This window comes from Dasypus novemcinctus, chromosome 13 (genome assembly GCF_030445035.2).
Source record: "Dasypus novemcinctus isolate mDasNov1 chromosome 13, mDasNov1.1.hap2, whole genome shotgun sequence".
Classification (NCBI taxonomy): domain Eukaryota; kingdom Metazoa; phylum Chordata; class Mammalia; order Cingulata; family Dasypodidae; genus Dasypus; species Dasypus novemcinctus.
In genome coordinates this window covers 46330807-46474985 of record NC_080685.1, presented here as the reverse complement: position 1 = coordinate 46474985, position 144179 = coordinate 46330807, and the positions used below count along the sequence as shown (strand labels likewise).

At 40.1% G+C, this 144179-nt stretch overlaps 1 long non-coding RNA gene across 1 annotated transcript; it reads right to left on the bottom strand.

Annotated features, from left to right (window-relative positions):
* Positions 1-61690: 61690 nt before the first annotated feature.
* Positions 61691-125005, bottom strand: LOC139436233 (uncharacterized). The gene is made up of 3 exons (XR_011645319.1): positions 124944-125005; positions 67160-67260; positions 61691-61901 (listed from the first exon to the last, which is right to left on the bottom strand). It is a non-coding gene; the product is annotated as an uncharacterized lncRNA (long non-coding RNA).
* Between the last annotated feature and the right edge of the window lie 19174 nt (positions 125006-144179).

The following is a 144179-nucleotide window of genomic DNA, read 5'->3' as shown; positions in this document are numbered from 1 at the left end:
AAAAACTTCCCAGGGAACTTCTGGGGAGATGGTGTCAGAGTAGGCAGGAAGGCTCAATTCTCTTACAAAAACCACTTTCTCTGATCATAATGGTGTGAAGCTGGAAATCAATAACAGTGGTAAAAGGGAAAATTCACAAATTAAAATTCTCTAAATTCTCAGTGGGTCAAAGAAGCAATTGCAAGAGAATTCAGTAAATATCTTGAGACAAATGAAAACAAGGGAACACTAAATACCAAAATTATGGAATACAGCAAAAGCAGTGCTGAGAGGGAAATTTATAGCCCTCAATGCTTACGTCAAAGAGAAGAAAGAGCTAAAGTCAAAGAATATTGGAAAAAACAGAAGAACAACAAACCAATCCCATACAAAACAAAAAGAAATAAATAGTAAAGATCAGAGCAGAAATAAATGAAATTGATAAAAAAGGAATAGAATCAACAAAACCAAAAGTTGGTTCTTTGAGAAGGTCAACAGAATCAAGCACTTAGCTAGATTAACAAAGAATAAAAGAGAGAAGACGCAAATTTTAAAAATTAGAAATAAAGGGGGGTATTACTACTGACCCCGCAGAAATAAGAGAGATCATGAGTATACTATCAACAACTATATGCCGAAAAAAACTAGATAACATAGAGGAGAGGGACAAACTGCTATAAACACAGGAACAACCACACTGACCCTAGAAGAACTAGAAGACCTCAACAAACCAACCACAAGAGATTGAATCAGTCATGAAAAACTTCCCAGGGAACTTCTGGGGAGATGGTGTCAGAGTAGGCAGGCAAGGCTCAATTCTCTTACAAAAACCACTTTCTCTGATCATAATGGAGTGAAGCTGGAAATCAATAACAGATGGTAAAAGGGAAAATTCACAAATTAAAATTCTCTAAATTCTCAGTGGGTCAAAAAAGAAATTGCAAGAGAATTCAGTAAATATCCTGAGACAAATGAAAACAAATGAACACTAAATTTCAAAACTTATGGGATACAGCAAAGGCAGTGCTGAGAGGGAACTTTATACCCCTCAATGCTTACATCAAAGAGAAGGAAGAGCTAAAATCAAAGACCTAACTGTATATTGGAAAAAAATAGGAGAACAGCAAACCAATCCCATACAAAGCAAAAAAGAAATAAATAGTAAAGATCAGAGCAGAAATAAATGAAATGGAGAAAAAAAGAATAGAAACAACAAAACCAAAAGTTGGTTCTTTGAGAAGGTCAACAAAATCAAGCAAACACTTAGCTAGATTGTCAAAGAATGAAAGAGAGAAGATGTAAATTTTAAAAATTAGAAACGAGAGGTGGGATATTACTACTGACACTGCAGAAATAAAAGAGATCATGAGTATACTATCAACAACTATATGCCGAAAAAACTAGATAACATAGACGAGAGGGACAAACCCCTATAAACACAGGAACAAACTACTCTGACCCAGAGGAAATAGAAGACCTCAAAAAACTTATCACAATTAAAGATATTGAAAGAATTATCAAAATCCTCCCCAAGATAAAAAGCCCAGGACCAGATAGCTTTGCAGGTGAATTCTGCCAATCATTCAAAGATATGATTTAATATCAATCTTGCCCAAGCTTTTCCAAAAAATTGAACAGGAAGGAACACTACCAACATCACCCTAAAACCAAAACCATATGAAGATACTATGAAAAAAGAAAATTATAGACCAAAATCTCTATTGAGTGTAGATGCAAAAACCCTCAACAAAATATTTGCAAACCAAATCCAAAAGCACATTTAAAGAATTATATACCATGATCAAGTGAGTTTTATCCCCGGTATGAAAGGTTTCTCAATGCAAGAAAATCAAATAGTGTGATAAGCTACATTTAAAAATTAAAGAAGAAAAATTATTTGATCCTCTTGATTGATGCAGAAAAGGCATTTGACAAAATACAGCATCCTTTCTTAATAAAATACTCCAAAAGATAGGAATAGATGTGTGCTTTCTCAACATGGTAAAGTGCACATATGAAAAACCCACACCTAAGAGTTTATTCAACAATGCAAGACTGAAAACTTTCCACCTAATATCCGGAACAAGACAAGGATGTCCACTGTCACCACTGTTATTCAATATTGTGCTAGAAGTTCTAGCTAATGCAATTAAGCTAAATTGAGAAATAAAAGGCCCTAAATAGCAAAGGAAGAAGTAAAATGTTCGCTGTTCACTGATGATATGATCCTACATCTAGAAAATCCTGAAAAGTCCACAAAAAAGATATTAGAACTCATAGACAAGTTTAGCAAAGTGGTGGGATACAAGATTAATATGCAAAAATCAGTAGCATTTCTATACACTACCCATGAGCAATCTGAAGAGGAAATCAGAAAAAAAAATTCCACTTATAATAGCAACTAAAAGAATCCAATATTTGGGCACAAACTTAACCAAGGACATAAAGGACCTGTATTTAAAAAGCTACAAAACATTGCTAAAAGAAACCAAAGAAGACTTAAATAAAAGGAAGGACATTCTGTATTCATAGACTGGGAAACTAAATAGCATTAAGATATCAGTTCTATCCAAACTTATTTACAGATTCAATGCAATCCCAATAAAATCACAACAACCTTTTTACAGAAATGGGAAAGTCAATTATCTAATTTATTTGGAAGGTAAGGGATTCCAAAGAGCCAAAAATGTCTTTAAAATGAAGAACAAAGTTGGAGCCCTTCCTGACTTTAAAGAATTTACTTAGCCACAGTGGTAAAAACAACATGGTACTGGCAAAAGATAGACAGATTGACCAATGGAACCAAAGCAAGAACTCAGAAATAATCCCTCATATCAATATCAAGTGATTTTTGACAAGGCTGTCAAGCCCAACCTGCTGGGTCAGAACAGTTTATTAAACAAATGGTACTGGGATAACTGGATATCCATATCCAAAAGAAAGAAAGAGGACCACTACCTCACACCTATACAAAAATTAACTCAAAATGATCAAGGCCCTAAATATAAAAGCTACAACCATAAAACTCCTAGAAGAGAATATGGAAAAATATCCTCCAGATCTTCTGGTAGGTAGTACTTTCTTAAACTTTATACCCAAAACACCACCAGTGAAAGGAAATATAGATAAACATTACCTCCTCAAACTGAACACTTTTGCTCTTCAAAGGACTTTGTCAAGAAAGTAAAAAGGCAGCCTACTCAATGGTAGAAAAATTTTGGAAACCAAATATCCGATAAGCATTTGATATCCATGTTATATAAAGAGATCATACAGCTCAACAATGAAGGGTCAAACAATCCAATTTAAAAATGGACAAAAAACTTGAATAGACATTTCTCCAAAGAGGAAACACAAATGGCCAAGAAACACATGCAAAATTGCTTAATATCACAAGCTATTAGGGAAATGCCGATCAAAACTACTATGAGACACCATTTCACACCTTACAGAAAGGCCATTATTTAAAAAACAGAAACTACAGGTGCTGGAAAGGTTATGGAGAAATTGGAACACCCCTTCGTTCTTGGTGGGAATGCAGAAGGGTACAGCTTCTGTGGAAGTCAATTTAGCTGAATATAGAACTGCTGTATGAACCAGCAATACTGTTAAAAGGGATATGTTCAGAAGCAAGGACGGGAACTGATTTTTGCACACTGATGTTCATAAAAGCATTATTCAGAATTGCTAAAATATGGAATCAGCCCAAGTGTCCATCAACAGATGAATAAACTGTGGTATATACAAACAATGGAATATTTTCCAACATTAAAAAGTAATGAATTTCTGATTCATGTGACAACATGATGAAGCTTGAAGACATTATGCTGAGTGAGATAAGCCAAGACACAAAATGACAAATATTGCATGATCTCACGGATACGAAATAAGTGGAATAAGCAAATTGATAGAGTTAGAATCTAGAATATAGGTTACCAGGGGATAGGTTGGGGGTTGGGAAGGGGAGTTAATGCTTAAATTGTACAGAATTTCTGTTTGGGTTGATTGTAATGTTTGGTTATAGATGGTGGTAATGGGAGCAACCTTGTGAGTGCAATTAGCAGCACTGAATTATATATGTGAATGGGGTTAAAAGGGGAAACCTTAGGTCATACATACGTTACTAGAACAAAAAGAAAAGAGTAAAACATAGAACTGTACCATACAATGAACCTTATTGTATACAATGGACTATGGTTTCAAGTACAATTATAAAAATGTTCTCAAGGAATGCATGTAGCTCAGTGGTTGAACACCTGCTTCCACATACAAGGTCCTGGGTTTGCTTTCCAGTACCTCCTAAAAACAAGGAAACAAATGGAAAAATCCAGTTCTCATTGGGGAACAGATGCAGCTCAGTGGTTGAGCACCTGCTTCCCATATACGAGGCCTAGATTCAATCCCTGGTACCTTCTTTAAAAAATGTTCTTTCATAATTATAACAAATGTACTGCACTAGTGCAAGGTATTAATAATAATATGTTGGCAAAAAAATACATCCTACTGTAAACCATGGACTATAGTTAATAGTGCAATTATAATATTCTTTCATCAATTGTAACAAAAGTACCACAGTAACGGAAAGTGTTAATAATGGGGAAAGGTAAATGGGAATGCTATATTCTCTACATGATTTTTCTGTAAACCTACTAATTCTCTAATTTAAAAAATAATTAAAAAGAAAAAAAAACATTAAATAATCACAACTTCATTCAGAGAGCAGTGGTAAATTGAGCATGTACCATATGCATGGTACTGTTCTGGCACAGGGATATGTTAGTAAACAAAGACAAATTCCTGTCCTGCCATAGTTGGTATTCCAGTTGGGAGATAAACTGGAATACCAGTTAGGAAATAAACATAATGTTTCCCTAGAGAACCCTGACGAATACACCAACTTTGCAATTGTATTCAAATTACACTATGCCTCTGAATTTAATTTCCTTGTGTAGTGATTTGGAGATATGCACCCCAGGAAAGCATGTTCTTAAACTTAATCCATTACTGTGGGTGGGAACTCTTGTAAATAAGACCTTTCGACAAGCTTACTTCAGGGAAGTGGATGTGGCTCAACTGATAGATCTTCCACCTACCTTAGGGGAGGTCCAGGGTTCGATACCCAGGGCCTTCTGGCCTGTGTGGTGAGTTGACCCACATGCTGCCACATGCAAGGAGTGCTACCCCGTGCAGGGGTGCCCCGGCGTAGGAGTTCAGCCCACCCAGGAGTGGTGCAGCCCACATGGAGAGCTGACACTGCAAGATGACGCAACAAAAATAGACAAAGAGAAGAGACAATAAGAGATGCAACGAACCAGGGAGCTGAAGAGAATTATCGCCTCTCTCCTACTCCAGAAGGTCCCAGGATGAGTTCCTGGAGCCGCCTAATGAAAATACAACAGACAGAGAAAAACGCACAGCAAATGGGCACAGAGAACAGAAAACAGGGTGGGGGAGAAATTTTTTAAAAAAAGAAAAGATTACTTCAGTTAAAATGTGGCCCAGCTGAATCAGCATGGGTCTTAATCCTAATCCTGAAGGCCTTATAGGAAGGGTCTCAGAGAAAGAGAAAGCCAAAGGCAGCAGCCAGAAGCTGAATGCCCATGGAACCTGGAAGAGAAGGGAAAATCCAGGAGAGGCAGCCATGTGCACTGCCATGTGACAGAAAGCCTAGGACCAAGGATGGCCAGCAGCCAGTCACAGAACGCCACTGCCTTCTAGAAGAAAGTGTCACCTTGATGTTGCCTGACTTTGCACTTCTCCTTGCTTCAAAACCATGAGCCAATAAATTTCTATTGTTTAAGCCAACCAATTGCCTAGTATTTGCTTTACAATAAGGAAACTAAAACTCCTTGTCTGTGAAAAAGGAATACCTGATAGTGTTTTGTAAAATTAAATAAGATAATGGATATAAAGAGTTTAGTACAGTGCATGACACAGAGTAATACTCAATAATTATTTTAGTTGTTGTTAACAGCTGCAGTGGTAGTAACATTTATAATATTATCATTGTTATGACTCTTTACCCAAAAGGTGATTATCAGATCAAGAATTGAAACACGAGAAACCACCAACATTAATCAAATGCAGACACAATAGAGTCATGGCATTTTTGAGTTAAGACATAGACCTTAGCCAATCTCTAGAGAAGTTAGGACACTTGTTCAAACTCACAAGATACTTTATAGTAAGAATAGGACTAAAGCCATGGTTTAAGAGCTATAGAAAATATATTTGAAGCATTAAAGGAATAAACTGAAGGCAAATAAAAATATTTGGAAATGTATTGCCTCTAAATATGTAAAAGGGGAGGAGATACAGGATAAAAGTATAGGGAGATTAAGAAAGGTTATGGTTAACTCATAACTAACAGATACAAGGAAACCAGAGGGTTGTTGGGCCTACAATCGCTCACTCATTCTGGGTTGGTTGTGAGGGAGGACAATGTAGTTAGCTCACAAACAGAATAGCCCAGATCCAGACTAGTTGACTGTGGTGCTAGCACACAATAGTGTCTGTTGTCTGGGAACACAAGTCCTGAAGGCTGATAAGATGCCGGCCATAGGAATAGGGTCAGTGGGAACATTCCAGGAAGGCCTCCTATAGGAGAAGAAGGTAGGCCTGGGTTTTGAGGAAGTTCATGCCCATTTTTCTAATGGAGTGAGGGAGAGCATTTCAGACTGTCTTTGAAATTGATGCAGGCTCCGTGGGGATATGCAGCGTAGTGTTCTAAATCTTGAATCACTGTCTGTAGATCCACGGGCATGTCACTTAACCTAAGTCTTATTTGATAGATAGAGGAGGCAGTCCCAGCCCAGTCCCAGTTCCACCTGAAGAACAGGGTTCAAATTCAATTCAATTACGTTCAACACATTTATTGACTGCCTACTTTGCTAGCTGTTGGAACTCCATCATGAATAAGACAGGCTGGTTTCTCTCTTTACCTAATTTATAATTTGTCTGGTGAGGGCTTCAAGCAAACAGGCAATTTCAGCATGACAAGGTAAAAAGAAAGAGGATAAATCAGGACCAATAAAATTTGTTTGGAAGCTTGTTATGGCAAGAGATGAGAGACAGAGACCAAGACAGACAAAGGGAGGAAATGTAGAAAGGGAAAGAGGAGCACAGAGCAACAGTACTAGGAAACACATAGGAGGAGCACTTAGCCCAGTCTTGGAGAAGTAGAAAACCTCCCTGGAAGAAGTGACACCAAAATTTGAGATTTGAACAAATGAGTAGAATTTGTTGCCAGAGCACTTTGTGAGGCATCCATTATTGGCTATTAGGTTTTTCTTGGCTGTCTACAATTGTTGCCAGAAATTACAAGAGATCAGAAAATAAAATGCAAGACAGTAGAGGAACATAAGAAATAAATTCCAACCAATTCGATCTCGAGTCTTCCTCTTCATACTGACTTGACAAATAAAACAGAATCATATCATGCAACTGCTCCCCAAGCACCATTTCTTTACTACATTCAGATCACTGCAGCAAAACAGAATTTTAAGCAAGGATGTACCAAAAAAAGAAAATTATTATCTCTAGATACATGATAAATATGTCTATCATATATAAGGCAAATTACAAGTACTAGAGATAATAAATTCAGCAAACTAATATGCAAAGATTTCACATTATAATCATTCTGTACTAAATGAGATTTTAAGAAAAAAAAACAGATATGTAATCTGACTGCTGCAGAGAATGATGTGTAATTTTGGTCTTGATAAAATTTCATCAAGAAATAAATGCTGCAATACCTTTTCTCTAATTTCCACTGAAATGAACTATTTTTATATTCAGATGTTCAGCATGCATTTATTGATAGCTAAGAGCATTTCTCCAAGTATGTATTCTCTCTGAACTCTTATACCTTCTGCGTTAAGTTTGTGCAAGGCATATTGTATTAATTGGAGCAAAACAGGTAGCTATTGTTCATTATATTACATCTTCAAATCACTTCTGGTTAATAATCAAATTTCACAAAATTATCTTCATTATTGCTTCAACATTTACATAACTTGTGATAAGGAGATGTTGTTAATTTATAATTTATTATTATTGTGAGATGTATTCCAGCTATGTTTGGAAGTACAGTAAACCTCCATTAACTGAATTTTTTGGGAATATGATCTCTTGGCTATCAGAGCTTTCTGATTAACTGAGGGATGGCTAAAACATTTTCAGAGCTTTCTAAACTATGTCCCAAAGAACATGGGAGTTCTGTGAAATGTAAACAAGTGTTCTGCCAGAGAAGGAGGAGGGGAGTGTGAACAGGAGGTGAAGGGAGGGAAGAAAGGAAAGGAAGAAAAGAAGGAAGGAGGGGAAGAGAGAGGTATGGAGGGAAGAAGAGTGGGAGGGAGGACAGAAGGAAAGGAGAGAGAGAAGGAAGGAAGGAAGATTTGTCTAAAGAGTATTTTCCATGGGCAAATAAATTTGAGAAGCATTTATTTTAACTGCAGGACTTCTCAAGTCTTTAATTGTTGATGTGTGTTGTGAATCTCATGCAAAACGTTATGCAACATTTCCCAGTATTATCTAAGACTATTTGTTTCCTGAAGATACCTAATATTATAGATCATTATGGAGTAAAGTTTAAGAAAATGTTGTTCTAGGTTATTTCTTGTGCGCAGAATAGTGGGTTTCTATATTTCCCACAGCTCTCTGAAAAATGTTTTATTGCACTGTAATTATTTGCTTGCATGAGGTTTCTCCTCTAAGCCCTTAACTCATTAAGAACTGTTCATGATCCCCAGTGGCTTTTGGACTGATGCAAAGTAAGTAATCAAGAAACACATGCTTGGTACATAGTAGGTGTTAATAAATATGTGTTGAATGAATTAACGCTTTTTGCAATATGTTAAATATATTATAATGAGGGCTCTCTGTGCCTCAATTTCCTCTTCTGTGTCTGGTCATCTCTAAGGGTTCTGGCAGCCCTAATCTTGAACCTGAAAGCTCTAGGTGACTCAGGCGCATCATATTGAATAGTCTCTTCCCACAGAATTACAAATGGCTATTGAAGAAGTTGATCATTAGGATTAATTTTCCTTGTTAAAAACTTGCCCCAGAAATTTTTTCTTAAGATGAATACCTGATAAGTTTATCCTATAGACTTTTGTCTCTTCTCAGAAACCAAATGTGGAAGTATTCTGGTTTACCAAGGCTCATGATTTGTTCACTGTAATAATCAGTTTTTGCTATACAATGTCTTTCATCTGACCAAAGTCTGAAGGTTTTCCTTTGATTTCATACTTCTATCCCAAAAAGTGGGTTGGGGAACTCATTGAGGAGAGTACTTGGCGTTTAGTGATTTGCAGTGATATTCTTCTAGGAATAATCAACTTAATAGCTTATCTGACTTTTGATATCTGCATTATTTTATACACTTTGCCAATTTTACCATGAGTTTGATAGAAGATTTGTTTTCTGTTCTTAAAACAAGCAACAACATAATTTCTGAGGATGAAAAAAAATTCCAGGTAATCTTATTCCTATTGTGCTGGAGACATCTAATTTGTAAAATATGTAAAAAATAACATGTATATTCTGTTTCCATACAATATACCATCCAGAGGTCTCTTGATTTATAGATTTTAAAAGAGTAAGATTTTCTATTATGGCCTTCAATAGGACATTCCTTCTAAAGTAGCCAAAGTACTTTGTGAACATCTTTCCCATTAATCATAGCCCATTACTTTAATTTAACAAAGGTAGAGAGAGAAGTTGTAGAAGCAAAGTGATTTTTTAAGGTTATCTAAGGTTCCACTGTTTTAGTGGATTGGAAAGAAAGAGGCCTGGCTTCTAGCCAGCCTGGAGAGTTTGTTCTCTCCAATTCATAGTTTCACTCAAAGTACAGGAGAGCAAGCAATTTAATATCTGGTTCCACCAGTACATCATTTATATAAGGGATGGTACAACAGCATTACCATGCAAATAACTGAATACAGAATGTCTTTTCTTATCAATGCAATACTTCCAGCTCCTCAGAAAAATATATATGAGAAGAGTACACAATTGCAAAGGATAACATGCCCTTCATTCATATGTTTTTAATAACCTATGGGTGGGAAATGTAGCTATATTCCTCCATTAGGAATAATGCTTAGAGTTTTGGAAGAAGAAAGAAGAGAACAAGTGTCCCTATAGGTATATTATACCAATACACCTTCCCCATATACCATCTCTCCCAAAGGATTTAAGGTTCTCAGGAAAATGCCAGATAAAAGGCTGAAAGGTGATCCCACAGTATCTCAGTAATTAACCCTGCATTATTATTTTCTTTGTCTTATATTGAAAGCATTAATTATTGGAATGGAGCATGTGGGTCTCCCTGGAAGCCAGGGAGCTGTGAGTAGAAAGGGGCACTATGATGCTCTGTAATTAGCTGAAACCATGAGCATCAAGGGACCACTCCTTACTTACAGAGGGAATGGAATCTAGCCTTTATTTCCCCAGTTCTCTACGTAGACTTTTTTGCCTCCTTTCAGCTCTGTGAAAGAAAGCATTATTAGAAAACATTCCCCCTTTGGTCTTATTACCCAGATGAAGTAAGTTTTAAAAAATGAAACCAAGAGCACTTATCTAGACAGAGCAGTCAGATTAAATTTTTATTATTCTTAACAATAAAAACAACTATGACCCACACTTATTTAGTTCTTTATTGTTTGTAAAGCACTTTCCACTCATTTTCTCATTTGAGACTCATGATAATCTTGTGAGATAAATAAAGTCGGTATTTTTCAAAATTTTAATTATGTAAAATTTCAAACATACAGAGAAGTAGATAGAACATTGTTAGTAAATCAAGTATCCATCTCCTGGATTTCACAGTATGAACATCTTGCTATATATCTACATCTTTTTTTTTTACTAAAGTATTTTAATAAATTGCAAGCAATGTGGCATTTACCCAAAAAATTATTACACCCAAAAAAATAATAGTTCTCCAATATCAACTACTATCCAATTTGTAATCAAATATCTCAAAATGTAAGATGAGTATTATTTTTAGTTTTATAGATGTGATTTTTGAAACATAACCAAGTGAATTGACAGACTCAAGTACACACAGATAAAAATAAACCCAAGAACTCAGGTACAGAAGTTCTTATTTCTTGGCCCAAGTCCTTCTCACTTTGAAACAGAATTGCATAGAAATACTTAATTGGAAGACTACAGAAAAGCCATATAACTTCAGTGGAACATTTGAGGTGAGGTGATCTTAGTAAAATACAAAAATGAATATGTGAAATTTATCTCTAACAATCACATTAATATTAGTGACGGTATTAGTCAGCCAAAGGGGTGCTGAAGCAAAATACCAGAAATCTGTTGGCTTTTATAAAGGGTATTTATTTGGGGTAGAAGCTTACAGTTACCAGGCCATAAGCATAAGTTACCTCCTTCACCAAAATCTATGGCCATGTGTTGGGGCCAGATGGCTGCTGACGTCTGCCAAAAGAGTTCAGGCGTCTTGGGTTTCTCTCTTCCCAGGTCTCCATTTCTCTCTGGATGCAGCTGCTATGCTCTCTCCGTGGGGCCAGCTGTAGACTATTAGGTGAATGGCTCTGTCTCTCTCCCTGGGCTTCTGCTGTATCTAAAGAGCCATCTCTATTCCTCTGTGTTCTGTGTGTTCACTTCCAGTGCTCCAGCTCAAAACTCCCAACTATGTACTTTACTATGTCTTTTATCTGTTGAGTCCCAGTCCCTTGGTGGGTGGGGACTCAATGTCCTATCGACATGGCTCAGTCAAACCCTAATCATAATTTAATCAATTAAAAGTGATACCTTTGACAAACCAGTTTGCAAACATAATCCAGTAACTATTTTTTGGAATTCATAAATAATTCCAAACTGCTACAATAAGCTATAGACTATAGTTAACAGTAATATTGTATTATTTTTGCAGCAATAGCAACAAAGTTATAATATCAATGCTAAAGGTCAACAATAAGAGGGTTTAAGGAGGTAAGAGATTTTTCTTTCTGAAGTAGTGAAAACACTCTAAAATTGACTGAAGAGATGACAACACAACTCTGTAATGAGAGCCACTGTGTGTACACTTTGGATGGATTGTACAAGGTATGGGACTGTATAACATAGTGAATCCTGTGGTGGAGGATGGATGGTGATACAAAAAGGAGAACATTCTTACATGAATTATAACAAATGTATAATAATAACACATGGCGTTAATAATAGGGTGGTTTATGGGAAAGGTACAACTAATGCAAGCTATAGACTACAGATAGTAGTAATAATTGGATTATGTTTTATCAAATGTAACCTATGTTCCACAAAAATTCAAGGTGTTGGTAGTGGGGTGGTATATGGAAATCCTATATTATGACTGTTTTGTAAACTCACAACTTGTTTAATAAAAAATAAGTAAAAAGCCTATCTATACATGCCTATCTTTTAAGAGGTTGGCAGCTTCTATTTTTTCTTTGGAGGAAGCCAGCTGCTATGCAGGAGCTTCAACTGCTCTTTGAGTTTGTAATGCTGGAAGGAAGCCCATCCACATGGAGAAGCCACATAGAGAAACTGTTAGAAAGAAATCTTCTTCTGGAAGAAAATAAGGCTCACCCGATTGTGCAAGGGGCGCACAACCAGAAAACATGGCTGGTGCCCTGAACAAAGAAAAATGACACAATTTATACCCCTAAGCCTAGCATGCAAGCCCTTCCTTTGTTTCTCCATAGATTGGATACTTCAGAAGTTACAACCTATCCCAGAAGATCTAACTCCGCCCCCCCCCCCCCCCCACCAAAAGCTTGTGATTAACTGCTTCCCTCATCACATTCCAACCATCTTTGTTTTTACCTGCTCCCCTTTGCCAAATAAGGAATGGAATGTAGTGCCGAATTGGTATTGGCTTAGCTCTTTCTTGGGCATCCTCCTTTTTTTTTTTACTGCCTATAGGACTGGCTTAAGCTGTTTTCCTTTGTTGCTGTTTAACTGGGAGTGGGAGACTGAGGCAGTAGGCTGCCAGGTTACATTAATCATTGTTTTCTTCCTTTATGTGAAAACTAAACTAATCTTTGTTTCTTACAAAACCAAAGAACCAAATCACAAGCCAGAGAAAACTAAGTAGGGCCTTAGTTCATATATTCCCCATAAAGCCTTTCCAGTTAGCCCCCAATGATTCAAACTCTCCCAGCTGTGGCCCCAGACATCGTGAAGCAGAGCCAGCCATGCCTGTGTGCCCCATCCAAATTCCTGGCCCACAGAGTCATGAACAAATAAAGTGGTGGTTGTCTTAAGTTACTATTTTTGGGGGGAGTATGTTATGCAGCAATGGATAATTAAGACACACACCAACACTCTATTATCACATAGCTGTGTATATATAATGAAAATTTTGATTTATATTAACTGTCCTTCTATAGCGACAAGCAAACTTTCTCTTAAAGGGCCAGATAGTAAATATTTTATACTGCAAGAAGCAAAGCTGAGGTTATTATGTAAGTACTAATATAATCATTTAAAATGTAACCATTTAAAATCTAAAAACTATTCCTTGCTCAAAAGCCATAAAACAACAGTGTAGCTGACCAGGCTTGGCCCAATCTGTATTTTCATTTTTAGTTAGTTCGAATTATTTTTTTTCTTTTGGAAAAAAAAAGTGTGTTTTTTTAATCCCCAACTATTTTGGGATTCTCTAGCTATCTTTACATTATTGATTTCTAGTTTAATTCCACTGTGGTCTGAGAGCGTACTGAAAGATTTCAATTCTTTTCAATTTGTTGAGTTGTGGTTTATGGCCCAGAATGTGGTCTATCTTGGTGAATATTTTATGTGAGTTTAAGAAGAACTGTATTCTGCTATTTTTGGGTGAAATATTCTATAAATGTCAACTGGATCCAGTCAGTTGATGTTTTGTTCAGTTCAACTATATTCTTACTGATTTTCTACCTGCTGAATCTGTCAGTTACTGATAGAGGGTTTTAAAGTCCCTAACAATAGTGTAGATTTGTCTCCTTCTCCTTGCATTTCTACCAGTTTTGCCTCACATGTCTTGATACTCTGTTGTTTGGCACATACACATTCAGGATTGCTATGTCTTCTTGGAGAACTGACTCCATTGTCATTATTTATAACCACCATTATCCCTAATAATTTTCCATGCTCCAAAATCTCCTTTGTCCAATTCCATCTTCCTGTTGATCAGTTCATCAGGGTGTATATTTCCCCATCCCTTTACTTTCACTTTTTTTGTTTGATTGCTTTTTAATTTGTATTGTGGTAACATGTATACAACATAAAATTTGCTATTTTAGCTACTTAAGTATATATAAGTTGTATACTTAAGTATAAATCTCAGTGGCATTAATCATATTCGTAATGTTGTACTAACATCACCACCACCATACCTTTACTTTTTTTAAAATTAACTTATTAGTGATATACATTTGCTTTAGCTCACAAAGGACACTCTTTCATCTGTACCGTCAACCACAATTCTCATCCACCTCTTGGTTTACTGTGCTATTCAGTTCCTAGGTTATTCTCTAGCATTCTGTCAATTGGCATTTACATCCCTGGACTGCCATTTTCAGGCACATCCCTATTTATAAACTAGCTATTACTATTTATACCATCCATTCTATACATTTCCACACTTTTACAGTAAAGATAATTAAAACTTCTACATACATTAAATATCGGTAGTCCATCTCAATCCTTCTCTTATCTCCATTAAGAATCCATCACCTACCACCAGGTCATGAAGGTATTTTCCTACTATTTCTTCTAGAAGTTTTATGGTTCTTGCTTTTCTTTTTAGGTTTTTGGTCCATTTTGAGTTAATTTTTGGATAAGGTGTGAGGTAGTGGTCCTCTTTCCTTCTTTTGGTTATGGATATCCAGTTCTTTCAGCACTATTTTGCTGGATAGACTGTTCTGCCCGAGCTGTGTGGGTTTGACAGGCTAGTCAAAAATCACTTGACCATACATGCAAGGGTCTGTTTCTGAGCCATCAATTTGGTTCCATTGGTCTATGTATCTGTCTTTATGCCAGTACCATGCTGTTTTTACCACTATAGCTTGGTAGTATGATTTAAAGTCCGGAGATGAGGGTTCACTTTTCCTTTTATGATGTTTCTGGCTATTCAGGACCCCTTACCCTTCCATATAAATTTGCTAATTGTGTTTTTTATTTTTTTTTAATGCTGGAAGAATTTTTATCAGGGTTGCATTGAATCTGTATAGGAATTTGAGTAGAATTGACACCTTAATGACATTTAGTCTTCCAATCCATGAACATGGAATGTTCTTCCAGTTATTTAGGCCTTTTTAAATTTCTTTTAACATTGGGATGCAGTTTTCTGAATAAAAGTGCTTTACATCATTGGTTAAATTTATTCCTGTCTACTTGAGTTTTATCTGTCATATTTTATTTTCACCACTTTTTTGGCACTTTTTAGTTAACTTTTATTGACATAATCTTCATTTCCAGACTCTCTTCCATGCCTCTCTCTCCTGTCTTTTCTTTTCAGGCTCTAGCATACCCTTTAGTATTTCCTGAAAATCTAGGCTCTTGCTTAGAAATTCTCTCTGTTTCTATTTATCTGTGAATATTCTAATCGTGCCCTCATTTTTGAAAGGCAGTCTTGCTGGATATAAAATTTTTGGCTGGAAGTTTTTCTCTTGTAGTATCTTAAATATATAAAACCATTGTCTTCTTGCCTCCATGGTTTCTGGTGAGAAATCAGCACATAATCTTATTGGGTATCCCTTATATGTAATGCATTGCTTTTCTCTTTCTGTTCTCAGAATTCTCTCTTTGTCTTTGGTATTTGACATTCTGATTAGTATGTGTCTTGGAGTTGGTCTATTCAGATTTTTTCAGATGGGAGTGTGTTGTGCTTCTTGGACATAGATATTTATGTCCTTCAATAGAGTTGGGAAATTTTCTAACATTATTTCTTTAAATATTCCTTCCACCCCTTTTCCCTTCTCTTCTCCTTCTGGGACACTCATGACCCATATGTTTGCACATCTCTGGCTGTCATTTAGTTCCCTGAGAACTTGTTCAATTTTTTCTGTTCTTTTCTTCATCTGTTATTTTGTATGATCGCTTTCAGAGGCCATTTTTTCAATCTCACCAATCCTTTCTTCTTCCTCCTCAAATCTGCTATTATATGATTCCAATGTTTTGTTTTGTTTTTATTTCATTTATTGCACCATTCATTTCCATAAGATCTGCTATTTTTCTATGTAGGCTTTCAAATTCTTTTTTGTGCTCATCCAGTGTCTTCTTAATATCCTTAATCTCTTTAGCCATCTCATTGAATTTATTAAGGAGATTTGTTTGAACATCTATAATTTGTTGTCTCAATTCCTTTATGTCATCTGGAGGCTTATCTTGTTCCTTTAACTGGACCATATCTTCCTGTTTCTTGGTGTGGATTGTAATTTTTGGTTAGTGTCTCGGCATCTGGATTACTAGAGTATTTATTCTGGGTGCAGTTTTTCTTTTTAGTTTAGGGTTTCCTGCCCTTTCTCCCCTGCTGGTTGTGTAGTAGGAGCCAAGGATGTATTTGGTGCTATAAACTGTGGAAGCTCAAGTGGCACTCATTGCCCTAGGGATGGATGAAACTTCTCCCAACTTTCTCCTTTCCCAGAGGTAGGGACAGAGTCACAACTGTGTGGAATAATCCAAGTCATGCAGGCATAGACTGTAGTTGCCCAGAGAGACCAATGAAGCTTCACGCCCCTTTCTCCCCTGCCTGGGGCATGGATAGAGCTGCAGGTGAGGGCAGCAATCTATGCAGTGCAGGTCGAAGATGACCGCAGTTGTCCCAGTAGACTTTTTTTTTTCTTCTTTATTTTCTTTTAATATTGCATTAAAAAAATATGAGGTCCCCATATACCCCCCACCTCACCCCTCCCACATCAACAATCTCTTCCATCATCATGGCACATCCACTGCACTGGTGAATACATTCTGGAGCACTGCTGCACCACATGGACAGTGGTCCACATTTAGTCCACCCAGTGGGCCATGGCAGGACACACAACATCCAGCATCCATCCCTGCAGCACCACCTAGGACAACTCCAAATCCTGAAAATGCCCCACACTATATCCCTACCATCAGCAGCCACTGTGGCCATCCTCTCCACATCACTACATATTTTTTGTTGTTGTTTGGCCCTGCCCCAGTAGACTTTTAATTATTCAGTTTGTGCCAGCCAAAGTTACCCTCAGTTACCTGGATAGACTGGTGCTGAGCTAGCCAACCTCCTCCTGCGAGAGGTGGGACTGAAGCCTAGGGTAGGGCTGCAGGCTGATCCAGGTCAAAGAAACTGGTTCCTACCATCACTGTGATATTTGGTCAGGTTGGCCTTCCCTCAGGCTGGGGGTGGAGTCAAAATGGCAGCCACCGGCCTTTTTCCAACTTGGACAAATTCACACCCCAGCTGTTCCTAGGGTTATTCCTTAGCCATCTGAGTCTACCAATCAGTAGGTGAAATCAGCTGCCAATCATCTCCTCCTCCCCGTTTTTAGGAAATGGAGCTTCCAATTCCAGTCACAGAACAGCTCCTGGGGTGGCTTGCATCACCAGAGTAGGACAATCACTGGCCTCTGCGGCTTGGCCTGCAATTTCCCGGAGAAGCTGGTGCAGGTCCCTGGTGCTTCCTTCCTGTCAGGGGTGGCACTGGGTCTTAGGCTAGACCTGCAATCTAACCTGGATAGAAAGAAGCTGGTCCCCAACAACACTGGGATTTTCCATCTGCCCCGATTCCCCTCGTGCCAGGTACGGAGTTAAGATGGCAGCTCCCAGCCTCTTTCTGACTTGGACAGGCTCAAACTTCAGCTGTTCTCAGGATTATACTTTAGCCCACTAAATTTTACTCATCAGTAGCTGAAGTTGGTGCCCAGCCATCTCTTCCTCCCCCATTTTAGGGAAGTGGAGCTTTCAATTCCAGTCGCAGAACAGCTCCCGAGGCAGCTTGCACCTCCTGTGGAGGATGGGCACTGGCCTCTGGGCCATACCTTTATTTTTAATCTATCTATATCTTTTTTTTTTAAAGATTTATTTTATTTCTCTCCCCCCCCCCCAGTTGTCTGTTCTCTGTGTCCATTTGCTGTGTGTGCTTCTTTGTCCGCTTCTGTTGTTGCCAGCGGCACAGGAATCTGTGTTTCTTTTTGTTGCATCATCTTGTGTCACCTCTCCGTGTATGCCGCGCCATTCCCGCGCAGGCTGCACTTTCTTTCGCACTGGGCGGCTCTCCTTATGGGGCACACTCCTTGCATGTGGGGCTCCCCTACATGGGGGGCACCCCTGCTTGGCAGGGCACTCCTTGCGTGCATCAGCACTGCTCACGGGCCAGCTCCGCACAGGTCAAGGAGGCCCAGGGTTTGAACCGCGGACCTCCCATGTGATAGGCGGACACCCTATCCACTGGGCCAAGTCCACTTCCCTCTATCTGTATCTTTATATTTAAAGTGGGTTTCTTGTAAACAACATTTGGGGTGGGGGGTTCTTTTTTCTTTTTTTTAATTCACTCTGTTAGTCTGTCTTTTAAGGGGTATAGATAAGTCATTAATATTTAAAGTTTCTATTGATATGGTTAGATTAAACTATCGTATTTGTAGCTATTTTCTATTCATTGCACTTGGTCTTTGTTTCTTTATAGTACTCCCCTCTATCTCAGTCTTCTCTGGTTTGGTTTATTTGTTTTGTTTTGTTTTTTAATGAACTCAAATTTTGAGTGCAGATTCCCATCCAATTTTTTTTAATTAGAGAGGTTGTATGTTTATAGAAAAACCATGCATAAAATACAGAGTTCCCATATACCACTTTATTATTAACACTTTGTGCTGGTGCGGTACATTGTTAAATTGATGAAAGAACATTTTATAATTATACTATTAACTATAGTCCATGAATTACATTAGGGTTCACTATATGTGTTATACAGTCCTATGGGTTTTCTTTCCAATTTTTATTCTAGTAAGATTTACACAACCTAAAATTTCCCCTTTTAACCACATTCAAATACGTAATTCAGTTCTGTTAAATATGTTCACAATGTTGTGCTACCTTCACCACTATCCATTATCAAAATTTTCTATCAGCCCCAATAGAAACTCTGTACATTTTAAACCTTAACTCCCCATTCCCTACCACTGCCCCAGTTCCTGGTAACTTATATTCTAGTTTCTGATTCTGTGAGTTTCCTGATTCTAATGATTTCATATCAGCAGCATCATACAATATTTGTCCCTTTGTGCCTAGGTTATTTCACTGAACATGATATCTTCAAGGTTCATCCATATTGTCACATATATCAGAACTATATTCTTTATATGGCTGAATAATATTCCATTGTGTGTATATATACCACATTTTGTTTATCCACTCATTGGTTGATGAACACTTGGGTTATTTCCATCTTTTGGCAATTGTGAATAGTGCTGCAAATTATTTTTGAGTCCCTGTTTTCAATTCTATAAGTGGGGTTGCCCAGTCATATGGTAATTCTATACTTAGCTTTATGAGGAACTGCTAAACTGTCTTCTACAGAGGCAGCACCATTTTACATTCCCATCAACAAAAAATTAGTGTTCCTATTTATTCACATCCTCTCCAACACTTGTAATTTCCATGTTTTTTAATAGTAGCCCTTCCAGTGGGTATGAAACAGTATCTCACTGTAGTTTTGATTTGCATTTCTCTAATAGCTAATGAGATTGAGCATCTTTTCATGTGCATTGTAACCATTTGTATATTTTCTTCAGAGAAATATCTAGTCTTTTACCCATTTTTTAAACTGGGTTGTTTATCTTTTTTGTTATGTTGTAGGATTTCTTCATATATTCTCGATACTAAACCCTAATGAGATATATGGCTTCCAAATATTTTTTTCCATTGTGTAGGCTGTCATTTTACATGAAGCCCTTTGATGCACAGAAGTTTTTTTTTATTTTAGTGAGATCTGATTTATCTGTTTTTCTTTTATTGCTTGTGCTTTGAGCATAAACTCTAAGAAACCATTATCCAAGGAAGATCATGAAGATGCTTCCCTATGTTTTCTTCTGGAAATTTTATAATTCTTGCTCTAACATTTATAGTTTTGAGTTGATTTTTTATATTGTATGAGGTAGGTATCCACCTTTGTTCTTTTGCAGATGAATAGCCATTATTTCCTGCACCATTTGTTGAAGAGAATATTTTTTCCAATTGAGTGGACTTAGCAACCCTGTATAAAATCAGTTGACTGTAAATGTGAGTGAGGGTAGATTTGTGAACTCTCAATTCAATTACATTGGTCTATATGCCTGTCCATATGCTAGTACCATGATCTTTTGATCACTGTGGCTTTGTAATAAGTTTTAAGATTGAAAAGTGTAAGTCCTCCAACTCGTTCTTCTTTTCAAGATAGCTTTGACTTTTCAGAGTCCCTTACTTTTCCATATAAATTTGATGAGTGACTTCTCAATTTCTGCAAAGAAGGCTGTTGAAATTTTTATTGGGATTGCATTAAATCTATACATCACTTTGAGTAGAATTGATATTTTTAACAATATTTAGTCTTCTGATCCATGTCCTCACAGAATGTCCTCACATTTATTTAGGTCTTCTTTGATTTCTTTTAGCAATGTTTTGTAGTTTTCTGTGTACAAGTTCTTTATCCTTGGTTAGTTTATCCCTAGATATTTGACTCTTTTTTGTTATTGAAATTGGAACTTTTTTCTTGATTTCTTTTTTCAGAAAAGTTTTTTCATTACTAGTCTATAGAAGCAATACTAATTTTTGCATGTTGATCTGGTATCCCACCACTTTGCTGAATTCATTTATTAGGTCTTGTGCCTTTGTTGTAAATTTTTCAGGATTTCTGTATAAAGAATCATGTCATCTGCAAATAGGTGATGTTCTACTTCTTCCTTTCCAATTTGGATGACTTTTATTTCCTTTTCTTGACTCATTGCTCTGGTAAGAACTTCCAGTGGTATCAGTGGACATCCTTGTCTTCTTCCTGATCTTAGAGGGAAATTTTTCAGTCTTTCACTATTTTGGTCAGAAAAGATACAATATATAATTTCATTATTTATGAATTTATTAAAACTTGTTTTGTGCCCTGTATTAGTCAACCAAAGGGGTGCTGATGCAAAATACCAGAAATTGGTTGGTTTTAATAAAGGTTATTTATTTGGAGTAGGAACTTACAGATACAGGCCATAAAGTGTGAGTTACTTCCCTCACCAAAGTCTATTTTCATGTGTTGGAGTAAGATGGCTGCCAATGTCTGCGAGGGTTCAAGCTTCCTGGGTTCCTCTGTGCTCAGCTCCTCCATTTTCTTCATGAGGTCATTATTGAAAGTGGTGTGTTGAAATCTCCCACTATTAATGTAGAACCATCTATTTCTCTCTTCAATCTGTCAATATTTGATTCATCTATTTTGGGGCTCTTCTGTTAGATGCATATATATTTATAATTATGTCTTCCTTTTGAATTGACCCCTTCCTCAGCATATAATGACCTTCTTTGTCCCTCATAACCGTTTTGAGTTAAAGTGTATTTTATCTGATATGAGTATATATCTATCCCAGTTCTCTTTTAGTTACTTATATTTTATATTTTTTTCTATCTTTTCACTTGCAACCCTCTTATTTCTTTGAATTTAAGGTGAGACTTTGATACATAGCATATAGCTGGGTAATGCTTTTTTGTCTTCTGCCAATCTTGGTCCTTTGATTGGAACATCAACAATAGTTTACATTATAGTTTACACTTTGCACCATACACTTTTACAGGTATTGACAAAATGTATAATCACCTGTGTTCATCATTGCAGTGTCATTCCAAACAACTCCAATGTTCCAAATTGGAATTGTTCTGCATGACCTGTAACCTAAAGCATCTTTGAAAATAAAGTGTACCATATTGTTACTTTTGCCAGAGGTCTTTATTTCTTTATGTTGTTTTGATCCACTTCCTAGTGTCCTTTCCTTTCAGTTTGAAGAACTCCCTCTAGCATTGTTTGTAGGACAGGTCTAGTGGTAATGAACTTCCTCAGCTTTTTTTCCTAAATCTAGGAATGTCTTAATCTCTACCTCACTTTTTAAAGAAAACCTTGTCAGACATAAAATTCTTGGTTGGCAATTGTTATTCTTTCAACACTTTAAATATGTCATGCCACTGCCTTCTTATGTCCATGGTTTCTGATGTGAAATTGGCACTTAATCTTATTGGGAATCCTTTATTCATAGCACATTGTTTTTCTCTCCTTGTCCTTGGCATTAGACAGTTTGATTACTAGGTGTCTAGACATAGTTCTCTTTGAGTTCATCTTACTTGAGGTTTGTTGGGTTTCTTGCATATTCATATCTTTCATTAAATTTGGGAAGTTTTTTGTCATGATTTCTTGGAATATTCTTTCTGCCACTTTCTCTCTTCTCCTGGGTCTTTCATAATGCATATTTTGGAAAGGCTCAGTTTACTCCTTTTTATCCTTTTTTCTTCAGCTCCTCAGCCTGTATCATTGCAATTTTCTAGTCTTCAAGATTACTGTTTCTTTCCTTTTTTTTTTGTTTTTTTGTTTTTTTTTTTTTGTTTTGCTACTTCTAATCTGCTGTTGAAACCAACTAGAGAATTTTTCATTTTAGCTATTGTGTTTTTTAACTCCAGTATATCTGTTTGGTTACTATTGAGAATCTCAAAGAGATTCCCATATTGCTCATTCATCCTTTCCTCATATGCTTTAATTCTTTCTCCACATTTTCCTTATCTCCTTGAGCATATTGCCTTCTTTTGTCCATATATATTTTAGGAGGTACCGGGGATTGAACCCAGGACTTTGTACATGGGAAGAAGGCACTCAACCAATGAGCTACATCTACTTCACAATAATATTTTTAAAGTCTTTATCCAGTAAATCCAAAGTCGGATCCTCTTCACTGATAGTTTTTGGATTTTTTAACTTGTTCTTTTGAGTGAGCCTCCATTTCTGTTTCTTATTTGTCTGGTAATCTTTTGTTGCATATTATATATTTTAAAGTGTTAACTCTGGGTTTAATTTATCCTCTCGGTTCCTTAAGTTTGTATCCAGCTAGTGATATAACAGAGATTTTCTTGAATTCCAGGAACTAATTAAAACAAATGAACAAAAACAAAAGGCACTTTTCACAGACTTTGCATATTCCCTCTGTTTGGCTGGTGGTGTGCTTCAGAGTTTAGCCATTCTATCGAGAAGAAGAGCCTGGGGCAAATCTAAAGTGCAGGATCCTCTCTGTGTTATCTAGACTAGGTGGAGCCATGGAGCTTCCTTCTATTCCTGAGCTTGGTTTGCTCATGGCCTTAGGAATTCTCCCATTTACAGTTTACAGGAGATCAAATGAACACCCCCTCTACTCCCTTTGAAGTAGACTTTCACCCCTTCTTGGGTGCTCTCTTCAGTGACTTAATACAGGTAGTCCATTGGCCCAGAACACTTCAACTTAAATATTTCTCACACTATCCCAGCTATCTACAAGCTGCTTCTCTGTCCTCAGGACAAACTCAGGGAAAATGAGCCTGAGACAGGTTCCCCAGCTCAGTCCTCAGGCTTTCACCAATATATTGGTACTAACAAACACTCCAGTATGTACAGTTCTTCTGGAAAAGGGCTGGGGACCCCCAATGGGAATACAAGCTGGGTTCAACCTACATTATGGAGGACAGAGGGGAGGAGCCAGCATGGATTCCAGGAGCTTCTTCTATGGCTTTTGAAGCTGTGATTTCTTGATTCAGTACTTACCCAGTTAATGCAGTCCTTTAACTGCTTCCATGGATTTAAGGAAGGTAACTGTCTTTAAGATTCCTCTGCTGCATTTTCCAGACAGGATTGGAAAAATGGAAGTCCTCAGAGCCAGTCCCCACAATCTAAAGTAGCGAACCAAATGTACTGATCAGCAATCAGACCTTACACACACACACCAGAGTTTGGGAAATTAGATCTTTATGTCCTGCTCTGGCATCAGCAAACTATTCCAGGTACCTGAGCTGCAGTGCCCACTGCTGTCTGCCATGAGTCTGGAAGATGGGCATCGTATACACTTCAAGGAGAGTAGAACTCACAGTTTTACCACCGTTTTAACAGCCCCCCTCCCCACTCCTCCCTGCCTGCTGCACAGTGTTCCACTAGACTCTGGAGTTTTAAAATATTTGATTCAGACAGTTAGTACCAGTTCAATAATTATTTTGATAGTGTTTCCTATTCTACCATCTTCCCACAACCTTCCCTTCTCTGGTTTTAATTGATCATTTCATTAGATTCCACTTTTTCTCCTTTCATATCAATTGTGTTTAAGAACAGAAAAAATTTAGTGGTTGCCTTAGAGTTTGCAGTATACATTTACAACTAATCTATGTCCACATTCAAATAACATTGTACCACTTCATGGATAGTACAGATACTTTTAACAGATTATTCTCAATCTTCTCTGCCATCCTTTATAGCATTTCATCCTTATGGATTCTATTATCCATAAGTTATAATCATTATTATTAATAGGAACAGTTATTTATTTGATCAATTAAGAATAAAAAAGTAAAAGCTTTTACTTTACCTTCATCTCTGTTTTGTTAAACACTCTTCCTTTCCCTATGTGAATCCAAGCTTCTGATATACTTCATTTTCCTTCTTTATGACAAACTTCTTTTATCATTTCTTGCAAGGTGAGAAATTCTATTAGCAACACATTTCCTTAGTTTTTGTTTTCTCCTTCACATTTAAAGGATAATTCCACTGAAAACAGAATTCTTGGTTGTTTTTTTTTTTTCTTTCAACACTTTAAATATTTCACTTAACTGTCTCCTTTGCTAATGTGGCTTCTGAAGAGAAGTCGAGTGTAATTCTTACCCTTGTTCCTCTACAGGTAAGGTATTTTCTTCCTCTGGTTCCTCTCAAGATCTACTTTTTATCTTTTGATTTTCTACCCTTTGAATATGATATGTCTAGGTGCGAATGTTTTGATATTTATTTTGCTTTGTATTTTCTGATCTTCCTGGTTCTGTGGTTTGGTGTGTAGCATTAATTTGGAAAATACTCCTAATATGTTTGTGTGCTCCTACCACTTTTTCTTCTCCTTCTTGTGTTTCCATTACATCATCCTTTGTAACTGGCCCACAATTTTTTAATATTCTTGTCTATTTCTTCGTTCTTTTTCTTTTTGCATTTCAATTTATACTGTTTCTGTTAACATCTTTTCAAGCTCACTAATTCTTTCCTTAACTGTGTGCAGTCTACTCATGAGCCCATTGAAGGAATTCTTGACTTATTTTTATTTTCATCATTTCCTTTTGATTCTTTCATAGAGTTTCCATCTCTCTGCTTATATTACCCATTTTTTCTTGTATTTGCCCACTCTTTTCATAAGAGCCCTTAGCAAATTAATCATAGTTATTTTAAATTCTTGGTCTGATCATTCCAAAATCTCTGCTAGTCTGCTTCTATTGCTTTCTTTGTCTCTTCAGACTCTATTTTGTTTTGTTTTTGCCTTTTAGCATGACTTGTAATTTTTTTTGTTAATGTGAATGTGAAGTATTGGGTAATGAGAACTGAGGTAAAGAGGGTTTTATGGTGAGAGTTAATATTTATCTGGTTAAAGTAAGTGTATGTGGCTCAATCAGTTGAGCACCTGCTTCCCACATGGAAGATACTAGGTTTGGTTTCCAGTGCCTCCTGAAAAAATAAAAACAAACAACAAGCAAAACAATAACGACAACAATAAAAAAAACCTCAGGGAAGGTGATGTGTCTCAGTGGTTGAGCACCAACTTCCCACACACAAGGTCACAGTTTCAATCCCCAGTTCCCATACCTAAAAAATATTCATTCATTCATTTATTTATTTATTTATTTATTTATTTATTTATCTGGTTAAGTGTTGTTTTGTACTTACTGTTTGCTGTAGCTGTAGATATTTGAGGCTTTGATTTCCTCTAACTACCCTGTTGTGCCTCCCCTTTTGTCTCTGATTTTCTTTAGAAACTTTTCCTTAAATTGAGTATAAACCTTGCAATTCTTTCAGCTGTCATCTCCTATTATATATTGGAGCCTTGTTGCTGTGGTGGTAAAATGTGGAGAAAAGGAATATATTTATGACACTATGATCAGATCTCAGTCTTTTAATGGGCCTGTGTCCTTGGGCTGTGACCTTCACAGGGACTTCTCAGCTTTTCCTCCACTTTAAGTAAGATAGGAAGGTGCATGTCATTTTCCCCTGAGGTATTTGAGTATTTCACTTTGCTTTAGGCAGTTAGGCTCTAATAAAGTAGTTTACCTTCAGGGCAAGCCTTTGTTAAAGAGAACAGAATGCTTTGGGTATATCTCAAAAGGGTTATTTTTCCCCAACCCCCTACTTAATAAACACAAAAGGATTTGTCTCCAACCTTACTGAGGTTCCTAGAGGTAAAACTCATGAAAGTGCAGGAGTCCCCCTAAGCCAGGGCCCCAGGAGTTTTTAATGTTCAAACTAGCCCACTCTCAGATTTCAAGTTTGTCAGTGTTTTAGTTTGCTAAAAGCTACCAAAAGCAATATACCAGATATGGGTTGACCTTCATAAAGAGGGTTTATTGGCTTGCAAGCTTATAGTTCTGAGGTTGAGAAAAGTGTCAAAATCAGGCATCATCAGGAGATGCTCTCTCGCCAAAACTGACTATATATGATTCTGGGCTCCTGCACATTGGAAGGCACATGGCAGCATCTGCCTCTTCCATTGCTTTCAGCTTCTGGTTGTTCCATCTCTGTCTTTCTCTCAGCTTCTGTGTGTTCCTCACTGAACGCCTGTGTTTCTGTGTCTCTCTCTGTATTTATCCCTTTTATAAAGGACTTCAGTGAGAGGATTAAGACCTACCCTGGATCATGCTCTCCTGCAGCAATCTAATCAAAAGGAAGTTCCCACAGTCACAATCTAAGTTGTCCTACCAGTTCCTGGACCACAGATTTCCCTCCCTAATATGGGATTCCCTCTATTCACTTGTCTCTCCAATTTTGGTTTCAGTTTGCCTTGTGATATCAATTCTCTAATAGATCTAAAAGGAATTCTTGATTTCAGTTTGTTCAACTTTTTTCTTATTCAGAGAATGGAAGGGACAACTTCCAAGCTCTTTATATGTGTGAGCAGAAACTGGAAGTCTACGGTATCATTTTCGGTGTTTCTTTGTACTGCATGATAGGAACTTTCTGCAATTTATTTATTCAAGTCCCCGTTCTTACACATTTAGTTTGTTTGCAATTTTTTGGTCTTTCAAATAATTCTTCAGAAAACCTTATAAATAAATCTTGTCCATATTCATAGTTATTCTCTGAGAATAAATTCTTAGAACTGGAATTGTTCAGTCAAGGAGTGTATGTATTATGCCAAAATGCCCTCAGGAAGAATGGTAGCTCTTACATTCCCCTTAGCAATGTATTAGGCAGTTTATGACTGCCTTTTAAGAAATGGATTAAATGATAAAAATCTACTTGTATTTCATATTGATGTTTGGGTGTGAACAGAATGAGATCCCCCGCCTCAATCAGAGATGATCTCTTTCTCATTGGGCTTTGATAGAGCTCCTTGATTCTGGCCTAGCCCATCATTAAAACCAAGCTCACTGCCTCTCTAAAGCTATTGGAAGCTGGCCTCAACCATTCCTTACCTCTTTTACCACTCAGCAAAAACTGGGATATGAGCTTTAGAACCAAGCTTGAAAAACTTCCATCTAAAAGGTAGCTTTTCCCCTTTCCAACTAGGCCAGTGCCTCTCTTTTTCTATCTGTGACTTTCCTTTGCTCCCTCTCTTGGCAAATGGGCTTCTTCTGTCAATTTTCAGTTTATAACAGGCTTCCTAAGCATAGCACAGCCGGTCAGAAAAATGCTGGGTCCCTGTTGACATGGGGTCCCAGGCAAGACAGCCTAATTTAACAGGCTCTGCAAAACTTGTGTACACTAATCTTTTAATCTGGCTGTCTAATGGAAATCTATTGCTGCTGACACCCATGTTCTTCAGTTATTTTTAAGCTGTGATAATTGCAGTTGCATTGAGTTCACGAAAAACAGATGTTTGGCAGAGCTGCTGCTTCTCCTCTTGCTCCTGTCTATCTCCTTTCCCGGAATGCCCCCTCTTTCTTCTCTGTCCAGCCAGATCCTTTCCATTTCTCAAGATGTTGTTCCCATGCCATGCCCTTGAGGAATCTCAGCCTCACCATCTTCAGCCCATCCAGCTCCTTGGAATGGCACCCCTCTCTCAACACCTTGTTGTATTCTGGCTTGTCACAGCCACAATCATTTCACAGATGTCAGTATTTTAAACACAACTAAATAGTCTGCTCCTTGAGGGCATGTGTTTTAGTTTCCGAGGCTACTTAAGAAAATACCATGAAATGGGTAAGGTTAAAAAATGGTAATTTATTTCCCCATGGTTTTGAGGCCAGGAAAAATGTCCGTATCATATCAAGGCATCATCAAGGTGATGCTTTCTCCCTGAAGACTGTAGCATTCTCGAGCTGGCTGCTCACGATCCTTGGTTCTTCTGTCACATGGTGGCATCTCTTGGTCTCTTTTTTCTCTCTCTGGTTCCATTTCAGCTTCTTTCTCTCTCTCCCTTTCTCTCTCTCTCTCTGACTTCCAGACCACTTATAAGGACTACAGTAATGGGATTAAGGCCCATCCTGACTGATGTGGGACATACCTTAACTGAAGTAACTTTATCAAAGTTCCTACTTAAAACAATGGGTTTACAGACACAGGAATGGATTAAACTGAAGAACATGTTTTTCTGGGATACATAACACTTCAAATCACCACAGAATGTGATTTTACATTTACCGATGGTCCTTAAAGCAACTATACGCAGCACTGGGCAAATAGCAAGGAGCTCATTAACTGTACTTATTGATTTGAAGTCACTTTAGGAGTCTACTTAGATACAAACTACCCACCTCAGAAGACCAGGGTATCATCCAAATTTAGCATTTTGCAATTGGGCACCATCTCTAGCTAAACCTGGGGTCAATGGGAGGAAGTGGTAAAATGAGAAACACATCACATTAGAAAGCAAAAGACTTGAGATCCAATGTGACCCTTTCACTTATGGACAGGTGACATTAAGCCTCATTTGTAAAGGGGGGGTGAATAATATCCTTATGTTTTTAGAGAGCTTTCCCCAAGACTCAAATGAAAGCATTTTGTTTTATATATGTTATCCTTTCAATCTGTAAACCAGCCTGAAAGTTAAGCATTATTGTCCCCATTTTACAAATAAAATGATAGAATTCTTGAAGTTAAGTAATTTTTCTGTGTCACAAACCTAGTAAGTAAGAATGCGAACCCAGATCTCTCTAATGCTTAAAGAAGAAGAAGGAGGAAGAGGAAAATAGGGAAATAACTTCCCAACAGTTGATAATTTTAGTGTCTGGCCTGAACTAAGTTCATTTTTGTCATCATATTCATATTTGATAGAGGGAATAAATAAAGAAAAGAGAACAAAAAGAAAATGAAGTTCTTCTGAGGGCTACAGAGACCCACAGGTTCTATGGTCATGGCAGATCGAGTTCAGTGCTATGTCAGTTGGCCCTACTTTGGAGTTTGTGTTTCTGTGTGATGGAGCTGGACTCAGATGTGATCTTTGTCCACAAGCCTCTCCTGTTACTTTTACCGGACCTGTAGTTGGTGCTGGGGTTTATTGTATACCCAGGGGACCTGAATCTCCTACACTCTGGTTTATTGAACTTACCCCACTCAGCTAACATGGAGGTGAAGAAGGTCAACCACCACACCAGGGAGCCAAAAGTGCCTACAACTGAAAGCAGGAGAATTACATCCAGTATCCATGTGGAATCTAAGCCCCATCTTGATACAGATGTGGAGTGGACACAACCATTCTAAGGTCCACCAGATGGAGGAATAGAGTATGGATTAGAGTGAACTTACTGATATTCTATTCATGAACTATTTTGATTAGTATTCGAAGAAAATGTGGCATTGGTGTGGAGAAAGTGGCCATGATGGCTGCTGGGGGTAGGGAGTGGGAGGAAGAGATGTGATGTGGAGGCATTTTCAGGGGTTGGAGTTGTCCTGGGTGATGCTGCAGGAACAGTTACTGGACATTGTATGTCCTCCCATGGCCCACTGGATGGACTGTGGGAGAGTGTGGGCTATGGTGTGGACCATTGACCATGAGGTGCAGCAGTGCTCAGAGACGTATTCACCAAGTGCAATGAATGTCTCATGATGATGGAGGAGGTTGTTGTTATGGGGGGAGGAGTGGGGTGAGAGGGGTGGGGGGTATATGAGGAACTCATATTTTTTTGAATGTAACATTAAAAAAATAAAGACACAAAAAGAAGAAAATGAAGAGATAATAGGACAAGGAGAAATATGGGGTTGAAAGAAATTAGGATAATTGTTTCAATGTAACAGACTTTACTAACTGCCTTCTAAGTTCCAGAAACCAAGGTTTATGCTGGGAAAATAATGATGAGAAGATACTCCCTGACTGTGAAAGGAGAAGTGGTTCACATAAAGAGGCTTGTGAGATGAGTACAGAGGGAGAAAAGAAAAGGTTTTATATTCAAGCGAGGGGGAGATGAGTAAAGAAATGAGGCTGGAAATCTAGGTGGGGTCAATTCATGGAGGTCTCACTGTGCCAAGTACAATAGACAATGGAAATGGTTTTAAACAGAAGAATAATATGTTCAGATAGAAATTTTCTAAATGTGTTTGCTTATTTAATGAATTAGTTTGATTATCTGCATATGGTAAAAAATAAATCCATTATGTACACAACCAACTACAAAATATGGGTAGACATACAGATCCCAAGCACTTGTCACTACCTCTCTCTCCACCACCATCTCTCCCCTGAATTACCACCTACCCTCCAAAATCTAGTTGGAAAATAATAGCCTTTGCAATGTAGGCCAGATCATGACATTCTTTCCAGTGGTTCCCACCCCACTCAAAGTAAAAGCCAAAGTTCTGGCAATGGCCTTCATGGCTCATTACAATCTGCCCCCCTTCCACCGCCATCCCACCACCCCCTACTTCCCACTGATATCCTTCTGATCTCATTTTCTACTACTCTTCCCTTTGTTTGCTCTGCTCCAGACACAGTGGTCTCTTATACTTCAAGTACTACCTGGGGTGTCTGCACATTCTCTTACCATTTCCTAGATCCTTCTCCTGTATATATCTGCATGGACTGCTCCCTCACCTCTTTCTTCACCCAAATGTCACTATGTCACCTTCTTAGAGAAGACTTCTCTTACTATCCTGTTTAAAATTGCAATATGCCACCCATTTCCCTGAACCCCATACTGCTCCTCTGCTTTATTTTTGCCTGTTTCACTTATCAATAAAATAATATAGTTTTTAAATTACTTTTGATGTCCCACCCTACCACTGTTCTGCCCTTGGAAGTAAACATGAGGGCATAGATCCTTTGTGTTTTGCTCACTGTATCCAGAGTCCTTAGAATGTGCTTGGCACATAGCAGGAGTTGAATTAATTTTTGAGAATGAATGAAGGGAACAGAGCTCTAAATGTCTCCCTAAATCAATTCTTTCCTTCTTTCAGGGCATGTAGTCACTCAACTAATAACTACATTTCCAGCCTCCTTCACAGTCGTATGTGGCCATGTTCTTACTAATGGACTATGAGCAGAAGTGACAGGCTACCTGTTCCCAAATCAGCAGCAGTGTCAGTCATACCAGGAAAGCTATGCAAATCGCAAGGAGTACATATTCTCATCCAGCACTTCAGGTGGACAGGTAGACAGAGAAAAAAAACACTCTAGTTGAAGGTAGGAGCCAAGAAGTACAACTGTCATTAATCCATATTTCTCTCCACTAATTTGAAATGCCATCTTTATCATATAATAATTTCTATATGTTCCTGGGTTTATTTCGAGACTTTTTGTGTTGTTCTATATCTTTATCTTCCTATTCATGCACCAGTGTTAAAACTGTTTTACTCCCTATGACTAGTCCCATTCATTACCCTCTTGTCAGAAGCATCCTAACAGTTCTTACATAAGAGATGCATTTTAAAAATATTGCTTTGACAACAATTTGTAGGATGGATTCACATGAAGAATGAGGACAACAGTGTTAGCTTCAAGGGGAAGAGAGCCTCACACAGACACATTCTACCATAATCTCTGCTAATACTTCCTTTCCCCAGGCTTTGATATTGAAAGACATTTGGTGCGAAGAGGCTGAAACAAATTCAAGAGATGTCAAGTCCTGGATGGTACTGCAGGGACAGATACTGAACATCGTATGTCCTGCCATGGCTCACTGGATGGACTGGGGGAGAGTGTAAACTACAATGTAAACCATTATCCATGTGGTGCAGCAGTGCTCCAAAATTTATTCACCAAATGCAATGAATGTGCCACGATGATGAAAGAGGTTGTTAATGCGGGAGTGGGGTGAGGGAGGTGGGGGATATAAGGGCACCTCATATTTTTTAATGTAACATTTTAAAAAAATAAAGAAAGAAGGGAAAAATGCCATAAGTTAAAAAAAAAAGAGATATCAAGAGATGCAACATGACTTAGTGACTTACTGGATGGTAGTGATGAGTGGCACAAGGATGAGGCAACTGAATGAATCTTGGTGTCATTCCTGGCCCCACACAGGAAGGGAAACAGATTAGGGGAGTGTAAATACAATGAACTCCATTTTAGACATGTTAAATTTGAGGGTTTATGGGTCATCCAGCAGGCAATGGGATACATATAATTCCGCATTTGGAGAATATTTAGTCTTTAAGAGTAGGATCACCAGGCTCTCTAAAAATGGAGTATGTAGTAAAGCTGCCACAAAGGAGGGATTGAGGATGCTCCAAACACTGTCACTAACCCATGAGGCTCTCACTTGCCAGCAGGATTTCTAACTAGTTCTAGTTTTTGCTATTTTAGTGTTCAGTAGCCTGAAACTCCATAAGACCAGACAAAAATAGGAAATAATACTCCTAGAGAGAAGAGCTAGACTGGACCATGGAGGTAGACTATACCTATTTGGGAAGGAAAACTCATTCATAGGAGATCACTCAATAGGTTGCATTATTTATTCTGAAGGAGGACAAAATATAGAGTCTAGACTCAATTCTGTTGTTAAATCAATTGGAAAGTCTTGAGTCAGGCATGCAAATAATTGAATTTTATTCTCATTCATACCATGTTCCTCTTGGTCCAAGGTTCCCAACTTGCCTTAATGTTTCTTATTGATTTAGTCTGTGTGAAATTCACTTAGAACCCTGAATTGAGACTTAGTTCTGGGGTCATTTCGGTATGAATGCCCTTGGGTTATTTTTCTGGCTAAAACAAATGAAAATTTTTATCAACATGTCCTGCTAAAGGAAATCACTATTTATTTCAGGGCTCTTCACAATTAATATTTTAACCTAATATTTGTTTTGCCAAGATATATCTATCTCTTCTCCTATTGTCCTACTCGAGTCTAGCATAATGTCTGGAACATAGAATCTATACCACAAATGTTTGTTGAAATGGGTGAAATATAGATAACAATTCTTACAGTGGAGGGAAATGAGAAATAACGGTGCATAAGTGTTGGAAAAGTTATATTAATTACAGCAAAAGTGGTAAGTAATAGGAATTCAATATTACTTTAATCTGTGCAGTCCATTATTATTAAGGTGTAGGAATAAAATCTACATGGTTTACTAGGGCCCTGTGTTCTGCATGTTTTCTCCTTAGCTTAGGGCTTTTTATTAAATGACAGTTAGTATTACAGTGGAAGTTATGTAGGGTCAGGAAGAGAAGTAAATCTCCAATTACTTTCATTTCCTGGTCTGAAGAAAAGTCTACTGCAGAAGGATATTAGATATTCTGGCTAAAATGAAGTGTAATGTTTGTATGTGGGTGTTCATTCAACATGTCATCCTTGTTCTATATTATCAGAGAATTACAAATTGCCTGTCACTGTGGAAAATATTGGTCCCACCAAGTCTTGACTGGGAAATGTAGAGTACTGAGTTGCAGGCATAAGCCCATATGAAATGATAATATCAAACACTTTATTCACCACTTATGAAATATGCCAGGTATTGTTTTAAGTGTTTAACATGTATTAACTCATTTACTCTTCACAATTAAATGTGAGGATTAAAAGCCCAATGAGGTGGGTGGTGTTCTTTTCCTCCCATTTTACAGATGAGGAAACTGAGGAACATAGTAGTTAAGTAGCTTTGCCCAGCAATCTGGCTCCAAAGTCTGTATTCGGAACCATCACACAGCATTGCCTCTCTACAAGAAAGGTGCAGAGGTGAGACTTGGAGATGTACTGGAGTAACTTGTGCTCACTCAACTGTCACCACAGATCAAGTCAGGGCAAGGCCACCACTTCCTTCTTTCCTTTCCCAGTCAAAAGTCATGGCTGAGGGCTGCCTTCTAGTAGGATCTGGAGGTGCTCTAGGCTCCTAAGTCCCCCTTTTGAATCAATACATATTATTTTATTTATTAATAGCTTGAGAAGAAGCTCCACAGCTTAATGGCAGACTAAGATAGAAATAACTTATTAAAATACTGGATTTCCTACCATTTAATTGCCCATAAAATTTGTTCTTGTTACAACTGCCATCCTTTGCAGGGGATTCTCTTTCTTCTCAACATAATGAGACTTTCCAGTGACAGCATGTTACAACAGAGACCTCCCCACTTCCACCCACTGAGCTCTCATACTATTTTTGTGAGGTAAGGAGAAATGCAAAATGGAAACTGAGACCCTTTCTTCTCTAGCTAATTTCACTTGTCCAAGGCTAGTCCTCCAAAACCAGGAACTAATCATGAATCTGATTTCTACCCTGTTGTGTCACCTCTAGGGTGCTCTAACAAAGAGCACAAACATATTTTTCTTATTACAACCTGAATTCTTTACATCTAAACCTGTTGTCCTCAACCATTCCATTATAATAGGCTATCTAATTTGCCACACAGTCTACTGAACTATCAATTGTGATAGTAAATAATCCAGAGTTCTGTTTCAACCTCTACTTCCTTTATTTATATACAAAGTATGGATTAAGCATTAAACGTGCTGTGCCAGGTGCCAAGGATTTGATGGTAAAAAGATTTGGTCCCTGTCCTCACTGAACTAATAGTTAGATGATTCATTATCTCCTTTTCCAGCCCAGTATCCCATTCCCTTCTGCCTGGAAGATACCATCATCATTGTTCAGGCTGTAGGAGATTCCTAGATTAAATTCCTTTAGAGTCCTTCTCTGTTATGAGATTTATTATCTTGGATGTGAAACAAAACAGGAAATGATTTGGCAAGAACATGGGCACAATTCTAGGGCATGATCTGATTAATGACTTAATTAAGTGTACCTGATATTTGAGATGCTTCCTGCTTTGGAAAGATGATCTCTTGTGATTCTCTTCAAGGTTTGATCCTTAGCCAGTAGGTAAAATCAGATTAATCCCCCTCATGTTTCCTTCTGAACATACTATTCTTTCAAAGTTAGCCAAGACTGATGGGCACATTCTGGACATTCTTATCATGGCTGGGCACTTAGTAATGGTGCTAGACTTCACTTAAAAAGGCTTCAACAGGTTTAAGACACAAATAATCCTGACCCCATTAGATTAGAAGGTTTGTGTTTTCTGTAAATGGCTTAAGAGAACTGGCACCTGAATCTTTGACCTCCTCCAAGACAACAACATTGTGTTGGATGACCTTTGTGGAATTAGCTGAGATGAAGCTAAACCAAGAGACATGTTTCCCTCCCTTAACTGACTGGAACAGTTCAGAGCATGTATAGGTTACTCCTTGTGGTGATTTGGAGCTATCTGTACCCCAGAAAAACATATTCTTAAACTTAATCCATTCCTGTATGTGTGAACCCATTGTAAATAAGTCTTTTTGATGAGGTTTCTTAAGACGTGGACTGCCTCAATTAGGATGGTTCTTAATCCTATTACTGGAGGCTTCATAAGCAGAGTGAAATTCAGACAGACCGGAGAGAAGGCCACAGGAAGCAAGAAGCTGATGGTCAAAAGAACCTGGAAGAGAAGGGAGGGCCCAGGAGAGGCCACCATGTGCATTGCCGTGTGACAGAGAAGCCCTGGACAGACTGCCAGCAGCCAGCCCCAGAATGCTAGTCTTTGGGAAGAAAGTATTGTCTTAGTGACACCTTGATTTGAACTTTTTCCCAACCTAAAAACCATGAGCTAATAAATTTCAGCCTATTGCATGGTAATTGCTTGAGGAACCTAAGAAACTAAAACATCCTCTGAATAGACCTAGCCCCAAGAAAATTTCTAAAGTTAGCAAAGCTGAATATTGACCATCTAATCCTCAGATTCTCTTTTCTAAAATTTCTCCTGATCTTGTTGGTAACTTTATCCTTACCCAGATTTTATGTGGTTAAATTGTGGTGAACCATACAATAGAATACTACACAGCCATTTAACACCTAGATTTTGTTGGCATGGAAAGATATTCAGGTATTTTCCCAGTGCCCTCAATTCTCAATTAGAATGTAAAACTTGCCAAATATTTTGTTCTGGTCACTGTTTCCTGAGCTTGCAAAACATGCCATTTCCTGCACCAACTAAAGGGTTATGGTCTCAGTTCTAAGAACTGGTTTATTAGTTATGAACCAGACCTTTTCCTGTTAGATAAGCAATAAGGAAATAGACTATAGTTGTTCACTTCTATCAGAAACAGTTGAAATGGATTCTTACCCAGTCTGACATTCTCCAAAGTGCAAAATTCTCACTGGAATTTAGAGAGTATATACTGACAGGTGGATATTAGTTAATAACATTATTTTTTGTGTAAGATATAAATCCTGGCTCATCACTTTATAGCTATAGGATCTTGAACATGTAAGCTCTCTGTGGCTCATTCTCTGCATCAGTAAAATGGGACTATGATAATACTTACCTCATAGAGTTATTGGAAATAATTAAAAAAATAGTATGCAAAACACTTTGTAGAGAAGCAAACATGGGACTGAGAAAATGTCTTGAGGTGAGTGGCAGAAAGGCCCAAGTAGGATTCCTGACATGACAGTTGTTTCTCATCTGGAAGCCAAAGTTATTATTGGACTTGGTGAATTTCCCAGTCCATCTAGCACTTTGGCAAAAGAGCACATTTAATTTGAGTAAATGAAAATATTGAGAGAGCCCATACAGTGGGGAAAGTTCTCAGCAAACACTAGTGCAGAAATGCAGATGAGTGAGAAACCCCAATATGTTTGCTTTGATAGAGAGACAAATTTATCCACAACTACTCTAAGTCACAATATGATCCCTGCTGTAACAGAATTACAAAGTGCTCTGGAGCACAGGACAGGTGGCTCTGATGTGCTTACCAAGAAATATGAGCCTGTGTGAGAAGCCTCCACAACAGAGAACTATGGCATTGTGGGGAAGGGGGAGAGAAAGGAGGGTGTGAGAATCAGCACAAGATACACAGCAAAAGTATCTCCTTTCCAGATGGCTAACATGCCCTGGGCTTTCTGCCAGCTCTGGCCATCCTTTATTCAGAAACCAGAGTGAAAAGCAATTTCCCTCCCTCAGACTCAGGTTGACTTGTTTTACCTTCTCTATCTCATTAGGTTTTGCCTCCCTTTGCATTTTCCAAGATATTATGATCCTATATGCAACTGAAAAGTGAAGATTATTTTCTTTGAGCTTGTTTACAAGGAATTTGGGAGAGTCTGAATTGTGAGACACATTCAGACCTGATGATGTGTAATGTGTACCTTTCTGCCCTGCCCTGACTTGCCTTGCACCCACTGGGAGTAGCTAAAGAATTATCTTTTCTTCCCACTGTTTTCAGAGTCACCCTCCCCCTCAAAAAGACTATGTTCATATTCTTGAACTCAATCTTCTTTTGGGTCACAAAGAAAAAGCACTGTCACTGCAGCAGTTTGATAATTATGAATTCCAAAAAGAAATATGTATTGTAGTGGTTTGATACTGTTTATGAATTCCAAAAAGAGAGATTATGTTTGTAAACTGGCCTGCTCCTCTGGGCATGATATCCCTTTGATTGTATTAAATTCAGAGATTTCACTTTTACTTTAATAAGTCAAGATTAGGACTTTGATTTGACCACTTCATTAGGGCGTGCAGGGTTGAGTCCGAGCCCCCTTGGTGGGATGCTTAAACAAGACAACTGAGAAGTAGATACACAGAAAAAAGACACAACAGAGGAGAGAACTTGGTTTTGACGCTGGAGCCCTGGGGAGAGATGAGACATTAGCCTGACAGTTTACAGCTGACCTTGTAAGAGAACCAGAGCAGGTGAGAAGCCCTGAGAGATGAGCCCTATGTCAGCCTACAGCTAAGATTGGAAGATGCTGGACCCATGGAACCTTAAGAAAAAGAGGGAAGAAGAGACCAGGAGAGATTGCCTGCCATCTTTCCGCACATGGCAACTGACTTTGGTGAGAAATCAACCTTGAGTAGGACTCTTTAGGGCCTTGCAACTGTAAGCTTTTACTCCAAATAAATACCCTTTATAAAAGCAAAGCAGATTTCTGGTACTTTGTATCAACACCCCACTTAGCTGGCTAATACAGTCACCATGGCCGAAATATGTTTTTGTAATCAGAGAATGGAGTCTGGAGAAGGTTCTGCAGGTGCAAGCTGAGCTTCACTCCATCTTTCTCAACAGATACAAGAGAGGCATATTCTGGAGGAATAGGGCAGGGGCAAGGTGAGTTTCAGGAGATGGAGGAAAAGAGTAAAGTGGTGCTAGTTTTTAGATGGCAGGATTTATTCATTCAGTCAACATTCAACAAAGGTCAATTGAGGATGCACTACATGCTAGGAGGATACACAGTCCCTCTACCCAAGGAGACCACAATCTACAGAGAAGGAAAGGCAAGCAAAAGCCAATTACAGTATAATATAATAGTTGCTATGGGGGGGGGGGGGGCGGAGGGTAACACCAAGGTGGACTAAAGTCACAAAGAAGCAGGAATAACTTGACATTGTGGGGAAAAGAGAATACTTCTGAAAGGAAGGTAGCACTAGAATCGAGAGGCCTACGGCCATGCCTAGGGTTTTCCTGCACTTGATGGCAGGTAGGGCAGAGGGAGAAGGTAGAAACAGCAGACAGAACTTTGTTGGTACACCATCAAGAGCAGTCCATCTCTCTAACTTGTCTTTTCTATCCCCTCCACTTTCTTTATATCTGCCTTCTCCCATCAGATTTGCAAACCAAAGAAATTAGTTCTATCAAAATGAACCAAACTGGCTTTTTAAAAAGGCAATGACACTAAACAGGAAATTCAGTATCCATGACCCTAAGGATATGCATTGGAAGAGAGCAATTTTCCCAGCACCCAGAGAGAAACTAGATGCTTAGGTTGCCCTCTCTCCATTTCCTTCTTCCTCTTCTGTCTCCTTTCTTAGCCTTGACACTTAGAAGAAAAGGGAAAGAAAACTGAGCAAAATGAGATAAAATTGTGTGGAAAAGAAAAGAAAATAAAAAAGAATGGTGAGACAGGAGGAGTACTAGGCTACCTCCTCTTTAAGTTAAAATGACCCTCAGAGATTGTTTTTAACAAGAATTTTCTCTTCACTCACCTGGACTAGGGGTAAGAAAGGAAAGAGAAGACAAGACACAACCCAGAAAGGGTGACTCCAGCAAAGGACAAGAAGGTGGCCAAGGCCAGCTCTCTATCATACTCCCTCTCCTTGCTCACGCCCTCTTCCCCCTTCCCTGCCCTAACTGGGCTGCCTCAGAGGCCCAGCATCCTTTGCAGCTTCACCTCCTTCTCTGACTCTCTTCTGTCTTTGCTGAGTCCAATGCCTGCAATGGCCAGAGCAGTTCCTTCCTGCTCCTATGGAGAGAGCTGATGAGACTCCTCATTAACCCTGGTGGGGGACATTGAATCTTGGTCACAGTCCACTTCTCAGAGGGAGCTGGCTCCAGGCCTTGCACTAGCAACAATCTCTAGGATTTCAGAAAGGAGGCTGGTCACCATTGTGTGAGACAAAGAAATTAATGAAGACATGCATGTTCTTCCTATAACAACAGCAAAAATTCTCTTCATCTATGGAAATTTTATTGACTAGCTTTCTAGTCAATAAAGATCCCCTCTGCCTTTAATTTGCCTTTCCACTGTTGGTATGCATTTCACATACACTCTCACATGATCATCGTTTTAAGACAATAATGATAGCTTCTACTAGGGCTGAACATTTACATCTAGTGTTTCTATACCTCAAAACCACACTGCAAGGCAGAGATTATTAACTCCAGTTTACAAATTATAAAATCAAGACTCAAGTTTGTCAAACTGTAAAGTCCATTCTCTTTTCTCCACTTATTCTCCCAACTATAAGCACATGAGAGTAGAGTTGTGTCTTCTGTTTTGTTTTTTTTTTTAATCTTCTGCAGTATTCAATAGTGCCTTAGATAGAGGAGGTATTCAAAACATTTCTCTAGCTAATGAAAACATAGTTTTGTTGAAGAAAGTGATGTGATGAAGGAAATAAGCAAGATACACGTAGCTGCCATATCATCTGCAAAGTCAGCCTCTCCTCCCAAATGCACAGTCATTAATAAGAGGCTAAATTTAAAGCCACAATAAAACAACCAGTTACTAACTAAGGCCAACATAGATACATCTTTGTTGGGTTTTTTTTTTGCATGCCAGCGACAAGCCATTGAACACCCCCAAACAAATAGGGAGAAAAATAATGTGAAAGAGCAGACATTAAACCAGAGCAATTTTCCAAGTCAGTGACATTCCTGTGAGCTTGCAGGGACATACTAGGAAGGTACCAACAAATGCCAATGATCTTATAGGCTGCTCCTAGGCAGAAAATAACCTCCTGATGATGCGCAAGAGAGGGCGCGTCCTCTTGTGTATTTCAGTCTCTTCAGTGACTTGAGAACGAAAAGTTCAAAAATAAGTAAAGATGAAGGTCTAACAACTTAATAGAGCACAGAAAAGTGAACATAATTCCCAGGATGTAATGCTGGCTGACTTGCTCTTGCAATGTCATTCTGTATGAAGACATCAATAAGGGTATATTACCAGCAGAGTGGCTGACTTTGGCCTTGACACCAGCCCAGAGCCCACTGGTCCTTTCTACACATTGGTCACTGCCCTCCTTATACTGAGCCCCACCACTGGCCTGAACCTTCTCCTAAATGCCTTGTCTGAAACCTCCTTTAGCAGTTTCTCATCCTAAGCCCTCTCTACTGGAGGACCTTCCAAAGGGCAGAAGAGAAAGAGGTTTACATGCTTCCAGATTTACAGCAAGGGCTTACTTCCATGACTTAAGAGAAATCAAGTTGGGAATCCAGAATGAGATGATTATTTTGGGGTGTTGCTCAAAAATGAAACAGCAACCCTTCTCCAACCAAAGGGATAAGCTGTGCATTTGAGTCAAACTAAAAGGAGCGATCTTGGAGTAAGGTGGTAGGAGAAAAACCAACCTTCATATTTTAATATTACCACTCAGCTCTCAGTCTGTTGAGAATGCCCCCAATATATTGGCCTACATATTAGGCATATCTTTCCTCTTAGAAGATACGCCAACAAGTGGAAGCAGGACATGCCTTCTTATAGTTGGAGTAAAAGAAGCAGCAAAAGTTGACAGCAAAAAAGGTGGAGACGGCTCTGTGTGCCCAGAATGACTTCATAGTGGCCACCTCTTGGCTGATCACCTCTGGCCTCATTGCTGGGGATGATTTAGTGATGCTCCGCTAACAGCTGCACAGAGCCCACCAGCACCTAACGTCGCTGGAACCTCTCCCAAGGAGGCCATTTTGCATAATTTCCCCCATAGTTTCTCACATATGTTCAAATCACAAGTTGATATCATTTTATTTACTCTTTTCATGGCATTTTATATTTTTAGTTTGGTACCTTATATTGACATCAGCTTTATGGTAACATGCAGTAACAGTTCTGGAGTTAAGAGCCCTGAAATGTGCTTTTAAATTTTATTGGTATAATAATTACCTAAATGAATATATCTTTCTTATTCTGAATGCTACACAATCCAGAGACTTTCAATGTCCTCAGAGAATTTGTTCCTAGTGATTATGTATATAGCTGTCTCTAAACTTTTTCAATTATCCACCCTTATGAGTAAAAATTTTGAGCCCCAAAATATATACACACTCATTTATGAATTTTATACATGAATTACTGTCAATCCATATAGTAAAACTATTAGAACTCAGTTTTTTTCTTATTTATACAAATAAATAGAAATTATAATATTTTACTTTTGTATCACACAGATGATCTTGCAGAAAGGATGCTTGTATCCCACTATGGAGGCTGCAGTAAAAAAGATAGACATGTGTGAAACCCTCATCATTCTCACAATGATAATAGCAACATTTCTCTCCCATCTCAGTGAGATCTTGTACTGATAGAAACACATCTAAGGTCCTCTGAGTTAATAAAAAGAATTCTTCATCCTAATTTAATGGGAAGCCCTATGCCATAAATAATCTCAAATAGTTAGCTTAGCTATTAATTGGAAACTTGTCCCCTTCCATCACAAGCTCTCTTTTTAAGTATATTATTTTTTTTATTTTTAAAATAGCTTTAGATTACATAAATGTTATATCAAAAATATAAGGGATTCTTATATACCCCACCTCCTCCCACTCCCACACTTTACCCCATTAACAACATCTTTAATTAGTGTGGTGCATTTGTTACAATTAATTAACACATATTGAAGCATTGCTGATAACCATGGATTATAGTTTACACTTTGCCCTGCACAATTTTGTAGGTTTTGACACAATGTATTATGACCTGTGTACATCACTGCAATGCCACACAGGGAAATTCCAATCCCCAAATGCCCCATTTTACACGTATTCTTCCCTCTTCCTCCCCTCAGAACCTCTGGTGGCCACTGCCTTTATATCAATGATAAAAGTTCTTCCATTGCTTGAATAATAGTAAACCTACTTTAGTCCATAGTTGCAAAGCTGCATTCACCTCTTATGTTCATCACAAGCTTTTTGAAACTACCAGGTTGCAGCAAAATTGACTTGTGTGTTTTCTACCTCCCTTCCCCAGTTTATCCTTCAATGGAAATACTAAAGCACAGTGCATTGGTCTCGCAGCATGAAGGAGAAAGGAGTATCTCCTCAAACTGGATGGCAGTGTTTAAAACTTCATGAGATGACAGTACAGTCATCATCATCAGACTGCATAGGGAATCAACTCCATGGCATTTGCATGTTTGTGTGTTCATGAAAAGAGGAAATAGATCAAAAGTCTGTTTAGTTCAGAAAAGAGCAAGATTCCATTTAACTGTGATCCAGCCACTTTCTGTAAATTGTAGATGCTAAAATAAAATGGACATGCCCTGTGTGCTTTTAAGCAGCACTCTTCCTGCCACTTCTCAATAAACATTAAATAAAAAATATTCTATAGAGATCCACCCAAATGTTCTGACATAGCGCTTCTCGAGTGCAGTGCATTAGACAGACTCCAGAGCATATGGAGAAAATCAAGAGACAGGAGAAGCTTGTTCACAGGCAGCGGCCTCCAGAAAACCCTGCTGCCAAAATTTGACACTCTCCATTAGACGGGAAAGACATTGCCAGACTAATCCCAGCTGAGTTCACTAGTCAACCACACTTCCTGAGGGGGCTGTTGGGGGACTAGAACTTGGTTTGTGGAGCTACAAAGATGGGCAAGGCCCACCCATGCCTGCCTTCAAGTCACTCACCATCTGAAAAGCAGTTAAACTTAAGAGGGAAGGGACATCGTAAAGGGCAGATGGGCAAGCTCTGTCCTCCTGTAACTGAATATTTCCTGCAGCCACCAAGATGACCACTGCCTTTTGCCCATCCAAAGGGTGGGAGGGCAGCAGCCACATGGGCCTTATGCAAGCTATTCAAACCGAGTGCCTTTTAATGGCCCCAGGGGGAAAACCTTATACTAATTATGAAGGTGTGAAAGACTTGATACAAAGAGCCATACTAAAAAGCCTTCCTTTTCTGAGCGGCAGAGGAGCAACATTCCGAGGCACTCAGAAAATCAGATTGTACAATCACCCATAGTAATCCCATCCTCAGGCTAGCAAACCTCTCAGTGAAAAGTCTATAGTCAATTGCAAATATTGCAGAGCACTAAGGAATCATATGGAAGCTGTCATTTAAACTCTTCTTTAATAAGAGTTCCAAAGGACCTTAGGGATCACAGGAAAGAGAGAAAGTTGGCAGGGCACGAGGAAATACTTACTCTCCTTGCCTGTGGAAGCTCTTGAACACCCTGCCTTCCATTTCACACGCAAGGGCCTGCTTAGATCAGGCCTTGTCCTTCCCTATGAACAAGGTTTATCCTTTCAACAAATATGTGTTCACACTGTTTTGTCACTGCCCTATGCTGAGAATACAAAAGTAATAAAAACAGAGCCCCCCTCTCCACCTGCCTGTGCTTACTTTAGCATATGTATATCTATAAATGGAAGATGCGCTAAGTGCCATGAAGAATCATAAGGCAGGAATGGTGTACAGGGAAAGACATGAGTGGGGAGAGAGGGTGGCTACGTACTGCAGAGACCTTTATGGCATTTAGAGTTCAGGGCTTGGGGATGACCTGGGAGTCCTGGAGTGCTTGTGGAATGCTCATGTGAAATGGGAAAAAAGGACAAAATGAAGTCAGTCCCAATGGCCTAATAGTTATGGTGAGGCTCTGTGGTGAGGAAAGGAGTTGGAGTCTTGCTAGGAGCACACAGAGTTCTGGGGCCCCTTTTCACTTCTCCCATTTATAATTGGGCTGTTGGCAGATGGAATGGTATTATCCATTATCTCCCTCTTGATTCCCGAAAAAAAAATAGGTGAAAGTCAAGGAAGAACCATCAATGTTATTGAAACAGCGAAAGAAAGTGTAAATTACTCATAATTATCACTAGCTTCTATTTTAGGGTCATTGTTTTTCATGATTTCGGCACAGACTTTCTCAGTCTAATTTGTGATTGCTTTGTTCCCTTCCCGACCTAGCGCTTACTGTAAAGTAACCAAGCTGCCCTGAACTAAACACACCATCTGGTGGTCAGTGCTGGAGTTGATATAACCTTTACTGCCTTCACTAGTTACCTTGTTGAGAAGTGAATCATGTCCCCTAAAAAAGACACATTCAAATCTCAGCATGTGCCTGAGAGTGTGAACCTATTTGCCCACTTGTAAATGAAACATTTTGAAGATGTTGTTATTAAAGGTGTCACCAAATTGAATCTGGGTGGGTCTTAATTCATATGAATGGAGGCTATGTAAAGAGAGGAAATTCAGACACAGTCATTCAGAAGTCCAAAATAAGAAGTCAAAGAGGAGAGCGAGATCAGCATGTGACAGAAGACTGCCATCCCCAGAACACTACTGACTCCAGGAGAAAGCATGGCCTTGCAACATCCTGATTTTAGACTTCTGGCCTCCAAACTGAGACCTAATAAATTCTTCTTGTGTAAGCCAACCCATTGTGTGGCACTTGTCATAGCAGCTCTGGCAAACTAAGATACTCCTATTGCCTCTTTATTAGCCTTTTGTTTAGGAGAAAGACACACATTACTTTCTCCCTCTTTTATCCATCTTTTATGTTAAGAGTGTGGTGATTTCTTCCGCAAAATATCAAGTGCATACAGTCCTGGCTTTCCTTCTCTTGTGTCCAAGTCTTTCCTACTTCTCTTGAAGAAAATCAGAATTTTACACATAGAAAAACTGCTGTTACAATAAGATCCCAAATCCTAACCACTGCCTATAAAACCCTCCATAATGGCCTCTTTCTACCTCCCTGGCCTCATATTACACTCTCTCCTCCTTGCTGAACTCGCTCTCCTCCCACTGGCCTTCATGTGTTCCTAGAGCATGCCCAAGCAAGGCCTGCTTCAAGGCCTTTGCACCTCAAGCTCCCTCTGACTGGAGGGTCTTTCCCCCACAGACCTACATCGATTGCTCCCCTATTGTTTGAGGAACTCTGTTCAGTTGTCAGCTCCTTCAAGAGATCTTCCTTAACCATTGTATTTAAAATGTATTCCCTTACCCCAATTGTGTTTTCTTCAAATCAAAAAGGTACTTACTACTTGATATTTTATTACAAATCTGTTGTTCTATTAGTTTATTGACTGAATAACCAATAGGGAAAAAAATTTCTCAAAGGCAGAAACTTCGTCTTGTCCCCTGATGTATAATAGTATCCTAGGTCAGGGGCTGGCGCACAGAAGGGAATTCTTCCCAAACCCCTTCACTTCCCCAAAACACAAAAATCTATTATTGTAGCCAATATGCATAAGATTGATGCACGTGAAATAGCAATAACAAAGAAAAGGAAATTTGTAGGCTTTTGAGTGAAAATCAGATTTACAAAGAGTCAGTAAAGCCCAAAAAATTGCTGAGAAATCCTCTTCAGAATCTTCATATACCTCTTATCCCTTTTTAATTAAATGTGTTCTTCCTCAAATACTAGCATTCAAAATGAACATGATTTACTTTAATTTCTTTTTTCTTTCGTGTTTTGTTTAATCTCTGGCATTATAGTCTTCAAATATATTGGTTTTGGGTGGCATTTTGAGTGGTACATGGGCTAGGAAACTAACCCATGTACACTATTTCTATGTGAAAAAAATTCCCTCTGGGTTCCCAACAACCAACTTGCAAATGACATTTTGTACCCTAACCCTTCTGAAAACTGGGAGCACTCTCCAGGTTACCTTTAAGATTTTTAAGATTCCATGTTAATTTTGCCATGACTTTTTCCTCTATCTGATAAAGGACTAAAGCAGTTTTGAAAACTCTTTTCTCAAGTATCAATTCTGGTTTTCAAAACTATTGAAAACTAAAAAAAAAAAAAAAAAAAAAAAAATTCTATTTTGGATGTCAAAAGCTGCATATTCATTTCCTTTTACATTTCTGTTCTGAAAACCCTAATCCTCCCTGAGGCAAACTGATGCCTGTGGCAATATGGGAAGAGAGATACATAAGGGAATGCATGAAGGAAAACACATTAATGAATTTCAAAAAATGATCCCATCACATATCTTTTCAATAGTCTCCTACTATCTTATATGAGCCAGATTCCAGAGAGAAATGAAGTGTGATCCCTACCCTTAGAAGCACTTGTGGGGGTGATGCTGCTGTCAAGACATGTACATGGTGCAGTAATGCTCACAGGAATTGGGTTGGTGATCAGTAGTTCTGACCAGGTATCACAGAATTGTCTCTGAAGGGTGAGTAAAGTTGGACAGATAGTCTACAAGAGGGAAAGCCAGGCCAGGCACCAAGAGGACCATGTGTAAAGGCACCGAGACATGAAATACTTGTCACATTTGGAGAACTTCAAATAGTCTAATATGACTTAAAAATGGAGAGAGGCTGGCCATGAGACTGGGGATCAAAAACCAGAAAATGCATGATGTCACATGAGATGGTAATGAGGGGCATGATCAACCTGTATTTGGGAAAGTTCATTCTGGCTTCAGTGTGGAGGATACAGTAGAGAGGGTTGAGAATAGAGCTCACGAGAAGAATTAATAATAATAACAATATTAACAATAGCTAGCATTTATTGAGGGACTGCTATGTGCCAGACATGGAGATTATCTCTTTTAATCCTCACAGCAGCCCTATGAGGTATGTATTTGTGCCCCCATTTTACAGATAGGAACACAAGGCTGAAAGAGGCTCAGGAGGCTTCCTAACATCCAACATACAGCTAGTAAAGGGCACAGCCAGAATTTGAATGTAAGCATCTACTCCCGAGCACATGCTTTTGTGGTAATCCAGGTAAGGGATAGTAGTGACTTGAACTTGGATAGTGGCAATAGGGATTGTGGTAGGCGAAATAATGCCTCCCCCTAGAGATGTCCACTTCATAACCCATGGAGAGTGTGACTGTGTTAGGCTACACAGCAACGGATAATTGAAGGTACAGACAGAACTTTTTAAAGTTGCTAATCAACTCATCTTAAAACATTCTGGATTATCTGGATAAGCCCAATATAAGCACAAGTTCTTAAAAGTGGAAGAGGGAGGCAGAACAAAAGGAGCAGAGAAAGAGATGCAACAATGGAAGCAGAGTCAGAGAGATGCAACATTGCTGCCTTTGAAGATGGAGGAAAGGGGCCACAGGCCAAGGAGTGTGGCCTTTAGAAGCTGGAAAAGGCAAGAAATGGGATTCTCCCCTAGAGCCTCCAGAAAGAAGGAGCCCTGTCACAGTCTTGATTTTATCGAGTAAGAACCATTATCAGACTTTTACCTACAGAACTGAAAATAATAAGTTTATGCTGTTTTAAGCCACTAAGTTTGTGCTTATTTGTTATATCAGCAATAGGAAACTAATACAGGGAGGCAGAAGAGACCACTGACTCAAGTCACATTTAGGAGGTTGCATTCATAGGATTTGGAGATCCAACAGGTAACTAGTCCTCTGCTAGTTAGTACTGGAATGCTTCTAGGATGATGACAGGAGACAAAATAACTCAAATGATTCCATTTAGCTTTGAATTTAAAGTCCCTTAACTGATAGCAAATATTTTGATTTCTCAAAAGCATAGCATGAATCCTTTATTACACATTTACCTTTCTGCTTCTTTACTTGACATACCTCATTCAATCTTTCCATTTGCACCAACAATCTCACCAGAAATTTCCTGCACTTTTTCTTTCCCCATTTTCTCATTCAGCACTTTAGTAGTTAAAAAAAATTATCACAGAGCAGGTGTAGCTCAGTGGTTGAGCACCTGCTTTGCATGCACAAGGTCCCAGATTCTATCCTAGGTACCTCCTAAATATATATGTATCACTTGAGCCTTGTCTCCTTCTCCCTCCTACTGGCACATTTTTCAGTTCTCTTTTCTTATGACCTCTTAAGAAAAGGACCCAGTATACTTTTTGATGATATTTTGCCTTATTGGAGTACTGAGCTATGTAGATACAAACATTCTCTCAAGGCACTTGCATTCTTGGGGAAAGCACAGACATATAAGCATTAACAATGAAATGTGACTTGGTAGTGACATAATGAGGGAGAAGGGCTTCAGAAAAAGACATATGTTCCTGAACTTACGTCTTTGGAAAGTAAATTTCTATCACACTTCTCTTAGTTTTCTGCCTTTTGATTTCACAAGCAGAGACATGCCTGATTAAAAACCTATGACCTGAACTCAAGCAGGCTTGACTGAAAAGTATGTGCACTTTTACAACATCTGAGGCACAGCTACACCTTTTACTAGTCACACCAAAGACAGGACAGAAGGAAGAACATAAATAGCAAAAGATATTGGCTTTCTGATATTCATACTTGTTTTATTGAGGAGATAAATGCTTTGATTTAATGGAAATGGATATAAAATTTAAAGTCACAAATATGACAGGGAAAAGAGTTACCTTCTGTTCCTTCTACTTGGATATAAGTTTGATTTATATGTCCAGAATGACTCCATCTATTCAAAAATTATTTATTGAGCTGAAAGCTGTGATGAATAAAAACATCAATGGTGCGGCCCCTGACCTCATAGGACTGATAATGTAGTTGGAAAAAATAAAGCATACAACCTTGAAGCACCATAATTATAACAGCCACCATAGTTTATTTTTGCAATTTTCATTTTTGGTTTCATCTATAGTAAAATTCCAAAAAGCAGTGCAGCAAACAAGTCTATAGATCAGAGGAGGAAAGTGCAAAGAGGTCAGGAATGGTCGTGAAAAGCTGTATGGAAGGGGGAATATCTGAGTTAGGCCTTGAAGATGGATGAGAAAAGTGGGAGAAAATTCTAAGCATATGCAAAGCCAGAAGAATAGAATATTCATGATAATTTTGGGGGCTGTCCATAGATCAGATTGGCAGAAGTAAAGGCTAACAGAGAGGATGCTGCCAGCTCATGGAGGATCCCCACCTTTTTCAAAAGGAGTACTTGCTGGGAGCATCAGAAGTCACACATAATCATGGTGCATTATTTGAAATATCAATTATATCTGAAATTTTGCAAAGGAAGCTTAAGTCTTTGAACTGGTTTTAAATATTATTTCCATAGCAATGCAGTTATTGATCTATTTTTATGCAAAAGATGCAATATTTGCATGAATTTTTAAGATAAAAACACTTCCAAGAATTTGTTACTTGCAGTAGGATCCTTCAAATTATGGCCCCAAGCTACTGTCATTGGGAAAATTTGAAAAGCGCTAAAGATTACCCTAGAAGCTGGAATAATGACAGCAGTTTTCTAGAGATATTACCCTGGTGATGATATGGAATGTGGGTTAGAGGGGCACGAGACTGGAAACAACACAAATTAGGAAACTAGGGGCTGGGCTAGGACGGCAGTTGTAGTGATAATAACAAGGGATCCGAATGAGAAATAATTTACCAAAGGAAGACAAGGCAGGCTTTGGTGACTCATTGAGGGCAGGCAGAGAAGAGAAAGAGTGTGAAGGCAGGCTAGTTAGGGAATCAAGAGACAGATACAGAACCTGGCAGAAAGCCCATGTGGCTATGATACCCCACAAGATGGCTGCTGGAAGAACCTCGCAAGAACCGCCATTCAGAACAGGATTTCCTCGGATATTCCCAAGGGACCTTATCTTTAGGGACCTTATCATGGGGCTTTCCCAGGGGATTGAGGGCCCCGGTTTTCAATCAAAACAGCAAACAACTGGGATTCCTCCCCCCACGTTAGCAAAGGAGCAGAATAATTAATCGTTTAAAGAGCAAGCATGAAATCCAAATCAGCCCTGCTCTTGTCTTTTCTGCCCTGCTTGGATCAGCATGCAAGTAAAATCTGGGGATTTGTCATCTGTAACGGGGATTTATAGTCTACATAAAGCAGCCCTTTTTAATCCCTTTTCAGCCCCTTTCCTCTCTACCTGGGACCTATAATCTGTTATTTTCTCCCATTTCTCTTCTCTCCATTCCTTAATAAATTACTGGCCTAAATAAACTGGTTGGCTCTAGAAATTCATTTTTTGTAGCTTAGCTAAGAACCTGGAGAAAATCCGGCAACACTCTCACTGGAGCTTTCTGTCCATAGACATCTTGGGCCAGATACCTCTATATCTCTATGCCCAATAAGATTCTCCCTTGCTTTTTCCCAAACCCTGCTTCTATGGCCCCCATAAAGAGTAACAGCACCTCCATACAACCAGTCACCAAAACAACTTGCCAGAGCGCCATCCCAGACTTCTCCCCCTACTTAATGGCCAACTCGTCCAGGCTCTTATCATGTCTGACTCAGTTTATTGCAGTTGACTCCTGGCTGGTCTTACTACTCCCATTCCTTTGCCCTCTCCTTCTTCTACTACACTACCACTAGGGTTATGTTTCTAAAAGGACATTTTCATCACATTATTCTACTACTAAAACCTCTTCGATGGCTCACCAGCTCATCATTCTACCTTTCACTTGTGCCCCAGCGCCACTGGCCCCCCAGAAGCTCCCTTGTTTTATTGCAACTATGCTGCACATGCTGTCCTTGTCTACCTGATGAAAGCCTAATCCTTCAGACTGAACATTTCCTCCAAATGTTTTTTTTAATTGGCTCATCTCTTTGTACCATTCAGTCCTTGGGAAAATCACAAAATCAATAAGTTCTCTTGAATAGACTTCCTTTTCTTCTTTATCTGGTGTAACTTATCATCCTCTTATTTTGCAGCCGTATTTCCCAAGCTTCTTGAGAATCATCTGGAATCTGTCAACGTTTCATAATCTGAGAAAAAGTTCTGAGGCAAAAGAGATAGGGCACCATTTTCTTAGATCTGCCGATCCCAAAGCATAAATTGTTTTAAATGGCTCAGTAAGCATTTCATGAATTACTATGATGTTTCAGGCTTTTTATCAGGTGCTAGGGATAAGGAGACAAGGAGATGAGAAACTCCTCTGGAGAAATTAACAATTTTGTAAGCAAGTCTATTTCTATCCTATTCACAAAGCTAATTCTTAACTATCAGGGAATACGGATCTCACTTGTGTCACCAGCTGTACCAGGAAATAGACCTAGGAGAGTCCCTTAGGATAAAGGTGCTCAACTAATCTAACCACATGGAGAGACTCTTATATCACGACGATACTGGGAGGCAGCGGTTTCACTTTGAAATGACAGGCTACTGGGCCCTTGACTTTCTGCCTTTGTTCTTTCACAGCACCTGCTTCACAAGGTCTCTTTCAGTACATGACAGGTCCAGCCAAGTATTTAGAATTCAAAAGCAACTGTATTTCTCTGAATAGAAACCTATGAATATAAGAAATATTATTTAATAATTATAATTAAACCTTCAGTATTCCCTTTTGCTTGGGACCATTAACACAGTAATCACTCATCTCTGGCTATCCCTGTCTTGGCTGAAGTTTTTATTTGACGCATTCCTCCTCACCTTTGCCCATGCCACCTTACCTTTTAATTATTCTTTTCCCATAGAACAATGCCAAAGCTATTTCTTTCAGGAATGGTGCAGTAAGTTTCTATTTGGTTTTAATTAAAACTGCTTTCCCCACAGTCACATGAAACTAATTTGGCATGTTTCTCAGATTCTGTCCCCAGAAATCCTCCTGTACTCACGTTTTATTTTTCTGGCATTGTGCCAGAGGAATTTTGTCCAAGACAGACATCTTTACCTGATCTTATTCAACACTTTTCTTCCTCATACTTTTTAGGCTCTAATGTCCTTATTATCTTTCAGACAGCTAGATAAAGGTTATAGAGTCCCTGAAGTAAATAGCTATGAGCACATCAGGAGTAGATGAGAGCAATTTCCACATAGCTAAATGCTAGGGAAGAGGAGAAAAGAGATACTAGGGTCTAAATCCATGGGTCCAAATCAGTGCCAGAAGTATATGAAACATTGGGAACTGGGTCAATTTGTGTCCTTGAAGTATCAGCTCTATCAGTCAGGAGAGTTTCATGGGAGAAGTTCCTCTGACCACTGCCCAAGACTATCAACCATCTTTGAAGCCAAAAGAGTTAAGATAGCTCTGATCAGCTCCACGGCAAATGCCTGGCAGCACTTCTAAATGAGGACTAAAGAGCTTTAGAGTCTTTTTCAATAATATCTGGAAACCTGGCCCATGGACTCAGGACCAGGATCCCAGCTTCCTCATCAATACAAGTGTGGGTCCATGCAGGGACGAGCAGGAGACCCACACAAAGGCTTTCTTCTATCCCTCAAGATTCCACTCTCTCTTCCCTCCTCTTTTGTTAATAGTGTCAAATGAATTAATTGGTCATGTAAAGTCTCAAAGGGCAAAAATATGTTTAATCATATTTTAGCAACCGGCACCATTGTCGGCACACCATGGCACAAGACCCACACCAAGTCACCTGAGTCTTAGCTTGGCTCTGCACCCATTACATTACCCAAAACTCCAGCTTCCCAACCTTCTGATTTCTCAGCTCGACCCCAACCTTCTCAGAATATTCAACATTTGCTTAAACATATTTGCACACATCAGCTGACTCAGACCTATAGCTTTATGGGGTATATTGTGGGCCCTCCATAAATGCTTACATTATAAACATGAGTTAGCACTTACCGTTTATCATCTTTGTATTATTCTCCAATTGCTGCACGTGTCTGTGTTGGTTCTGCCTCCCAATAGTAGTAATAGCATGGTGGCAAAAACCTCTAACTCTCTACTGCTCTAAGTTCGACTCCTGGCTCCTTAATTTATAGTAGAATAGTATATTAGTTCCCTAAGGCTACCATAACAAATTACCAAAAATTGAGTAGCTTAAAACAACAGAAATTTAATCCTTCACAGTTCACGGGAATGTGAAAATCAGTGTCGGCAAGTTGATTCCTTCCGGAGGCTCTGAGGGATGATCTCCTCCATGCCTCTCTCCTAGCTTCTGGTGGTTGCCAATAACCCCTGATGTTCCTTGACTTGTAGATGTTACCTAGCATACTCTCGGAGTGTCTCTGCATCCAAATTCCTTACTTTCTCTTCTTCTAAGGACACTAGTCAATGCATTAGGACCCACCCTAATCCAATATGGACTTATCTTAACTTTAATAGATCTCCAAAGACCCTATGGCCAAATAAGGTCACAGGTACCAAGGGCTAGGACTTCAGCATACCTTTTGGGGGGACACAATTTAACCCACAACAAACAAATAAAATACATGAATCTTTGCAGTGTTGCTGTGAGATCTCATAAACTAATACACATAGACATCACTGCCTGGCACAGAGTAAGAATCAGCCACATAATAATTCTGAGTAGGCAAGGGCCATTTTTCACTTCTCTTATTTCCCCCTAATATCTAAGCATATTGTTGTGCATACAAAACATAGAATAGCTGCTCCCAAATGACTGTGTCCTTCCAAGGCTAAAACAAAAAACACAACAACAGCAAAAAAAAAAGTTCTGCCCAAGAATTCTGATGAAAATGCTCAGTAACGGGTGCTGTTTAGGATTAAGCGCATTATCCCCTAGTTCTCCTCTGCTGTCTCCAGAGCTACTGCGCAGATTCCTTTAAATAAGAAAGAATTTCCCCAGCTGTTCCAGTTGCTCAAGGTAGCAGGACTGCAGCGATGAGTCAGCAGCTCACCCTGCAACTGTCAGCTCAGGCCCGGCCTCCGCCCCACTCTACTCAGCATGTCTTTCAGCTGCCAGGGTTGTGGCCCAGGACACTGCAGCATCTCGCTAGGCTGAGGCACAGCAGCCGTCTCCAGTAAATGCCACACTGCAAAGTGCGGCATTCATAGGCTGATGCTGATGAGTGTGGAGAGGAGCTGCTTCATTTGAGCTGCCTTTCAAGTCCCTTGGTCTCATCTGGTCCCAAAAGTATGCAGTTAAGGAATCAGAGCACAGAGAAAAAAAGAGTCCTCAAAGGGGCAGCTTGGTAACCACCTGGATATCAGGGTAGTGCAAAGGCAGAACTTGATTCCCTCCATCTGAAAAGCATCCTTTTCACTACTGACTGTGTCTGACCAAATCTTGGAGGAGCTGCTGCGCCCTTGAGCAGGGCACCTCGGAGAGCCCTCTCTCCACTGAAGTTGCCTCCCAGAAGTCAGAAGGTAATGGGCTTTGAGAGACGAGAGAGAGTCATTTTATAACTAAATGAAGATCAGAGGTACAAATATATTGATTATAAAGCTACTGCAAGAACTGTCTCAGTTCCCAGAAGAATGAAAGTAGTGTGTCTTTTTTCACTGGATGTGGGCCACCAAGAGCTTTGATGACTGAAATGGAGATTAAAGTGAAGGAGCTTCCTCGGCCCCAAGAATGCATTCCTATCCTGCCTTATACAGATTGCCCCAGAAGAAATGCCCCCAAATTTCTATTTCTTCCTCCCTCCCTCCCTCCCTCCTTCCCTCTCTCTCTCTCTTTCTCTCTGTCTCTCATACACACACAAGATACACTTGCCATTTAATATGGTACTGGAAGAGACCTCAGCCATTAATTAGCACTGATGAACAAAATGAAACCGAGACCCAGAGAGAAGTGACCTGCCTGAAGTCACATAGCTAGTTACTGGTCTTGCCAGAGTCCTGAATTCTTTTCATTTCATGATAAGATTTTTTTTTTCTTTGCTTTAAAATGTCTCAGTTTCTGGTTTTTCCTCCCTGAGAAGTTGCAGTATTCCCAAGTAAAACCCAGTTCCTCCAGGTAAGGGGTATTCCCAGAATACTGCTTTCCTTATATTCCCAGGGGACACTGGCAGAGAGGATCCTGGACCTCTCACTTCCCCATAGGATAAGTGGTAAGTGTGACTGGGTGACTCTTGCCTGTCACCTTCTGCAGCCCAGACAGGAGCAGTCAGCGCTTGTGCCGCTGAAGATTCCTCTCTGCAAACGCAGTAGTTTTTGCTATGGTGGTGGGAAGGACGCTGTGCACCTTCACCTCGTCAGGGCTGCAGCGCAAGCCCAGCTGGAGCCTCCAGGGGGCGTCCAAGACGGGACAGTGAAGCCCGGCAGGCGCTCCTGACCTGCGGTTTTTGTCCTCAGTCTCCTTGGATGCCTGCGGACTGCAGAGATCTGCTTACTCTGCTAGCATCCCCCAGGCTATCAGCCCGCCCAACTTCTGTGGACACCAATCTGTTTCAGGAGAAAGAGCACCACCTGCTGTATCCAAGCGCTCTCTGCCTGGAGTAGAGACGTTTCTTGAAAACCGCAGTGACGTGCTATTTCTATGTGGACGCAGGCACATCCTCACAATGAAGGGAGGGGATGACACCTATAAAACTGATACCAGTACCCCGGTGACTCTGAACCAGTGACCCCACCCAGGAAACCCTTGGCCAAACTGTTGTAGCACATGTGCTTTCTACTTTTCTACTGTTCAGTCTCCCCCACTATGACTCAGAACTTAGAGACATCTAGTTGCACTAAGGATCTAATGGTAAGAGAAATGCCCAAAGACACATAGCTGTTCCATTTTCTTTTTTTTTTTAAGATTTATTTATTTATCCCCCCCACCCCCCACCCCAGGTGTCTGCACTCTGTGTCCATTTGCTTTGTGTTCTTCTGTGACGCTTCTATCCTTATCAGCAACACTGGGAATCTGTTTCTTTTTGTTGCATCATCTTGTTGTGTCAGCTCCCTGTGTGTGCGGTACCATTCCTGGACAGGCTGCACTTTCTTTCACGCTGGGCAACTCTCCTTACAGGTCGCACTCCTTGCACGTGGGGCTCCCCTATGCAGGGGACACCCCTGCATGGCATGGCACTGCTTGCGTGCATCAGCACTGCGCATGGGCCAGCTCCACATGGGTCAAGGAGGCCCGGGGTTTGAACTGCAGACCTCGCATGTGGTAGGCAGATGCCCTATCCAGTGGGCCAAGTCCACTTCCCCCATTTTATTTCAACACAGGCTTCTCTTCCACCAAACAAAGGCTGGATTTAAATCAGATGTTTTCCTTTTGTGTTGCAGATTTCTTTCTCTGCTGTAAGTAAAAATTTTATGGCAGAATTTTCTTCACTGCTGCTTTGTTATTTCATCAATATTGGTCCCAGTTATGGGGGTCTGCATTCTCCACCTTATGTTCAATGGGGTAGCTATTTATGTTCTAATGTAAACTCCACCATTAGCACCCATGTCCTTTGAAAGGAGGCGCAATACCTAATTTATCTTTGGGCCCTTGCCAGTCAAGCATCTGGGAACTGGCTCCCCACACCCCACTTTCTTCTTGAGGGTCTCAGAAATCAAAGCCACTCCCCTGTCCTCTTAAAAGCTGTCTTCACCTACCCGTCCCCTGGGAGTCCAATCCCCAGCCCCTAAGGCTCAGAGGCATGATGAGAAGACGTCAGCATGCTACTGACGCTGTCCTGCCAACAGTGCCTGCCTTCAGGATTAATCCTAATTTCTTTTGATGAACAAGCAAGGGTCACCAGACTCCCTTGTAGGCATTAAGCTGGAGTGCACGTTTAACAGGGAGGGTGGATTTCTCAGGGACATTCCATTACTCACTCCCCAAGCCTGGCCCACTCTGTGCTGAGGCAGCAGAACCTTCTCCTTTGCTGCGCATTTTAAGGGTGGTCCATTAGCCAGGCAGCTGGTGACCAGGAGGGGAGAGTGTAGGGGGTGTTCTGAGAAGCAGGCTAGCAGATGAGCCATCTGAAGACAGCATCACAGAAAAACCCATTTGGGCTTCCATATTCTAGCTAAGAAACCGTTCAGCATATTATGATGCCAACTAGACCGGCATCTCAGACAAATCCTGGAATGAGCAATACGCTTTTAAGCAGGGCTCTCAGCTCCCACAGCCCAAGGCTACTATCTCAATTTCATTTGCCACAAATGTAACAATTGTGAAATGGCCATGTGCAACTCACAAGTAGCCTGTTGAACTGTATCACCTTTAAGGAGAGGTAAAGCTCATTTACTGTTATAAAAATTAGAGCTGTTTTGAAAATACATTTTATAACAGGGGTTCTCAACAAGAGGTCCATGAGTTTGAACTGATTCAGAAAAACATTATTCTTGTGGGGACGTGTTGGTACAGGTGTGATATATTTATTAAATAATACATAGTATAGTGTGGACTTAGTAAGGGGTCTGTGGTTTTCACCTGACTGGCAAAGGGGTCATTGGAACAAAAAAAAAAAAGGTGGTTTTATAAGTAACCACATATCTTATTTCTATCCTTTGATTGCTTAAAACAACTATCACTCTACTCTAAACCTACTTTTTTTAAAAGTCCAAGGGATTCTTCCTGTGCCCATTTGTGCCTGGCCCACAGTAAATAGCCTCTCTAGTGGCTGTGCCCCCGAATGACACCCAGGCTACAGTTGTGTCTCTTTCTTCTTCAAGCATCAGTCATGTGCTGCCTGTTCAGCTTAATTATGAACACAAATGTGGATTCTAGAAGCTTGAAACTGTGAAGGTCACTGCTATACAGCCATGGTTCTCAAACACTGGTAGTTACCACAGTTGCCTAGAGCATTTGTTAAAACTGCAACTGCCCGCCCTATACCTACTGAATCTGAATCTCTGATGATGAGCAGTTACATTATGTTCCTATGTGTTTCTGATGCATCCAGAGTTTGAGAACTGCTCTCTAGTACCTTGCTACTCCAAATGTGGTCAATGGAACGGCAGCATTGGCAACACATAGAAGCATGTTAGTAATACAGATTCTCGGGCCCACCTCAGAAATACTGAATCTCAATCTATATTTTAAGAAGCTCCCAGAGGTATTCATGGACACATTGAAGTTCTAGAAGCTTGGTGCTAGGACAAAGGCTTTGATCTCCTGGTAATCTGGGTTAAGGTTCTAAGTGGATAGTAGAATACAGAGCAGTCTAGCCGGAGCAGCTGGCTGCTCAGGATCCTCTAAACAACCTTAAAAGTCCTCTTTCCTACCCACGTCTGCATCTTGCCCACAGTCACTGGCAGAAATTCAGAGATGGTGAAGGAGATAAACCCCAGACACGGTGAGAGACTGAAGCATAGGTCCAAATCCCAGTTGTGCTAGGTTCTAATAGCACAGCCACAGAAATAACCTCTCTGACTCTGGAAAGTGGAGGATGTCTGAAGGATTCCCAAGGGTCCTTCCAGCTCTTCATATCACTCTTCTACTTTCTGATCCATTTCATACATATGGAAAGTCACAGGTGGAAGGGACCTTAGATCACTGAGTCCAAACTTTCCATGTTACCACCATTTTACACATGGAGAACCTAAGCTCAAGCAGGCAAGTTAAGTTACTATCCCAACCCATGAAGAGGCATCACTCTGTCAAAAACCCAGAGCTCCCAAGGTCCCAGTTCAGTGTGCTTTCCACAAAACAGGGTAGCATCAGTCTTCAGTTGGATGGCCCAGGAAACACACTCAGACACAGACTGGCAAGCAAGAAGTTCACTGGGGAGACTTCTGAGGAATAACACCAGTAAGAGAATGAGAGAAGTAGGATTGAGTAGAGAGAGGTGAATCCTACAGGAAGCTCAAGAGATGAGATACTCTTCAGAGTTGTCCTGAATCAAGACCAAGGAACCAGGCCTCCAAACTCCTATCAGCCAGTCACTGAATGTGGGCTTCCCCTATGTAGAAGCTGTAACCTTGGGCTGCCTTCTTAGAGGTAATTCTTAAAGAGGGATTCAGACAAGAATTGTTAGCAGCCAACACTGCCAGCACTGGAGGAATAAATGTCTCTGTCCTGAGTAGGAAATTTGGGCAGCACACCCCAGCACCCAACACTTTACAATTTTTGTACCATCCAGATCACTTGATTCATATTCTACATTTACCTCTTCTGGGAACAACTTTCCTGTTAATCTGGATGCCACCTATCCTTGGGGAAACTTCCAGAGGAAGATTAGTGGGACAAACTACAGGCACCACTTCTGCATCTGCTCTTAAGGTTACAATTGATTCTCACTATCTCCCTCCTCTACTATCCATTCTAGATTCCTCTCACGCTCAAATGGCTCAGATAGCTTACCTGGTGGTGTGCCCCAGATCGTCATCCCTGAGGAAACTGTCCCCTCATCCCCACCCTTCTCAGATTATGGCTGCTGTACTTGTCTATTCATTTCAAATTGGGGAAGGGAGTAGTAAGTGGTGTCCCAATCGAGCACCTATATGCTAAGCATATTCTTTCCTGGCTTCTATATAGAACAGCAGCAATAATTCCTCCTGATTATCAGGGTCAGTGACTCCTGCCAGTGTGGTGACTCCTTCCCTTGACTGTTAGTCTCTTTAGTACGAAAAGCCTGAAGAGACCAGAAACAATCACCATCTTAAAGTATAATAAGGTCCTTATTGTGTACCCTAGTGGAAACAATCTCCCCCTGGGAACAGCCCCTTTACACCCACAGAGACTATAACCACAGTGATAGAAAGAGTAAATTCCACAAATGGGTTACTAGGAAGGTATAAGAAGCAGGGCTGCTCTTATTGTCACCTGTTTGTTCCTGGATCCATGAATTCTACCTTTTAGGTTTAGATCCCCATATAGTATTTGTTCATTTAGAGTATATAACATGGATCACCTCAATCCCAGCCACCATGGCTACTCCATTCGTGAATTCATTGCTCAAATACTGAGGTGGCCAAAGACAAGGTTAGCTGGCATTGACTGGTCAAGTCATTCTGTCTGCTTGGTTGTTCAATACCTCTTCTTTGGTGGACATTAACATGCAATGCAAAGATCTTAACCCTTTCTGCCCATTCCTACAGGTCCAACCATGTGTCTGTTCCCCAGGCTTCCTTGACTCCAGCCTTTCAATCACTTTCTTTCTGTGCCCTTGACCAACCAGCCAAACTATTTGCTCCTGATTGTGAGTCATGTATATTCTTACTTTGGTCCACTTCGCTTTCCACACAGAATGGATGACTAGGTCTATCAGCCAAAGCACTGTCAATGGAGAGGATTTCCCCTCATATTCACTCTCGGGGCTGTCCCAAAGTGGAGCTGTAATTCAGTAGCAGTCCATTTTCAGCTTGCACCCTCATACAAAGCTGACCCATATGTGGCCCAAAGGTGACCTTTTTTCTCCTCCATAAATTATTCACAAAGGACACTCCATTGCAGCCACTGGTGTCAGCTAAAGGAGAGGCAGCAATCGTGGTGACGTGAAGGTCTGAGCCACTTACTCGTGCAGCTACTTCTAGCCTACTTGTGCTCAATACTGGGTAAACCACTTTCATCTTACAGTAGATTATTGTTGGTCCTGCCAAACCTGGGACTGGGTCAGGCTGAAAGAACACAACCATGATGGGTTGCTCTCTTCAACTATGAGAAATTACTGAAGAAGGACTCAGCTGTGAATCTGCAGCAGCCAACACTCTGGCAGCTAGGAGAATGAGTGTTTTGACCCTAAAGGGGAAATCTAGGCAATGCATTACAGAACCCATTCTAGCATTGAATCTTCACAATCGTTATGTGAGGAAGCTTGCAAGGGCATTATTGCCTCCATTTTTTCACATAAAGAAACAAATATTTCAAAACTAAACAGCTTGTCCAGTTGATGGCAAATACAGCACTGGAACAACAGTCTCTGGACCAGCAGTGCACAGTAGAAATATAACATGAGCCACATAGGTAATTTTATATTTTCTAATAGAACATTTAAAAGAGTAAAAAGGAACAGGTGGAATTCTTTTTAATAATATACTTTAACCCAGTATATCCAAAATATTATAATTTCCACATGTAATCTACATTAAAAATGAGATATTTACATTCTTTTTGTAATACAAAGTCTATAAAATTTAGCATGTCATTTACATTTACAGCACATCTCAATTCAGACTAGCCACATTGCAAGTGCTCAAAAGGCACATGAAGCTAGAGGCTACTTTTGGAAACTACAGCTTTAGACTCTCCCAATTTTTTTCACAATCACCCCAGAGATACTCTTCCTGTTTGGCAGGCCCTAGAGCCTGGAAGGGGGCTACTTGAATTATAATTCTGCCTTTGGAGGGAATCTTAAGTCCTTGCCTTTTATAAAGCTTCCAGAATACCCCACTCTATGGCACATGTTCTGCTTCTCCCATTTAGCTTTACAGGTGTTGCTGCCACTTGCTGGGAAGGTTCAATCTGAAATAAAAAGAAAAACAGCAGTGGTAGACAAATGTTTAACTCCATCTCTCTGTGTTCCCTGTAATTTAATGCTAAACCTAGCTCGATTTGGTTTCTGTGGCAACCAAGAGAACCAGTTCTCCATAGCTCATATCATCTCTCTTTGTCAGATTTCTAAATGCCAGGCACCTAAGACTCACTCAACATCCCAAATGCCTGAGCTCTCATGTTCTCAGCAGCCACTGATTCAGACTTGAGCCACAAGCACAAGAATGCAGCATGGAAGTTTTTTAATGTCTTTATCCAACACAGAAAATGTAGGAAAGGTAGGATTAGGGAACTTCATTCCTAAGAATCTTTAGGAATGCGCAAGATCTTCTTTGGTCTAGAAATACTTAGGAGAGGACTTTTTGGAGGCAATAAGATACTTAGGACTTGCTACAGTCATTCCCAACCCATGAAGTCTCAAGAAGTGACTTCATTCCATGTGGATGGGCACACACAAGGCTTCAAAACAAATCTGCCTTCTTTTATCTCCTTCCTTTCATAAAGTAGCAGTGCATGAGATTTGAGAAATATGGGGTTAAATCCTCACTCCAACATTGACTTATATGGGCCCAGAGATGTAGAACCATCTTAGAAAAACCAGCCACCCTGACTAAGCCCAAAGACTGAAGTGACTGATTTTGAGATCTTCTAATGGGAGTTAGCCCTATCTCATTCAGACCTGAGTTCCTTCCCATGGCTCAGAATCCAGAACAGAAGAACCTCTAAAGCCTCCAGAGGAGCCTCTAGAGCAGTGAATTCCAGAGGTTGTGTTATTTTGTTTTGCTTTGTTTTGCAAGCAACATTGTGATCCAGTTGTCTGTCTACTTACCTTCCCACTGACCTCTTCTAATCTATTCTCCACCTGTTACCATAAGCATGGCTATTTCCAGGAGAAGGGCCTGCCCAATCTGGCACCACAAAGGAGAAGTACGTCTCTCAGTGAGAAGGTGATTTATTGCAAGTGCACAAGCAAGGAACTGGGGGAATCTTTCCAAAACCAGTTCAAAGTGAGAATGTGAGCTAAGGTTTTTACAAGCAAAGAAAAGGGGGAGGGGTCGAAAACTAAGTGTGATTTCATTCTTGCCAGGTCAGCGATGACACTGAGTCTTTCCAGTGTCTTGTGAGGAGGACAAAAGGCAAGTTTCTCAATCCGGTATTGTCACGAGCATGCAAAACTTACTTCTATTATCCAGATTTCAGTGATTTATCAATCATAATTTAGATTTATATTTTGGTTCTTCTGGTGCTATTCTGTGGGTTTGCTTTGAGATATTTTATTCCTGTTGTTCCTTTAAGCAGAACTAGGAAGGTCTGGTTAATGTCCATCTAGGAACTCAGAATAAAGAGTAAACTATTAAGATTAGATTAATAGAAAAACTATCTCAGTTTTGTCTGGGAAGATCAAGCACGCTTAGGTGAAGAAATTTTTAATAAGCACATTTTCCAATTATCACACACTCACTCTATGCAGAGCCATCTTTTCAAAACACACATTTTATCTACATAAAACCCCTTGGTTGTCTCCTATTGCTTCCAGAATATAAATAAAACTCCTAAACTTGACTGAGAAAGCCCAACATGACCTGGCCTCTGCGTTCCACTCCAGCCTCATCTTGCTATCAACTGCCTTCACTCTCCAGTCCTGAAACACAAGCTGACTTTCATGCCCTCACACTCACCATGCTCCCTCCCATCGCTGGCTGTACACAATTCTACATATGTGGTCTTCCACCTCCCTCTTCCCACCCAACCTGGTTAATTCTCCATCCTCATGATTTCAGTTCAAATATCTCTTCTTCCCTAACTTTTCTGGTCAGTCGGAATCTTTTGTTAATGAGCACTTGTCACTACTGCAACCCCTGGAAATCACTGCTCTAGAGACTCCTCTAGAAGCTCTGTGAGCTTGAATTTAAATTCAAAAAAACATTATTCTTGTGAGGACTTGTTGGTGTGGGTGTGATGTATTTATTAAATAATGCACAGTATAGTGTGGAATTAGTAAGGGGTCTGTGGTTTTCACCTACCTGTCTGGCAAAGGGATCAGTGGAACAAAAAAGGTTAGGAACCTCTGCTCTAGAGGCTCTTCTGTTCTGGGGTAACTATTGCAATTTCATTTTTGTTGGCATGGTATTACTCAATGTTCAACTTCCCCATTGAACTTTAAGCTTCAAAAGGCAGAAATAATTTTCTGATTGTACCCAGCATTGCATCCCAGTGCCTATTACAATACTTGACATAAAATGAAAGCTCAAAAAATATCTGTCACATGAATGAATGAATAAATGAGTTTCAAGTGACAGGGCCTGACGACTGGTAATAATTTTATAGAGCTCTCTGATGAAAAGACTGCTGATGCTGAGGAGACTGGAATTGGTTTCAAAGAGGGTCATAATTGTTACCATAAGCACATGACTAGAGAATAGTGGCATGTGTCCTTTCCTCCACATTCTAGAGTTTGATTTTCTTGGAAGGGGCCAGGCCCTGAGCAGTTTCTTAGATTGGTTGAGTACTGAAATGGAAGCCCCAAACCCATCCTCATCCTTCAAGCATTACTAGGAGCAACTCTGGCCACTTTTGATATCAAGTTCTGAGCCAGAATTATCTCCTCATCTTTGGGCCATCAGTCCTCCCTCGCAAGGATATCAAGGCATGAGACCAAAAGATGGTCTGGGTTTTACAAAGCATGCTCTTGGCATCTGCAGGAAGACCAGTGAGGTTGCAGATCCTCAGGCCTACCAGGGCAGAGGCAACCCAGCTCCAAGATGAAAGAATGGACCAAACCAATGGCATGACCCATGGGCTCCCTTTCCATACCCCCTCTACTCAGCACTGAGTTGACATAGAGCCCTCATTTCCTGATTGACAGACTACGTCAATCTAGACTGCTCTAGCCACAAAATCAGAATCATCCCATTATTTTGCTTGAGATTGAAGAAGGAAGCAACCAAGGGGAAAAGCGTCTGCTATTTCACAGTGGGTCACCACTTGGCTGATTTTTTTTTCCTTTTTTTACTGCTCCTCTCTGCTTCCCCGGTTTGCCTAATATTTTGGCTTCTGCTGATGCCAGCGGAGTTAAGGAAATGCCATCAGCAACCCGCTGCTGGGAATAATGGCTACAGCACAGCAGTCGCATGCTGCCTGAGCCCTCTTGCAGCCCACACTGCACTAAGCAAAGGCCCACGTCGGACCCCAGGCCTGTCCCTGCAGCGCCCAACACAGCCCTTCTGTCAGCCCCTCCACTCGCTTAGTCATGACCTTTGCGGCCAACAGCTTTCTGAGTGCAATTTTATGGCTTCTATAAACAACAGTCTACCTTTTTTCTCATCCTCTGCCAGCAATGTAGTTTTTGGTCTATTGCAGTAGGAATAATAAAAAAGAAAAAAGAAAAGTATACATTTTAAAAAGCTACACATCATTCACAGCAGTGCTTCAGGTCAGATACTAACTGATTTTTGTGCAGCACTTAACAAAGGCCTCTCACTCTGGGACTTTATTTCTTCTCACAAAACTCTGGGAAGTAAGTGGTAAAAACGAACCCAATTTTCAGGCCTGGGTTATTTGGTGACTACCCAGTAAAGGGCAGCATTGTAACTTGGACATAGAACCTAAAATGCTGAATCCTTGCCCTTCTCAGTTCACCAGTCTCATCTGACTGCAGTATTCCTTTCCTGAAAGAAACACATCAATCTGGGACCTCACCAAATGAGAAGTAACAGCACCCACCAGGCAGCCTTTGAAACAAGGAATTGAGCCAGTAGTTTGGGAAGTGGCAATGTTTGTTTGTTGCCTGGCCTGACCACAAAGAAAGCAAACTGGCAGAGGTGGTTTTAAACTCAACTTTGTTAATTCTCCCTCTACTCTGTGACAAAGCAGTCTGCCATTTGCTGTTTCCACCAGGGTTCTTATTATGTTATTATGTCAGAAAGTTTTTAGGGAAAATGTTCCATACCTGGAACATTCCAGAAAGGTAGCATATATAGCCAAGGAAATAACAGTTTATCTAGTCAAAAAGCCCTGAGTTTGGATCCTGGCCCTGCCTGTATGACCTGCGGTTTCCTCTCAGAGTATCAGTCCCTTCACCTGGAAACTGTGGCTAAAAATCCTTATCCTTGTCAGATTACAAATATTAATGAGATACAGTGCCTTGTACAGTGCCTGGCACAAAAGAATGCTCAGAAAGCGGTAGCTTGTATTTGCCCTGAGCAGTTTTCTTCTAAAGCCACTTAACTCCACGTGAGATGCTGCTGCAGTAGAGACAAAGCCATCCTGTGCTGCAGGAACGGCAGGCCGATGCCAGGAAGCCTGGTGCTTCTCATCCTCTGCACCACAGACTGCATGTGGGGATGTGGATCCAGTTCTGAAGCCTCAGGGATTATAATCTATCACGTGTTAGTGTTGCTTTCCAACCCAGATCATAACCCTTCTGGGCAGAGGCCTTGTTCTAACAGTGCTGGGCACAGGGAGGGCATTTCATACTAATGACTATACACAATACTAATACCCGGTATTGTCTGGACGGGGATTCCCACGTGAGGACCATCCAGACACAGGGCTCGGCCTCTCTCCGGTGAAGGCTGTGAAGAGTCCCCAGCTGACCCGAAGGAGCTTCAACTAGCAGAGACCCTTAGGAATGTTGCCAGTTCCACCCTAGGTGGGACAAACATGAAAAAATCACACAAATTCTACAGGGCCAGACCTGAAACAAGGACCCAGGAGAGGAAGACTAACACCTACTGAGCATCTACTATAGATCAAGGACACCTCAGGAATCCACTTTATTTAGACTCAATTTCCTTTTCTATAAAATGGGAATATTTTATTTATTTCATATTCCCATTTTACAGAAAAGGACATTGAGACCCATGGGGTTAAGTAGCTCATCTGAGGGCATACCTCTAAGTGGCAGAGCCAGGGCTCAAACTGGGTTGATCTAACTCTGGAAAATGCTTTATGAACTTCACACCGCCTCTCCATGGTTTCAAAAAGGGCATGAGGCCTCAACTCTACCACATTAAAACATAGAGTTCAGCTCATTCCGGTCCACTACGTCACTGGAGGATGTCCAGAGACCTTGTGGGGGCAGAGGATGCGGTGAAGTATCTGTTCCAGGAAAGCCATCTTTCCTTGCTGCCCCCTCACCTTCCCTCCCCTCTGCAAAGCCGTTTGGTGAGCACTCGGTGCTCCAGGGGTATTTTGCTGCAGTGCCCTGCAGTGCCCTGGCTCCTCACCTGCAGAGAAGCTTTTGTCTTTGGCAGATGGCAGCAGTCAGGCTCCTCCCCTGGAAGCTGAAACGATTCCTCAGGAAGGCACCTCGCCTGTGCCTTGGGATCTGTCAGAATGAAGGATTCTGGTGAAGTTGTTTCTCACCCATTTATATGCTGATTTGGTTCCTTGCAATTCGTTTTTATGCTCATTGCCTCTTCCATATGTGCCCTTACCCTCTCCACTTTTCATTTTCATTATGTAGCACAGCAATATATTTTGCCACTCTTGCTTTCCAAAAATAATTCTAAACTAGACTTTTTCCCTTTGCAATCTCAGGGCTGCCTCAGCACTCAGTGATCTATCAGTAGAACATAACCCTCTGTGATTTGTTGCAAAAAATATGGCTGGAAATGTGTTCCTCTGGGTAAGTTGTCCTGAAAGGTTAATGTCTTGAGGAGAGACACCTACAGCAGGCCTAAGCACACAGCACAGGGCAGCAAAATAAACATCTGCTAAAGGAATTACTTCTAAGAAGAATGAGATAGATAGATGATGGTGATAGATGATGAATTAGATAGGTAAGTAGGTAGGCAGACAGACAGACAGACAGACAGACAGACAGACAGACAGACAGACAGATAGATAGATAGATAGATAGATAGATAGATAGATAGATAGATAGATAGATAGATAGATAGATAGATAGATAGATAGATGACAGATAGTTGTTAGATGCTATTTTGTGTATTAGAGTATCAGGGATATATGATGATAAGACAATGACAATAAATGAATGAATGAATGAATGAATGATTGAAGTTGGTGACAAAATATACCCAGATCAACCCCCCAGGTTGAAGTCTCCCCACCAGTTTTACACCACTTGGATAATTTCCACTGCCACCATCTAGGGCTGTGGGCATTTCTCTTTCAAAAGCTTTGCTTTTGGAATCACTTCTTCCCCAGCTACCTGCTCAGTCATAAATGAACATACTCTACTATGTGAGAGAATCTCAGGATACAATATATGTGCAGATAAAGCAAAAAAGGCACATAATCACACATTTCTCAGTGCCCCTTGGCACTGGTTTACATGTGAAAGGGGCTTCTACAGCTAGTTCCAGTTCCCTGGTATGCAGGACTGAGCTGCACACCCCAGTGTGCAGATGGTCTTGGTCTTGGTCCACATTCTGGTGGGTATGGACCCCTTCAGATGTTCATTCAGTTAACATCTTCAGTGAAGGTTTGCTCCTGATGAATCAGATGGGGCTTTAATCCAGATTACTGGAGTCCTTAGGCAGAGTGAAAATCAGGTGGAGGGAGAAGTCATGGGAAGCAGACAGAGCAGGGAGTCAACAGAACCCAGAAGAGAAAGGAGAAGATCTGGCCATGTGCATTGTCATGTGACAGAAAAGCCAAGGACCAAGAACTGCTGCCACCAGGCACAGAAGCCACAGTCTTCAGGAAGATAGCATCACCTTGATGATGTCTCAATTTTGGATTTCTCCTAGCTTCAAAACTGTGAGCCAGTAAATTCCGATTGTTTATACTAACCCTTTATATGGTATTTGTTTTAGCAGCTGGGAACCTAAAACACCTAGTTTAAGTCAGAGCTCTCTTGTTTCATATTTCTAGACTTTAAAAATCACAAACAAAATATTACTGCTTTTTCTCTAGGTCTCAGGCCCACCTGTGGTCCCCATAAAAGCTGTCTTTAGCTTCCCTTTTCCTGTGTTCTCAGCCCCTGAGTCACTCCTCAAATGATTGGGAAAAAATTATTATATAGCCAGCCCTCAGCCCAATGTCCCATACTGAAATTTCCCATTTTATCCCAGTCCTGACCCTCCTTCCCAGGGGATTCTCAAATCTGGTCTCCACTCAGGGTCAGCATTACAGAATCACAGTAGACTGAAAACCCAATTGTTTACCCAGTACCAACAGCCAATATCTGCATACCCTCTGACCACATTACTTTTGCCCAGGAGAGTTTAATCTAGGGTGAGTTGAGAGGAAACAAGAACAATGATTATTATGAAATTAAGCTAGTGATTTGATTGTTTCATAGAATCCTAGAATCTCAGATTTGAAAACAGCCTTAGAGTTCACCTAGACCAGCATCTAATCTGAGGTCAAATATAAAATGTCCCCTGTAATATTTAAAAGATGATCATCAGAGCTAACCCCTATTGCAAAAAAAGGCTAATGTCCTCCCAAAATACATCTAAAGACATTGAGGAGTGCTTACATTTCCCCAGATGTCCCTTATGCCTCTTCCAGATTATCACTTCTCCACCTTTCTTCCCTGGCCAACTTGTAACAGCTTCTCCTTGCTCCCCAAGTTGTTTTTCTGATCTTCACAAAGTCAAGCTTGGGCACTGACTCTTACTCCCCAAGGCATTGCTAACACAGTGCTCTAGCTTTCAACAAACTTTACTAAACACTAAAGAGAACATATGGAGGAGGGACTCCTCCTGACCATCTGTATTAGTCAGGGTTCTCTAGGGAAACAGAATCAACAAGGGATATCTGTCAATAGTAAGAGATTTATCAGAGTCTCTCACGCAGCCAGAACCTGCACAAGTCCAGGTTCCTCAGGCAGGCTGCAACCAGGAGCTCTGATGAAAATCCAATGAAGATTCTTGACGAATGCTGGAAGATGTTGGCTGTCCAAAGACAAGCTGGGAAATTCTCTCTCAATGTTGGAATCACTTCCCCTTTTAAGGGATTCAACTGACTGGTTAAGCATCACTCACTGCTGATGGCAATCTCCCTGACTGATGTAATTATAGCCAGCTATCTATGATTTACCACTGCAGTAAAGTCAATGGAGACTAAAGTCCATAAATGCCCTTGTATTACAGTCAGCCCAGTGCTTGTTTGACCAAACGACTGGGCACAATTACCTGGCCAAGTTGACACAATAGCCTAACCATCACACCATCTTTCTCCTTAGCACTAAACCATTGCTCTGTGCACAGAAGTTGCCCTGCTCTTCTGAACAGGAAGTCCTTTCTTATGTTCCCTCTCCCAAGACCCAGACTCCTAACCTCAGCCAGCAGAAGCCACAATCAGTTATCTTCTGAATCAGCTCTGATTGGGTACAGCTGGGAGTGATGAAAAACAGTCCATAACAGTGCTGAAACAAAGCAGAAGCTATTTCTCCCTTCATAAAAATCTGGGTTTCTATCTAAGTGTCCATGGTGTCAGTGACAGAGACCCCTTCTCCCTTGTTGACTGGGCCTGCAGGGCCCTCATTTATGATCCGGGGTGGATCTCCAGTCATCACAGCCACATGCAAAGAGTAGGATGGGGAAGGAGCAGAGAAGGGACAAAGAGCAAGCACCAACTGTCTCATCACATCTCATTAACCAGAACTTGGTCACCTAGAGATCCCTTCCTACAAGGAGGCTGGAAAAAAAATGTAGTCTTTATCCTGAGCAATCACATACTTGGCTAATGTTTCCATTACTAAGGAAAAAGGAAAGAGAAGATATTGTGAGGGAAGTTAACCTTCTACTGAAAAATTACATGTTGCATTCTAATTGCATTTTTTTCTCCCTTTCTTTTATATGTCCTTCCCTCCCCACGGCCATCTCCTTTCAAGACATCCATTGCTCCTACCTTCACTCAAGTGCCCATGAATTCTCACCTAGGATTTTACAAAAGCCTTGCAACAGTCATCTCTGCCTTCTGCCTTGCTTCTCCCTGCTTCTCCCTTCACAGTGCAGCCTGGGTGACTTTCCTGAGCATAGCTTTTACCTTGAAATGCTCCAGCCCAAACACTTTCAACAGGCCTCCACCACCTACAAAATAAAGCCCAAACTCCAGAGCCAGACATTCCCTACACCAACCTGGAGTGATACCCAAACATACCCTGGATTTTGCCTTTGCCTTCCTCATTTCATTCCTCATCTCTGTCTGTCAAACTCCAACCCATGTTTCAGAATCCAGTTTAAATGCCAAGTGCTCTATGGACATTTTCCAATTCCAGCCTCTACCCTAGCTTACCCCAACCTCACCCTTAAATACACACAAACACACTCATGCACACACAAGCTCTGTCACCTCCCTAACCTCCTCTGCTTCTGTATTATTGTGGTGGTTGTTTTTACGTCTATTATAGAGTTAATCACATAGTGTCTGTGTATCCATCCATCTTCTAGCAGATTGTGAGGACTCTCATAATATGAATCAAGTCTTATCTTCGTCTGCCACATAGGGATTCAGACATAGCAAGTGTTCAATAAATGTTCATTGAACTGGTTATCAGCACCAACAAAATTACAATGGACCGATAATAAAAAAAACAACAACCTGTCTTTCCTAACATTTCCAAAATTACACAATTTCTCTAACATTATCACAGAATACAAATGCAGTTCCAGTGGAATTAAATTTATTAATTGTTTTCTGTCTGTAACAAAAGTCCTTCCTGTCTGATAGCTTTTTGGGACCCAAAATGCTAGTGCAGCTAAAATCTGCTAAGAGGCAGCTGCCACTTCACATCTGCAAAATGTTTCCATAAAAACTGCCTCAAAATGCTAAAACATTTCATTAGGAAATGCTGATCCATGGAATCTAACACAGTTTCTATATGTTGAAAAGTTTGTAGAGGAAAGTAGAAAAACAAGTATGTAGCCTCTTCAAACCCTGGCTTTTGAAGTCAAATCAAGGCACAGAGCATTGTGGATACTGGATGACTAGTTTGGATTAGGGAAATGTTGGAGATAAACTTTGCCACATAGAAACCCTTCTGGGGACTGAAAACAGAGTCTCTGCCAAGAAATAAAAAAAAAAAAAAAACAGTTACTGTGTTCACTGAGATGTCTCATCCCAGGAAAAAGAGACAAGATGGAAGCCAAAACCAAAGCACACAATTCCTCAAAAGACTGAAAATTCTATGAAATCTCTAACAATATCTATTTCCTGCCATATATTCAGCAAAATACTTCGTGATAGTGTCACAATAACCTCTTTGGAACATGAAATTTTGGATCCCATACATTCCTGCCTTCCTAGACACATTTCAATCCTGAAACCCTTCTCTTGTATATCCAACCTCTTTCTGATAACTGGTCTCTTCCCAATGACTTTTTGTGTGTGGGGTACATTTATTACAATTGATGAACTCATAATGAAGCACTGCTACAAACCATGGACTACAGTTTACATTATAGTTTACCCTCTATCCCACACAATTTTTTAAGTTATGACAAAATATACAATGTTCTATATCCATCACTGCAATGTCATGCAAAACAAATCCAATGTCCTGAAAATGCTCCCATATTACACCTATTCTTCCCTCTCCCATCTCTCAGAACTTCAGTAGCCAGTGTGTTTACATCAATGTTAAGAGTTCTTCCATTGTTAGAATAATAATAAGTCCATAATAGAATAATAATAAGTCTACTTTAGCCCACTGTTCTTTTCCCAATTTGGGGGATTTGGGGATGGTGATGCCCACTCTGTTTCTAACTGAGATGAGGCTTAGATCCCATGGGGCAGATGACTGGAGCTATCTTGCTTGCAGTTGCAGACACTTTCTGTTCCTTGGAATAATGGGAGTTGTCCATCATCATCTCCTTGTTAGTTGTCCTGGGTGAATTTAATGAACTGGAGAGTAGGTGTTGCAACTGCAGAATTTCAGGGCTCAACTGGCACGTGGATGAACCAAAGATTTGTCCCTGGGACATATATTTATCAAATATAGTGCTAAGTCTAGGTTCAAATAAAAGGGTAAAAGAGCCATGTGTAGAGGACCTACAAATGAGTCTAACTCTCTTACACTGGGGAGCATAAATTCTAAAGTAAGGCCCACTGACAGGGTGCGAAATTCCTGAGCTGTCTGCCCTGGTTATAGGTTCTGGTTATCTCTAGAGCCCTCAGGAGCCCCACTATTGGAGGCACTGTTTACTATAGTGGTCAATGAGATCCTGCTCAGACTTGCATAAGAATAACCTCTGGAATGATCTCCCAACTCACTTTTTTTTTTTTAAAGATTTTTTTTTTATTTCTCTCCCCTTCATTTGTCCCCCAACACATTTGTCCCCCAACAAATTTGTCCAACAAATGTGTCCCCCAACAAATTTGTCCCCCAACAAATGTGTCCATTTGTTGTGCATTCTTCTGTGTCTACTTGCATTCTTGTCAGCAGCACTAGGAATTTGTGTCTCTTTTCATTGCGTCATCTTGCTGCGTCAGCTCTCCATGTGTGTGGTGCACTCCTGGGCGGGTTGCACTTTTTTCACGCAGGGCGGCTCTCCTTATGGGTAGCACTCCTTGCATGTGGGGCTCCCCTATGTGGGGGACACCCTGGCATGGCAGGGCACTCCTTGCACATGGCAGCACAGCATGTGGACCAGCTCATCACACAGGTCAGGAGGCCCTGGGTTTGAACCCTAGACCTCCCATGTGGTAGGCAGATGCTCTATCAGTTGAGCCAAATCTGCTTACACCAACTCACTTAGAAATCTCTCAGCCATGAAAACTCATTTGTATTTACCATTTCCCCATTTTGTTCAAGATATTTTTCCAAATGCATTGCTAGTTGGTGCTTGGTAATAATCTCTTGGTGCCAGAGAGGCTCATCACCAGGAGTCATGTCCCATTCCAGGGGAAGGTAGTACATTTACATGCTGAGTTTGGCTTAGAAAGAGGCCACATTTGAGCAACAAGGAGGTTTTCAGGAGGTAACTCTTAGGCAGTATACAATACTAGGCTAAGTTTTCAATTTCACAAGAAAAGGTTCATAAGTACAATCAATATCAAGGGCCTGGCATAATGGTCCATCTTCCATTACTAGGCACTACCCTTACACTCAGGGGATTTTTGCTGTTTACTAGAGAATGTAGTAGAATACTCCAGGATGGGAGTTCAATATTCTTTCAGTTATTATGTGGATCTCCACCCACTGAGACAATGTTCCATGAACACTTGAACATATTCATATGCCTTAGGGGCATGCCCCAGGTGAACCCCTTTCCATGCATCCCTCGATCACTGACACTCCACATCAGATCCTCTCCCTCCACTGCTGTGACCCTTCTATGATCTGAAACATCTTCAAAAATGAAGCCAGCAAAATAACACAAATAAAATTAATAAGAAAATGAAATAATAATTTTTAAAATAACCAATAAAATACAAAAATTTTTCATTTGAAATAATAAAAAAATTTTTAGAAGTTGTATCTTTCCTCACTGTTATATCCATTGTCTTGTATGTACAGTGACATTTTCTTCCATACATTTTCCCAGTGTCTTTTTTTTTTTTCATTTTATCTTCAAATAAGCTTTAGGATACAGAAATTCACATAAAGAATACAAGTGATTTCCATATACCCAACACCCTCTTCCTTTTACCCTCTCCCTTATTTTTTTTTATTTTTTATTTTATTTTATTTCTCTCCCCTTCCCCCCGCCCCACCCCAGTTTTCTCTTCTCTGTGTCTGTCTGCTGCATGTTCTTCTTTGTCTTCTTCTGTTGTTGTCAGCGGCACAGGAATCTGTGTTTCTTTTTGTTGTGTCATCTTGTTGTGTCAGCTCTCTGTGTGTGCGGAACCATTCCTGGGCAGGCTGAACTTTCTTTCATGCTAGGTGGATCTCCTTATGGGTGCACTCCTTGCGCGTGGGGCTCCCCTACAGGGGGACACCCCTGCATGGCACGGCACTCCTTGCGCAAATCAGCAGTGCGCATGGGCCAGCTGCACACGGGTCAAGGAGGCCTGGGTTTGAACCGCGGACCTACCATGTGGTAGACAGATGCCCTAACCACTGGGTCAAGTCCACTTCCCCTCTCTCCCTTATTAATAACATTTTACATACAGATGGTACATTTGTTGCAATTGACGTACAAATATTGAAGCATTGCTACTAACCATGGTCAATGGTTTACATTATGGTTTACATTTTGGATTGTACACTTTATAGGTTTTGATGAAATCTGAAGTGACCTGTACCCATTATTGCAAGATCATGCTGAACAATCCTAATACCCTAAAAATGTCCTGTGTTCCATCTATTCTATTCTTTGACTTTTAAACATCTCAACTTTTTACATGAGAAAAATGAGCTTCACTCAACCTTTCCTTTGAGGAGTCTCTCTTGAAATGTTAGAATTTCCTCAGGGTTCAGTCCTAAGACCTCAGCGATTCTCTCTCTACTCCATCCTTAGAAAACCACACCCATATCCACCGCCTCCATTGCCACTGGTTCCTACAACTCACAATTTTCTATCTAGCCCAGACCTCTCCTCAGTGCTATGCCCATAGACCCAGCCACCTCCTTAACACCTCCTGTTGGATATCTCAAGGGCACCTCAAATTAAATAGAACCAAAAACAACTAATTACCTTTCCCATCTCCCAAGCTCCCAGACAAAACTACAAGACCCTTCTTCCAACGTTTAACTTCCTGAATGATGCTATGCTTTTATCAGATACATAAGCATAAACTTAAGAATCTTCTATGACATCTTCTCCCTGCTACTTCCCATGACCAAGCTATCATCAAATCCTATCAATGTACCTGTGAAATAGCTCTCAAACTCCTCAACTCTATACTTCTTTCCGTCTCAGGCCTTTCACATGCTATTCCACTGCCTAGAAAGCTCTTCCTTACTTCTTATCCTGGCTACCTGTATTTCAGGTCAACTCTCACTTATTCAGGGAAGCCATACTGGACATCTCAGTTGGGTCATATGCTTCTGTTACTACTGGACTTTCACTGTTGCAATTTTATTTTGATCAATATATACATCTACTAATATTGGAAGCTTCTTGAAAGTGGAAACCATGTCTGCATTTGTACATCATCCTAAGTTTAGCACTTATCATACTTCCTGGCACACAGTCATTTGTCCTACAAATATTTGTTTAATGAATGAACAAATTAAAGAAGGTTTTCAGGTTATGAGACTATCATTAGAATGACTTCCCAACACATTAAAATCTTCAGGTTATCCTGATTATCTGGGCATATTTCATCGAAATGAATTAGTAATTAAGAAGCTAAGATAGGAAGATGGCAGAGTAGGAAACTCCATGAATCAGCACCTCTACCAGAAAACTATTAAGCAGGCAGGAACTGTGTGAATCAACTATATCAAAACTCCAGAGTCCAGTAGAGCTTGGTACAGCATACAGAAAAAAACAGAAGGAAGAGGCTGGTAGTAAATTGCTCTCCCTGATGAGCCATTACTATTGCCCATCCCCTACTCTTGCAGCAGGCAGGAGTGGGGTCCATTGCCTGGCATAGAAGTTCCTCAGGATCTGGGATGGGGAGGGGCACAATCAGATCACTGAATAATGCTTTTGATTAGTTACTTCAGAACTCTGAGATCCTGCTTCTGAGGGCAGCCATTGCTCCAACCCACCCAGGATGAAGGCAATGGAGGAGACTTAAAAGCAATATACTTCCCCACAGCTGCAGAGGACAGCTGAAGGGCTACATTGGCTGGGCAGGTGCTGAATCAAGAAAGCTCATCTTTGGGAGCCATGAAAGAAGCTCCTGATGCCTTTCTTGCCACTCCCTCAACCCCTCCATATATCAATTTGGAACCAGCTGGCCCTCTCTTTGTAGGCCCCTGTTCTGAGCTGGGAAAGACTTACGAACTCCTTTCTGGCCTACCCCACTCCCACCACCGCTACCACCACTACCACCCCAGAAAAGGAGCTGAGAAAACGAAAGTGTGTAAGTAACAATTGAGTCAGTTGGCCTAGGACAAAACGTAACTGCTTTAAGCCTGTAGTGGAACACCTGGGAGAGGCAGAAGGCCTGTTTCCTGTAAACAGGGTATACTGGTTTGGAGCTGTATGTACCACAGAAAAACATGTTCTTAACTTAATCTACTCCTGTGGATGAACCCTTTGTAAATAGAACACCTAGACAGAAAAGCAGTAAGGAAAAAGAAGAATTGAATTATATTCTAAACCAGGGGTTCTTAACCAGGGGTCCATGAAGATTTCAGGGAGTCCATGAGCTAGAATTGAAAATTTAAAAAAAAAAAAATTATTATGTGGAGACAGGTTGGTGTGGCATATTTATTAAATAATACGCAGTATAGTGTGGACTTAGTAAGGGGTCAGTGGTTTTCACCTGACTGGGAAAGGGATCAATGGAAAAAAACATTAAGAATCCCTGCAAAACCAATTAGACATAACAGACATATATAGAACAACAGATTATACCTTCTTCTCAAGTGCACATAGATCAGTCTCCAAGACAGACCATATCTTAGGTGACAAAATAAGACCCAATAAACTTAAAATATTGAAATCATATAATGCATCTTCTCCAACCACAATGGAACAAAGCTAGAAATCAATAAAAAAGAGAGAAATGGAAAATTCACAGATATATGGAAATTAAACAATGTACTCTTTTAAAAACAATAGATTAAATAGGAAATTGCAAGGGAAATTAGGAAATATCTTTACGTTAAGAAAATGAAAATATAACATACCAAAATTATGGGGTACAACAAAGACAGTGATGAGAGGGAAATTTATAGCTCTAGATGCCACCATTAAAAAAGAGAATGATCTTAAATGAGAGACTTAACCTCAAAACTGAATGAACTGAAAAATCAATTGCAAACTAAACCCACAGCAAGCAGAAGGAAGGAAATAACAATGATTAGAGTGGAGATAAATGAAATAGGGGCGGGGAGGGGGAAACAACAGAGAGAATCACCAAACCAAAAGTTGATTCTTTGAAAAGATAAATAAAATTTGCAAACTTTTAGCTAGACTGACTAGCTAAAGAGTCAGAGGACTCTCTAAAAGAGAGGACACAAATAACTAAAATCAGAAAAGGGGAACATTGCTACCGAACTCACTGAAATAAAAAGGACTATAAAGAATAAAGGATATGAGGATACTATGAAAAATTGAATGCCAACAAATTAGATAAACTAGATGAAATGGACAAATTTCTAGAAACACAAAAACTGCCTACAATGACTCAAGAAAATAGATGACTTCAAAGGTGAATTTTACCAAACATTCCAAGAACTCACACCAATCCTGCTAAACTCTTCCAAAAAACTGAAGAAGAGGGAACACTCTGTAATACATTCTATGAGGCCAACATCATCCATGTACCAAACCTAGATAAAGTTTCCACAAAAAAAGAAAACACAGACCAATATCTCCTATGAATGTAGATGCAAAAACCCTCAACCAGATAATAGCAAACTGAATCCAACAGAACATTGAAAGAGTTATACAGCATGATCAACTGAGATTTAGCCCAGTATGCAAGGATGTTGAACATAAGAACAATTAAGTAATATGCCAGATTAACAGATGAAGGGGGAAACCACATAATCATCACAATGGACACAGAAAAGGCATTTGACAAGATTCAGCATTACTTCCTTATAAAAAAACACTTAGGAAACTAGAAATAGAAAGAAACTTCTTCAACATGAAAACTCCACAGCTAATGTCATACATAACGGTGAAAGATGGAAAACTTGCCCTCTAAGATCAGGTTCAAGATAAGGATGCTCATCATCACCACTGTTGTTCAACATTGTTCTGGAATTTATCTGCAGATCAGTTAGGAAAGAGAAAGAAAAAAAAGGAATCCAAATTGGAAAGGAAGAAGTAAAACTTTCCTATTTGCAGTTGACATTATCCTATATATAGAAAATCCTGAGATATCCACAACAAAGCTACTAGAGCTAATTAATGGATTCACCAAAGGGGTGGTGTATAAGATCAATACCCAAATATTAGTTGTGTTTCTATAAACTAGTATGAACAATCAGAAGAAGAAGAAATCAAGAAAAAAATTCCATATACAATAGTAACTAAAAGAATCAAATATCTAGGCAAAATCTAACCAAGTATGTAAACAATTTGTACACAAAAAAATTTAAATACATTGCTAAAAGAAATCAAAGAAGACCTAAATAAGTGAAAGGACATTCCATATTTATGGGTTGGAACATGAAATATTGTCAAGATGTCAATTCTACCCAAAGCAATTTAGAGATTCAATGAAATCCCAATGAAAATGCCAACAACCCTCTTTGCAGAAATGGAAAAGTCGATCATCAAATTCATGGGGAAGGGTAAAGGGTGCAAATAGCCAAAGTTATCTTGAAAAAGAAAAATGAATTTGGAGGACTCACACTTCCTGATCATAAATTTTATTAAAAAGGCACAGTAATCAAAACAGCATTGTACTGGCACAAGGACAGACATATAGATCAATGGAATCAAATTGAGAGTTCAGAAATCAACCCTCAAATTGCCAGGTAACTGATTTTTTTACAATTGGGAAAGAATAGTCTCTTCAACAAATGGTACTGGAACTACTGGATATCCATATGCAAAAGAATAAAGGTGGGCCTCCTACCTCACACCATACACAAAAATCAAGTCAAAATGGATCAAAGACCTAAGTCTTCTAAGAGTTTATGAAAACTCCAAGAAGAAAATGTAGGGAAGCATCTTCTGGTTCTTGCATTAAGCAATGGTTTCTTAGACTTTAAACCCAAAGCACAAGCAACAAAAGAAAAAATAGATAAATGGGAATTAATCAAAATTTTAAACTTTGGTGAATCAAAGGACTTGATTGTGAAAGTAAAATGACAATCTGCGGAATGGGGGAAAATGTTTGGAAACCACATATCTGATAAAAGTTTAATATCCAGAATATATAAATAAATTCTTTACCACCAACAAAAAGACAAGCAACCCACTTTTTTTTTAGGAGGTACCAGGGATTGAACCCAGGACATTGTACATTGGAAGCAGGTGCTCAACCACTGAGCTACATCTCTTCCCCAATAAGAGTTGGGTTTTTTGTTTGTTGTTTTTAGGATGTACCAGGGATTGAACCCGGGACTTGGTACATGGGAAGCAGGCACTCCACCACTTAAGCTACATGTGCTCCCACAATCCAATTTAAAAAACTGGCAAAAGACTTGAGTAGACATTTCTCCAAAGAAGATATACAAATGGCCAAAAAGCACATGAGAAGAAAAGCTCAACATCATTAGCCACCAGGGAAATGCAAGTTGAAACCACAGTGAGGTACTGTTTCAAAACCACTAGAATGGCTACAGATATAAACAAAAAACAGAAAATTACAAGTGTTGGAGAAGACGTGGAGAAATAGGAATATTCATTCATTGCTGCTTGGAATGTAAAATGGTACAACTGCTGTGGTAAAGTTTGGCAGTTTCTCAGAAAGTTAAATATAGTATTACCATAGGACCAGGCAATCCCATTTCTAGGTATATACCCCAGTGAATTGAAAGCAAGGACTCAAACAGATATTTGCACACCAATGTTCACAGAAGCATTACTCACAATCATCAAAAGATGGAAGCAACCCAAGTGTCCATTAACCAATGAATGGATAAAGAAAATGTGGTTATACATACATGGAATATTACTCAGCCATAAAAGGAATTAATTTCTGGACACATGAAACAATATGGATCAACTTTTGAAGATATCATGATGAGTGAAATAAGTCAGACACAAAAGAACAAATATTGTATGAACTCACTGTTATGAAATACTTAGAATAAGCAAACTCATAGAGTCAGAATCTAGAATATAGGTTACCAGGACACAGAGTGTCAATAGGGAGTAAGGAGTTAAGGCTTAAAATGTACAGAGTTTCTATTTGGGATGATGGAAAAGTTTTAGTAATGGATGATGGTGATGGTAGCACAACACTGTGAAAGTAGTTAACGGCACTGAACTATATCTTTTAGATTGGTGCAAAAGTAATCTGCCTTGTCAGTGGGCCCCACTTTGGAATTTGTGTTCCTGAGTGTGGTGGAGTTGGACTCAGATGTGATCTTTCTACATATGCCTCTTCTGTATCTTTTACTGAACCTGTAGTTGGTGCTGGGGATGGTATATACCTAGGAGACTTGAATCTCTGGACTGGTCGTGTGCCAGCTGGGCCCTGAGCCTCAGCAGAATTGCAACTTCTACTTTCCATTTCATTGGACTTACCTGGTCAGCTAACAGGGAGGTGAAGATGGTCAACCACCATAACAGGAAACCAAGAGTGCCTACAACTCTTAGCAGGAGAATCAAATCCATCAACCATGTAGGATCTAAGCCCCCTCTCAATACAGAGGCGGAGTGGACATCACCATCCCAGGGCTCACAGCATGGAGGAATAATATGGATTAGAGTGGACTTATTGGTATTCTGCTATGGAACTATTGTGACTAGTAATGGAAGAAACTGTAGCATTGATCTGGAGAAAGTGGCCATGGTAGTTGCTGAGAGCAGGGAGAGGGAAGAAGACATGTGATGTGGGGGCATTTTCAGGACTTGGTGTTGTCCTAAATGATTTTCAGGGACAGATGATGGACATTATATATCCTGCCATAACCCTCAGAATGTACTGGGGGAGACTGTAAACTACAATGTGAGCTATAATCCATGCGGTGCAGCAGTGCTCTAAGATGTATTCACCAAATGCAATGGATGTGCCGCAATGATGAAGCAGGTTGTTGATGTGGGAGGAATGGGGGGAGGAGGGGTATGTGGGAACCTCCTATATTTTTTAATGTAACATTTTTTGTGATCTATGTACCTTCAAAAAAATATAATAAAAAATAAATGCTCATTAAAAAAAAAAGAAACTTCTATATCAGACACTGGTATAATATGGCAAATCATTAGAAAATAATGGTTCCATTGAAAATAAATAAGAGCCCAGGAATCTTATAACTTTATGGAAAAACTTAATAAGGATGGAGACTGTCACAACATTGAAAAACATCTGATGAAAATAAGGTAATTATATAATGAGACAAATTCATATGAGGAATGGACAACCTCATGTAATATTGAGAAAATTCTGATGAACAAAGTCTTCCTTTTATAACAGAAAACTTTTATTAGAAATGTGGAACCTGATATCATTTGTAAAACAAAGGATGGCCTTGACCCATATTAAATGTCTAAGAATTATTTGAAGGATAGACACTAGGCATAGTTTTGTCCAATCTAATAGATTTATTTAAATATTTATTTTTAAATAAGCCTTAAGTAAATTATATTAATAATTTAATAACAGACTTTCAGAAAATTTAGCCTCATAACACTAACTTTGGATTCTATAGTAATCACTATTTCTTATCATGTCCGTCTATCCCCCTTCCTCCTTCTCTCTCTCCCCTCTAGCTCTATCTCTATCTCATCTCTTTCTCTTCATCCCCCTTGCTAAACCCCTGAGTAACACCATGCAGTATTTTAGTTGTAACACTTTTGAGAGCACACCAATATTTGAGAGCCTGACCTCATCTTTCCATTTTACATATTCTTACATTACATCCACGGTCACAGTCTCCTAATCCAGCTTCTTTAGGCAGGGTGGGCTCCATTGGAACCTCATTTTTTGTAAGTTGAAATTTTACTTCTTTCACTTTTCTTAAAAAATAAAATGAAATATTAAAAAACAAAGTAACTGCAGTTTTACATTGTTCAAATTTGCTGTTTGATACTGGAATCCATTCTTAAATAAATGTGGTTATGTTGTACATCATTTTAATGTGCATTTCTTGCTTTATTTTTTTGCTAATGACTTATTACTTGCTGTTTATTTTATAATTATTTTGGACTATGGAAATGATGTTAGACAAAAAGCAAATTTTCTTATCTGAGTTCAAAATGGGTCGTAAAGTAGCGGAGACAACTCGCAACATCAACAACGCATTTGGCCAGGAACTACTAACAAACGTACAGTGCAGTGGTGGTTCAAGAAGTTTTGCAAAGGAGATGAGAGCCTTGAAAATGGGAGTGTAGTGGCCAGCCATTGGAAGTTGAAAACAGAAGTGGCCATCAAAGCTGATCTTCTTGCAACTGCATGAGAGATTGCCTAAGATCTCAGCATCGACCCTTCTATGGTTGTCCGGCATTTGAAGCAAATTGGAAAGGTGACAAAACTCGATAAGTGGGTGCCTCAGGAGCTGACTGAAAATTTTAAAAATCGTTAATTTTTTTCCTTATTTTTTTTTAAATGTTACATTAAAAAAATATGAGGTCCCCATATACCCCCCACACTCCTTACCCCATTCCTCCCACATCAACAACCTCTTTTATCATCGTAGTACACTCATTGCATTTGGTGACTACATTTCGGAGCACTGCTGCACCACATGGATAGTAGTTTACATTGTAGTTTACACTCTCCCCTGGTCCACCCAGTGGGCCATGGTAGGACATACAATGTCCAGCATCTGTCCCTGCAGTACCACCCAGGACAACTCCAAGTCCTGAAAATGTCCCCACATCATATCTCTTCTTCCCTCTCCTTACCCTTACCAGCGCCATAGTAGCTGCTGAGGGTAGGGAGAGGGAAATCGTCATTTTGAAGTGTCACCTTCTCTTATTCTACACAACAGCAATGAACCGTTTCTCAATTGGATTGTGACAGGCAATGAAAAGTGAATTTTATACAACGGGCAACAACCAGCTCAGAGGTTGGAATGAGAAGAAGCTCCAAAGCACTTCCCAAAGCCAAACTTGCACCAAAAAAAATGTCATGGTCACTGTTTGGTGGTCTGCTGCCAGTCTGATCCACTCCAGCTTTCTGAATCCCGGCAAAACCGTTACATCTGAGAAGTATGCTCAGCAAATCAAAGAGATGCACCGAAAGCTGCAGTGTCTGCAGCCAGCATTGGTCAACAGAAAGGGCCCAATTCTCCACGGCAATGACTAACTGCACGTCACAAAACCAGCACTTCAAAAGATGAACAAATTGCGCTACAAAGTTTTGCCTCATCCTCCATGTTCACCTGACCTCTCGCCAACTGACTGCCACTTTTTCAAGCATCTTGATAACTTTTTGCAGGCAAAACGCTTCCACAACCAGCAAGATGCAGAAAATGCTTTCCAAGAACTCATCAAATCCTGAAGCACGGATTTTATGCTACAGGAATAAACAAACTATTTCTCATTGGCAAAAGATGTGTTGATTGTTATGGTTCCTATTTTGATTAATATAGATGTGTTTAAGCCTAGTTATAATGATTTAAAACTCACAGTCCAAAACCACAATTCCTTCGCATCAGCTTAATATTGAATGTGGTTAAAAGAGAAAATTTTAGGTTGTATATATATTACTAGAATAAAAATTAAAATAGTAAAATCCATGGATTGCACAACAGAAACCGTGAACCTGGGTTAAACCATGGACTATAGTTCAAAGTACAATTATAAAATGTGCTTTCTTCAATTGTAACAAAGGTACCACAGTAAAGCAAGGTTTTAGTAGGATAGTGTATGGGAACCCTGCATTTTATGTAAGATTTTTCTGTAAATCCCCACCATCCTTATAAAAGAATTTTTAAAATGATGTTAAGACCTGATGACCAACTCCTTTTAAAAGCAAAAGGCAAGAGACTATCTCAAACGGTTGCTGTGGTGAAATGCAACTCCTGTCCTCAACACAGCCATTGCATAGCACGGTATGCTTGTTTGCTTATGCTTGCTTGTGCAATAGATGGTTTGGGGCCTATTGTGAATATTGTTTAAGCAATTCCAACTCCTGGAGAGGTTGTGTGCAAATTACACTCTGCACATTGAAATCAGTTTTCCCATTAATTTACATTATGTCTCCCAGAGCACTTTTTCTCATCTGTGCATTAATTTCTAATACTTTAGTTTTTATCTTCTTTTCTTGCACAATCCCTAACTCCACTTTCACTAATGATCATCCTGTCATTCAAGCAGCTATCTGTGACTACACAGTGGCTCATCCATGAGACGGACTTCGACTTAACATCTTCAAATAATCCCTGAAAACAATATGAGTTATTAGCTGTTGTGAATAATGTATGTGTAAGTTTGCATATTGAGTTAGCTTAAAGTAAATTCTATCCTAACTTACTGAAGTAATTTCAAATCTGCTGACTGGAAAACAGCAGAATCGGGCCAGCCTCTTTCGTAGGCAGCAACGAAAAAAAAGGGTTCCTTGACGGGAGGTGCATGTTTGGATCTTGTGCAAGTAATCCAGCTATGAAAGGCATCTGGAAATGACTGGGAAACTCGAATATAGACTAAGTGTTAGCTGGAGAATGTTGTTAATTTTGTTAGATTAAAATGGTATTATAGTTATAGGAAAATAGGTTCCTTTTTAAAATGCATGCTAAATATTTAGTGATGAACTAAATTATGTCTGCAATTCACTTCAAATTATTCAGCAAAAAAATATTTTTAAGAGATTAAGTAAACATGGAAAAATTTAACAATTGTGAAGTCTAGGTGATGAATCTATGGATGTTAATTTTATTATTCTCTTTCCACTTTTTCTCAAGCTCAAAATTTTTCATAACAAAAATTTTTAAAGGTTTGGTACAGAGCCAAGGAAAACTAATCTAATATTTATGAGCTAGGCTTTTTATGGATGCTTTTTTACATTATCTTATTTAACTGGAATAATAATAAGTGAAATATTAACCCCATTTTATATATGATAATTATGAGGCTTAAAGAGGTTTTTGTGGTCATTCAGTCAACAAACATAGTGTAAAACTCTTGATATACCAGGCAGAACTCTTACACTCAAAAGACCTACCATTTGGTAGAGCAAACAGATAAACAAAAACAACTACCACCATTTATTAAGCACCGATTGTTCCAAGCTCTGTGACAAGCACTTCACATATCTTAACTCACGTAATTTTCACAACTATCCTTTGAGGTTAATACTAGGATCGTTCCCATTGCATAGATGAAAACACTGAAGTTTATAAGTGAAAACAGAGGTTAAGTACACTGCCCAAGATCACACAAAGATTGCAATAACATGTCATGTATGCTGTAACAGACATACATGCAGGACCCAATAGCACACGAAGGAAGACATGATCACTCGTCCTGCAAAGGAAGCCATCAGGAAAGGCAACCAATAGAAGACTAAGTAACTTTGTCAATCTTACCTATCAAGTGGCAGAGGTGGAATGTGAGTCATGCTACATCTAACTCAGGATTTCTCAACCTTGGCACAATGACATTTGGAACCAGATAATTCTTTGTTTTGGGTGACTGTCCTGCGCATTGCAGGATGTTTAGTAGCATCTCTGATCTCTACCCAAAAGATACTGTAGAACCCTCCTGTTGTAACAACCAAACTGTTTCCAGATACTACCAAATATCCCCTGGGTGGTAAAATCGCTCCCCATTTGGAACCACTGATCCAACACTATATTTCAAACTCCCAGAAACAGGTCCTTAAACTATATATTTTTTTTTACCTTTAGCTAAATATAAATAAATCTCCAAAGACTATCTCATCAGAAGGTCCTACAAAAAAGACAAAACAACTCACTTCCTCCTGTACACTCAAACAATATTAATCTGTGACAGCCTCCTCTAATGCAAAAGTTGGAGGTTTTAGACCTTTAATCAAACTAATCTTAACCCATAAATTTATTTCTAGAACTGGGAAAGAAAATCATTTCTGCATGAAGCTTGCCAGGCTCTACTTTCTGGGGCTAAACTTAGTTTTCAGTTATAAAGGTTCTGGCAAGATTCTAAAAGTATTTCCCTCCCGAATTGTTATGTTTCTGAGCACATTCCCCAAAATATAATGGGAAGAGTCTGATTATTTTCTCATTACAATATTGAAGGGTCCTTTTATATGTAATCAAGAAGTTCTGACAAATTCTTTCATGTGGCTTTTGAAGGCCTATCCTATTGAATCAGACACATTTTCAACAACTAGAAAGGAAAAGAGTACAGAGACATCCAGTCTTCACTATATAAACTGAAATCATGGGATTCAAATATATTCACACCTCCATCCTGGACTATCATTTCTTGGATTAATTTATAGTGCACCTGCTCTTTACAGAAGTGAATGATTTTACAAGAACCTTTTGCATTGGACTTTGCAGACTACGTGATTGACAAAGTCAGTTCTGCAATCAGGAAACATGAAACCCAGCTTCCCGGCACCTCCTCATTCCTCCATCAACCCCCAGCATTGATCAGTTCTAATAGTATCAACATTCATAAGATGTTAGATCTTCTGAAAACAAGGCAGGACAATAAAAAACCTAGAAAAACTGAAATCTGGAGCCAGCTTATTTTGACTCGAATAAGGATTATATTGTTATTAACAACACAGGTAAGTAAGAATTGGGCTAGAAAATATATTTTGCAGGATATTGGTCGCTGGTGTTGGACTTTTTTTTTTTTAATTATTAAATGCATCTTTCACCTAGAGAGTTTATCAGGGCTTACACTGTGAAAGAACCTGTAAGCAATTGTCTGGGTGGGGTGATACCAACAGTGGCTAAGAACGGATTTTACTTTCTTCAGTCCTTGACTTGTCTCTGAAATTCTAACCTGAAAGCATGATTTCTCTGACTTAAGGCTTGGGCCTTAAAATGAAACATAAAGTAGAGGAAAACTCTTGAAGTGTTTGTTGGACATTTACATTGAAGTTTGAATAAGTTGCATATACTGAGAACAGCGTTTGACAGAAGACTATACTGCATTAAGACACTAGCAGCTGGCTGTAATGGATAGGGTGGAAACAGAACAGGAAAATGGGAAGGACAACTAAGAATGCATCCACTTATCAACTTTTCCTAGAGCCTACTCTAGGTCTCATAGAATCCTTCAAAGATGTTCTTGTACCAAGAATAAATATCTTGCTTTATGTAACAAGATGAAGATCTGAGGTTAATGCTTTCACTCAAAAAAAACATACATTTTTATTAAATTTTTTGCCGCTAGCCCAGGTTCCTTTTATTAAAATGTTGAACTTCAAAATGCTTTTCACCTTGAATTGGTTTTATTGGTAAATAAGAATAATGGTGCATGTTTACACAGGGCACATGGTCCTGCCCCATTGTATTGTGGTCCAAAAAGCTCTTCTGAGGCATCAGTCATCTTTATTCCCCAAACATTAATCAATGAACAGAGTGCCCATTTGGGGCAATGAAAATGTTTTGGTAATGGATAGTGGTGATAGCACAACATTGTGAACACAACTAACTATACTGAAATATATATCTGCATGTGGTTAAAAGACAAAATGTTAGGTTGTATATCTAGTGCTAGAATGAAATCTTTTTAAAAATATGGCATAAGAGGGAACCATATGGACTAAAACCACTACAAGAATGTATTGCAGTTAGTTGCCAATGGAATTTGGCCAATATGAACTGTTTGCCTGGAAAGAAAACACAGATAACACTCAAGAATTTCTAGGCAAACTTTTTGGGCACATCCCCATTTCTTCTGATGGTGCTTTACTTCTAGAAACATGCAGATAACTCTTTGTCAACCATACTTTGCACTGTTGGTAGAATATAAATGGTACAGGTACTTTAGAAAAAGTTTTATAGTTCCTCAAAGAGTTAAATGTAGATTTAATGTATGACCCAGCAATTCCACTCATAAATATATACCCAAGAGAAAATAAAATATATGTCCACAAAAAAACTTGTATCAAATGTTCATAGCAACATTATTTATAACAACCAGAAAGTAGAAACAATTCAAGTGTCCATCAACTGATGAATGGATGAACAAAATATGGTATAGCCATGCAGTGGAATATTATTCGGCCAAAAAAAGGACTGATGTACTGATACATGGGTGAACATCAAAAACATTATTCTAAGTGAAAGAAACCAGACACAAAAGGCCACATATTATAAGATTCTATTTATATGAAATGTCCAGAATTGGCAAGTCCATACAGACAGAAAGTAGCATTAGTGGTTTCCAGGAGTTGGAGTGAGAATGGGAATAGGTACTAATTACAAATGAATACAGGGTTTCTTTGGGAGTTGATGGAAATGCTCTAAAATTTATTGCAGTGATGATTGTACAACTCTATAGTTGTACTAAAAACTATTGAAATGTACACTTTAAATGGATGAGTTGTTTATTATATGAATTATATCTCAAAAAGCTGTAATGGAAAAAGAAGATGCTTTCTCATCTCCCATTTCTTTGTAGCTGTGCTCTTCTCCACAAATCGAATGCATCTACCAGAGGCCTCCCCTTGGATAGAGGTGACAAAAGGGGTTCAATATCAGGGGTCTAGAATAGACAGTCATTAAATCTCAAACCTTTAAAAGTATCTACTGAACACCAACTATATTAGTTTCCTATTACTGCTGAAAAATTTACCACAAATTTGGTTGCTTAAAATGACACAAATGTATTATCTTACAGTTCCAGAGATCAGAAGTCTTAAATGAATATAATCAAGGGGTTGTCAGGACAGCATTCTTTCTGAAGGCTCTAGGAGAGAATCTGTTCCCTACCCTCTTCCAGCTTATAGATGCTGCATGCATTCCTTGGCTTATGGTCCCTTCCTCCATTTTCAGAACCAGCAGCATATTTTCACATCTTTCTCTCCCTCTTTTAAGAACCCATGTGATTATGTTGTACCCTTCTAAATAATCCAGGATAATTTCCCCATCTCAAGACCCCTAACTAAATCATACCTGCAAAGTCCTTTTGCCATCCATGTAAAGTAACCTACTCACAGATTTCAGGGATTAGGATGTAGACATCTTGGGGGACCATTATTCTCTCTACTGTACCTCTACTACAAGCATTGAGTTGCTGCAGCATTAGAGAGGGCACTAGGTCCTCCACAGAGCAAATGCCCAGAAAGCCCACAGACCCAGTTCCAGTCCACCACCAGGCAAGTGGTCTACTCTCTTCCCCTGTCTCCTTATGTGTGTCAGCATACAATTGATAAAGATAGTTTCAATTTTTCAAAAAGGGAAAAAGAAAAATCCACAGATTTCAAGTAGCTTTTTAAGGAACATTCTGTAAGCCCTTAGAAAAGTCTACAGTAATCATCTGCAGAAATTAACATGGGTTCCCAAAGAGCAGATCTCGGAATTGGGGACTTATAACATGTCTCATCTAGTCCAATTTATCAAACGTGACATCACATGATCTCCTAGGAGGCAGAGTGGAGGAATATGGGCTGTATGTAATGCAATTCTTTACATTAACAATTGGTTAAATAATCTTTGCCTAAAGGGTATTGATTAGTGGATTGGTACACCCTGTAAGTAAGCCAATTTTTGGCCAGAGGGTTAAGATTTAACAATTTTATCAGTGGCTTATATGAATGCTTTTCACGCTTGTGGATGACAAAATGCCAGAAGGGAAATCTTGAGCAGGATACCTGGGTGTAAATGAGGCAAGATCAATACAATACAATTGATTAGATCACCAGGTGCTTGTGGAGGGCAAATGAGACTGGGAAGCTCAGTTGGTGCTCAGAGTTGTGCTTTAGATTTTCTGAGATACTATAAAAATAATAGACCAAAATGGGGAAATAATCCAAAAGTATTAAAATACTAAAATGCAAAAAGTGCATTGGACACTGTCCATTAGATACATGAGCAGAGATATGCTGTGCATCTGGAGATGATGAAAGAGAGGAGGGGTGATGGAAGGGATAACATTTCAAGGGAGCTAAGAAAGAATAGGATCAAGAGCACAGGTGATAAACCTAAATGCCAGATGACAGAAGAAAGGCTTAGCATATTGCAATATAATCATTAAAAGCCATTAAAATGAGATGCTCAAAAATTATTAATGGAAAACATACTTTTAAAATAATAATTAATGGCATGGAATATGTTCTTGTTATGAAATTAATTTTAAGTAGTATTCAAAGCCGTAGTATACCCTTGAATCCCAACTTTTTTTTTAAGGTACCAGGACCAGGGATTGAACCCAGGACTTCGTATGTGGGAAGCCAGCACTTACCACCAAGCCACACCAGCTCCCCTGAGTTGGCTGTTTGTTTGTTTGTTTGTTTGTATGTTTGTTTGTTTTTTGTTTGTTTTTAGGAGGCACCAGGAACTGAACCCGGGACGTCCTGTGTGGGTAGTTGGCACTCAACCACTTGAGCTACATCTGCCCACCAGAATCCCAATTTTATTTTTTAAAAAAGTGGGGCTAGGAAAAGTATCAGAAATAAAAACCTCAAAATGTTAACAGCAGCCATCTCTAGGTAGTGGGATTATGAGTGATTTTATATTCTTTTACATCTCCCCACTTTACAAATTTTCTATGATAGACATATATCACTTTTATAATGTATTGGTGGGAGTTAATACAAGATAGAAGAAAGAAAGTAAGAGGTAAACTATATCTCCATCTCAGACAAGATAGAAGAAAGAAAGAATGTGTGTAGGGACAGAAATACCTGAAAGGAGAAAACTAGGGTCAAGAGGGAATACATGCCTGCACACATCTCAGTCAAATCAAGAAGTCAATATTCCTTAGAAAGTATTTCTATAAAGAGGCAAATTTCCCTTTTAGTAAAGTGCACATTTTAACTTTTTTGTACTTTTTAAATATTAGCAGTTTTAAATGAGAAATGTCAAGAGGAAACTTGCTGAAATTAATCTGCAGTCTAAATTTTCTCCAAAGTTAAAAAAATCATTAGGAGTCACATGAGCCTCATTATGGGCTCCCTCTACTTCAATAAAGCAAAGTGAGACTGGACTCGCCATCATGCTAGCAATTATTCTGGCCATTGTAACATCAGTTGTTGGCAGTGTATTTGCCCTGCAAATTAAATAATCAGTAATAATAAATAATCAGTATTAGCCTATGACCAGCCAAAGGCAGAATCTACCTAAGCACTCGTATCTGAAAAATGAAGAAGACCTGCTGTCAATAGCTGAGGGGAGGACAGAAATATTCAGAAAACACGAATTTTTTTTCTGAAAACATTCAGAAATTACTGAAATGCTTCATTCCTAATTAATCCAACATTCTGTCTCTGGCACCAATAGGATGTTTCTGCTGGAGCATGATGGGTTTCTCCATTCTGGGCATCCTAGCTTCCCATTTAAATGATCTTTTAGGAGCCCTGTAGGTACAATGTCCTCATATAATAGATAAGTAAACAGACATCAGAGTGATTAATTGATTTCCCCAAAGTCACATAGCTGGCAGTGGCAGAGTCCAGGAGAGAAATCAGGCCTGCAGACATCAGGCTGCCCCTTCTTCTCTCTCCTTCACTCCTCTGATCCATGCTTGGGAGAAAGAAAAAATGAAAGGATGAGTAGCACCACACAGAAGAATTGGTAGAGATGACTAGTGGGACTTGGAGAAAATGTGCCCCTATCAGGACCACTTCATCCTAATTAAATAGATAGATAGATAGATAGATAGATAGATAGATAGATAGATAGATAGATAAAAATATCATAGAAAAGAAAATTACAGACCAATATTCCTAATGAATATAGTTGCAAAAATCCTCAGCAAAATACTAGCAAACTGAACCTAACAGCACGTTAAAAGAAGTATATACCATGATCAAGTGGGATTTATTCCAGCTATGCGAGGGTGGCTCAACATGAGAAAATCAACCAATGTAATAAACCACATGAACAGAACAAAGGAACAAAAGCCACATGATTAACTCAATTGATACAGAAAAGGCATTTTACAAAATTCAGCACCCCTTCTTGATAAAAAAAAAAAAACTCATAAAACTAGGAATAGAAGGAAACTTCCTCAACATGATAAAAGGCATATATAAAAATCTACAGCTATTACTATGTTCACTCAATGAGTGAACTCAATGGTGAACTCAATGGTGAAAGGCTGAAAGTTATCACACTGTGATCAGGAAAAAACAAAGATGCCCACTTGTCATCAGTGTTATTCAACATTGAACTAGAAGTTCTAGCCAAAGCAATTAGGTAAAAAAAAATTTTTACAGGCATTCAGATTGGAAAGGAAGAAATAAAACTCTCCCTATTTGTATATGACATGATCCAATAAATAGAGAATCCTGAAAAACCCACAACAAACCCAATAGAGCTAATAAACAAATTCAACAAAGTGGAGTGGTACAATACCAATACAAAAATTAGTGGTGTTCTATACACAAATAATAAACAATCCAAAGAGGAAACCAAGAAAAAAATTCCATTTACAATAGCAATTAAAGTATCAAATATGTAGAAGTAAGTTTAACCGAGGATATAAAGGACTTATACACAGAAACCTACAAAACATTGCTGAAAGCAATTAAAGAAGACCTAAATAAAAGTAAGGACACACACACAAAAAAAAAGTAAGGACAATCAGTGATCATGAATTGGAAGACTAAATTCTATTAAGATGTCAGTTCTACTGAAAGCAATATACAGATTCAACACAGTTTCAATCAAAATTCCAAAAGCCTTCTTCACAGAAATGGTAAAGCCAATCATCAAATTCATATAGAAGGTAAGTGGCCTCAAATAGTCAAAACCATCTTGAAAAGGGAGAACAAAATAGGAAGATTCACACTTTCTGATTTTAAACTTACTGCAAAGCTATAGTAATCAAAGCAATGTGGTACTGGTGTAAAGACAGACATATACAACAATGGAATCAAATTTAGAGTTCAGAAATAAATCCCCGTACCTTAGGCCAATTTATCTTTGAGAAGGGTGCCAAGTCCACTTCATGAGGTAAGATTAATCTCTTCAAAACATGGTGATGGAAGAATTGGATATTGATATGCAAATGAATGAAGGTGAACCCCCTACCTCACACCATATACAAAAATTAACTCAAAATAGATCAAAGACCTAAATATAATAACCAAAACTATGAAACTCTTAGAAAAGAAAAAAAATAAATGGGACTTAATCAAAATGTAAAACTTTTGTGCATCAAAGGATTTTATCATGTAAGTAAAAGACAACCTGCAGAATGGGAGAACATATTTGGAAATCATGTATCTGATAAGGCTTTAATATCTAAAATATATAAAGAATTCCAACAGCAGAAAGACAATCCAATTTAAAAATGGGAAAAAGACTTGAATAGTCATTTTGATATAGCCTGTGCATTAAATCAAAATTATTTCCAAGAGTACCTAGTCTCCAAGATGGCCAGATAAGTAATATAGGCCCTACAGTCTTTGAATGTTCAGAAGGGATGTGAGACTGAGTGTGTATTCAGGGCTGCCTCCAGACAATGTGGAGCTATGCTAATCCAAACTGGCTTGGATGTGGAGAATATGTAACTCACCTGGAGGAAATAACCTATCTGATACTAAGATCAAACACTGAAGAACCTAACCAAAGGTCTGTTTACCATCACTGTTAGTCTTCCTAATCCTATATCCTCTGTATAAAAGGGTCTGGAAAAGGCTGTTCGGGGCTCGGTTTTTATTAGGACAAGAGTCCGCCGAGCCCGGCCGGTCGAAATAAACCAACTTCCTTCTCGGTATTCTCGTGTCCTGGCCTTCAATACCGCGCATACCCGAATTTCTCCACTACAATTTCTCCAAAAAAGATAAATAAATGGTCAATAAATACATGAAAATACGCTCAATGTCATTAGCCATCAGGGAAATGAAAATCAAAACCACAAATACCATTTCGCAACCACTAGAATGGTTATTGTTTAAAAACCAGAAACAAGTATTGTAGAGGATGTAATAAATAAAAACACTTGTACATTGTTGGTGGGGGTGTAAAATGATGCACTTTCTCAGAAAGTTAAGTATAGAGTTGCCATATGGCCTGGTATTTTAGTTTGCTAAATGCTGCCCAGCAAAATAGCAGAAATGGGTTGGCTTTTATTATGGAAATTTATTAGGGTAAGAGCTTACAGTTCTGAGGCTGTGAAAAAGTCCAAATCAAGATATTATCAGAGGGAAAACGGACTTGGCCCAGTGGTTAGGGCGTCCGTCTACCACATGGGAGATCCATGGTTCAAACCCCGGGCCTCCTTGACCCGTGTGGAGCTGGCCCATGCGCAGTGCTGATGCGTACAAGGAGTGCCCTGCCATGCAGGGGTGTCCCCCGCGTAGGGGAGCACACAAGGAGTGCACCCCATAAGGAGAGCCGCCCAGCATGAAAGAAAGTGCAGCCTGCCCAGGAATGGCGCCGCCCATACTTCCCATGCCACTGATGACAACAGAAGCGGACAAAAGAAACAAGACGCAGCAAATAGACACAGAGAACAGACAACCGGGGGAGGGGGGGGAATTAAATAAATAAATAAATCTCAAAAAAAAAAAAAAGATATTATCAGAGATGCTATCTCACCAAAGGTCAGCTGCTGGCGACCCTGGACTCCTTCCACACGGCAAGACAAAATGGCGGCCCGGGCTCTGCCTTCTTCTCCTGGCCACTTTCTCCCTGAGTTTAGCTGTGGGTAATCAGGGACATAGTCTGTCTTTTGCCTCTTCTCCAGGGTTTGTTGCTTCAGCTTTGGGCTGCTTCAATGGTTCCAGTTTCCGGCCTCTCTCTCAACTTTCGAGGTTTCTCTTTCTGTGGCTGCAGGCAATGGTGGAGCCCTGTCTCACATGGCAGGGTAAAACAGCAGCTCTGCTGCTTCCCTCTTCTCAGTGTATATATAAGACTCCAGTAAAGGAGTAAAAGTCACCCTGGGTCCTGCAATCTAATCAACAGCCCTTAGCTGAAGTTTTGACAATGGATGATGGTGAGAGAAGCACAACTTTGTGAATATAATCAGCACCACTGAATTGCATACTTGAAGGAACATAAAAGGAAATTTTAGAGTGTATATAAGTTACCACCAAAAAATCATAGAACTATACAACACAAAGAGTGAACCCTGATGTAAACAGTGGACTAAAGTTAATAGCATGATTATCATAATATTGTTTCATTACTTGTAACAAAAGTACCAAACTAATAGAAAATGTTAATAATAAGGAAAACTGTTTTGTGAGAGGGGTGTTGTATTAGTCAACCAAAGGGGTACTGATGCAAAGTACCAGAAATCTGTTGGCATTTATAAAGGATACATATTTGCGGTTAAAGCTTACAGTTACAAGGCCCTAAAGAGTCCAACTCAAGGTTACTTCCTTACCAAGTCTGTTGCCATGTGTTGAAGCAAATGGTGGGCAACTTCTGCCTGGTCTCTCTTTCCTTCTTCCTCTTAAGGCTCTGTGGGCCTAGCTTCTCACTTATAGGCTGGCACAGGGCTCATCTATCTCTGTGCTTACCTGCTCTGCTCTCTTCACAAGGCTGGCCATAAACTATCAGACAAATGGCTCATCTCTCTTCCCAGGGCCACAGGATCAAAGCTGACAAAATTCTCTCCTCTGGTATCTATGGAGTGTCTCTCTTCTCATCGTCCTGTGTGTATCTTCTTCTGTGTGTCTTCTTGAGTGAGTGTCTGTTTATATCAGCCCACAATGGGGCAGGGACTCAACCCTGAGTCACGCCCTACTGACATGGTTGAATCAAAGTTCTAATCTTAACAGGTAATTTAATCAAGACATGTCAACTGAATCTAATGCATTCAAGGGGATCAGAACCAGAGGAACAGAACGGTTTACAAACATAATCAATATATTTTTTGGAATTCATAAATAATATCAAACTGCTACAGGGGTATATAGGAACTTCATACTTTCTCAATGATTTGTAAACCTACAACTGTTTTAATAAAAATAAGAAAACAGGAAAAGGTAATAATTTTTTTAATTTCCTATGATATAATTTTATTCCTTCCAGAGTAAATATTTAGTTACAATAAAAATAAATAAAAACTCAACCAGTATGACATTCCTTGAGGATTAGAGATAGATATTATTTGTACTATATCTCTTTTCATTGGCTCATTTAAATCCCAATATCAAACGGTATTGGTGAAATGGAATCAGAAAGTCCCAGTTTAGTAAATCTGAGTGTATTTTCCATTGGAATGGCTTGTTTCTTATTTCTTGTTTTTCTTCTCCTTCTACAGACAGAAGGAAGTGGGTCAATTAGCATGGTAGTTACCTGTAAATAATCTACACCTTATCCCAGACCACATAGACTAGGTCGACCATGTATGTAGACCATATAGAAAAGTCGATACACCACTGATAGGGTCCTTTTCTAAATGATACCAAAGAGGTCTAACAAGAAAAGTGCCTGACTTGCTCTTCAGTAGTTCATTAACAGAATCATCTGGACAATGATGTTCCAGATGCCCTTTCTAGGCCAGGTATATTAATATGCCAAACAACGACCACACAAGACCAGCTCCAGGGTATCTGAGAGGATTCCTCATCAAGAGAGGCTGCTGCAGTAAAACTGCAGCAAACCTTTCTACACAGAAAGGTTTAGAAAAGTGCCTGTCTTTCACAGGAGACAGGTGATACTTTTGCCAATAAAAATTCTACTTAGATCTCAGGTCAATGATAAATTGTAGCAGAAAATTCATATATTTCCTTAAAACTGCAGACCAAAATATCCTGAGATATTTAGGCATGGATTAACAATTGAATTGCTAACTGCCCAGCCCCCACTTCTTCCAGCCTATAGCATGGTGACCACAGGAGAAAAGTGACAAGGTCTTGAAATGAGCATCTACCATGTGCCAGATGTTCTGAGAGGCTCATAACAGATTATATCACTTAATTTCTATAATCACCTTGCCAAGCAGGAATAACTATATCCATTTTTTAAATTAGGAAATGAAGATTCAAAGAGTTAAGAAATTTGTCTTAAGTCCCACAGCTAGCAAGTGGATTTGAACCTAGGCCTGTCAACTCCATGCCTTCTCCATTATACCACATTGCCTCCCCCACTGCTAACCACATCTGGCTGTCAAATCACTGTTTCCCTAAGCCAATTAAACCAATATTCATCATCTAATAGCTGTGAGCTGGGCTTAGGGTAAGGTGCTAGGGGGAGGAGGGGAATAGATGAGTGAGATATGGACCCTGTGCTCCAGGAATTCACAGTCTAGTTCCAGAGACAGACATGTAAATTAACCACTACAATGCAAGATAAAAAAAAAAAATAAGATTGCAATGGTTGAAGTAGAAACAAGAGACAGAAACTGTTAGTAAACTTGAGGACATTTGATTGCCATCCCACTATCTCTCTCATATACACCTGCCATTTTAAAACATAGAGCATTTTAAAATATGAATCCTTTGAAGAAAATTGGAGACTGTGTTACCTTGTCTCTCATTCTGCAGCTGAGGAAATTTAGCCTCAGAGAAAGATGTGAACTGCCCAGAATCATGCAGCAACTAATGGGCAAAACAATGACTAAGACTCAGATTCCTTGTGGTCCCTCCAATATACCAAATGCCATCCCAGGCCATCACCGACTCAGGGATCAAGAAACACTTTGTGAATAATGAGTAGTAGCCCATATATTTGATTTACTGTTTCATCCCACCCCACTTCCAAGGAAAAAATACATAAGCTAGACTTTGCAGGCAGCATAAAGAATTATAACCTATGACAGAAAACACATTTGGAATTGCTAGTTAATATCTTAGGAGGTGGATAGAAAAAAAAAGGTGTGGAGAATATAGAGTATGATGGTGCTGAGGGCACAGGTCACAGCCAAAATAAAAGATTCAATAACTACCCTGCCTGGAACACTTTCATCCTGTTGCTATTTTGGCTTCCTTTCTTTTTTTTTTATTAGCAACTTTATTTCAAATACACAAAAATAAAAGAACAAAAAAAGGCAGCTCAAAAAGTTATGGAAACATTACTCCTTAAAAGTTATTTTTCAGGCATCTAATTCTAACTGCTAACTCAGTTGTTCCTCTAGTGTTCAGAAAGATACACAGATGAGCACAGTCAAAGTCTTCTTCTTAATGAAAAAAATGAGGAAGAGAAAAAAAAATTCTTAATCATATTCATATCTCACAAAATCAAACCCCATATTCCTTTTTTTACCTTTAGAATATAGTACCAACTCTGCTTTTGCTACAAAAACATAACAATGTTCTTGTTAAAAATCCATAAATTAGATTCTTTTTATTTTTCCCATGTGTTACCATATTCTTAATACCCTGTAGCAGACCATTCCTGTATTTATATTAATATTACTAACCACAATCCTCATCTACTTCCAAAATCATTGTTACACATTCCCCATATTACCTTCTAGCTGTCCTCCAACTATCATCAATCTTTCTAGACAATTCTTGGAGCCACAATCACATTCATAAATCAACCATGTTTATTACATTCATTGTAATGTGTTACCCTCAAGTCCAGCCATCACCACATATTTCCATTTGACCTTATTAAACATTCTACATGTATCCAGCACCTTCTTCCCCATCTCATCTTCCACTCCATCTCACATCAACCTACCCTTCATAGTTCAACTCACACCTTATACAAAAAATAATCCAAAATGGATCAAGGTCCTAAATATAAAAATTAGAACCACAAAACTCTTGAAGGAAAGTGTAGGGAAATATCTTCAAGATCTTGTGCTTGGTGGTGGTTTCTTGGACCTTACACCCAAAGCACAAGCAACAAAAGAAAAAAATAGATAAATGGGACAGCCTCAAAATTAAATACTCTCTTCAAAAGATTTATTCAATGGGGAAAAAAACTTTGGAAACCATGTATCTGATAAAGGATTGATCTCTATGTTATATAAAGAGATCGCACGACTTAACAAAATGACAAGCAACCCCATTTAAAAAACGGTCAAAAAAATTAAAGACATTTTTCCAAAGTGGAAATACAAATGGCCAAAAGACACATGAAAAGATGTTCAGCATCACTAGCTATTAGGGAAATGCAGATCACAACTACAATGAGATATCATCTCACATCATACAGAATGGCCATTAATAAAAGAATGGAAAACTTCAAGTTTTCACTGCTGGTTGGACTGTAAAATGATTTAGCCTCTATGGAGATGTTCTGGCAGTTCTTCAGGAAACTGAATATTGAACTACCATATAATACAGCAATCCTGCTATTAGGAATATATTCAGAAGAACTGAAAGCAAGGACATGAACAGATATTTTCCACCAATGTTCAGAGCAGCATTATTCACAGTTGCTAAAAGATGGAAACAGCCTAAGGGTCCAACAACTGATGTGGTGTAGTCATATGAAGGAATATTACTCAGCTGTAAGAAGAAATAACTGGAGAAGCATATAACAACATAGAGGAACCTTGAGGATATTATGTTGAATGAAATAAGTCAGACACAAAAGAACAGATATTGTTATGGTCTTACTGATATGAATTAAATACAGTGAGTAGAATTATGGAGTTGCTGCCTTCCTTTCAGGTCAGGTCTACATAGTTTGAACATTTTCCCCCCATGGTTTTCATTAAATTTCACAATTAGCACATACTGGAGTAAATAGTCACACCTCTTTTTGGTTTAGTAAGATCATCCTTAAAGATTATCTATCCTGCCATAACCCACTGAATGTACCAGGGGAGAGTGTAAACTACAATGTAAACTTCAATCCATGCAGTGCAGCAGTGCTCCAAAATGTATTCACCAAATGCAATGAATGTGCCACAATGATGAAAGAGGTGGTTCATGTGGGAGGATTTGGGGGGGGTGGGATATTGAGGAATCTCTTATGTTTTTTAATGTAACATTTTTTGTGATCTATGTATCTTTAAAAATAAAAAAGACAATTTAATAAAGAAAAAAAAATTTTTTTAATTATATGGCAGCCATTTGCATGCACTGTACAAACATCCAGCCTTAGGGAGTATAATTAACCATCCACCCCTGCTGCTGTGCTTCAAAATCCTTTGCCATGTTAGCCTGAGGCCACATTGCCCCAGATTGCTCCCAACCAATGACTGAGTGTGGCAAAAAACTAAGGCAGACCCATTCCCGGGAGACAGGAGACTCTTTTGATGCTGACTGTGGCCTGAGGATTCTCAGACTCCTTTTTGGACATTGCTTAGACTGCATGGCAGTCTACAATGCTTCCACCTAACCTTTCCTCCCTCTCTCCTTCACTCGGGGTCAGAGTTGCATTTCAATCTGACAACCTCCCAGTCTTTACTTTCTCCCCATTTCCTCTCACCAGCATTTCCTCTACTAGAATCATCAAACATTTAATCTCATCTTGGCATCTGTTTCTCATAGGACCCAGATTAACACGTGTTAACACAGGAAGTCCACTGGCAGCACCAGGACCCACAATCCCACCATGACAGCAGCATAAATCTCAACCCCTTGTGTGTTATGCCCTGAATTGGGAGTCACCTTCCTTGCTCTATGACGCAGCCTCACTATTTTTCCAGTTCAGTCCTGTTAATGGGTCCCTCACAAACCTACCAGGGAGCGCCTTCATTCTGGTATACATAGAGGACACAGATAATATACCCAGCACCCTGACAAAAGGATTTTCTAGCAAAAGGACCTGATGATCTGTCAAATTTTCAGAAAAAGAAACACGCAGTCCACTGCTCCTGGCATTGAGGAATCTCCAACAGTTAAGAATGAAATTCAGCACCATTCTGGCAGAGAGCTTTGCAATAGAAACTACATCAGGCCGCAGAAGACAAGGCAAGATCTGTCAATGGAGGAGCAGCAGCTGAAGAGGTACTATTTCCTTAGAAGAGAGAACAGCTGCAGTGTCAGGGGAAGACAATCTACTTGACTTCTGAGGATTCCAGGATTTTGGGGAAATCAGCAAAGCACAGTTCTAGAGAGAAGGAGGTGTGCATCCACCAAAGTTTCCCTTCTTGGGACTTCACTCCTTCCCGACATGATTCTGAATTTCAGAACAAACCTACTTCCATGGGGAGTACGTAACACTTGTCTGGAATTTAGAGAAGTCTTTTGGAATACGGTTCTGCTGAGGAGTTCTAATGTTACCATGGCTTCTCTCTTCCAGTGGATGGATGAAAATTGATTTCTTACTTACGCAGATTTTTTTTTTAATTTGGACCTCTTCTTTTTTTGCTACTGTTTGATCCACTTCTAGGAGGTTTGCCAGTGACTATCAGGCAATGTGTGCATAATGGGAACTAGCTTCAGCCGTGACTCTTATAGTTACCCTCAACCTTTCCTGTTTTGAGGACCCCACTTCTGACTAAACTGCTCTAATCCTCTGCTTCCCCTCATACCCCTTTGGAACTACAGACCATCTCATGCAAGTGAGTGGAAATCACCCTACTACCTTCAGATTCTTGGCTCAGAGTCTGGGAGAGATATTGCCAAATTGTGTGGCTTATATGTTAACTCAGTAAAAATTTTACTAATTAAAAAAAGTGGTTGGGGAAGCGGATGTGGCTCAAGCAATTGGGCTCCTGTCTATCATATAGGAGGTCCAGGGTTCGATACCCAGGGCCTCCTGGTGAAGGCAAATTGGCCCATGTGGCAAGCTGGACCACGCAGAGTGCTAGCCTGTGTGAAGTACATGCAGGAGTGCTATCCCTGGCAGGAGTGTTGGCCCACACGGAGAGCTGGCACAGCAAGATGACACAACAAAAAGAGATCCAGAGGAGAAATAATAAGAAACACAGCAGACCAGGGAGTTGAGGTGGCACAAGAGAGTGATCACTTCTCTTCCACTCCAGAAGTTCCCAGGATCAGTTCCCAGAGCTGCCTAATGAAAATACAAGCAGACACAGAAAATCACACAGTGAATGGACACAGAGAGCAGGCAATGGAGGGAGGGGAAGGAAATAAATAAATAAATCTTTTTTTTTTTTTAATGGTGTGCCTTTAGATAAAGATTACAAAGAAAAATGTTTAAATGAACATACTTCAGTGAAGGTGGTGAGATTAGGTATGTGTGTGTTATTTTGAAATTTCCTTTGATGCATAAACAACTATAAAATCAGAAATGGTTAAGCCACAATAAAATAAATTCTTCATTGTTGACTTTATCTCCCTCTAAGCCAAGACCAAGGCTAGAATTGTAGTGGGTTGATGCCGAGGGTCTTATTTCTGCCTCTAGAATTCTTCCCCAAGGTCTAATTCTTTCCACTTTGCCACCCACTTTCCCTCCCCATTCCTTTTTCTCCTCACACTTGAGGTTAACCCTGGGGAATTGGAGAGATGCATACACATACTTTGGGTCCAGTGGATGTGATGGAAGTCCTCACCTGCATTTCTCCTAATAAAATCATTGAACATTTAATCCCATGTTGGTATCTGGCATCCCCAAACTGTAGAAACCTCATGCCAGGATGATAAAGCATTGTCATAGAAGGAGCCTAAGACCCTGATGATCGTGAGTCACCTGTACTGACTACCTGTATTTCTTGATAGAACTCTATCCATTTCACCTAAATTTTCAAACTCATTATCATAAAATTATTAATAATATCCTCTTGTCTTTATAATGCCAGTAGGATCTATAGTGAGTTATCATTCTTATTCTTGATGTGAATTATTTATGCCTTCTCTCTCTTTCTTGATCAGTCTTGTTAAATATTTATCAATTTTATTCATCTTTTCAAAGGATCAGTTTCTAATTTTGTTGATCCCTTCTACTGATATATTTTTTTACTACTTCATAATTTATTTTCTTCTATTGGAGAAGAGTCAGTTTGCTATTTCTTTCTGAAATTCTTGCCTTTAGGAATATAAATCTTGCTCTAAATACTGCTTTAGCTGCATCCCATAAATAATCATTGTCATATTTTCATTATTATTCTATTTTCTAAATTCCTATTCCTGTTTTTCCTATGAGTAATTTAAATGTATATTTTAGTTTCTAAATATATGGGGATATTCTAGTTATTTTTTTATATTGACTTGTTGCAATTTTATCACAGTCAGAGAACATATTTTATATAAATACAATCCCTTCAAATAGTGTTAGTTGGGAAGCAGACTTGGCCCAGTGGTTAGGGCGTCCATCTACCACATGGGAGGTCTGCGTTCAAACCCCGGGCCTCCTTGACCCGTGTGGAGCTGGCCCATGCGTAGTGCTGATGCGTGCAAGAAGTGCCCTGCCACGCAGGGGTGTCCCCTGCATAGGGGAGCCCCACAAGCAAGGAATGCACCCCATGAGAGCCGCCCAGTGTGAAAGAAAGTGCAGCCTGCCTAAGAATGGTGCCACCCACATGGAGAGCTGACACAACAAGATGACACAACAAAAAGAAACACAGATTCCCATGCTGCTGACAACAACAGAAGCAGACAAAGAAGAAGACACAGCAAATAGACACAGAGAACAGACAACTGGGGAGGGGGGGTGGGGGGGGAAGTGAGAGAAATAAATAAATAAATAAATAAATAAATAAATCTTTAAAAAAAAACAAATAGTGTTAGTTTTCCTTTGTGGCCCAGTAAACGGTGATTTGCATATATATTCTGAGTGGGCTTGAAAATAATTATATTCTGCCTTTGTAAGAAATGTACTATAAATGACCATTAAATCAGATTCATTGAATATTTAGTCTAACTCTTAAATTCTTACTGATTTTTGTCTGATTTCTCTGTCAATTTCTGATAGATGGATAGTAAAATCTTCCACTATGGTTATGAATTTATCTATCTTTTCCTGAAATTTTGATTTTTATTTCATATATATTGGATAATGTTATTTGAAGTATATAAATTTATTTTTTTAACATTTTTTAAAGATTTTTTTTATTTCTCTCCTCCTCTCCCCTCCCCCCCCACCCCAGTTGTCTGTTCTTTATGTCCATTTATTGCATGTTCTCCTTTTTTTTTGTCTGCTTCTGTTGTCAGCGGCCTGGGAATCTGTGTTTCTTTTGTTGTTGTTGTTGCATCATCTTGCTGCGTCAGCTCTCCATGTGTGCAGCACCATTCCTGGGCAGGCCGCACTTTCTTTCGCGCTGGATGGCTCTCCTTACGGGGCACACTCCTTGCGCATGGGGCACCTCTGCATGGCAGGGCATTCGTTGCGCACATCAGCACAGCGCTTGGGCCAGCTCCACACGGGTCAAGGAGGCCCGGGGTTTGAACCACGGACCTCCCATGTGGTAGACCGATGCTCTAACCACTGGGGCCAAGTCTGCTTCCCAAAGTATATAAATTTAGAAGTGTTCTTTTTTCCAGGTGATTTGAAACTTTTATCATTATCTAGAGACTATGTTTATTTCTAACAATCCTTTCCCTTTTTGTCTTAAAATCTACTTTATCTAATATTAAACTAGCTACTTCAGCTTTCAGTTTTGATTTCTTTTACAAGGTTTATCTTTTTCTATCATTTCACTTTTGATCTTTCCAAATTCTTGTATTTTAACTGTGTCTCTTACAAAAAGCGTACTGCTTCTTTTTGATATAGTCTGCTAATTTTAATTAGAGTATTTATTCCATTTGACTTAACATGATTACCGATATATTGTCACTTAAATTTGTCATTTATTGCATATTTGTTATTTGTCCTGCCTATTCTATATTTTTTTTTTTTTTTGACATACTGGGGCTAGGGTCAAACTGAGGACCTTGTATGTGGGAAGCAGGCACTCAACCACCAACCACTTGAACAACAGCCCTTTCCTCTGTATTCTTTTTTCTCTTCTTTCTTACTGCAATTGGATTGATTTTTTTAATCATTTAGGGGGTTTTTTCCTCTACTAGTTTGCAAATTATACACTGTCTTTAAATTCCTTCAATTATTACCTTGAAAATTACAGTACATTTATGGCTTATCAAAATCAGATGTTAATAGGATACCCTTGCCCTTATCCTAAACAATGCAGGCCTTAGAATATTTTTATACTATTTTCAATTCCTAACCCTACTCTTATAGGATATGCTATTGCTGTCCTATATTTGTATTCTGTTTATAGTTTTAAATTCCAAGACCTGATGATGTTAATGATGATGATGGTGATGATTATGATAAGGATTACTTTATACAGCAATGTTCATTGCCATTTATCCACATATTAACATTTCCATTGATCTTAAATTCCTCCTTCATCTCCAACTTTTCCTCTGGCATCAATTTACTTCTACCTAAGGTTTACCCTTTTGTATTTCCTTTATGACTGGTCTTCTCGTGGCAAATTCTCTCCGTTTGGTTTTTGTTTTTTTGTGGGTTTTTTTTTGTTTTTGTTTTTTTAAATACATTTTTTAATTAATTTTTTAAAGATACTTAGATTGCATAAAATGTTACATAAAAAAAATAAGGGATTTCCATATGCCCCACTTCCCACACCTCCCACCCTTCCCCAATTCGACAACTTCTTTCATTATTGTGTTACATTCATTGCAATTGATGAACACATTTTAGAACATTGCACAAATCATGCGTTATACTTTACATTGTAGTTTACACACTCTCCCACTCAATTCTATGGGTTATGGCCATATATATAATGACCTGTATCTGCCATTGCAATGTCACTCAGGACAATTCTGAGTTCTGAAATTGCCCCCATATTACACCTCTTTGTCTTCTCCCTGACTTCAGCACCTCCAGTGGCCACTGTCTCCACATTGATGGTATAATTTCCTCCATTGCTAGAATCACAGTAAATCTACAGCAGATTTCTAGTAAGTCTAATCTAGTCCATATTTTATTCCCCAATCCTGAGGATTCTTGGATAGTGATGCACATTTCACCTCCAATTGAGGGGGGAATTCAGTCCCATACAGCTGAAGTCTCCTGCTTGCAATTGTAGAGTCTCTCAGTTCTTGGTGTGGTGGTTGTCCATCCTCACCTCCTTGTTAGTTGTCCTGGCTGGGTCCAATGAACTGGAGAGTAGATATTGCAACTCTGCTGAGGCTCAGGGTCCAGATGGCACTTGGACCACCTGGTGATTCAAGTCCTTTGGATGTACACCTACCAACTCCAGCACCAACTATAGGTTCAAACAAAAGGGACAGAAATGACATGTGTAGAGAAGTCAAATCTAAGTCCAATTCTGTCACACCAGAGACCATAAACTCCAAAGCAGTGCCCACTGGTGAGGCACCAACCACTGGAGCTATCGGCCATGACCGTAGGACCTGGGTATCTCCAGAGCCCTCAGGAGCCCCACTATTTGGGATAGTATCTACTTTGGCAGTCTATGAGCTCCTGCTGAGACATGCTTAAGCATTACCTCTGGGAAGACCACCCAACTCATTTTGAAATCTCCTAGCCCTATAAACTTATTTGTCTTTACCTTTTCCCCCTTTTATTCAAGGTCTTTTTCCAGTCGCACTGCTCACTGGTGTTTGGTAGTAATCCCTCATTGCTAGGGAGGTTCATCCCCAGGAGTCTTGTCCCATGCTGGGGTGAAGGTAATGCACTTCTTTGCTGAGTTTGACTCGGAGAGAGGCGACATTTGAGCAACAGGGAGGCTCCCAGGAGGCAACTCTTAGGTACCCTATTACACCAGGCTATATTGCAACTTCAAGGTCAAAGGCTCATAATGACAGTTGTAAGTATTAATGGACACTAGTCCATCAATGGACACTAGTCATTGCTCCTGTACTTGTGTGATTATTGCTGTTCCATTAGAGAATGTGGCGGAGCTCCCCAGAATGGGAATTCAATATTCTTTCACTTGTTGTATAAATCACTACCCACTATGGCAATGCCCCAAGAATACCTGAACACATTCATATATCCTATATGTATGCCCAGGCGAACCTTCTCCCATGCTTCTCCCATTATCAACACCCCACACCAAAATGATCCTCCCCTGCCACAGCTGCATCCCTCTGTGATCAAAAACGTCCTCAAAAATGAAGCCCAGAATATCACCAAACACAATTATTAAGAAAAAGAAACAACTACAGGTCCAAACGTAAGAAACAAAAATGTAATACTTTAGAAAAACTGAAACAAAATTAAAGTAAAAAAAAAAAAGTGGGATATTAAAAAATAAGTAAAAATAATTTTTTGATGTTTTGCCTTTCATCACTGTAATATCTATTGTCCTGTATGTGCAGTGGGGTTTTCTTCCATTTCTTCCCCAGTGTCCTACTTTTTTTAATTTGTCTACAAAGAAGTTTTAGGTCACAGTAAAGTCACATACAGAATATAGGGGACTCCCATACACCCAACATTCTCTTTCCCCACTCTTAAATCAACAGTCTTTTCTCTGTTTGGTTTGTCTGACAATGTCTTTGTTCTCCCTGGATATAGAATTCTAAGATGACAGTTATTTTATTTCGGCATTTTGAAGACATCAGTCCTCTATATTTGGGCTCCTCCCATCATTGCTATTTAGAATTTAACTGTTGCTTCCTTCAAGATAATCTTAAATATGTTTTTGGTCTTTCTTACTATAATGTGTCTGCATATGGATTTATTTTTATATATCCCGTTTAGAATTTGTTGAGCTACTTGAATTAATGGATTGATGTCTTTTATCCATTTTTAGAACCTCTCAGTAATTATCATTTCAAATATTGCTTCCCATGCAATATTTCCTTCCCCTCTTTTCAAGACTCAAATTAAATGATTGTCCTACTGTCTCACTATGTTCTACATCTCTCTCTCCCATTCATTAGTGTTTATCACCCTTTTGTATCTCTATCCTGCATTATGGATACTCTCATTTGCTTGGCTTTGAACTTTAATCACAATTCCAAGATAAGAATCAAAATCACACTCCAGCTAACATCATCCTGTTATACTCCATGAAATAAGATAATGTACTCTGAACAAACACTAAAGATATAAACAAAGACATAAGTGGTTGCAGAGGGCACTCATATATTGTTTTAATCTTTTCCTATTTTAAAGATCGTCATTATTAGCATTAGCCATTTTCATATTTAGTCTGGAGGTTTTCATTTTAATGATTTCCTCCCAGACCAATACAAAATAATCGTTTTTTGATGCTTTGAAATTTCTGTGCTTTTCAAATGTTTGTTCTTTTCATCCAATTAACTCCTCTCCCTCTAATATTAGCAAATCATCTGGGAAATCTTATCTGGATTTCCTAGCTTCCTGTAGCCTTGTCATGCTCATAACGTCATTATTCCCTCATAGAATCTCTTAATCTTAGCAGAAGTTCAAGTCAACAAAAATGTTAGCCACCTAATTTGGGGAGAAAGAAAAAATGGATTAAAGAGGAAGACTCTAATCTGCTACAAAAAATTTGAGGGGAATGTTTTGGTTTTTTTAATTTATTGAAGTATATCACTCATACATAAACATACATAAGCAATAAGTGTACATTAAAAGTTAGGAACTTACAAAACAAACATATATAACATCATACAGGACTCACATATCTCAGCCAACCATGGACACCTTACAGTGTTGCTACACATTTTTAACTAATGACTAAAGAGCATTGTCGGCGGCGGACTTGGCCCAGTGGTTAGGGTGTCCGTCTACCACATGGGAGGTCCGCGGTTCAAACCCCGGGCCTCCTTGACCCATGTGGAGCTGGCCCATGTGCAGTGCTGATGTGCGCAAGGAGTGCCATGTCTTGCAGGGGTGTCCCCCGCGTAGGGGAGCCCCATGCGCAAGGAGTGCACCCCACGTCCAAGAAGTGCGCTCCGTAAGGAGAGCCGCCCAGTGTGAAAGAAAGTGCAGTCTCCCCAGGAATGGTGCCGCCCACACGGAGAGCTGACACAACAAGATGATGCAACAAAAAGAAACACAGATTTCCATGCTGCTGACAACAACAAAAGCGGACAAAGAAGACAATGCAGCAAATAGACACAGAGAACAGACAACTGGGGGCTGGGGAGAGAAATAAATAAATCTTTAAAAAAATAAAGAGCATTGTCAAAACATCACTACCAAACAAAGTATTCTTCCCCCAACCCACCCTATTATTATTATCTTTATATCATTTATATATGAACATATATAAACAATAAGTATATAGTAAAACTTGTGAACTTACCAAGCAAACATGCATAACATCATACAGAGGTCCCATACATCAACCCTCCACCAAAACCTTGCATTGTTGTGAGATGTTTGTTACAAATTATGAAAGAACATTGTCAAAATCTTACTATGAATTATAGTCCTTTTCTTATATTTGGTGTATTTTTCCCCCAACTCACCCTATTTTTTTTTAATATATTTTTGTGACAGAAGTTGTAAACTTATAAAACAATCATGCACATGTGCAGAATTCCCAAACAACACCCCTCTATCAACACACCACACTGTGGTGGAACACTTGTTACAGATAAGATAATATCATCAGATTGTTACTATGTCCATAGTGTACATTTGGCACACAGTTCCATACTGCCTCATTAACAACACAATACATCTTTGGCTTAGATGCAAAAATATTATATTACTACAGCTAACCACAGCATAGGTCACTCCAGTTGTATCATTCCCATGCTTCTCCACATTCCCACCACCCTGCAATAATGATATAAATTTGCTCTAGCTAACAAAGGACACTCTTGCATATGAACCATCAGCCACAATTCTCATCCACCTCTTGGTCTACTGTGCTATTCATTCCTAGATTATTCCCTAGCATTCTGTCAATTGACATTTACATACCTAGACTACTATTTTCAGCCACATACCCATTTATAAACTAGCTGTTACTATGTGTTACCATCCACTCTATACATTTCCACACTTTTACAGTAAAGCTAATTAAAAATTCTACATACATTAAACATCAGTAGTCCATCTCAGTCCTCCTCTTATCTCCTTTAAGAATACACCACCTACCACCAGGGCTTGAAGATATTTTCCTACAATTTTTTCTAGAAGCTTTATGGTTCTTGCTTTTATTTTTAGGTTTTTGAACCATTTTGAGTTAATTTTGGATAAGGTGTGAGATAGGGGTCCTTTTTTCTTCTTTTGGCTATGGATATCCAGTTCTTTCAGCACCATTTGTTCAATGCACTGTTATGTCCAAGCTGTGTTGGTTTGACAGGCTAGTCAAAAATCCCTTGACCATACATGTCAGGGTCTGTTTCTGAACCATAAATTTGGTTCCATTGGTCTATGTGTTTGTCTTTATGCCAGTACCATCCTGCTTCTACCACCATAGCTAGGCAATATAATTTGAAGTCTAGAGATGAGAGTTCACTTTTCCTTTTTAAGATGTTTCTGGCTATTCAGGATCCCTTACCTTCCAAATAAATTTGATAATCATGTTTTCAATTTTTTTATTTTTTTATTTTTTTTAAATGCTAGTGGAATTTTTTTGGGATTGCATTGAATCTGTTTATCAATTTGAGTAGAATTGATATCTTTATGTTATTTAGTCTTCCTATACATGAGCATGGAATGTTCTTCCAGTTATTTAGGCCTTTTTTAAATTTCTTTTAACATTGAGTTGCAGTTTTCTGAATACAAGTGCTTTATATTATTGGTTAAGTTTATTCCTATTTGCGTTTTATCTGTCATATTTATTTTCCCCACTCTTTTGACACTTTGGTTACTTTTATTGATATGATCTTCATTTATAGACTCTCCTCTAGGCCTCTCTCTCCTGTCTTTTCTTTTCAGGCTCTAGCACACCCTTCGGCATTTCCTGAAAATGTGATCTCTTGGTTAGAAATTCTCTCAGTTTCTGTTTATCTGTGAATATTCTAATCTAATCTTGCCCTCATTTTTGAAATACAATCTTTCTGGATATAAGATTTTTGGTTGGAAGTTTTTCTCTTGCAGTATCTTAAATATATCATACCACTGTCTTCTTGCCTCCATGGTTTCTGGTGAGAAATCAGCATTTAATCTTATTGGGTATCCGTTACATGTTATGCATTGCTTTTCTCTTGCTGTTCTCAAAATTCCCTCTTTGTCTTTGGCATTTGATATTCTGATTAATAGGTGTCTCAGAGTTGGTCTATTCAGATTTTTTCAGATGGGAGTATATTGTGCATCTTAGACATGGATATATATGTCCTTCAATAGGGTTGGGAAATTTCCTACCATTATTCCTTCAAATATTCCTTCTGCCCTTTTTCCCTTCTCTTCTCCTTCAGGGACACCCATGACCCATATATTTGCACATCTTTTGCTGTGATTTAGTTCCCTGAGATCTTGTTCAATTTTTTTCTGTTTCCTCATCTGTTCTTTTGTATGTTCACTTTCAGAGGCCATTTCTTCAAGCTCACCAATTCTTTCCTCTGCCTCCTCAAATCTGCTATTTTATGATTCCAATTGTTTTTTTTTAAGATTTATTATTTTTTACTTATTTCTTCCCCCACCCCATCCCACCCCATTGTCTGCTCTCTGTGTCCATTCGCTGTGTGTTCTTCTGTGTCCACTTGTATTCTTGTCAGCGGCTCTGGTTTCTGTGTCTCTTTTTGTTGCGTCAACTTGCTGCATCATCGCTCATTGTGTGTGGTGCCACTCCTGGGCAGGCTGTGCTTTTTTTGCATGGGCAGCTCTCTTTGCAGGGGTGTACTCCTTGTGTGGGGGGCTCCCCTATGCAGGGGACACCTCTGCATGACACAGCTCTCCTTGCATGCATCAGCACTACATGTGGGCCAGCTCACCACATGGGTCAGGAGGCCCTGGGTTTGAACCCTGGACCTCCCATATGGTAGGCAGACACACTGTCAGTTGAGCCAAATCCGCTTCCCCCAATGTTTTTTTAATTTTATTTATTATGCCTTTCATTCCCATAAGATCTGCTGTTTTTCTACGTATGCTTTCAAATTCTTCTTTGTGCTTATCCAATGTCTTCTTAATATCCTTAATCTCTTTAACCATCCCACTGAATTTATTAAGGAGATTTGTTTGAACATCTATGATTAGTTGTCTCAACTCCTTTATGTCATCCAGAGGTTTGTCTTGTTCCTTTAACTGGGCCATAGTTTCCTGTTTCTTGGTGTGGATTGTAATTTGTGGTTGGTATCTTGGCACCTGGCTTACTAGAGTATTTATTCAGAGTGCAGTTTTTCTCTTTAGTTTAGGGCTTCCTGCCCTTTCTCTCTTGCTGGTTGTGCAGTAGGAGCCAAGGATGTAGTTGGTGCTATAAGCTGTGGAGGCTCAAACTGCCCTTATTATCCCAAGGACTGATAAAGCTTCTCCCAACTTTCTCCTTTTCCAGGAGTAGGGACAGAATCATAGCTGTGTGGAATAATCCAAGTCGTGCAGGCCTACACTCTAGTTACCCAGAGAGACTAATGAAACTTCATTCCCCTTTCTCCTCTGCCTGGGGCGGGGATGGAGCTGCAGGTGTGGGCAGTGATTTATGCAGTGTGTGACTAAGATGACTGTAGTTGCCCTGGTAGACTTCTGATTATTCAGTCTATGCCAGCCAAATGTACCTGCAGTTACCTGGATAGGTATTGTGCAGGGACCACCAGCCTCCTCCCTACCAGAGGTGGGACTGAAGCCTAGGTTAGGGCTGCAGGCCAGTCTGGATGATAGAGACCAGTTCCTACCATCACTGTGACTTTTGGTCAGCCAAGCTTCCCCTTGTGCTGGGGTGGAGTCAAAATGGCAGCCACCAGACTCTTTCTGACTTGGACAGGTTCATACCTTAGCTGTTCTTAGGGTTATGCTTTAGCCACCTGAATTTACTAATCAGTAGCTGAAATTGGTGGCCAACCATCTCTTCCTCCCCTGTTTCTGGGAAATGGAGCTTCAAATTCCAGCCACAGAATAGCTCCTAGGGCAACTTGCGCTGCCAAAATAGGATAATTGCCTGCCTCTGTGGCTTGGCCGGTAATTTCTCAGAGAGGCTGTTGCAGGTCCCCCCAACTTCCTCCCTGTTCTCAAGATTATACTTTAGCCTGCCGAATTTAGTCATCAGTAGCTGAAGTTGTTGCCCAACCATCTCTTCCTCCCTCATTTTTGGGAAGTGGAGCTTTCAATTCCAGCCATGGAACAGCTCCCAAGGTGGCTTGTGCCTCCAGTGGAGGATGGGCATAAGCCTTCGTGGTGTGGAATGCTCTACTTAGGAATCTTCTCTGCAGATGGGCAGTGTCCTCCTTCTATTCCATCAAGGATGTGGCAGGATGATCCTCTGGCCTCCTGGAGCCCCCAAACAGGTGCTTCAGCTAGCTCCAGAGAGCTCTGGATATTTGCTAACTGCCCTGTAATAGGAGCTGACTCTAAGAGCTCCTTACTCCGCCGCCATCTTGTTCGTTGTCCTGTTTATTTTATTTTTAAAGTTCTATTTGTATAACAAATGGCTGACCACTAAGGAGTGATCCATTGATTTGAGCACTCACAGAGATGGGTCTCTTTCTCAGAGTTGGAACAGTAAATTTTTGGAAGTGGGAGGACAAGAGAAGCCAATAAAGATGGCCAATAGGCCCTGGGCACCTGGTGCTGGAGGAATAAGTCAAAAACACCATCCAGGGGAAAAAAGTTAAGACTATGGATGCCACAATAAAATAGCCATCCACCCCATTTGTCTCCCATTTCCTCAGCAGCAACAGCTTTTCTACCCCAATACGGTCCCCTGAACAATCAATTCCCCTTATCCACTTTTTTTTTCAATGATTTATTTTATTTATTTATTTATCCCCACCTCCTTGTTGTTTGCACTTGCTGTGTCTGTTCATCTTCCTTGTTTCTTTAGGAGGCACTGGAAACCAAAACGGGCACCTCCAATGTGGGAGGGAGGTACCTAATCACTTGGGCCGCCTCCATTCCCTGCTTTGTTTTATCACTCACTATATTTTTCTTCTTGTGTCTCTTATTGCATCACCTTGTTGGGTTGTTTTGCTGCATCTTCTTGTGGCATCATCTTGTTGCGTTATCTTGTTGTGTGTCATCTTTTGTTGCGTGATCTTGTTGTGTCACCTTGTTGCATCATCTTGCCATGCCTGCCATCATGCCAGCTTGCTATTTTCTTTAGAAGGCACCAGGAACTGAACCAGGGACCTCCCATGTGCTAGGCAGGAGCCCAATTGCTTGAGCCATATCCACTTCCCCCTTGTCCACTTTCAAGTGGACCATGTCTCTTATGTGACATCAAAAATGGAAACCATCCAACTGAGAACCCCTGAACTTCATGGATCCCCAGCAACAAATTTATCTACTTTATGTCCAGCCTTGCTTTCCTCCTTTATATCACAAAAAGGTTCTTCTTCCCTTTCTGGGATTAACCCTTACAGCTGTGCTCTAAATCTATCCTCTCCCTCCTCTTCAGACCTGTGTCATTTTGCCCCTCTCTCACCATCATATGCTACTCACATGTACCCAAAACATTCCCATCTTTAATAAGAAAATCATTCCCTTAATATAAACACCATTTAGCTACTGTCATGTCTCTTCTTTCTTTCATTGCCTGAATTCCTCAAGGAAGGACCCCAGGCCCACTTCTCTTCTCCCTCCAGACTCCCTCCCTGGGGTCTCTGCTCCGACCAAGCCAATGATCACTCAGGCAGGAATGACTCACCTCTCAAATACCCAGGCTCAAATAGCCAACCACTCACTGGCCATCTCCATTTGCGTTTCTCAAACAATTTAAACTCTAAATGTCTTCCTAGATTTATGATTTGTCACCACTCTCTGAGTCTCCTCTTAGTCCTCTTCTCAATATATAGTCCCCAAATTTCTCCTACAATATAAAGCAAAAAATGAGGCTCCTTCTTTAAAAAAAAAATTATTAGCAAAATTGTGGATTCACAGAACAATCATGCATAAAATAGAGGATTCTCATACATCACTCTACCACAAACACCTTGCATTGGTGTTGAACATTTGTTACAATTGATAACAGCACTTTTTTATAATTGTGCTTTTTTTTAACAGTAATAGCCAAGGCTCTTTTTTTTTTTTTCAGGTACCAGAGGCAGGGATTGAACCCAGAACCTCATATGTGGGAAGCTTGCATTCAACCACTGAGCCACACCAGCTTTCCTGAGTTGTTTTTTTTTTTCATTTGTTTTGCTTGTTGTTTGTTTTTGTTTTTTCAGGAGGCATGGGAACCAAATCAGGGGTCTCCCATGTGGGAGGCTTGTACTCAACTGCTTGAGCCACATCTGTTCCCTGAGGCTATTTCTTGACACTTATCTTCCTTTCATCCCCACAACAGATTCCTCCTCACATCCTGTACCCCAGTCTCCTAAACACCTATCAAGCCTATCTATATTTATCTCCCTTGCCACTGCACAGTTTCTGTTAACCGAGCTGCTGGCATGTAGCCTGCTCTATCCCTAGAGCAGTCAGCATGGTCTTTGTAAAAATGCAAATCTGAATCTATCTCTTCCTTGCTAAAAATGCTTCAGTGACTTCCCAAAGATCTTGGGAAAAAATCCCAAAATCCTTAAAATAACATAGTAACAAGAATCATATTTTGAAACATACACACACTCCCACACCATTTACTCTTTTCCTTTCCCAAAGAGGTAAACTGCTCCCTAGTTGGCTGGAGGCATCCATCTGCTCAAGAAAAATTAGTATTATAAAGATTGCAATGAGTCAGAAAAATGAGATCCTGACTTTCAAAATGGGATTTTGCAGCAATACAATAGACATGAAAAAGAAGATTTTCTAATACTTTATCTTCACTTTTGGTTTAATCAAGAACCAAGCCCGGCTGCCCAGACCACAGAATTACTACGGTACAGTGAAGTTTCCCCATGCAGCTCTATGGTGGAAATTAGGATATCCAGACTGCAATTCTCAGGGCTCCACAAGTTTCCATGTACAGTAAAGACAGGAATCAGAACACCCTGCTTCACAAGCTTCAGGTGGACAATCAGGCACTGGCCATTTGGGGGACACAGGGGAAATGCAGCAAGAGCTGAGAGGGGAGGTCAGGTCATCCAGGGGGTGGTTTCTGGACTCTGCTCAATTTGAGGGAGACAGCGAGAGAGGCCTGGCACAAGCAGCAAACTGCAGCCTCCCACATCAGCAGAGCAAGTGGTGGCCAAGAAGACTCGGGATACAGCTGCAGGGACCAAAAGTAGCATAGGGCAGGGCTCAAAGGTCCTTTCTGTCACTGTTGCTATAAGTACCAAGAAGCCAAACCTGTCCCCATACTTTTAGAAGCCATCTTGAAGAGTTGCAGGTGAGGGTAACTGAATCTGAGCATGTTTACTCAGAATGGACTCTTTCTATTTTTACTCCGATCTAAATTTTGAAATTGGAATTTTGCTCCCCAGCAGATGGGGTTTCTGAGAAAGACCAGATTTGTTATAGATCCTCCCACACACACACATACACAAAAGGAGAATTGGAGAGGAGGAGGAGGGAGAAAGGATCATTGCTCAGCTTCTGAGACGTCCTGTGAATCTACTGGCACCTGCACACAGTATCTTGCGAGGCCACGCCTGATCCGCCTGTCAACCTCTCAGCCTTACTCCCTTCCTTTCCTCACTCATTTCTCAAGCCACACTTCCGTCCTTTCCCTTCCTCAAACCTCCTGTGGTCCCATCTCTTCCCTGTGCAGGAATGTCCTCCCCCACTCCTACCACTCCCTTGGTCCACCTAATTCCACTCTTTGGGCCCCACATCACTTTCCCAAGAAAGCCTTCCCTGGACTTCACTGACGCCTGCCTTCATCCCCCCTGCACCAGAGTCCCCTGCCCTTTGAGGAAGTGCCGCAGCTGCCTGCACTTCGCCCTCACAGCACTCTTCCCCATAGTCGATTATACTCCTGACTGAATGTGCAGCTAATTCTGCCTCCCCCATAGACCATAAGCCCCATGTTGGCAAGGACTGTTTTGCTCACCATTGTATCTCCAGTGCCTAATGTACCATAGACTTTCATCTCATCTTTGTTGAATAAAAAAATTGCTCAATAAATGAATAAATAAATGAACAATAAAATTTGTACACAAATGCAAAGGGCTGCCTGTGCAAGAGAGGTATGCAGGCACAGTGAGGTGGCTGCCATTGGGGATGCTTTAGAAGCAATACCTGCCCTAGATGGACAGTTGGCATAGACCCTCTCTTAGATCACTTCCATTTCAGAAATTTCATGTTTCTCTGTATTTCCATATTCAGAGGGAATGGGAGGATCTTCTGTGCAGCTTCTCCTCAGACCATGCAGGTGCCAGGACAGATTGTGCCTGAGACCTGAAGCAGAGTTTAATTTGACCATGGTGGCATCACAGGATGGTCACCCCAAGGCAATCTGACAATGTGGTGGAAGAGGGAGAGCACCAGTGGGAAATAGCTCGTAGGCCAGAGCCAAATGCATTACTTTGAAAGGCACAGGACAGTAAAGGAGGCCAAAGGATCGACTCCTACAGGCAGCCGTACCCAGCATCCTCTCTCCAACATGCATCATTCACTCCCACCAGAGCGTGTGTGGGCATGACTTTAGTCTTTCTGGCTGTAAGCTATTTTGAGAGTATGTAATCACCCCAACAGCCCAGGGCCATGTTTTACACATCGTAGATGTTTAAAACACATACAATAAACCAAAGTGCGTAGGCCAACCTCATCACTAGGGTTTGCTCTTGTTTCCCTATCAGCTACTGCTGGTCAAGGCAGGGGGTGTGTGAGTGCCCCAGCACGCACAGGTATGTGTGAATGGAGTGTGTAAGTATGGATGGGGCTAGGATACAGAACTGAGGCACCGACTTCTGTCCAGTATTAATACACTTTCAAAGTCAGAACCAACAACAACAGTGCTACATGTACGATGAGCTTTGAGGAGAAGACCTCATACCATTCACAGCCACTACCTAAATCTAGGTCTAAAAGGCTAATTAATGATACTATTTTGGGGAGGCGAGGGATAATCTTGAAGTATTTTGCTTCTTTTTAAAATGAAAATGCCTTTTGAAAAAGATTACTCTATGCTTCTACAATTTTGCATTTTAGAGAGGATTATGATGGATTGTTAAGAAGAAATTAGAACCCAGATTACCACTGGGGAAAAGGCAGGACAAGAGGAAGGAAAAAGTCAGCAGAGAGAGAGACTGCCAAAATAAGCGCTCTGACACATTTAAACATCATTTTTACAATTTTGCTTGGGGCAGCCTAAGAGATCATTGCTGCTCCACAGAGGAGGGCTCTGCAGATCTTTGGGATAAATGGATGATCTCCGATTAGATTAAAAGAAAAGGTGCTGAGCTCACTTGAGGTTTTTTCATCAAAGGCAAAAGCAGTATCTTGGGGGCTCTGGACGTCGAGAGTTTGACAACCTGTCCATTTCCTGGCTGCTGGAGATGGGGAGAAACCACAGATCCAACCAGGACATAGTGGCTGGATGAAGTCTGCAATAACTGCTCAGGACCCAGGTGGACTCCCACAAAAAGTTTGCAGAGTGCAGCCTCAAGTGTTGGAGGTACTCAGGGAAGTGGGCATGGAGAAAGAAATGAAGGAAGGAGGGTGAGAAATAGAGAGAGAGAAAAGGGGTTTAAGCATCTGGAAAATTACCGCAGTCTCACAGCTTTTGCTGCTTCAAAGTCAGGATGAGTCATCAGCTAGTTGTCTAGGCAACGGCTATTTTTTTCCTGCTACTGATCAATTTCATCTGCACAAATGTCCAATGAAACTGCGAGCTGTGAAGATAATATACCCGAGTCACAGAAAGTTCTGCCAAATGAGGTCTGCAATTCAAGTGTTCTGAGCCAGACCTTATGGATCCCTAACCACCCACTTCCCATCCTACCAACTCCCTATTCCAAAAATCAGAGAGACAGAGAGAGAGAGAGAATGTGCATGAGGGGCCAGGACAGGAGTAAAGGATGACAAAGGCAGAAGACCCCACCTCTGCCTATGATCTGGGATCATAAATGCCCAACCTCACTGTCTCCTTTAGACAGAGTGGACAAATGGTCCTTCTCTCGTTGCATTTCTCAAAATAGTTTCCTGGATGAGGAAATACAGCCACAGAGGCCATTTACCTGCAACAGTCTCTGAGCTGTGCCCTGCAGTCTGTGCTCCTGTGTTCAGAAGAGGGAAGTATGGCTACTGTCTCCACCCCGAGTGCTCTCAAAGACAGTGCTGTCCCCTTTTCTTACTTTTTTGCCTTCTAACATTTATCACTTCTCAAAATAGTAAAAAAGCAATTTTTGTGTCTTCCTCACTAGATGGTATTAAGGCAGGAATTTTATGTCCTATTCACCAAGGTTATCTTTATCTCCTAGCCTAGCACATCATCCTGCACATAGTAAATTCTCAGTGAGTTTGTGGAACAGACAGATGGATGAATATATGAGTGAATGAATGAATGAATGAATGCATGCATGCATGAATGCATGAATTCACACATGACAATGCTCTTGGGCCACTTCACATATAAGGCCACCTTAAAAAATGTTTCAATCAGAATGACCATAATCCCTCAGAAAAGGCCAAAGCATATGAGACTTCTGCATTGCAGGCAGGACAATACCTACAATCTGAGAAATCAGACATTTGTCACAATTCTTTTCTTTCCCTATTCCACTTCCAACATTTGGGGCATAAAGAGCTTGGAAAAGCTTGTATAAAAAATTATGAGTCTCCTATACATAGCTCAAAGCTGGCAGAGCTGCCATATCCATTTATGTCTTGTTAATATTCACTAAGGGCAAACACATTACATGCATTCCGCTCATTTCATCCTCACAACAATCCAGATGGTAAATATTTTATAATTCCCACAAAAATGAGACTTAGAGAGGCTGACATGCCCATGTTCTCTCTGCAGTATGTGGTAGCCTCAGGATTCAACCCCATGTAGTTCTTTAGCCACCATTCAACACTGCGTTTCTCCTTGCCACAGCCCTCCACTTATTACTCTAGCTCTTTGGTGACATTTCCAACTCTACGTTTCTCCTGCATGCAGGCTAGGATGTCCATTTTAGCCTGAAGTGTTTTGCACCTATAGTATGCTCTCTTGTTTTCCAAATATCCTTATATAAGTGAGCCTCAAACACCCCTGTCTGATGAGATGAGCAAATAGCATCATCTCCACATTTCTGATGTAGAAAATAAGAAACAAAAAGGTTAAATGACCTGTCCAAAATTATTTAACTCATTAGAGCTGGAACTTGCACAATGCTGCCACCACTTCAGCTGAGATGCCCTCTGGAACAGAGCATCATCTGTGGGTGTTCACAGATGCACACCCTCACCAAGCCCTGATGCACACTCTCACCAGTCCTCAGGAGTGTCCTTGGAAACCACAAGCTGGCAGCACATTTATCGTCCTTGTTAGCAAATTATAGGGAGAGCCTGTCCTGGGAAACCTCAGGCTTCCCCCATGAATTGTGTAAGAGGAAAGCAATCTAAGATTTCAGGGAAATCTGAGTATCTGAGAAATAGTTCATATGTCATAGCTTAACTTAAAAGATAGTACCAGATATATTTAACTAACTTTATCCTAGCTCTTTCCTTGCCCTGATCTTTCAGACTCAGTCCACTCCCCACCCACCGCTTCTCCCCTCCAAAAAGAAATAACATTATCTAGCACCACATGAAATAAAAAGGTTTTAAAATACAGCTTTGTGGACATGATTCTAAGAAATCAGTTCATAAAAGATCTTACCAGCTCTTCCAGTGAACAGTACCATGCTAGGTAGAAATGAGTAATTGGAAGAAACAGAAATATAAATATTAATCCAAACTCTTATGAGATGTCATGGCTAGCCACCAACCACTAAGCATAGAAAATGACTACCAAAAAATGATGAGTCTTCCCTTATGTAGTTTCTATGAAATAGTCTTTTTTTTTTTATCTTCTGTGTGGCTTAATTTCTCTATGACCCATGGGACAATTTTCATGAATGCATGAAGCCATATTTTTTTTCTTCTGTGTCTGGTCCCATGTGTTTTGTACATGTGCTACATGTTTGAATTAGTGGAAGCTCAGTTGAGTGAAGGCCTGCCATGTGCCAGGGCTAAGCCAGGTACTTTCCATATGTTAACTCATAAACCTCCAATGGCCTTGTGATATGTATATGATACTAGTGCTATTTACCTTTTACATGTGAGAAAAGTGGGACTCAAAGAAGTTAGGAGATTTACCTGAAAACACACAACAACAACAACCTATAAAAGCAATCCTAGCAATAGAACTAGAATATTAACTGGATATCAGTGCTTAAAAGCACCCACACATTCATTCAACACATTTATTCCAGCATAGGACTCCTCTTTACAATGAATGTGCATGAGAACTAACACTAAGCAACAAGGAAGAGAAAACTCTATTCTAGATCCTCAGTGACTATCTTTCGCCACTTAAAAGATCAAATATTGACAATGGGGAGTTCATCTTAATTTTGTTGGGGCCAAATTTAATTTCTGCATTGTGTATTTACAACCTAACTCCCAAAAATCATGATTACAGGTCAAAATTATTTATAAACCAAGTCAGACCAGTTTCATATATAAACCTATATAACTAAATTTTTTAATCCACCTATCCTCTGAACTATGAGGGCTGAAAGATGACTATTTGTTATTTTTCCAGGAATAAATCATATCAATTCTAATAATAATACATGAAGCCATATTAAAGTATATAAATGGTTTGCTTGCCTTCAATGATTGTGCTCAGTTGAGGTTGAGAAAAAAATTTGGATCCATTAATAGAAAACTAAGTATGATCTTAATCCAGCCTTGCATATGAACATGCATTTGAAAAGCAATTATGCTAAGTCACAGAGAAATTAACCTACCAATGTCTTCTTAAATTATTATCTGACCCACAACATAGATTATACTCTCCACTACACTCTTGGGCTAACTAATCTTACGCAATACTCTTCAGTCTCTGAAAACTGTAAGAGTGGCTACTGGTGGTTTTACAAGGAGCAATATGTTCTCATATTACTCCATTTTTTTTTCAATATTAAAATTTATGAGTAAAGTTGTTTACTTTCTTTAAAGGTATGCTTTTTGCCTTACTCTGTAATTGTGCTTAGAAATTTAAAAATAAATCACACGTTTGTAACTTAAAACACATTTGCCCATTCATTTTGTAAATAATTTATATGGGCATTTTCCTAAGGAAATGCGAGTTTCTATTAAATGTAAATGCTCTAAACTTCCTACTATTAAAGTATTAAGATTTTTAACATGAAAATGATCTGGGAAAGCTTAAAGGCAAGTTAGGGCAGCAAGTTAGGACAAAAAGAAGCAAAAAAAGTACTGTAAGTGGGGTCATGGCTAGGAAGAATTATTGTAGCAAATGGTATATGTGGCCACATGAAGAGAAATGAAGCTGGAAAAATAAGCAAAAGCCAGCTCACGAAAGGCTTTCAGTACCAAGGAGTGTGTACAGAAAAATCTGGGGAACCACTGGAGAAATTTTATCTGGAGAGTGACATGATAAGTTTCTAAATTTAACTTGAGATAGATGACTAAGTCATGAGTAAGGAATATGGATCAGAGGAAATATTGGTGGCAGGAAGGATGGTTTTGATAACCCAGACAAGAAGCAATGAATGAATAATCTAAGACAGTATCAGTAAGGATGGAGATATGATACTGGATATGGAAAATTTTAAGAAGATGGAAGCCATCGATAGTGGTAACTGGTTCACTAGGAAAGAGAGGAGGTACAAGTGAGCAAAAGGAGCCATCCTTGAAGTGGCCAGCTGGAGGGACTACACTGTCATTTAAGAGAATAAGAAACATAGGAGAAAGTGCATGTTTGGCCAAGAATTTAACATATAGAACTTCAAATGCCTATTCCATAGAGATAGCTAGAACACCAGCAAGAAGTCTGGGCTAAAGATAATGAATAGTCATCAGTGGAAAGTTTGAAATTGCCTTTAAATGAGCTCCTTCACCATCAGTATATGGAGTAAGAAGAGAAACATTGACGTTTAAGTGAGCAAAGGAAGGGACTTCCATAAAGGAAGGCTAAAAAAGAACAAGGAGCTAGTGAAACATCAGAAGTTAAAGTGAAAGAGAATTTCAGGAAGAAAATGGTCACCACAGTCAAAGATTGCAAAGATTAAAAAGTGCCCTATGTTTTGCAGAGCATTGGTGACATGATTTCAGTGCAGTCAGAAGGGTAGAAGCCAGACATAATAGCAAAAAGAGCTGGAGTAAAAAAATAAATAAAAATAAAAATTTAAAAATAAAAAAAAAGATTATAAATCATCACTGATAATTGGGGCTTCATTATTTTCCAGCAAATAAGGTCAAGGTACTCGATGTCTTTTTTATTATAAAACTATATGACCATATTATACAAAGTTTAGAAAAAAACTCACCTATGATTTAGATATCATGACACAAGCAAAGTAATTATTTTGGCCAATATTCTCCCAGTCTTTAAAGATGTGCATATACCTCACTCCAAATAACTATTATCTAAGGACTCTTTAAGGGAAGCAGACTTGACTCAAATGATAGAGCGTCCACCTATCATATGGGAGGGTCCAGGTTTCAATACCCAGGGCCTCCTGACCCACGTGGTGAGCTGGCCCACACACAGAACTGCCATGCGCAAGGAGTGCCATACCACACAGGGGCACCCCCACAAGGAATGCACCCTGCATGGAGAGCTACCCCAAGTGAAAAAAGCACAGCCAGGAGCGGCACTGAACAGACAGAGAGCAGATGCAACAAGATAATGCAACAAAAAAGAGACACGGATTCCCAGTGCCACCTGATAATGCAAGCAGATGCAGAAGAGCACACAGTGAGTGGACACAGAGAGCAGACAATGGTGGGGGTGGGGGTGGGGGGGAAGGTAGAGAAATAAATAAAACATTAAAAAAATTTTTAAATAAGGGCTTTTAAGGTGATGACCTTCAAAAAGACAAACATCTCTCCATAATTTACATTTTCCCTAAATATTATTCTTAATTCAAAACACATCTGCAAGAACATTATAACAAATAACAGGCCTTAAATTTAAAACTAGGGTCATGTTTTGTTCATAATATTTCCAAACATAGGTAACCCTTTCTCCCCACACTTTGAATAATCCTATTTCCAGGAAACCAGCAATCTGACCTCCAAGCTCCCTTCAAAGCTAACAGCGTAGGATTCTCTATTACTAAGATAACAGCAGAAATTTAATGGAGGAAACCTTCTCTTGGGAGGCCTCAGTTTGCCCCATCTTAGTTTTCCAAAACTGGGAACTCAGCCAAATGTTTCTCTGCCCCCAGGGATCCTCCAGACTTCACTCAAAATGTAGCAGGTTATGTGGATTCAGGTCACTGGAGAGTGAAATGGAAGCAACCGATCATCCATACCAGATCACTTACTGATTACGAGTAGCCTCTTTCTTACGTCCATGGCCAATACCAAGTTCTCTCCACTTTCTCAAGTCCTCGAAGCATACCTAACTAGCCAGTCTTACTAGAAGTGTGAGAGTCAAAATGTTCTAGTTTATTTAAGCTTAGCCTTACCTTCAGAACAGCCTGAGTGGCATTGCAAAAGAGCCTGGGTTGTCTCTGACATAACACTCCTCTTCCTTCTTTGACACTCCTTAGGGTAAAACCCCTTCCAAAATTTGCCATGCACTAATGAGGAGAGGACAAATGGATGAGTGTATTTTAAATGCCAGCATCCAGGCTTTCAAATGGAAATTTTATAAAGGGAAAGAAAATGCTGAAAGTGGTGGTATGGATAAGATATTAAAAGTATCTATGAATTTGTGTTGTACAGGATACCCAGGTGAGATGACCAGGGACTGGAGTTGTGAACAAAGAGAGACACTCTGAAGGGTTTGGTGGGAGATGGATATGGAGTTGGAGCATCTATGAATTGAGGATGGAAGAGAGGAGAAATCTAATCAGTGAGCTTTAGGGTACCCAGAGTAGCCTGGCACTAATGAGTTCAGCATGAGCCTATGTGCAAGGTTATCATGAGGTTTAGCCAGCATGGCTCTGCCATGTAAGTTCTAGGATCACTAATGGAAGGAGGAGTTGGGGGCTGCAAGAAAAGCAGTTCTCATTGAATGTAGGTGGGGTAACCAGCTACAAGTACCTCATTCTCCAAAGTCCATAAGGTGGTTAACAAATCAAATAACCTTCAGATGAAGAATGGAAAATAATGTTAACAGCAAAGGAAAGAAGAAATAGTCATCACAGAGGCCATATCTAGGGAATGCACACCCTGACCAGAAGAAGAATCAACAAGGAGGGGTATAGAAGACACAGATCAAGCTAATTAAAAGGGCCAAGCTAATTAAGCAGCATGAGGGTATCAATCTGCAATCTATCTGATACCCCAAGGATTTTTAAATGTGCTTTACAGTAGCTGCCTGTGAGTTTTGTTCTGCTGTGAAGTGAAGAGACAAGATGATTAGAAAGTAAAAGTTAAAGGACTATATAACCCGTCCAAGAGGCTTAAGCTGTGAGAAATGAAACATCCCTCAAAAATAACAACCCCCAAGTGGTGATGGCATAAAGATGTAACGAGAGCAGGTCAAAAGCACACTAATCTGGAAAGAGAAAATCTGGGTAATCTCTTAGTTCTACTTTTAATGTTTTGACCTCAGTGTCCTCATATGGTAAGTGAGGGTATTCAACTAGATTACCTCTAAGATCCAGTTGGCTACGCCTTAACATAAAGTAACACCTGCAAAAGATCCTATTTACCATGGGTTCACACTCACAAGTATGTGAATTAAGATTAAGAACATGTCTAAATTGGAGTACATAATCTACGACAGTCTACTTCTGGACTCCAAAAATAACTGTTCTTCCCACATGCAAAATACATTCATTCACTCCAATATCCCAAAAGCTTTAAGTCATTTCAGTAACGTCTCTAAATCTCAGTTATGAGTGTGGTGTGGTCTGTCCTGGGGCAAAATTACTCTTTCTCTGTGGAACTGTGAAACTAAAAAATGAGTTCTCATCCAAAAACAAAATAGTATGACAGGCATAGGATAGACATTCCCACTCCAGAAGGGAAAAATGATAAAGAAAACAGGGGCCATGTGTCCCAAAACATGTCCAAAATCCAGCAGGGAAAATTCTATTAGCTCTCAGGGCCTGAGAGCCATCTGTGAATGCTTTTCCTCTGGGCCTGCTAGAGTGGTAGACCATTCCTTTCCAAGAACGTGGGAAGCAGCAATACTCTTCCCATATACCTGGACATAGATTCATCCTCTCCAAGAACAGGGTGGTGGCCAGGCTCTCCATAAACACTCCAAGCATTGGGCAGTTTGCCTCACCCTTCCCATACATCTTGGCAAAAGCCCCATCTCCTCTAAGCACAGGGGTGGATGCATCTTGGCACATGCATGGGTGGGGTCTCTCTCTTGGCCCAAGGAGATCTCTTCAGTTCAGACCTCTGCTTCCAAGATTCTGCCCTTGGATTGATTTTTTCTTCAGTTAGCCCCTTCTCTGTCCCTTTCAGTCCAGGCTGGCATACACCTCACTTCTTAGTGAAGGGTGATTTTGCCACACTCTCATGCTGCACCCCATTCTCTGGGGCTTACCAACCAGGAACTTAGGGGAAACCCTGATGAAGTCATTTCTGGCCCTAATCTCAGAGCACACTATCTGGATAGGGTGAAAATTTTCTATAATATCAATTTCTTGTTCCTTTGTGCATAAAAGTTCAGTTCTCAGTTTATTTATCTCTCATTTCACTATAAGCAGACAGGAGAAACCAAGCCATTTCACTTGGATATCTCCTTAGCTAAATATCCAAGTTCATCACTTACAAGTTTTGCCTTTCATCCAACCTCAGAACATAATTTCACCAAGTTCTCTCTATTTTATAACAAGTATCACCTTCCTTCCAGTTTCCAAAAACACATTCATCATTTAATTCTAAGGTCTCACTGAAAGTATCTTTGAAGTCCATACTCCTACAAATACTCTGCTCAAGACAAATTATGTATTCTCTAAGACAGTAGAAACTTTCTCTGCAGCTTTCACACACTTCTGAGCCCTTACCATAAATGCTTTTAATAAAAGCTATCTCTCCACATCCTCTCCAACATTACAGTTTTCTGACTTTTTTTAATAGTAGCCAGACTAATAGGTATGAAATATCTCATTGCAGTTTTGATTTGCATTTCCCTAATTGCTAGTGATTTTGAACATTTTTTCATGTGTTTCTTTGCCATTTGTATTTCTTCTTTGAGCAGTTATCTTTTCAAATCTTTGCCCATTTTTTAATTGGATAGTTTGTTTTTTTATTGTTGAGTTGTATGATCTCCTTATATATCATGGATATTAAACCCTTATCAGATATGTGATTGCCAAGTATTTTATCCCATTTGAGTTGGGTGCCTTTTCACCCTCCTGACAATGTCCTTTGAAGTGCTAAAGTATTAATTTGGAAGAGGTCCAATTTATTTATTTTATCTTTTGTTGTTCATGCTTTGACTGTAAGGTTTAAGAAAGTACCACCTACTGTAAGATCTTGAAGATGTTTTCCTACATTTTTTTCTATGAGCTTTATGTTTGTTTATTATATTTAGGTCCTTGATCCATTTTGAGCTAATTTTTGCATAAGATGTGAGATAGGGATCTTCTTTCTTTCTTTTAGATATGGTTATCCAGTTCTCCCAGCACTATTTGTTGAATAAACGGTTCTGGCCCAGCTGTGAAAAATCACTTGACTGTTGTGGCAGTTTGATATTATTTATGAATTCCAAAAAGAGATAGTGAGTATGTTTGCAAACTGCTCTGTTCCTCTGGGCATGATACCCCTTTTGATTATATTAAATTCAGAGGTTTCACTTTACTTTATTAAATCAAGATTAGGGCTTTGATTCAACCATGTCATTACAGCATGCAGGGTTGAGTCCCTGCCCCCTTGGTGGGCTATATAAATGGACTCTCAATCAAGAATACAGAAGAAGATACACAGAGAAAGAGAGACAGTTCCATAGACATGGCAGAGGTCCCAGGAAGAGAGAGAGCCATTTGCCTGATAGTTTACAGTTGACCTTGTGAAGACAGCAAAGCAGATGAGCCTGGAAAGAAATGAAGCCCCGGGAAGAAAGAAGAGCCCTATGCCAGCCTACAGCTGGACCCATAGACCCTTAAGAGGGAAGAGAAAGGCTGAACCCTCACAGACATCGCCTGCCATCTTACTTCAACATGTAGCAACAGAGTCTGATAAAGAAGTAACCTTGAGTTAGGCTCTTTAGGGCCTTGTAACTGTAAGCTTTTACCCCAGGTAAATACCCTTTATAAAAGCCAACAGATTTCTGGTACTTTGTATCAGTGTTCCCTTTGGCTGACTAATACAACTGAAGATGTGAGAGTCAATTTCTGAGTTCTTGATTCAGTTCCATTGGTCAATCCGCCTGTCTTTATGCCAGTACCATGCTGTTTTTACCACTGTAGCTAAGTAATAAGCTTTAAAGTCCAGAAGGTAGTGTCTTCCATTTTGTTCTTCTTTTTTAAGACATTTTTGGCTATTTGGGTCCTCTTACCCTTCCAAATAAATTTGATTATTAGCTTTTCGATTTCTGCAAAAAAAAGGCTGCTGGATTTTTATTGGAATTGCATTGAATCTGTAAATCAATTTGAGTAGAATTGACATCTTAATTATATTTAGTATTCCAATCCATGAACATGTAATGTCCTTCCATTTGTTTAAATCTTCTTTTTAAAGTTTTCTGAATACTGGTCCTTTATGTCCTTGGTTAAGTTTATTCCTATATATTTGATTGTTTTAGTTGCTATTATAAATGAATTTTTTTTCTGATTTCCTCTTCAGATTGCACAACAGTAGTGTACAGAAACACTTGAATTTTGCATATTAATCTTGTATCCTGCCATTTTGCTAAACTCATCTATTAATTCTAGCAGCATTGTTGTAAATTTTTCAGGACTTTCTAGGTATAGGATCATGTCAACAGCAAATAGTGTAAGTTTTACTTTTTCCTTTCCTATTTGGGTGCCTTTTATTTTTTATCTAGCCCAATTGCTCTAGTTAGAACTTTAGCACAATATTGAATAATAATGGTGACAGTGGGCATCCTTGTCTTGTTCCTGATCTCGCAGGAAACTTCCAGTATTTCACCATTGAGTACAATGTTAGCTGTAGCTTGGATAGGATGAAGACAGAAAGGAACACTTATTCACTGTTGGTGGGAATGTAGAATGTACAGTCGCTGTGGAGGACTATTTGGCAGTTCCTAAGGAAGTTGAATATAGACTTGCCATGTGAACTAGCAATACCATTGCTTGGTATATACCCAGAAGAACTGAGAGCAGTGACACAAACAGACATCTGCACACTGATGTTCATAGCAGCATTATTCACATTAGCCAAAACTTGGAAACAACTCAGGTGTCCATCAACTAATGAATGGATAAACAAAATATGGTATATACACATGATGTAATATTATGCAGCAGTAAGAAGAAATGAAGTCATGAAACATATGACAACATGGATGAACCTAGAGGACACTGTGTTGAGTGAAGGAAGTCAGACACAAAAGGACAAATACTGTATGATTGCACTATTATGAATTAATATATAGTGTGAAATATAAATATGTAAAATATAAATATGGGTGAAATTGCATAAATAAGACCATTTTTCTTTGAAACTGAACAAAAGTAAGTTAATACTACAAAATGTTAATATCAGACAAAAAAAAAAAATTATACTAAGTGAAGGAGGCCAGGCACAGAGTACTACATATTGTATGATTCCATTTATATAAAATGTAGATATAAATAAATTTATGAAAATGAAATTAGATTAGTGGTAATGTAGGGTTGGGGAAGGAATGCTAAGGGGTGTGGAGTCTTTCTTTTTGGAGCAGTGAAATTGTTCTAAAATTTTTGAGATGATGAATGTACAACATTGTGATTATACTAAAAGCCATTGATTATACACTTTGGATAGATAATATGTGAATATATCTCAGTAAAACTGTTTAATAAACAAATAAATAATTGTGCAAGAATAGGCAGAAATAGCAGCTATGTACAGCAGGGGAAATAGAGATTAAGAGGTGAGGAATTGTCTTGTTTGTTTTTTGTTTATTATTATTATTATTGAAATAATGAAAATGCTCTAACAATGATTGAAGTGATGAACACACAACTATGTAATTATACTAAATACCTCTGATTGTACACTTTGGATGAATTGTGTGCTTTATTAATATGTATTAATAAAATTAACTTTTTAAAAAAGCTATATCTCTATTGGCAGGCTCTTCAAAGCAACCTAGTTGTTTTCTGTTGAGCATCTCAAAATTCTTCCAGCCTCTACCCATTACCCAATTCCAAAGTCACTTCCATATATTTAGGTATTTTTCACAGCAGCACTCCACTTTCCAGTACCAAAACTGTCTTAGTTTACCAGGCTTCATTGTGTAAAAAATACCACAGAATGGTTTTGCTTAAACAAACATGTTTTCCTGCAGCCATGCCCCATAATCTGGGTCATTGCTGATACTGTACTTCAACCCACACCATGTTAAGACACAAGCTTTCCCAGAGAGTGTGACAGACAACTTTGGACCAATGTAACTTAATGAGCACCACCTCATTAAAGAAAGATCCCTGTCACATGAATATTCACATTTTACTGGGAGCTTCCTAGTGCCCCAAGCCTTCACCCAAAGGTAACACATATTGAAGATATCCTGAACAGTGGTAGTAGAAAGAGTCTGGGGATACCTCAACTTGGTGTTATTTATCCAATTGTACTTTCTATCCATCTTTCTACAGCTCACACTTTTTGCATCCAGTTAGGCTATATATCTTTTTCATAGAGCTTTTACAAAGACATTGGTTCATAGGATGATAGCGTTTGAGGACTTCATGTTCAAACACAATACTTTAAACAGATAAAAGAAACCTGCCCCAAGAGACTTCAGAATTCTTCAGATCTTCTCAACGTACCTTGAAAACCACTCAGCAAATCCAATGTCTCAGTTTTACAGATGAGTAAATCAAGGCTGCAAGAGGGAATATGATGTCCATGGTCACAGAGCTAGTGGCAAAAACAGGACCTCCTAACTTCCCAGTGCTTTCTCATATGTCATTTTGGAACCGCTTATATTACCTTCTCCATTTTACACTGTCCTCTCACTAGATGACCATGCCCCTTGGAGATCATCAAACCATTCTGATCCTGTATCTGAGGAACATGCACCACCATGACCTTGAAGAACAGGCTAGATTCTTTTTCCCATCTATACCCTCCCTGTTCACTATCCAATTGGACACTTAGAATTTAGGATTCGAATTCTAAATGGCCCTGATAAGCTGTGTAAGAAATCATTAATACACAATAAAGCACAATCGCATGTGGTTCTCATCTGATCCCTCCTAAATTCATAAGCAGGGAGGCCTGTGATTCCTTTATCAGTGGAAACAAAGACAACAGTCACAGACCTGTCTGCAGAGTCTTAGGTGAACTAACCCATGTTCTAGCGGGAATGTATTGCCAACTTCATTCTTTCAGCAAGCATCTATTGAGTGCCTACTTAATATCCTATGTCTTGCATGAAGGATGCAAAGATTATTAGTCTCCAATCTGTGCCCTGGAGGAATCTGTTTTGCTCTCTCTGGCAGTGGCTTGATAAACTTGGATAAAATTGAATCTCTTAGACAGTCCTGTCTAAAGTCCTTAACTCTAACCCATCCCTTCTTAGGAGCCCTGTGACTATCTCTCAGTCTCCAAGGTAAGGTAAGAGCTGACAGAACCCAATTAAAAATCTCTTTCTCTTGCTCCGTCACAATGCATGCTTGCTGTGCTTGTGAATCAAGTATTTTATTTTTAATATCTCTGAGCTTCCATGTCCTCATGTTTAATAATATTTACCTTGAAGGGTTGTTGGAACAATTAAATGAGACAATGAGAAAAGGTTCCCATGACAGTGCCTACAACTAACCAGCTCTCCATAAATATTGGTTGTTACTAAAATAACAGTAACAACTACAGTATTATTATTATTACCACTCCAATTACAGTTGTTATTCCTTCCCCTAATTATGCTACCTCTCCCTGCATTTAATAGGTGACCAAAAAAAAAGCCTTTAAATCTAAAAGACCTTTAAATTCACGTCAGAGCCATTGTGTGAGGCGCACCACGTCTGCTACTCTGCTGCGGGGCGCAGTTGCTCTGCTGCTCAGGACCACAGGACTGCTCACTGCACCTCGTGCACCACAGCACAGAGGCAGAACGTGCCTGGGCACCTGCAGGCCCTGCAGCAAGAAGTCAGTTGCTCAGGCACGGCAACCCTCTACTTTCTACAGAGAAGCACCTCCCTTGCTGGCAATTAACTCTTGGTTTTGCTGGCTCTACCTGAGTCTAAGATGGCCCAGGGCCTTATCTGAGGTTTATATTGAGGCCAGCACAGCAGACAGCACAGCAGCAAGGGTCAGCATAAAACTGCCTTTGTCTTTCAGCACCAGGGGAAGTAGCATGACTCAGCATCCTAGTCTACTTCCTAAACGGCTCTTTTCTCCATCCCAATAGCTGTTGCCTTAGCCTGAGCACTCCCCAGCTGAATAATAAACAGTTAACACTTGCTAAATGTTTATTATGTGCCAGGCAATATATACTAAGATTTTTGCATGCAATTTCTCATCACAACTTCTTAGTAATTGTAGCAGTTTGATATGGTTATGAATTCCAAAAATAGATATTGGATTATTCTTGTAATCTGATCTGTACCTGGGCATGATTGAGTTATGATTAGGGTGTTGAGTCTCTAAGTCTCATAGTCTACAGCTGTCCTTATAAAGAAAACAGGAGCTGAGCCCAGAGGAACCCAGGAAGCCTGAACCCTCACAGACGTTGGCAGTCATCTCACACCAACACAGAAAAATAGACTGGTGAGGGAAGTAACTTATGCTTTATGGCCTGGTATCTGTAAGCTCCTACCCCAAATAAATACCCTTTATAAAAACCAACCAATTTCTGATATTTTGCATCAGCACCCCTTTGGCTGACTAATATAGTAACCCTATGAGATAGAAATTATTTTTTTACATTTTGCAGATAAAGAAAATTAAAGATGCTTAGAAAAGATAAATAATTTGACCAGAACATTTGCCCTCCAATCTCACACCCATGGCCTGCTCCCCGTGCTGCCCACTCATCATGCCTCCTGCTAAACTACTAACCAGAATCCCTGCCCTGATTCTCTCTCTCCTCCAGCCCAGCTACCATCCAGTTACAAGAATTCCTTCCTAAAACATGAATCTGACCATGTCACTCACTCTTTCACTGAAAATCTTTAAAAGACTCCCCATTATGTCCACATAAGTTCAAAGCTTCCTGACCTGGCATTCCAGAGTCTTCCTCACTTTCTCCCCATACCCCCCTTCCAGTCCCATCCTCAGCTCCCTCCCACATGCTCCAGCTACATGAATCTGCTCATCTTTTACCAAAGGTGCTCTCACCTTTTGCATGTCCATCCTTCAGATATCATCCTTCTCTGTGGAATAGAGTTTTCCCAAAGCTCTACCTGCCAAACCTCCTTTCATTCTTGAAAACCACACTCCAATGCCACTCCCTCTGAGAAATCTTCCCTAACTCCCTCTAACTGTCCCCCTCCCTCAGAACTTCTCCCCACCCCCATGTTGGGAAATAGGAGAGCATGACCTTGCAGAGGACTAGCTAATGGACCACTCCTGCCTTCTGCTTCTGTAACTCCCTTGCAAGAACATGACCTTGCAAGAAACTATCTAATTGACCACTCTTGCTTTCAGCTTCTGTAATCCCACTTGCACATTACAGTAGAAAAATTGCCCGCCAACCCACCAATGCATTAGCCAATGAGCAGGAACCATGCTAATTCTACATAAAACCCTATACAAGCCTGTGAAAACTGTAAGATGAGGCTTAGAGTTTGGAGATTGATTCTCCTCTGGGCCCACACATAATAAAATTGTTCCTCCACCTCTCCAAGTGCCATTTGGGTTTCTCTGCTGCTCAGGTCTTTTGGGTTTGCCACAACATTTGGTTCCCTGACCGGGAAACCCAACCAAGCAGGCCCTTTGAGCCTCCGGTTTAAAATTTGTGGGAATGGCCAGCAGAGATCATCACATGAACAAGGAAGTGCCACCTATCCCCTTGACAGGGCCTCCTTCATAAGAGAATGCCAGAAAGGTAAGACCCTGGGGTTCAGAGTCCCAGTGAGGCCCATCTCCGATGGAAGTGGAGTCTGATCATCTCCCAAAATCTTGAGATTCGAGATTCCAGGATAGGGAAGTCCCTTGGGTGGGACTGTGTAACCTCTGAGTGATTGAGTGAAAAAATGGGGACTGCAGAGACATGCCTCTGCTGATCCAGTTTGTGGCTCCACGGCCTGTGCTAAGGAGTCTGAATGGACCTCAATCTGTACTCCATGGCTACATCATATGGCATAATGGCTAATCCAAACTCTACATGGACGCCTTAACTAAGACAAGCCTAAGTTCTCATGAGAGACGCAGATAGACAGGCATCTGAGTGGCCTCTTGAGAGGCTCCCCTCCTTTGTTTGTCCTGTGACACTGGTTCAGGGATGGGATCATCACAATCCAAACTCACAGTCTTAGATTGTACGTTAAAAATTTTCAAGAAAGGCTTTTCTAGGGATTATGGTGTCCGTATATCCCCAGGAACTCTCCTGACTTTGTGTGAGTTGGAGCAGCCCACGTTTGGTGTTGACTGGTCCTCAGAAGGAACCCTAGATGTAACCAAGTTTCATGCAGTTTGGCATGTAGTCACTGGGGCCCCCAGCTACCCTGATCAGTTTCCCAACATCAATTCCTGGTTAGAAATTGCTCAAACCTTGCCTTGGGTTCGATTCTATGTCAGAAAGAAGGGTCAGAGCAGGGTCTTGGTATCCCAGACAGCCAGACCTCAAAAACCTATTTTCCTCCAAGGATCCCCAGAGGAAGACCCATTACCACCGCTGTATATTCCAGCCATTCCAGGACATTTCCCTGTCCCAGAGCCTCCACAAGTGGAGGTCCAGAGACTCCTCCACCTTCTGTCTCCCCAGGTCTGTGAGCCCCCTTCCCTGACAGAGGCCCTGAGACCCCTTTGGCAAGAAGCAGAGCCGCCTGCACTCCAGATGCCCCTCCGTGAAACCAGGGTCCAGTCCAAATGGGTGCAGATGAGACAGTCCAACCCGGGAGGCCAATCATGTTTTACCAGCCTTTCATAACTACAGCTCTGTTAAACTGGAAGCACCACACCCCCTCATACTCAGAGAAACCCCACACTCTTATCAACCTCATGGAGTCCATCTTCCAGACTCACCACCCCACTTGGAATGATTGCTGTCAACTCCTCTTAACCTTGTTCAATACGGAAGATAGATGCCAGATCCTCACAGAGGCTAAAAAGTGGTTGCAAGAACAGACCCCTGCAGGTGTCTTGGACCCAGAAGAATGGGTCCAGGAGGCAGCCCCAGAAGCCCAACCAGCCTGGGACTTTAACACATATCAGGGATGGGATGCTCTTCAGCAATATTGAGAAGCCCTTCTCAGAGGGGTGCAGGAAGGAGCGAGGCAGCCCACAAACATGTCCAAGACAGCCTCCATCACCCAGAAACCTGAAGAATCCCCAGGAGATTTCTATGAGCAACTCTGTGAGGGCTTTGGGATCCTCACCCCTTTCGACCCAGAAGCCCCAGAAAGTCAGAGGATGGTCAAGGCAGCTTTCATCACCCAGGCATCACCAAACATCAGGTGAAAGCTCCAGAAATTAAATGGGTTCACAGGCATGAACATCTCTCAGCTCCTCGAGGTCACAAAAAAAGCATTCACCAATCAAAACGAAACTGCTGAAAGGGAACTGAAAAAATGAATGAAGCAGCAGGCCTCCCTGTTGGCAGCAGCCTTAGGAAATTCAGACCCAACCAGCCAGGGAGGGCTGCACCAAAAAGGGGGGACCACTTATAAGAGAACACCTCTGGTGAGGGATCAATGTGCCTACTGCAAAGAGACTGGACACTGGAAAAATAAATGCCCACAAAAAAACACTCCCAGAGAACAATACTGGCCCAACCTCAAGACCACCTGATTGGGCTAGCAGGACTCAGCTCTGAATAGGGGAGACTGGGCTCACTAGAACTCAGCCCCCACAAGCCCAAAGTCAAAGTCAACTTCAGGGGCCAACCAATGATTTTCATGGTAGATACTGGAGCTGAATATTCAGTAGTAACCACACCAGTTGACCGCTTTAGCAGAAAGACGACCAACGTTGCAGGGTCAACTGGAAATCAGTCCAGCCAGTGGCCTTTCTGCCAGTTCAGAACCTGCCAGTTGGGTAGCCATGAAGTAACCCACGAATTTCTGTATCTACCTGAATGCCCAGGTTCCCTGTTGGGCAGGGACCTTCTAACTAAACTGGGAGCCCAGATCACCTTTAGACATGAGGGGTCAACAAGCTTAAGCTTCAGGACTGGCCTCACCCTCCTTGTCACCATTCTCCAGAGCAAGGAATGAAGACTGCACGAAGAAGAAACTTCAAGTCAAAATCCAGAGAGGCTATTAGAACTGTACCCTGAGGTCTGGGCTGAAAGAAATTCACCAGGAATGGCCCAGAAGCATGCCCCTCTCATCACAGACCTAAAACCTGGGCCACCCCAGTCCAAAAAAGGCAATACCCAACCCCCCATGAGGTGCAATTGGGCATGGTCAAACACATAAACTGCTAAGAGAAGAAGGGATCTTAATCGAATGCCAGTTGCCCTGGAACACTCCAATGCTGCCAGTAAAGAAGCTGGTGGGATGGGGTATTGACCAGTCCAAGACTTGTGGGCCATCAACAGCGCCACCATCACCCTGCACCCAGTCATCCCTAACCAGTACACCTTAATGGAGCCGCCTGGTTTACTTGTCTGGACTTAAAGGATCCCTTTTTTGCCTGCAGGTAGCTCCCGGAGTCAGTCTCTCTTTGCTTTTGAATGGGAGAATTCCAGGACTCAATGAAAGACTCAATTAACTTGGATTCAGCTCCAGCAAGGCTTCAAGAACTCCCCCACACTCTTCAGAGAAGCCCTGGCAGCAGACCTAGCCTCCTACCCAAGGGAAGACTTAACATGCACTCTCCTTCAGTACATACATGACCTCCTGCTGGCTAGTGAGACAGAAGAAAATTGCTGGGAGTGAACTTGGGCCCTTCTACAACTTCTGACACAAACTAGCTATAAAGTGTCCTGGGAAAAGGCTCAGATTTGCCAGCAACAAGTTAGGTATCTAGGGTTCGTCATCTCAAAAGGGCTCCAAATGCTCAGACTGGAACAAAAGAAGGTAATTTGCACTATCCCAACACCCACCACTAAAAGAAAGCTCCATGAATTTCTGGGGGTGGCAGGATTCTGTCACATCTGAATCCCCAGTTTTGCAGCTATGGCTAAACCCCTTTACAAAGTTCTCATGGGCCCGGAAAAAGAACCCCTCATCCGGAGTATAACCGAACAGAAAGCCTTCAAAGAAATTAAAAAACATCTCAGCTGGGCCCCTGCCCTAGGACTTCCAGATATATCTTGGGACTTTAACCTGTTAGTGTGAGAGACAAACAAGGTGGCCCTAGGAGTCCTCACTCAAACAGTTGGCTCCTACCTATCAAATCTTGCACCTCCTTGGTTAAATTTCTTCCTAAGTATTTTATTCTTTCTGATATTGTTGTAAAAGAAATTGCTTTATTAACTTTCTTTTCAGATTGTTTGCTTCTATGTTATAGAAATACAACAGAATTTTGTGCAAAAAAAAAAAAAAAACAGTTAGATCCTGTAGCCACCGGCTGGCTTCCCTGCCTGAGGGCTTTCGCAGCAACAGTAACCCTTGTCAAAAAAGCCAACAAGCTCACTCTTGGGCAAGCCATTCATGTCATGATACCACATACCCTCACCACTTCAATGAACTCACACGGTCATCATTGGCTGTCCAACCCCAGGCATACTCATTACCCAGGCCTGCTTTGTGAAAACCCCAGGATAACAGTAGAAACTGTACACACCCTGAATCCTGCCACTTTCCTGCCCACCGATAGAGGAACTCCTGAACACGACTGTGCAAAAGTAACAGAAGAAATGTCGGCCAGTTGCCCCAACCTCCAGGACAGGCCACTTCCTTGCCCAGATCAAACCCTATTTACAGATGGCAGCAGTTTTATCAGAGATGGAGAGAGGCTTGCTGGATATGCGGTCACCACAGCTGAACAAGTAGTGGAAGCAGCTCCCCTATCTAAAGTGTGGTCTGCACAGCGAGCAGAACTCTGGGCTTGAGCCCTACAACTGGCCACCGAGCAAACGGTAAACATTTACACTGATTCTAAATATTCATTTGCTACTATACATATCCATGGAGCAATTTATAAGAAGAGGGGACTCCTAACTGCAGGGGAAAAGAAATAAAAAACAAAGAGGAAATCCTTCAACTATGGGAGGCAGTCTGGAAGCCAAGCAGAGTCACCATCATCCACTGTCAGGGACATGAGAATGGAGTGGATGCAGTTACTAAAGGAAATGCACTAGCCTATGAAGCAGATTGACAGGCCACCAAGAGAATCCTCAAACTGCAGACCCCACTGCCAGCACCTCACCTATCCCTTTTAGGGTAGCACATTGAAAAACTAAAACTATACCTGGAAGGAACAGGAGTGGGCAAAGAGAGAAGGAGGGTACCAGACCCCAGAGGGAAACTGGCTACTCCCAGATAGCTGAGTCTTCATCCCAAAGGGGGCTGCCTACACCCTTGTCCAACAATACCACCAGCTCACTCACCTGGGAAAGACTGCTTTAGGAGACCTGCTCGGGAAATATTACTACATTGCCCAGATGGCCTCGCTCTGCACCACTGTTAGCAGCTGATGCAAAACTTGCACTAAAAACAACCCCTCCCAAAGTCTCCAGGCCCCAGCCGGCACCCAACACACAGGAACTACCCCTTTTAAAGACTTAACAAGGGACTTTACAGAAATAATACCAAGTCAAGGTTATAGATACTTACTAGTAATAATGTGCACCTTCTCAGGCTGGGTTGAAGACTTTCCCACCCTTACTGAAAAAGCAAGAGAAGTAACTAAAGCTTTGATCTGAGAAATAGTTCCCCAGTAAGGGACACCCTTATCCATAGGCAGCAACAATGGCCCAGCTTTTGTCACAGCCATCGTCCAAGAGCTAGCAAATTTGTTAAGAATAAAATGGAAACTCCATACAGCATACAGGCCCCAGAGCTCAGGGAAAGTGGAACACATGAATTGAACCCTCTAAACCACCCTAGCTAAGTTCTGTCAGGAAATTGGCCTCCCGTGGGTGGATCTGTTCCCATTAGTCCTCCCTAGAGTTAGATGCACCCCCGGACCCTTGGGCTATTCACCTTTTGAAATCCTGTTTGGACAACCACCCCCAATTATTTGGACCTACAAGGGAAATCTCAGACTCCTAGGAGAAACTAGCCAAGGTTCCACCCTCCAGCAATTGGGAAAAACCCTGGCCCAAATACACAAAACTGTTCTGTCTCGAGATCCCATCCATTTGGCCACCCAGTACACCCACACTTACCTGGAGATCTAGTTTGGGTAAAAGACTGGAAGAAGGAGTCTCTCCAGCCCACCTGGATGGGCCCACATACTATTATCCTTGTAAACCCCACTGCTCTCAAAGTTTCAGGTACAGCACCCTGAATTCATCATATCAGAGTTAAAAGGGCGCACTTCAACAAAAAACAAGATGACTGGATAACCCTTCCTGTACCTGACTCTCCCTTGAAAATCCTAATTGTCCAGAGCCACCGAGAATTGCCATCACCCTGCTAGATGGAATCCTGCTCCCTGTGGCTCCTGCTCCTCTTTCGACTGCTCAGCTTACTGTTTGAGACTGGACTAGCAACCACAGCTCCCAGAGACTAGAGTGTAGTTGAAAGGATACCAATCTTAATAACATACCTATGTCTTGTAAGATGGTTTGCTATCTTAAGTTGTTTTTCCTCACTTGGCTTGGGCCCACCAACCTCTACCCCCACTGCACCAGGCATTACAAGGCCTCATATCCACCACCCTATAAAAGCTAAAGCAGCTCCAAATTGATCATCTCCTGTTCCCACCTTTAACTATTACACCTATTTGCCAGCAAAATGTTATAATATCTGAACTGTTACCCTATGTTCAGAAAATGGACAAAAGTTCTGGACAGGCACAATAAAACATTGGGACAACTGCAAAACCTGGGTTAACTCAGGAGAGACCATATGTTGGACCTATCTCCCATGGGTGGGCATGTCCAATGGGGGAGGGGTGCAGGATCAAGTCCAGGAGAACGCCCTAGAACAGGTCCAGGCTAACCTCTTCTGACTAGCCGAGGGCCCCAAATATCAGTGGGTAAACCTCACAGGACTCCACCAGCTTCCTCAGCTCATAGGCCCTGTTCAGCAGGTAGAGCAGCTAGTCAACACCACTTATACCCTCCTCCTTAACACTCACCCAAATGCCAACATCTGTTGGTTGTGCCTGCCCCTCTTGAGGAAGACCTTTATAGGCACCCCATCTCCTCTGGGATGGACTCCCAACCAAACCTTAACTAAAGTTAAAAATGAAATCATCCCTATTGGCCCCATGGCCCTTACTGTCTGACTACCTCTCTCAGGAGGCAATAAAAACAATATAACCTGCTCTCTGGGTAAAAACTCCAATATAACATCAGAATCAGTCAGGACCATGCCTGCAAACCTATGTATTGCCAATAAAACCCTAGCAAACAACCTGACCTGGTGTAGCCTCCCAGGATTGTTCTTTCTATGCAGAAGCACTGTGTGTAGATGCTTAGAAGTCAATTGGACAGGGAGTTGCGTCATGGTGTTCTTAACAGCAGAAGTATCAGTATACACCAAAAATGAGCTAGAGCAAGCCCTAAGCCTGCACCAAGAATGGGTCATATAAGCTCTGCTCACCACCACCCTTATAGGAGCAGATATAGTCACAGGTGTAGGAACTGGACTGAGAAGATTGGGTTCTTCCTTCGACTCTTACTACAAACTCTCCCAAGAACTAAACAAGGACATGGAACGAGTTGCTGACTCCCTAATCTCCCTCCAGAGCCAAGTCAACTTGCTAGCCACAGTAGCTCTGCAAAACAGGAGAGCCCTGGAACTATTGACAGCAGAAAAAGGAGGAACATGCATCTTCCTCAGGGAAGAATGCTGTTACTACATCAACCAATCAGAAATAGTTACTACCAAAGTAAAAGAGCCAAGAAACCAGATCCGGAAAAGAAAAAGGGAACTAGAGGAGTCATGGAGCTGGAATCTGGGACAATGGTCCTCTTGGCTCCTGCCCCTAGCAGGTCCCCTGATTGCTTTACTCATGTTAGTTACATTTGGCCCCTGCATAGTCAATACCCTTATCATGTTGATTGAAACAACAGTAACCCAGAAAGCAACAGCAAGAGTTCTGGCCCTAAGAGAATATAAGCCACTTAGTACAAGTTACACCCATAAAAACATAAGTGCATCAAAGAGGGGAAATGTTGAGAAATAGGAGAGCATGACCTTGCAGGAGACTAGCTAACAGACCACTCCTGCCTTCTGCTTCTGTAATTCCCTTGAAAGAACATGACCTTGCAAGAAACTATCTAATTGACCACTCTTGTTTTCAGCTTCTGTAACCATGCTTACACATTACAGTAGAAAATTTGCCCATGACCCCAGCAACTCATCAGCCAATGAGTGAAAACCATGCTAATTCTACATAAGACCCTATATAAACCTGTGAAAACAGTAAGACGGGGCTCAAAATTCAGAGATTGATTCTCCTCTGGGCCCATGAGTAATAAAATTGTTCCTCTGCCTCTCCAAGTGCCATTTGGGTTTCTCTGCCACTCAGGTCTTCTGGGTTTGCTGCAACACCCAGACCCTCTGAATCCCTCAGCTCCCACCCCCAAGCTCTCCTCCTCCCTCAGACTGTCCCCCTCTTTCCAGCCCTCCCCCTCCTTTATACCCTCCTCCCTCAGACTCTCCCCAGTCTTTCAGACCCCTTCCCTCTAGGGCCCTGTTTTAGTTTTATAGGCTGCTTAAAGTAAACACCATGAAATGGTTCAGCTTAAACAACGGGAATTATTTGCTCATGTTTTGAGGGCAAAAAAAATGTCCAAATCAAGTCACCATGAAGGTCATGCTTTCTTCCCAAAGCTGCCTGTGATCCTTGGCTCCTCTATCACATGGCAAGCACATGGTCTCTCACTTCTCTTCTGGGGCTCATTGACTTCAGTGTTTTGCTTCCTGTGGCTCTTTCTCACTTTGTCTGGAATTTCATTCCCTTACAAAGAACTCCAATGAGAGGAGTAAGACCCACCCTGACTGAGGTGGGTCATATCTTAATTGAAGTAACCTCATCAAAAGGCCCTATTTAAAATGGGCTCACACCCACAGGAATGGATGAAATTAAAGAATATTTTTTCAGCTCCAAACAACTGCAGGTTCCATAGTCTCTTCCACTCTCTTCCCTGATTGTTACTACATCAAATCATGTTCCATTACTTTTTTCAGGAGCAGTCCCTAAATAGGCTGTGAGCTCGCCTAAAGCTGAGATGTACTGTGACTAGCTTTTCACTGTGCAGGCCTGGTACCTACCACAGGGCCCAGGACAGGGTAGTTTATTGAACATTTATTGCATAAACAGATGGAAGAATCATTTATTTATTTGTTTGTCCATTTGTTCATTCAATCATTCATTCATTCAGTTATCACATGCTATGTGTCAAGTACTGCACTAAGGCACTGTGGAAGCAAAAATTAGTAAGAGTTAAACTCCCAGGGAAGTCCCAGCTTTGGTCTAATGCTTATATAACCAAGGGTTTTTATTGCCTTATTTCTTGACTCCCTTCCCAGAAGAGGCACTGAATTGCAGAGCCTGCAAAACACCACCTAACTCCATCCTTTTTAATATGAATACAACTGCTATCCATTTAACTGCCACGTTGCTTACAAACAACTCAATTTTCAGGTGCAAAGCACAAATGTGTGCAAGTTACCAAAGTTATTTAGCTCACAATTCCATTGGGATCCTAAATCCATCATGATGTTAGTTTGTTGAGTTCTATGAATTCAATTAACTTTCCTGATAAATCATTAGTTAATTAACCAAACAGTGCTGACAAGAAAGTATTGAGACTTAAAGATGTTATTTTTCTAGAGATAAGTGCTCATAACATTTGGTTGTGTCCTTTATTAGACCAAATTGAAATATTTGTTCTCTGCCTGCTCTAAATTGTCTTGTCAGTTGATAATGCTATCTATTCTCTACTTTTTTCCTACATAAACGGGCCTATATCACCAATATGACAACTGATACTCTGGCCAAGGGCACGATCTCTTTGACCCCCACAGAACCAGCTCAACGCTCTCTGCACACAGAGGTAGCTTCAGAATTAGAAAAGTTAAGAGCTGAAAGAGAATGCGGAGATCATATTGAAGCAAGCTAGTAAGATAGGGAATCAATAGCTGGATATGGAACCTGGCAAAGAGTCCGTGTGGACATCAATAATGCCAAGATGGCTGCTGGAAGATCCCCCCCCCACCCCCCCCAAGATTCTGCCATTCAGAACAAAGACTTCTAGAAGCCAGGAGAAGCCCCGGATAGACCCCAAGGACTTTATCATTGGGCCCTCATGGGGAATTGATGGGTGGGGTAATCAATCAAAACAACAAACAGCTGGAACTCCTCCCCTGCCATTAGCAAAGGGATAGAATAATTAACAG